Here is a 121,896-nt window from a genome sequence, read left to right on the forward strand (position 1 = left end):
AAGAACTCTCAGTCACACCAAGTTGGGGGAAAGGCTCAAGGTTGTTTCTCCGTTACCCTGGGTCCGTTTTCCCAGGTTGCTGATTCTCCAGGAAGCATCTTCGCTTTTCCTGGGAATCCAACCCTCAATCTCTGTACTACATCCCCATCCTTTCTACCCCACCCCCCTCCTCCTAGCTCCTGCTCTTCTCTTAGTTGCAGGCAGGCAGGGCCAAGAAGAGGTGAGGACAGGTGAGTGCAATGCTGCCCAGCTAGCCCTGCTTTTTTTCCAGAAAGTTTCCTGGTACAATATACCTCCTCAGCAGGGCGCCTGGGTGTGCTGTTTGCACACCATCTTCTGTGTATCTTTTTACCCTTGACCCTAACCATTAATATCTCAAAAGGAAAATTTATCATTTATCCCAAATCTCTCCCTTGTCCCTTATAATCCATCCCAGAGACAGCTTCTCAATCTGTGTTTCAGGAAAGGGAAAATATGGTGGAAATGCCTGCGGCTTGGCCAGAAGGAGTACAGAGAAACTAACCTGGCAAGAGTCCTTTCCGCCTTCCAGGAAGCCCAGACAGATCATGTTGCTGGTGATCTGGCCTGGGTAGGCTTTACGGCAAGCACTGTCAGTTAGTATGGGAGCTTTCAGACACTGCAGGACATCGGGATAATTTTCTGTTGGGCGCAAGGGTAAAAATGGAAGAATATTACCCACAGGATTCTTGGAGATTTCTTTCCCAATATCTCCCTCCTTCCCTACTTTGCCAGTAACTTCTATTTTGGAAGAACAACTTTTATCTGGAAAGTCTTCCGAACAGTTTTAATCAACAAGTTGTTCTCTCTGACGCTGGCATCAGTGACTCCAGATCTCAAATCTGGAGACTACCTCTTAAGCAGGTCTATACTTTAGGTGGTACCAAATCTCTCAGCCTCTGTTCTGTTTACCTCCTCGGTTTCTACTTCTTTGCACATCACAAATCACACTTCAGCTGAACATCTATCTTTATCACAGTTCATTTTTTCTTGTGTTTTCCAGCAAAGGAATCTTCCTAAGACTCCATACATCCACAAACTATCCTCTGGGAACCTTGCCTTGAGTGACAGTTCAGACTAACTGACCCCCAACATGTCTTTCACTTCTAGGATTTTCAGACTTGGTGCTTTTGTTCCAGGTGACACTCACCCCCAAAGCTCTGGACATTTCCCCAGCCAGAGATGAGGCACTGGGAACCAGAAGGTGCACAAGATCTTGGCAGAGAGATAGCAGACACTCGAGAGTTGAGGGTGGCAGGTGAGCTCAATTTAATCAGCATGATGTCGTTATCAATAGTGTTTGCATTGTATCTCGGGTGGCGGATGACCTTGGCCGAATTGATGAATTGTTCACTGCCCTCAGAGACTGCAATGTTGTGTTCTCCCAGACGCACCTGGATTCGGCTGGATTAGAGGATGCAAAGTTCTGTAAGTATCCAACTTGAGATTTTCCCCTTCCCCAGTTCCCCCCAGTCATAAGCATAAGCATGAACACCATCCCCTTCAAGTGTTCCCACACATAGGTAATTGTGCACGTAAGGCAGCCCTACCAGATACGGTCCAGGTTAGAGTAACTCTTAAGTGGGTGTCACTACCAGCCCGCCATCTTGTTAGAATAGCTAGATGCCTTTAGTTCCCATGACTGAACGGCACCAATACAATGATGGCAGGTTAGGTGGGAATTGATGAATATTATTCAGCACGTGCTATTCCTCCTCTGGTTGAGATTATCAGTTATTGTAGGGAGACATGGCAGGAATCAGAGACATGCCAGGATTTTAAGGGGGCAGAATGAGTTGTACTTATTTTTAAAATTGTACTGGAAACTTCTTTTGGGTTTTTACCTCCATATGCCATTTTTTCCTGGTTGAGCTATAATGATTGGGACTATTTATCGATTAATGCTCTTAAGCTAGTCCTAGGTATACTTCATCACTAGCTAGTTCCCCTCCTCTGTCTCTGGTACCATCATTTGGAAGGCTATCAGGGAACTCTAAGTTTAGCTGTCCATGTAAAATTCCCTCAACGCAACATACAGTGCCTGGGGAGAATGACAAGTCTTCTAGAATCTGAATGCTCACCCCTCAAGCATAACTCTCTAGTTTACCCTGATTGTGCTTTGGCAGGGCTGGGGGATGAGCTGATCTGGGAGAACAGATATGTGAGTATCAGTTACTTACGACTTGTAGCAGTGAGCCGCAGACACCACCCACAGGGAATTGATGAGGGAGCCGCCACAGAAGTGGTAGCCCGAGTTCAGGGACACCTGGTAGGGGACAGAGTTCCTCGGACAGGTGTAGCCCCCAACGATCTTGTCATCGTCATCAACGGGGAAAGCAACTGACAAGGAAAAGTTGGAAACTATCTGTTAAAAGATACATCTTGGAATTTCTACTTACCACTAAGTTTTTGTAGGTGAGCTAGAAAAAAGAAGATAATGTTTTCTTGTCACACATAATCAGGACGTGGTGATAACATAATTTTCCCATAATGTTTTTCCCAAAATCTTATTACTCTATCTATACCTTTGACACATACTCTACTTACACCATTATAAGTATCTAATTTGTAAGTTATGCTTTAAATTTGATAAATATACTGTTTTTCAACATATGTACCACACACACACACACACACACACACACACACACACCTTGATCAGAGACTCTTATATATTACATGCCCTGAACATTACTACCTAAGGATGTAAAGAATGCTTTTTAGGAGGGCCTGGGTGGCTCAGTCAGTTAAGCATCTGATTCTTGGTTTTGGCTCAGGTCATGATCTCATGGTTTGCAAGTTTGAGCCCTGCATCGGGCTCTGCTGCTTGGGATTCTCTCTCTTCCTCTGTCTCTTTGCCTGCCCCTCCTCTGCTCACTCACTCACTCTCTCTTTCTCTCAAAATAAATAAATAAACATTAAAAAAAGAATACTTTTTATACAAAACTTTGTTCAGCAGACATGCAAATAAATGTTCAGTGAAGCTTTGCAGTAACCATGCTTATATTGATTTATGGTGGTTGGTATAGGATACTTATTCCCGTGAAGTAAAGGGAAGGAAGCTTTTAGAAGCCCCCTAAGAATGTTCTAGCCTGGAAGGAATTGGGAGTTTGTACTTTTGTTCCCCAAATTTCTCTTTTTGGTTCTTGCATAAAATTTTCATGAAATGATTTCATAGAACATTATATTTGGTTTCCCTCTCCAATCTTTCCCCTTATTCCAATTATCTTTCTAACATTTTTCAATTTATTCAGCATTGTGAAGTTTGGCCCACTGATTTATTAAGATTTCTATGGCTCCCAAAGTCTATGATTATATTATATCCACCCTATTGTTCAAATATTTTGAAGTAATTTTGGGAAAGACATTTAGAGACTGGTGTATTGAATTTATACTCATCCAATTCGGGAAAGTTTAATAGCAAGTTTTTGATGAAATTTGGTAGTATAAAGAATAGAAACAGATATTTCTCTACATCTTTTGATGATTAAATGATATGTTATTTTACACCAGAGAGATTTCATTAAGAAAGACATTGTAAAACCCAGCCCATAGCTTTTATTCATGAGAAATAAAGTATCTTTGCCTGTTAAAATCCTTTCGGTATAGAGGAGACTTTGGTTCTGACCCTCACAGCCTCTTCAATGAGCCCAAGACTAGTCATTGTTCCCGATTATTAATTCAAAATGCAACATTTCCTTATTGTTAACTATCCTTTCCTTTTCCCTCTTCCTTCATAGATTTTATCTTGACGTTCAGGGCAATTTCTGCCTCTTTATACTTTCTACACTAATTCCTCCTGCTCACTATAATCTGTCCCCAACAAGTGAGGTTTAATTATGTATAGGTATTTGTACTATGGTAGTTTCCCCTTATCCATGGTTTTGGTTACCCTCAGTGAACCGCAGTCAGGAAGCAGATGATCTACTTTCTGATGTATCATCAGGAGCTCATTACTAGCCTAACACTATCTCACTATGCCTACATCATTCACTTCACTCTGTTTATCATGTAGGCATTTTATCATCTCACATCATCACAAGAAGAGTGAGTCAAGTAGAATAAGATATTTAGAGACAGAGATAGAGAGAAGAGCATGACACATAACTTCTATTACAGTATGATATGATTATTATATAATTGTTCTATTTTGTTATTAGTTATTGTTAATCCCTTACTGTACCTAATTTATAAGTTAAACTTTATCATAGGTACATACATATTGGAAAAAACCATAGCATATACAGGGTTCAGTACTATCTGCGGCTTCAGGCATCCCCTGGGGTAGATGTATCCACTGCATTCATTTATTCGTAAAGACTCACCAGCAGCTCCCAGGAGAGCAAGGAAGATGAAGGTCTTCATGGTTGCTCACTGGATTTGGACTGAGAAGTGTGATGATCGCTTTTCATCCACAGGTATTTATACCCCCAGGTTTGTCATTGACACCCATGGCCATGGGTGCCAGAAAAGTGATTTGACTGGAAACTTACAAATCCAAATTTAGAATTCAATTCTATGCCAAACTGAAGATAATCAGCATCATATTTAAACATCAGCTTTTGTCTACTTTTCCAGAAAGTTATGGAAATGGAAATAATAAACCCACCTGGTGCAATTTGTTCCCCATAATAGAAAAGTACATTGGAGCAAGGTCACAGAACGGGGCTGCAAGTGTCCCGTTTCCCAGACAAAAATCTTAAGTATTTGGTTGTCTCAAGTGTGAACTTTTATCTGAGGACTCTCTTGAACACTACCCCCCTTGATGTTTAATTAATATTGGCTCTTTCAAAGTTATATAATTTTTCTTGTGGCATCTGTGGCTTTGTATAGCCACGTTAAATTTTCATTATTAACAGGGAAGCTTGTTTCCTTGAGAAAAGAAAAAAGTGTTCTGAATTGAAACCATGATCGAGGTAAACAGGAGAATGAAAGAATAACTTACTAGAAGTTACTATGTATTTTATATCTATAAAAACTTTGCATATATTAATTTAGAAATTCTCATTACAACCCTAGAAGATACCTGTTACTATCCCCACTATACATATGGGGAAACTGAGGCACACAAAATTTACAGAGGACTTGAGCAACATCACCTAGCAAGTACACGGTAGGCTCAGGATTCCAATCCAGGAAATCTGGCTTCAGAGTCTGTGCATTTAACCACTATACAACACCTCTCCACTTAGTTCATCACAATCTTGACACCAAGATAATACAGAAATCTTGACAAATGGTAATACAATTGAAATCGATGGAGTGCTTACTATGCGTCAGGCACGATGGATGGGGTTTCTATACATCAGTTCATTCAATCCTTACCAGCAGCTTTATAGGTGTTGTTATAATTTTTACCATTTTATATATGGGGACAGTGAAGCTTGGGGAAATTACATGTTTTGCTCAAAGTTTTATATTCTTGAGTGGTTAACACAGTGTTCAAACTCGAGCAGACTCATTTCAAGGATCATAAACTCTACTGTGATGCCATAAACATAACTAAGGAGAACAACCTGAACTCCACCAAATTAAAGGATGACCCTAGGGAGCAGAGAGAATTCTTAGATAAACTGAAGAAATGGGTTCCTGGAGCAGGAGTTGTCATAATTAATGAAGCATGGCAGAAGTATCCAGAATAAGTGAATCTCAGGGACCAGATTCTACTCCCACACATCTGAATGGCCTACCAGGATGTACTTCTGCTTTAGCAGATGATCGTCTCTCATGAAGTAGTTTGTTGCTTTTACATTCAAAGTTGTGCTGATATAAAGATGATTCACTAGAAGGCAGAATTTCTCAACCCCGGCACTACTGACATTTGGGGCCAGGTAATTCTGTGTTGTGGGGAACTTCCCTGAACACTGTAGGATATTTATCAGCACCCCTGGCCTTAGTTACAAGTACCACTAGCCCCTCCTCCATGTTGTGACAACCCAAATGTCTCCAGACATTGCTAAATGTTCCCTTGGGTTCAAAATCATCCCCAGCCGGGAATGACTGATCTAAGGAGAAAAGATGGGCAAAGTAGCTTCTAAGGCCATAGCCATGGGTAAGTGATTTGAACGTTAGGACAATGTAGGCAGTAATCAACTACTGAATGAATGGCACATAAAGCAGGGGGCTGTCCCTCACTGATACCTAAAAATCATGGAAATTAAGGAGTAAGAGAAGGGCCAGGCCCAGAGTGAAAAAGGGAGAGCCTTCTCAACCCATCCAATTATCTTCCTTTCTGTCCTTTCTGATACCTCCATGGTGAAGTGTTGGAAGTTGTGTGGTTCTGAATCACACCTGGAACTTCCCCTGAAACTCACCAGAGACCTTAGCCCATATGAAAAGCACATCATCTTCAAAGAGTTCCCACAATAGTTGGCTCATGTGCTGCTATGCTGTAGGGAGCTCTCCCTGGTGCATTCTGGGCTTTATCACTTGGACCCCTTCTCCCTGGAAGGGGAAGTATGAGGGTTGCCAGGTAAGAGGAGTTATCTAGACTCAACTGCAAATGCCCAAATAAACACCTGAGATAAAGGAACATGGACCCATCCAGTGGCAGCATAATGACACTTCAGTCATCTAAAGCAGTAGTGGGGATGTGGGGAAAATGCCGAGTGATGGTTTCTGGACTTCAGGTATTCCCAAATAACTCTCACATGTGGTGCATGGAAACCATGCACACAATGCCTTTAAAAAACTTAAGTTTTGATTAAAAAATTTTTTTAATGTTTATTTATTTTTGAGACAGAGAGAGACAGAGCATGAATGGGGGAGGGTCAGAGAGAGAGGGAGACACAGAATCCAAAGCAGCCTCCAGGCTCCAAGCGGTCAGCCCAGAGCCTGACACGGGGCTCAAACCCACGAACTGCGAGATCATGACCTGAGCTGAAGTCGGACGCCTAACCGACTGAGCCACCCAGGCGCCCCAAGTTTTGATTTTAAAGTAGACTTTTTTCCTGAGCCTCTTCTCAAGCATAGATGTTGATATTTCATGTGTTGGTGAATCTTTATCTAATGCACATTAAAATGAACACATGCTGTTTGATAACATAGCTCTTTAAATAACAGTGGTCATTTGTGCGCTCCCTAAAATCACGTTGAAGACTAGTTGTTTTGTATATGTGCCGCCAAAGCAGACACATGTTGAAGACTGATCCCATAGCATCAGGCAGAGGGCCGGACAAAACGAGAGTGGGAAATCCCAAGTATCACTGGTGGTCATGGCTGTGGTGGCTGCTGGGTGTGGAAAGGGTATGGAGCAGAGTAGATCTGGATATTAACTGAGAGCGCAAAGTACGCCAAGCGGAAGATACTAGAAGAATGCTCCCTATTGAAGAGGCCAGGAGAACACGGGATCAGTGTGAGGTGTCTCTCTACATGAGCGCCATGTCGATCTTTTTCTGTAAAGTGGGTGAACAGACATGAAGAAGATATCCTTGCACGATTGTGTGGGAGCTCACACCTGTAAGATACCTTTTACTCCTGAGATACTATGCTTCAATCATCCTGTGAAGTTGGGCCCCGGAGAACTGGGTTGAAACTTCTCAGATTCAATAGATATTCTTGTCTGCGCTTTGTGTGTGCAAAACATCTGTCCTCAATAACATCGATGAATTCTTGTTTGCAATCAACAGTGGTCATGCCACAGTGTGTGGATGTGGAGGAGGTGGGGAGTCTCCTTCCTCAGTCATGTCCGTGAAAAGAGCCACGTGCAATGTGTGGCAATGTCCACGTTCCTTTTGCCGGGCAGAGTGGGTTGGTACCTATACTTCTTTTCCTCACTTCAAGCACATGAAGGTCCAGAGGCATGTGTCTGTGTTTAGTGCATCTGTATTTGTCACCCCTCTTTCCCATGCACACGGCTTAGTGGCCTTGGAGGACTATCTACACTTGGGCCTGAATTAGGGGCTGGTTGGGCTCCAGCAAACATGTTGACATTTATATTGGCAGAAGCAAGACTCACCGGCCTCTGAAGGCAACTTTATGATCTTCTCTCTCACGGAGTCTGTTTTTCTTTTCGTTTAGATGCTCCAGCCACCTTCTTGGCTAACACAACTCTAGTTACTGAGGCCATTTACTGGCTCTTTAACCGTGCCAACAGGAAGGGAAATTTTTAAATAAGAATTCCTCTCCCTGAAAAAAAGATATATTAAATTACTAAAAAAAAAACAAACCTGAAATAAGCAATCAGGGCAACAAGAATGCAAAAAAGAACAAGGTTACAAAGTACGCTCTTGTGTCATAACCCTGATGCTAACCTGACGGTCCGTGCTAAGCTCAATTTCTTTTTTTTAAAAAAAATTTTTAACGTTTATTTATTTTTGAGACAGAGAGAGACAGAGCATGAACGGGGGAGGGTCAGAGAGAGGGAGACACAGAATCCAGAACAGGCTCCAGGCTCCGTGATATCAGCACAGAGCCCAACATGGGGCTCGAACTCACGGACCGCGAAATCGTGACCTGAGCCGAAGTCGGCCGCTCAACTGACTGAGCCACCCAGGCACCCCCCTCAATTTATAATCGTTGCCATGTACAGAAAACCAGTGTTGGCAAGTAGAATGCTCTTTCTTGGTAAAGTGAACCCTGGAACCAGACAGGCTTCCTTGAGAACCCTGCTCAAGGATGGCATTAGTTTGAGGACATTTCTATTCTAGCTACATGTGATTCTCTCCATGATATTGTTTGCAGGAGTCAGCAAACATTTCCTATAAAGAGCCCAATAGTAAATGTTTTAGGCTTTGCAGCCAGTACAGTCTCTGTCACAACTAGTCTTCATTGCAGCGTGAAGGCAGCCGTATACAGTACATGTGTGGTTGAGTGCAGCTATGTTCCAGTAAACCTTCTTCATTTCCTGAAACAGGCTGCAGGTCAGACTTGAACCTGGGCCATAGTCTGTTGACCCTCTCCAGAAGAGAAGGCAGAAATGAATTAAATGCCCCACATCCAGACTTAAAATTGAATGGTGATTGTTTCAATGATCAGGTGTGGCTTGAAAGAAAACTAGTGATCTTAAGAGAATTAGCTCACTGTTGACCTTCAAGTAATGCTTTCGGGAGAAAGTAAGAAGTAGGGAATTGGGGGTTTAGGGCTAGGATATCGGAATGACAGAGAACAGGGCAAAACAAAGAAGAGAATGATAGAGACAGAAACTTGTACCAAAGGATGAGAAACAATAAAATTCTGGGAGAGAAGATTTCAATCTGGCAACAGAGTTCTGGCCTTCATTCTGCCACTAGCTTCCATTTTGGGGGGTCTTTGCACATTAACATCCTCATGTATAAAATGAACACCCACAGAAAATCAGGGGGAAATAGAAGTTAACACGATCTTCGATCCACATACAAGAGTTTTGTTAAAGTGTTAACACAACTAAATTATGTCTCTGTCAGCATTCGCTTCCCACTGCTCTGTCCTAAAGATCCTTGACTTATCTTTGAAGATCCTTGACTTACCTTTCAAACAAACCACCTGTGCCTTCATTCAGGACCACGGTCTGCTAAAATAAATAGCACTACTAGTATTTTCTTGTTTCTGGATTTACTGTCCTTCAACCTACCTCCATACTGTTTTACCAGAGTGGTCCTTCTAAAATTCAAATGGATCATGTCATTTTCCTGCTTAAATCTCTTCAATAGCTCCATATTGATGTTGGGATGCATTTAAGTTCTTGGGCATGGCATTGAAGCCTATGAACCTGGACACTCTTCACTATTTCACGCCTCTGTGCCTTTCCCACTTGCCTCCCAGTTTAACACCCACTCATTCTCTAGGTCTCTAATCAGAGAGAATCCTGATGAACCTCACCTGCACTCTCTAGCTCAAATCAGGCCTTCTTGAGTTTTCTTGTCAGCTTCTACTTTTATAACATTTACTTCCAATTATATATAAATTGTGTGAGTATCTATCCGTGTAGTGTTGATCGTTTAAAATTCCTGAGGGCACAACTGATGGCTGATTTGCTTACCATTCTGCCTCAAAGCCAACATGTATCTGACACATAGTAATTGTTCAGCAAATTACTGCTGAATGGGGTTACCTCCCTCACTTCTTCGCTCGCAAACTCCAATTCATCCATTAAAATTTACCTTGACATCATGTCTCCTTAGAGTTAACCTCTGACATTTATCTATGCCCACCCCTAACTCCACCCCACGCTGCCTCTGACTTGACAGATAAGTCTGTTACCTTTCTGCACTCTTTTAAAGCCTTGTGTATATTGCTATTATAACTTCTGGATTTTCTTGTAAACGTTTATTTTTTGTCTATTTCCTCAACTAGATTATGATCTCCTGAAACAAATATTTTGTATTTAAGTTCTCAGTCTGTAGCTCTGTCTCTGGCACAGAGTAGATGCTTCAGTTTCTCTTCGCCACATCAGATGCTTGGGCCCCGTCTATAGCATCCCACCAAAGGTCTTCCAGCCTCTATTGCAGAAAGGAGATCCCAGTACCTTCTCAACCATCCAGTTGGAAAGTTTTTCCTTGTGTTGAGCCAGAAGATTGTTTAGAGCTTTTAACCATTTTTTCTTAATCTTGTCCCTTGGTAATAGAAGATCAGGAGACTCATAATAAACGGTAAGTGATCAGGGGTCACAGCCAGCAGAAGATTATGGGTTTTAAATAGTAAACAGGAGAAGCAAGATAAGGCAAGTTTCGAACCCAACAGAGTTTCCCTGTCCCTATTTGTAGCAGGAGCAAATCTCAGAAGGCAACCTCAAAAGTTGCCTCATGTTACTAGAAAAATAGCATGCCAGAACTAAAAGTTGAAGCTATGTGCTAGCCTCTTTATACACAATGAACCAGAACTGGTTCTTAGAAAAAAAATAAACTGGTACAGGACTAGATTGCTTACAGATTTGGCTTACACTCATCTCCTTCAAAAAGCCTTCTCCAACTTCGGCAATCCCCGAACAACTGTTTTTCTGCATGTCCTTCAAATGCTGCTGAACACAGATTATACCCTACCATTTTACGATTAGTGAAACGTCATACAGGAGTATTTTAGCTGCTTCATCTCACTATTGGCTCTGTCTCACCACCTAGAATATTCACACACACAAAACCAAAGACGTATACCCCATAGGTTTTGTTATTTATCATTTTATTTCCCCTTCCACACAGCACCCATTGCAATCAGGACTCTTCAGTAGAGTCACAATCAATGGCTGTTTGGTGACCAGAACATAGTAGGGGGCCAGTCCCCCTTCAGGCAGACTCTTGAATGCTGAGGGAGAGCATCAGGTTGTAGTTCTGAAGACCGGGGTCCTGGGGAGATGAGAGGGTGGCGATGAGAACATGTGCGCACCTGGGGATGATTGAAGGGGCCCCCTCCCTCCTCCTTCAAGAGAGAAAATATCGAGAAGCATGTGGTGGGCCATCAGGAATCACTGCTGCTTCAGGCCAGAGGAGCTCACCTTTAAGGTGCTTTGCAAAGACTGGCAGGTGAGAAAGGGTTTTGTGGGGAAGGAAGAGAAAGAAACTGATTAACATATGTGTATTATCTAGACATGGTGGTATTAAATATGTGCGGGTCTTTGTATATCAATTATACCTCAATGAAGCTGTTAAAAAATAAATAACGTCATAGAGAACAATATGCAGAAATTTTTTTAAAGAAATTTTTTAAAAAGATACAGCCTGTGACCTTAAAAATCTCGAACTCAGCAGGAAGACAGGTACACGCATGCCAATAATGTGTTAGTATAGGAGGGAAGAAAGGAAAAATCTCAGACTTTTAGAACAAGGAAATTGGCATTGCTTCCTGGAGAACAGGGTGGGGGGGGGGGAAGAGAAATACAAATGGTTCAGAAAAGTCCAAGCAAGTCAAGTACATGTTCACTAGCTGCAGCCATCACCCTGCATTGATCCTGACCTATGTCTAGAGCATAAGGGGAGAGACAAGGCCCCGAGGCCTCCCCACACCCACCGCCAACCTGAAGTGCATCGAATTATTCCCCAAGCAATCTGTGAAGTGAAATATCTTTGCTGTCAGAGGACTAGTGCTTTGCATTGTATCTGTGCAGGAAGGAGGCCTGGTGCAGGTGACAGAGATTCTGCCAAGTGAAGAGGGTGTTCCCAAGAAAGGGGGTGTTGGCACCCAAGTGGGGTGAGGAGAGCAGCCTGGTACAGGCCGTTGAAGCCCCAGCAGGTTGAGAAGGGTGTCCATACTGGGCAGGACGTGCGCCATGTCGGGTATCAGACGCTGGACTGAGGTGAGGAGGATTCCAACGTGGAGAGGACTCTTTGGCACAGGCTGTTGGTTCCCAAGCAGGGTGAGGGGGGCGTGTGCCAGCGAGAGAAGGTTGGGGTTGCAGTGGACAATTGGGTCCATACAAGGAGACTGATCAAATACGTAAATCTGTTGAGAACAGGAGCCAGTTTTCTCAGTACTGGATAAAGGAATTGCGAATACAGAAAGAACACTAGAGTGAACCTTAGAGTACTGAAATTAGAACTGGAATTACTGGTGTAAATTTATGGCTTTTCAATACATGTACATGGATAGAGAGTTAAAGATACATGTTAATGTGTGTGCATTCGTGTGTGTTCCCTAGGCTCTGTCCACTGATGATGTAGAAGTACTGTCCCCTCAAAAGCCGAGATCTAGTGCCCATCTCTTGTTTTCTGAACACCGTTATCCACTTAAAGGAACCAGGGCTCTTTGGAGAAATAGCTGATTCCAAGAAGGGAGCAGGGAAAGCACAGGATGAGCCTAGAATATATTCTTGTGCTATACTATAAGGAAATCCTCAAATACCCATCGTCCTCGGGGCCCTGACAACAAGGCTAGTTTAAAAAGGGAAACAATACGTTCACTTCCAAATCTTTGGACAATGCTCGATAAACATTGGAAAATTATCATAACTATCCTTTAAAATAAAAATTAGTACTAATACATAAATAAACTTTAAAAGGGGGGGCGTGCTCGAGTGGCTCAGTTGATTAAGCATCCAACTCTTGGTTTCGGCTCAGGTCGTGATCTCACGGTACATGGGTTCGAGCCCCACATGGGGTTCTGTGCTGACAGTACAGAGCCCACTTGAGACTTTCTCTCTCTCTCTCTCCCCCTCTCTCTGCCTCTCCCTGGCTCGCATGCTCTTTCTCTTTCTCAAAAGAAATAAACTTAAAAAAATTAGTACTGAAGCTCACCTCATGCCAGCCAAATTCATTTTTTTATCATTCCCATTTCAGCCTTGTATTGTATCCTGATGCCCTGCCCTCAATTTCTGTAAGCCGCAAGTACAAATATACCAGTGCCAACCATACCACACTGGGAAACAATTTTTTAATGGTTAGACTCACATGTGATCTCTTACCATTTTTCCATTGCATCCATGTATTCATTCATTCATTCAAGTATGTGTTAATTACCTGCAAGTGTTCAGTATTGTGATAAGGGGGCGGCAGGGGTGGGGGTGGGGGTGGGGGGAGACTCTGGAAGGTCCTAGCAGGGCAAACATCTGGTTGGAAGCTTATCCTGAACGGCTCATACTGTTTTAGAGTTAAACAGAGGGTAGGAGATCAGTATTTGAGACTCTCCCTTTATCCAGGTTTCGGAGATGAGGAAATGAGAAGGTGAGTAGATGAAATGATTTAGCCATATAAAAACCAATTATATTTTAACCTTCCGAAAAACATACACTAAACCTCTCCAAACTCAATGTTGTCTAAAAGCATATCCTGGGGCACCTGGGTAGCTCTGTCAGTTAAGTGGCCGACTTCAGCTCAGGTCATGATCTCGCAATTCAGGAGTTCAAGCCCCGCATGGGGCTCTGTGTGGACCACTCAGAGCCTGGAGCCTGCTTTGGGTTCTGTGTCTCCCTCTCTCTGCTCATCCCCTGCTTACACACACTCTCTCACTCTCTCTCTCTCTCTCTCTCTCTCTCTCTCAAAAATAAATAAACATTAATAAATAAATTAAAAAGTAAATAACAAAAAAGCATGTCATATTGCTCCTATGAGTCTAGAAACATTTTGAGGATGAGAATATTGCCTTTCTCGCCAATGCTTGTTGGACAAACTGAAATTCTGTGTGCTCTGTGCTCCCCTGGGCCCAGGAGTAAGGACTGGAGGCAGCAGGTGGAGAGGAGGTTAATGTGCCCCTGTGACCTCTAGGAGGAGCTGTGACTTCACCAAAATTCCCGAGGCTGGTCTGGAAGAAGGAAGGGGAATGGGAAGGAGGCTTAAGAAGGAAGCAAATGCTCTGGCAGCAGGGTTTCCTCCTGGTTCTGCTTGGGACATGGTACCTGAACAGCCTAGATGCGAAAATCTAGTCCAGGCTGCACTTCTCCAACCTCAATAGCATCGCGTCTGTGGTCCCCGTGGCCCCTGTCCCTCAGGACCTTTTGTTACTCTCCAGTGCTTCCCCTGTATGTGTGGGTGCCATGTTCAGGCTCGGCACCCCAAGTAGGCGAGATGCTTTCCGGGGGCACGGCTTGCAGCATATTTCTGTCATAACCTCGTCAGCACCCACTGACGGTGCTTCCTACCCAGTTAGCATTAAATTCCTGTGTCTTAAAATGAGTGCAGCTGGCTCCAGGGAAAGGTTCTGGAAGCCAAGCAAGGTGGCCTCTGAGTTAAATCAGGATGGGGCTTGCGTGGGTTTCTCCTGGCTCCCTGAGAGGTGGTGGGGGCGGCGGGGGAGGGGGGGGTACACCTGTCCAAGGGGAAGGGATGTGTGTTTGAGCGGAGGAGGTGCTGTTAAGCAGAAAGAGGAAGGAAAGACTCAGTTGTTCATTGGGGAGGGGAGGAAGCTACTGACAATGACAAAAAAAAGCAACTGCAAGAAACCTCCTCAAGGCAGAGGGGGGATGGGCCTTTCCTCCACCTAGGGACCTACATCCAAACCCATGGGGGGGGGGGCGAGGGGGGGGAGAGGAAACGTGAGCTGTAGAACCAACAGGGGCAGTGACCTCCCAAGCAAACCCTCTGTCAGGGCCACGGACACACATGCAGAAGACAGGAACCTGAGCAGAGAGTCACTGGGTCCCTTCCGTCAGACACTGCGATGAGCTGCCAGCCCCTCTGCTGTGTGGTCCTTTGTGTCCTCGGGGCAAGTGAGTCTGGGAACAGTTGGGACATCTCTGTCCTCGGGTTTCTAGCTTCTCTCATGGAGCTGCTTCCCAAGACGCTCTAAATTTGTTTTCTTGCTCCCACAGTCCCCGTGGACACTGTAGTTACCCAGACACCAAAACACCTGGTCGCACCGACAGGGAGTAAGGGGACCCTGAAGTGCGAACAACATCTGGGACATAACGCTATGTACTGGTACAAACAGAGTGCTCAGAGGCCACCGAAGCTCATGTTTGCCTACAACTATAAGGAACTCGCCGAAAATGACAGTGTCCCCAGTCGCTTCACACCCGAGTGCTCAGACAGCTCCCACCTGCACCTTCACGTGGCCGCCCTACAGCCAGAGGACTCCGCCGTGTACCTCTGTGCGAGCAGCAAGGACACAGCCCCGCACAGCCAACGGCTCCCCGTGCACAAACTTCCTGGGTGCAGCCGGGGAGCCGTGGGGGCGACCACGGCTCAGCTCGACATCTCCGGTGGGACCCCAGACAGACAGAAACCCCAGGCCACGACGTGCCGGTCGGTTCGCTGGATGCGGCAAGGCCCAGTTCCCTGCACAGACGCCCACAGCCTGTGGCCTGGCTCTGCCCGGGGCCAGACTGTGCCCGCGGCTGAGTGCGGGACGGAAAGGGTCCGCCTCCAGTTCCTCCGGTAGCTTCCGATCGATCGGCACGTGGCCCCGGGGACTCTTTCAGGAGACGCGCTGCACTCTGGCCGCGGCGGCCCTGCCAAGCCTCCTGCCAACGCGTACCTTTCTCTGCCTGTTCCTTCCACCCAGGTGAGACCCTGGATCTCAGCCCTGGTCCCAGCTCCCGACGCGCTCCGAGCCCCTTTGCAGAACACCTGCTTGCCTCACCACAGGGCCCTGTCAGTCCCTACCACTGAGGATAGTGGCTCCCTCGTGAGGTTCGGATCGCTGTCCTCGAGGCCACTCTCTGCTGCACACCCGGGGACTCAGCTTTGCGCAGGCTCCTCTTCTTCTCGGGCTTTGACACTTTGAGGCTGGATTCTTTTTCCTTCTGTCTCTTTAATCCTAATTCTTCAGGTCTCCACATCCTGCGTTATCAGCCAGAGAGCCTGAGGCCCTGGATCGTTGCCCGCAACAGGCAGGAAGGGGAGAAGGCCCCCCAGCGTTTCCGAGCAGGACCGTATACTCGGGGTTCTGTGCTGAACCCCATATTTTCTGGCATCGCCCCTTGCAATGGCCCCAGTTCTGCACACACCTTGGGACCCCAAGGGCTGAGCGGAGCCCTGTGTCCTGGGGAGTCCGATGCCCACACTGACACAAAGGCTCCCTCCTCTCTCCTGTAGGGGGCAGTGAGGACCCCTGAGCAAAGTTTCAGACCAAAAAAACCACGTGCCGGTTCAACTAATGTGGCAACTCTCCTATCAAAGCACATCCTTAGACTGTGGGGTTTCTTTTACCTGAATGCAACTCTTCCCTGTCAACTGGTTGAAAGAGATAAACACCTCTGGATTCGGTATTTTTTAAGGACTGTTTTATCATGAAATAAAACTAGCCTGCTGTAAAGTGCATTGTTTGGTTTAAGGTTTGACAGGGATCCTCTAAACAAACACTGTGTCCCCACAAATCATGCCCTACAGAGGACCAGAGGAGAAGAACGGGGTCCTCACGGGCGGTGTCTTGCTCCGGACCCGGCAGGCCCACGGTTTCTGAGCTGTGGTCCTCAGGAACCAAGGGGTCCCTGAGTCATCGCTGTCGACACTCAGGGTCAGCACTGAGCTTTGGGGAATCGGAGAAGGGGCTTCCAGGTGAGGTCCCGGCGCCAAAGCCAGCTGCAAAGGGAAGGAGGAGACCAGCCTTTGGGAAATGGGTTCGAGACATAAGTGTGTGTGTGTCTTCGCCCGTTCTTTTATTCTGTAACCCAGCTGTCCTTCTCCGATTTCTCTTTTCTTCTCACTCAAGCCTCGACCTGGAGCTTCAGATCTGCAGAGACACCTGCTCTAAACCACACAGGCAGCAAACGGGCCTCCGCTGCCACCAGCTCAGAGCCAGTGGACAATGGGTTGGGCACTTAGTGTCCTCGTCCGTCCTCCTTCCCTTGCGCTGAAATGTCCTGTCAGGTTTCAGGTCTCTCCTCCTCACGTGGGCTCCTCTCCACACTGACGCTCCCAGGTTGTTTCTTTTTTTTGGCCCCTTTATTCCCAGCGTTAAGTCGTCAGGCTCCGAAGTGCGAGTCACAGAGTCGACGCGCCTCCGGACTGTGGCTGCGATGTGGCCGCGGGGAGGAGAGCGGGTCCTGCCGGACCCTTGGCCTGGTGCCCTGAGGCCCTTACTCTCGGAGGGTCCCTCTGCTGCTGCCATATTCCAGTAGAGCGTAAAGGCCAGGGGCTGAGCCCCGGGGCATCGCGTATGGGCGGCGGGGGGCACTAGGGCTTCCCACTCCCTCCTGCAGGGGTGCTCCTGAACCTGCGGGTGCCGCCCAACACTGTGACATCACAGGGTCTCCTTCCTGGGCTACTAACGTCCAGATGCCCAAAGGGGAGAGGCCTCCCCTCCCCCTGCCCCCTGCCACAGGCAGCAGGATCTTCCGCTGGGTGACTTTTGATCACCTACTCCTGGGAGCAGGTGTGTCCTGAGAGTGTGGGGGACATTCCTTTCCCACCCCCTTTATCAAAGACCGGTTCCAAACTTCTGCCTCATTCTCTTTCTGGCCTCTGTCTCCACCCACAGGGCACAAGAACCCAGAAGTCACCCAAAGCCCTAGCTGCTACATCCCAGAGATGAGACAGAGCATGGCTCTGCAGTGTGAGCCCGTCTCTGGTCACTTGTACCGCCTGTCGTACCGACAGAGCCTGGAAAGCGGAGCGGAGTTACTGATTTCCATCTGTAACAAGCTTCCTTCAGAGAAGACAGGCTTTGTGAAGAACTGATTCTCAGCTGAGACTCCTGACAGATCGTACTTGCTCCAAAGACCCTGGCAGAGCAGCTGAGAGACCCAGCCATGCACCCCTGCCCCAGCAGCTCATCCATGGCTTTGCAGGTGCTTCCTGCCCTTGCCCCGAACTCGAGGCTGCTCTGCCCCCAGGCTTTCCCGCAGCCCTTCCTGCCCACAGGGGCGGGGGGCCAGGCTGCAGCGTCTTCCCAGGAGCAGAGGTCAGAAGCTAACTTTAATTTGCAGAATAGGAAATTTGCACGGGGATATCCGGGGCTGTGGTATTAAGGAAATATTGTCAGGTGCCACGGAATGTGGCTGTGGACCCCAACCAAGGGTGGGACAAGTATGGCCAAGTGAGCGACCAGATGAGGCTACAGAGGAACCTGTAAAGGACTGACTTTTCAGAAGCTAAGACCCGAGGGTTCTTGAACAAGCAGCAGGAGGGATGATGTAGGGGACACTTTATGAGGGAGATACTATATTTCTTGGGAATAAGGCAGATAGACTTAAGTTTTCAATTAGATAAATCAGCATTAGCGTTCAAGGCTAGTTGCATTTATCATATTGGTTATACACCTATTTATTTATTCATTTACTAATTCATTCGTTTATTCTTTTTTAAAGTTTTTTATTTATTTGGAGAGAGAGAGTGTGTGAGATCAGGGAGGGGCAGAGAGAGAGAGAGAGAGAGAGAGAGAATCCCAAGCAGGTCCCGCACTGTCAGTGCTGAGCTGGATGCAGGGCTCGAACCCACGAATTGTGAGATCATGACCTGAGCAGAAATCAACAGCCAGACATTTAACTGAGCCACCCAGGTGCCCCCATTCATTTATTCTTTAAACAGACAATATCCTACCCCAAGATACGGAAAGTATAGTTAATGCGCTGCAGGGACCCCATGGGCATTAGAGGAGGAATGAGTCACAGGGCCGTATATGAATCAGGGCTCAGCCTTCCCTAGGCAGCAAACTCTCCTTCACGCCATGAAGCAGCCAAGTCCTCTAGAAAGGGTGCTGGGGCTGTGAAGACAGAAACGCCATGGAGAGAACATGCAAAATGAAGAGGAGAACTGTAGGAGGGAGAGCCAGAGAAATGGTCCTGGGAACAGTGGCCATGGTCCCCCAGGGAATTTTGCTGGGGGACTTCCCTGGCAGGATGGCCCTGAGGACACTGTCCCTTATTCCCTGAGGAACCACTAAGGGCTGAGCACAAGGGCACCAGGGAGGACACCCTGCACCAATGGTTACAAAAGCAGAGCACAGGGCAGCAGATGGTATCTTGTGGCAAACACCCCATCTCCCCCAGTCCTGACCCCCGGAAGCAGCAGACAAGGCCAGTTTTCCTGGCATCTGGGAAGAAATGCAAGTCCCTGATGCAACTCAGCAGATGGAAATCTTCAGGAGTCAACCCTGGTTGGGTTCAGCCTCAGATGGAAGGTGATTCAGGAACAATAAACAGTAAATCTTGGGGCTCCCTAGTCAGTCTTGATTGACTTGTAGGCAATCAAGCCAGGCACACATCTGCACTTCAACATTGGTAGGTTAATGCCCAGAAGTGGTGCCTTTTGGATATGCACAAATATGTGTTCTTCCTTTTTTAAGGACAGTTTAGGGAGTTCTGTGAACATCTGATAACATGTAGATTTCACAAGTAATTTTAGAAAGAATTCTGTTTGGAAGAATGATACAAAAATATATTAATGGTTGTTGACACTGGATCGCGGGATGCATCTTTTATTACATGAAGTGAAATGCATAATATAAATGTTAGTTATATACATTTTGTCAAATGGAAAAACTAGCAACACCACCCCAAGATGCAGACTCGTCATCACCTCTTGGTCTCAGTCCTCTTGCAGTCGATACCTATCTGACAGGTAATCAATCACTGCTCCATGCCTATCATCATAGATCAGATGTGCTTGTTCTTGAACTCGTATAAATGGAATCATACGCTCTTTTGCGACCAGCATCTTTCACCTAACACGTGCTTTTGTTATTCATCCTTATCGTTAGGTGTATTAGTAATTCATTCTTTTTTTATCCTATGTATTTTTTTATTGTGTGACCCTGCCACAATCTGTATATCTACTTACATGTTGATGGACCCATGGGTTGTTTCTAGATTTGGGTTATTGCATTCTGGTACGAGACTTTGGTGTGGACATATACTTTTATTTTCTGTTGGCTAAATACCCAGGAGTGAGATTGCTGGATTATATGGTAAGTACTCATTTCACTTTATCAAAAGGGGTCACACCGTTTTCCCACATGGCGATACCATTTAGCCTTCTCGTCGGAAATGTGAGTTCCATTTGCTTCCCTTGTTCGCACTGGGCAAAAAAGTAGAACGTGGGGAAGAAGCCAATACAGTCATTCAAAGGAGTTGGAGTCAGTACTACATTCTGCTGGGAAATACCACACAGGAAACAGGGAGGGCTCCGGGGACAATGAGAATATGGGATCCAGGGAATTTACTGGAAACCTTCCTGGCACAGCTGACAATATAAACACTTTCAGTTTATTGAAAGAAGGCACTGTGGTTCCAATGGGACACAGAAGATGCAGGAAGGCAGAAAGAGCAGAGGATGACTGGGAAAGGGGGTTAGAAAGGCTTTGTAATTTGTCAGGCAGATTAATTACTTAAGCCACTACAAGAATACGAGTGCTGAAAAATAAAATTCAACCCAAGTGAATTTGAAGATCTAACTGGCTTTATTAAGCAGTTAATGCATGGGGCAGCATCCCATTGAGCAAGTAGGGCGATGCTCCGAGGAGTTGTACAAAATCCAAGGTTGTTCTAGAAGGAAGGGTGGGGAAAGGAAGTTATTAGCAAAAGAAAGGAGAGTGGTGTGAGTTCAGGGTACTTTCTTTTTTCTTTCTTCTTCTTTTTTTTTTTTTTAATTTTAATTCCAGTGTAGTTAACATACAGTGTTATATTTCTCTCAGGTATACAGTATAGTGATTCAACAGTTCTATCCACTTCTCAGTGCTCATCAAAATAAGCGGACTCTTCCTCCGAGATTCACCTGTTTCACCCGTCCCCCCACCCACCTCCCCTCCGGCAACCATCAGTTTGTTTTCTATAGTTAACAGTCTGTTTCTTGCTTTGTTTTTCTCTCTCTTTTTTTTCCCCTATACTCATTTGTTTTGTTTCTTAGATTCCACATATGAGTGAGGTCATAGGTATTTGTCTTTCTCTGACTGGCTTATCTTGCTTAGCATTATACTCTCTAGATTCATCCATGTTGTTGCAAATGGCAAGATTTCATTCTGTTTTATGGCTCATATTCCAGTGTGTGTGTGTGTGTGTGTGCGCGCACACACCATTTCTTCTTTATCCATTCATCTATCAATGGACACTCGGGCTGCTTCCATAATTTTGCTATTATAAATAATGCTGCGATAAACATAGAGATGCATGTATTCCTTCGAGTTAGTGTTCTGCAAAGTGAAGGAAACAACCAACAAAACTAAAAGACAAACTACTGAAGGCAAGAAGATATTTGCACATGACCTCCCCGGTAAAGGGTCGGTATCACAAATATATAAAGACCTTTTATAACTCAACACCAAAAAATCAAATAATCCAATTAAAAATGGGCAAAAGACAGGACACCTTTGGGTGGCAAGGGAAGACAGAGTTTTTATCACGCAGATGACCTCCTTCTCAGGGATCAGGACATTTCAGAGACTGTTAAAGATCACATTCCTGGGACAGGTTGAAACTGTAGTTAAGTCTTCGTTTGCTGTCCAGGGACAAATGGCTCCATTTGGGGCTTGTTTCCCTTTTTAACAGGAATATAGCTTTCTGTAGGAGGTGGGGAGTCTCTCAAAACTGGAGGACAGTGAGGGAGTTCGAAGGAGCATACTGGATCCCCAGGGGACGTGTACACAGAGGAGTAATAACCTCAAAGAAAAATCAGAGAAACTAGGGTGTGAACCTGTCCCCTGAACCCAGTTCCACTGGGCAATGCCCTATTGTAGAAATAAGAAAGAAATGAAGAATGAGCCAAATGAGATTCTGGACCTAAAAAACCTGTAGGAAGATTGGCATCCCAGGAAGACCTGGCTATCGGCTGGTGAAGAGACTCAGAGTGCTAGCTTTTCCCTGAGAACGCCAGAGCATTGAGCTGGAGAATAGTCCCTCACTCCCTGACCTGCCATGGCTACCAGGTTTCTCAGTTTTGTGGACTTTTATCTCTTGGAAGCAGATGAGTCCAGGAAATAGAAGCACACTCCTGATGTGGGCTTTTCAATTCCAGATCCTGGGCATTTCCTTCATTTGTACAACTGTCGCTTCCCTGTCTCTATCTTAGTTTAGTTATCCTTCTCTGATGGAACCCGCAGATGCTCAGATACCAAGATCCTTATCATAGAGATGGAAGAGAAGCTGACCTTTGAATGTTCTTAACAAATGAAACATTTTTCAAAGTACTGATATCAACAAGACTGTGGACTGAACTCCAAGTCTGATTCATTAGTCAGATAGTGTTGACCTTATGGTCAAAACAGATGTGCGGGAAGGGGTACATGTCTCAAAAAGATACGGAGAATTTCCCCTTGACTCTCGAGTCAACCAGCACCCACCAGACCTCTCTGTACTTCCGTGCTCGTCTGTGATTCCACAAGACTGCACTGTCACAGCCACTCAGCTCAGAAAGAGCACGTGGCCTCTCACTCGTGAGGCCCCTGCCCTACACAGAAGGAAGCCCAGAAGCCCTTTCCGGCCCCCTCTCACCCACCAGCTGCAAATTTTAAACAAGCCCCTGTTGAATTTCAGTTGGTGCTCTTTACTTCTTGTAGAATCACACTCCAGGTGAGCTGTGGGGTGACCAGGGGCTAGCATGTGACCTGTGCTCGCTTCATGAAGACTTGTCCCCAAGGCATAATCTGATTCACCGGATCCTTACTTACAGACTGTAGCAAGACCCAAGCTAGAATCGTGTTTTTCTGATGTCCAGTTCATGTGAGGAAAGACTGTCTAGTTTTCAAAAAGGTACAGAGTGGATTTTATAGATGAAGTCTACCTGCCAAAATTTTGGAGACCAATATTGACTTGACTTGAGGTTTGAAAAATAGTATGCTTAAAATAACAGCAGCAGTAAAAATAAAAGAGAACCTCACTATGCACTCCCATTAATTTCGAAAATTCAAGAACATCATACCTATTCGTGCGGATAATGTTAAAGGATAATATTGAAGGATAATATTAGTGTGGATAATAGTAAGTAAACAAGACAGAAAATAACAAGTGTTGATGAGGTGGTAAAGATACGGGAACCCTTTTGCATTGCTGATGGAAGATAGAAGAGTGCGCTGTTTTGGAATAGCTGTGGAAAATAGTATGACAGGGGCGCCTGGGTGGCGCAGTCGGTTAAGCGCCCGACTTCAGCCAGGTCACGATCTCGCAGTCCGTGAGTTCGAGCCCCGCATCAGGCTCTGGGCTGATGGCTCGGAGCCTGGAGCCTGTTTCCGATTCTGTGTCTCCCTCTCTCTCTGACCCTCCCCCGTTCATGCTCTGTCTCTCTCTGTCCCAAAAATAAATAAAAAACATTGAAAAAAAAATTAAAAAAAAAAAAAATAGTATGACAGTTCCCCAAAAATTTAAACATAAAATTACCACATGATGCAGCAATTCTACTTCTGGATATATTCCCCAAAGAAGCAAAAGCAGGGATTTGAACAGATCTCAACACACCAATGTTCATGGCAACGTTATTTCCAATTGCCAAAAGGTGGAAACAACCCATCCAATCAACAGATAAATTGATAACATAATGTGATATACACATGAAATGGAATATTCTTCAGACTTAAAGTGGAATGAAATTCTGACCCATGCCACAACATGGGTGAACATTGAGCACATTATGGTCAGTGACATAAGCCAGTCACAAAAGGACACATAGTGTATGATTCCACTTATGAGGTATCTGGGGGGGGGGAGGGGTCAGATTCATAGAGACAGAAGGTACAATGGCGGGTCCTGACCCGGAGTGGGGGAGGGGTGGGAGTTAGTGTTTAATGGATACAAAGTTTCAATTGGGATGAAAAATTTCTAGGGAGGGATGGTGGGGACAGCTGTGCATCAATGTCAACATAGTTAATGCCACTGAGCTGTAGACTTGAAAATGGTAAGTTTTATGGTATATATATTTTATCGCCACAATAAAAGTAAAAAACACTGTAAATTAAAAGTTAGAAAACATGTATCATGCACGTAGAAGAACTGGATACCCTGGAAAGCCTTGGAAGGGGCGGTCTCGATTAAGGATGGGACGGAAGTGGTGAAAATCAGTGTTCTGCCTCACGTGATTCCTTTGTAGCCCTCCCCAAATCTTCATCACTTCTACTAAACTCTCCAATGTTTGATGTTCATGATTTTGTTGAAGGAATAAAAAAGACCTCTGCTTTATAGTCAAGGTTAGAGAAGACGAGAAGAAAACAGTCGTCCATGGGAATGGTCAGAAATCTCGGGAAGGATTTTGGATTTCTATAGCTTTTAGAAGCCCTAGGCAATTTATAAGCTCTAGGAAATTCCACCTAGTTTTTCCAGAAGAGAGAATTTCCCAGGTCTTATCTGGATTATAAATGTATTAGCCAAAATCTTATTTTTATAAAAACAGGAAAAAAAAACCCAACCCTGATAATGAGTCATTACTTTAGGAAAATAATATTAGTTCCTATTGGACAAAAACTCTCAGTGTTTATATGAGGCATTCGTTTCTCTTAGAGCATCAGGTAACATGAACATTCTTCCCCATAATAAAACACTTGGACATGCTGATGTAAAATATGCGAGGTATGCTGCTGTTAAGACCTCCAATAAGTTGGCCCTATGTGTTCTTATGTGCTAACATCTTTTACATTCCTGTTTATTTTGCACATCTTCATATTTGTCATGCTTGTTTTAAATTCTTGATTCATATGGTTTAATAATTCACTTTCTGGGGCTATATATTGTCCAGTTGGTTATCTTTCTTTTGGAGTCCAGCCCAAAATGGCTTCAGTCCTTCCAGAATATTCGCTTGGTTTTTGGATAGTCTCTAGTATTTCTATTTGCCTTGTGCCCCACAAGGTTCCTCTGGGGGAGGGAAAGGCAGGAGATGATGCCAGTTTGCAATACTAGAAGGATCCAGAAGCCAATGCTTCATATTTCATATATCTTTAGAATATCAGCTGGGCTTCTCTTGTCTGAAATATAATGGCTATGTATCATAGGGTCTCTGGCATCTCTGAAGCAATCTTATATATTCTGTTTGGTTTTTATTTATAATTAAGAATTGATTGGCGGGGCGCCTGGGTGGCTCAGTTGGTTAAGCGTCCAACTTCAGCTCAGGTCACGATCTCACAGTTTGTGAGTTCGGGCCCCGCATCAGGCTCTGTGTTGACAGCTCAGAGCCTGGAGCCTGCTTAGGATTTTGTGTCTCCCTCTCTCTCTGCTCCTCTCCCACTCTCTCTCTCTCTCCTCTCTCTCGCAAAAATAAATAAACATTAGAATAAAAAAAAAGAATTGATTGACAATCCAGGAATTTTATCTAATTGAATAAAAACATGCCAGGTATTCCTTAAAGCAGAAAATATATTTTCTTAGTGTGGTTTATACCAATAGTTTATATTTCTATGTATTGGTGTGGAAATTTCTCCCTTTGTACCGTCAGAAATTCCAGAAGACGCATCAGCTGCTCTGATAAAAGGTTTTAATGAGTTTCATGTGCACAAAATTCATAAAAAGCGTTCAGTTAAAGAACATTGCCATCTGGGCTTGAGATAATTTTATCTGGTTTATATCCATGGAGATTCACTCTGGCTGGGATTTTCCGCCTCTGGGTGGCATCTGAGAAGGGGTCCCTGGTCATAGCTCATTGGCACTGGAGCTGGTGACCGTCAGTGCCAGATGCAGCTGCACCAAGGATCTCGTCTCAGTGGCACCTGACATGGTGCTTTGCCATGGATTTAGAAAGTCAAGAAATAGATTAGAATAGTCCATAGACTATTGGACTATTGGACTAGTTCAATAGATTAGTCCATATTCACTTTATACATTATACTATTCTTTTAAAAATGTGTTCTTATTTATTTATTTTTTTTGAGAGAGATATCACAAGTGAGCAGTGGAGGGGCAGAGAAAGGGAGAGAGAATCCCAAGCAGGCTCCGTGCTGCCAGCACAGAGCCCAATGTGGGGCTCAAACTCACGAACCGTGAGATCGTGACTTGAGCGGAAATCGAGAGTCAGCCACTTAACCGACTGAGCCACCCAGGCGCCTCTACAAATTGCACTATTTAAAATTTAGCAACACTTGGGGCACCTGGGTGGCTCAGTCGGTGAAGCGTCTGACTTCAGCTCAGGTCATGACCTCACGGTTTGTAAGTGCCAGCCCCAAATCTGGCTCTGTGCTGACAGCTCAGAGCCTGAAATCTTCACATTCTGTGTCTCCCTCTCTCTCTGCCTCTCGCCCATTCCTGCTCTGTCTCTCTCTCTCTCTCTCTCTCTCAAAAATAAACATTTAAAAATAAATAAACAAACAAATACATAAATAAATAAAATTTAGCAACACTTAGGTCAAATGTAAATGTTTAAAGAAATTTATGCTGGCAGTGAACTAAGAAAGTAGCAAGTAGATGGATGTTAACTGGTTTAGGAATTAAACTTTCTCAGATTCTGTTTTCCCAAATTCCTGTTTATTTATTTATATTTTACTGTACATTAATCCAGACTGGCTTGCTTCTCCTTCCTAGCATTCTGTACAGAGGGTTAGAATATTTATTTCCTACTTGGGCATTGAAGAAAGTTTAGAGAAATTTAATCACATGCACATATGCAATCATATGTGGACAAATGGGCATTCTGGTAACAATGAACAGAGGAAAAAATAGCGTTTCTACAAGAGTAAGATTAGAAGAGGAAGAAATAAATTCTCCAGGAGCTCCTGGCTGGCTCAGCAGGTAAAGCAAGAGACCCTTGACCTTGGGGTTGTGGGTTTGATTCCCACATTGGGTGTAGAGATTACTTAAAAATAAAATCTTAAAAAGAAAGAAAGAAATTCTCTAGCAATAGAGTAACAGTGAGTATTGTTTCCTTTATTTTGGGGAAAGCTGATCGCCAGACACCTTGCAAAGAGACCTGTCTGAATGGTCTGCCTCGAGCGAGCTGTCTGGGGTCAGCAGAGCAAAAACAACGTCAGTTAATTATTTGTCATCCTAAACTCCTTGGCATTCCATCCGCAATCAGACACAGGCTGTCTCTGGGTGATCTCGGCCATGCTTCCTCCTTAAGCAGCGCCATCTAACTTAGGCTAGGTTTACTGGGAATTTTCTCAAAACCAAAACATTTCCTCCTGCCACCTTTATTTTTATTACAATGTAGTTAGGGCTGTCTTTTGACCTTTTTTTTTTTTTTTTTTTTTTTGGTCTGCTGGGGGTGGGGGCAGAAAACAAAAATAGTGCAATAGACAAAGGATGGAATAGTTTCTAATTTATTGACCTTTATCTCTTGTTAAGAGGCAGAGACAGAGCATGAGCAGGGGAGGGGCAGAGAGAGAAAGACATAGAAACCGAAGCAGGCTCCAGGCTCTGAGCTGTCAGCCCAGCGCCCAACGCGGGGCTCGAACTCACAAACCGTGAGATCATGACCTGAGCCCAAGTCGGCTGCTTAACCAACTGAGCCACCCAAGTGCCCCAGAATAGCTTCTAATTTAAACATACCCCAGGACTCACATTACGGTAGAGGCAATCTCTTGATTACTGCCCAGTAGACCACATGGGGGCACTGTGGAACCGCTGGGCAGAGCAGGGGCATAGAGCCAGCTAACTGGGACCAGGAGGGTTAAGGAAAGCCTTGCTTGGAGCTCTTTTCCACTACAAGGCTTAATGCTATCAACACTAATTTGAGGTTGTGCAGTCCCATCAGGGGGCCAAACCTTCAGCTCAGTGGTCATTAGGGAGTCTCTCTGAACTTTCAAGGGGAAAAAAGTGCAGTGTGGTGCTGGGAGGGGGCAGACTCCTTGCCCTAGCAGGAACAGGTAGAGGAACACCCGCCTGAAAGGAAAAGCTGAGGAGCTGTGGACACGCCTGTGGCTTAACCCCAGCTAGCGTAGACCGTCCCAGCCCTGCCCTTCATGTGAGGGGCTTTGTGGAACAAAGCAGAGCTCCTGGACCGGCGTAGCCAGGGACCTGGCAAGGGAGGCTCATGGGAACCAGGAGGGATAGTGACATCGGAGCAGTGACATTACTGCCTAACCTCCAGTCAGAGAAGGGACGCCCAGATCTTCAGCTCTCGGAGACCCAGAACTCTGAGCGGGGAGAAAGCTGTCAGGTTCTGCCCTCCCCACTGCATGCTGTGGGCTGCAGCCTCCACGTGGACCTTTGTCTCCTGGGAGCAAGTGTGTCCTTGTCCAGGTAGGACATCTCTCCTCTAAGCATGACAGCACCTAAGTGCGTGGCACCATCGGGCTCCCTCTCGTGTTTGTTCCCCAGCCCCTGTGTCCTTCCCTCACAGGCCCAGTGGAGGCTGGAGCCACCCAAACTTCAAGACATCTGATCAAAGCAAGCAGACAGCAAGTGACACTGAGATGTTCCCCTCTCTCTGGGCGCCCCAGTGGATCTTGTTACCCACCGGCCCTGGGTCAGGTCCCAGCTCTCCTTTGCCTATTAGGATGAGTTACAGTGACCAAAATGACCCTTGCCAGGTTAGCTCTCAGTGTGACATTTGTGTGACCGTCTCTCTGATCTGCACATGAACTTCTCGGAGCCACAGGGCTCGGCACAGCCCTGCAGAGTCACCAGAGTGGCGATGTGGGAGTGGTGACGTCATAGGCAAATACTCCTTTCAGGGAAATGGGAGGTTCAAAGCTTTAGGCTGCTCACCCCCGGGGCCCCCACCCCTGAGCTGGATGATATCTTGGCTTCCCAGTGTTGCCATGGGCTCCAGGCTTCTCTGCTGTGTGGCCCTTTGTCTCCTGGGAGCAGGTGAGTCCTGGGCACCGCGTGGAAGCCTCCGATATGCGTTTGCCACCTGAGTAATACAGGCTTGCTGATGATGGCCGCAGCAGGAGGCATCCTCCCAGCTCTGCCCTCGGCTGCTTTCTCCCTCCTCCCCCGCAGGCCCAGTGGATTCCGGACTCACCCAAACTCCAAGACACCTGGTCAAAGCAAGGGGACAGCAAGTGACGCTGAGTTGTTTCCCTATCTCTGGACACCTGTCTTTGTACTGGTACCAACAGGCCGTGGGCCAGGGCCCCCAGTTACTCATTCAGTATTACAACAGGGAAGAGAGAGGCAGAGGAAACTTCCCGGAACGATTCTCGGCTCAACAGTTCCCTGACTCTCACTCTGAGCTAAACATGAGCTCCTTGGAGCTCACAGATTCGGCCCTCTATCTCTGTGCCAGCAGCCCTAACACAGCCCTGTACGATCCACAGCCTACTGAACAAAAATATCCGCCCCCTCCCAGCTCAGGAAGTGGGCTCTTGTCCTGTTAAAGAGACAGGCCTCTCCCAGACGCTTGTTCTGCTGTTTATGTGTGTGACACGTCTTAATGCTCACAGAAATCATGCAAGGTTAAGTATTATTTTACCCGTTTACCTGAGGAGAAGTGGCTTTCCCGGGTCTCAGAGCAAGAAATCAAACTCAGTTCTGTTCCTCAACACCTGTGGTTCTCCCCCCGCCCAGAACTGTCCCCTGATCTGGCTTCCCTTCCCAGGTCCACATTAGCAGGACGGGAAAGATCATGCATCCATATGTGATTATCACAACCTCCTCCTGGGAAGAGGAACAGACCCAAACAGTTGTGGGTCCCTTGCTTTGTACGAGATACCGTATCACATAAAATGCAAAATGAAAATCAGTATGTTTCTTGTCTTTGACAGTTTTAGCATCTACAGTATTCAATGCATAATATTCGTCTTGAATATTTGACTATTTCTGTTGGATTCACCTGTCACCCGAGTGTAGGAGAATCACAATACGGCAAGTGCTGGGTACGTGAATGCACGACCACGGTTCAATTCTGCAGCAGGAGAGACTCACAGAGGAAAATAACACTATTACTTACTGACAACCTACTGTATGCCAAATAAAAGTCCTTTATTTGCAAAATTTCAATTAATGATGAGAAAAAAAAAAGCCTAAGAGGCAAATGCAATGACTGCTCTCATTTTAGAGATGAAAGGATTTGCCCTGAAGTTAAAGAACTTGACCATATTGAATATCAGCTGGTGAGGGGCAGATGTGGGACTCAACCGCCCCCCCTTTCTGACTGCCTCCTGAGCGCTGTTTACAACTCTCTGCTATCACGCATATTCGTGGGGACATCTGCCCTCAAAACCAGAATGCTGCTGCCTGTTCTTCTCAGCCTGGGTAGCTCTAATGACATTGTTGACAGAGATCAGTTTACCCGGGAGAAAGGTGTGTGGGAAAGAGTTCCGGCTGGCGCCGTGTGTGCCCGGCTCTAATTCCAACTCCAATACAAGCCGCTCGTCAAGACTGGAACCCACCTTCTTGACATGGTGGGCTGAGAATTTTCACGTAGGAAATGAGACTAATAATATCTATCAGCATCACTCAGAGTACTCCAAAGAAACAAAACAGACTGTGTGTGTGTGTGTGTGTGTGTGTGTGTGTGTGTGTGTAACGTATTTATTACAGAGAATCAGCTCACACAACTGGGGAGGCCAGTAAGTTCAACATCAGCGAGCTGAGCTGGTCATGCTGGAGACCCAGGAGGAGCTGATGTCCAAGTTCAAAGGCTGTTGAGCATGAAGAGTTGATGTTCCGATTCGCAGGCCAGCAGCTGGACAATTCTCTCTTACCTGGGGTACAATCAGTCTTTCTGTTCTATTCAGGTCATCAGCTGATTGGATGAGGCCCACCTACGTTATGGAAGGCAATCTGCTTTACTCTACTGTCTAAAATGTTACTCTCACCTAATGTTAAAATCTACCTATGTAAATGTTAACCACATCCCAAAACAGCCTCTCAGGAACCCCCAGAATGATATTCAACCAAGTGTCTGTGTACCCTGTGGCCCAGCCAAGTTGACACATAAAATTAGCCATCATACTAACTTCTAGGTTTGTATAAAAGATTTAGGGGTGCCTGGGTGGCTCAGGCATTTAAGCATCCAACTTTGGCTCAGGTCACCATCTGACGGTTTGTGAGTTCAAGCCCTGCATCGAGCTCTGTGCTGACAGCTCAGAGCCTGGAGCCTGCTTCAGATTCTGTGTCTTCCTCTCTTTCTGCCCTTCCTCCAGTCTCTCTCCCTCTCTCTCTCCCTCTCTCTCTCTCTCTCTCTCTCTCTCTCTCTCTCTCTCTCAAATAAATAAACATTTAAAAATATTTTTTAAACCACTAATAAAATTTAATAAGCCAAAGTACCTAGCACATAATAAGAATCTGGATATATTGATTCCTTGTGCTAATCTCTGACAGCTTTTTCCACCATTTCCTATGTGCAAAGGTAGATATGGACACATTTTACCGAAAACTCCTATAGCTGTCACAGAAATGGTAATATTTATGCCTGATGATTCATTTTGAAATTATCTAGAGCATGTAACATACATCCTTTCTCAGCCATTTTAAAATAAACTTTATTGACATAAGAATTATATACAATAAGCATTCCACACTTTAAATGAACAGAGCAGTGATTTTCTTTTGCAATTTATATGTATGTACCCATGTAATACACACCCTACTAAGATACAGAACATTTCTATCGCCCAGAAAGTCCCCTCATGCTCCTTTCAAACACCTCTCTCCATCTCTGACAAATTAGTGATATGATTTCTATTGCTATAGATTAATTTTGCTTAGGCATCTTTTTAATAGGCATTTCAAGTCTCTACCCATTACAATAATTCACAGGTAAATATTCAAGAGAGTGAGGTGCTTCTAGAAAGTTCTATGGATAAGGAGTGCTTGAAATCATGTGAGATACCTGATCCATGTCAGGGACAATTCTATCTGGAGACAGATGGTTTGATAAAAGGATCACCGAAAGCTCTTTCTAGCTGTTTGCAGCTGTTTCTATAAAATTTACTTATTTGAATTCATTTATTTTTTCATGTGCCCCTTCATTCAAATTATTTTATAATAAAGTGTTGACACAAATTCATCATCTCCAAGGACATTATTTTGAGTTCCTGTCAGATGCATACATAGCTGGGTTTCATGTTCACACACTGTGTGCTGGGGCTGAGCAGACCACGGGCAACTGTGGCTTTGTTGAGAGGTCATTCCATGTTGGAAGAAGGGTCCCCTTTGTCTGGACCCAGTGCCGAACCCTCAAAACACAAGCATTGGACTGGAAGATCCCCCTTTCCATTCTGGCCTGCCACCATTCTGCACTGCGTGTTCTTCTGTCTCCTGGACCAGCGACGTCCCAGGCACAGACGCGAAACCCGCTCACAGGTTTGCATGGCCCCAATTCAAGGCTTGACATTGTGGTTATAACATCAGGCTCCCCTTGGGTTCCAGCTTTAGTGCCTGTGTCCTTCTCAAGGCCCCAGAGATGCTGATTCACTGAGCCTCCAGACATGTGGTCATGCTAAAGGGAAACCAGCAGACAGGAAGGTGACCACAGACAGGAAACACAAAATTATACACCCAGGACCAGCTACATAATTTGCAGAGCTCATGGTTCAGATATTATTAAGAATTTGAAGATCACAACAGCAGAGCACTGAAGCCGGGGTGTGGGGTCTTTCTAAGTGGGGGACTGTGGGCAACACGATCGTTTCTGAGCTCCGCTGTCCTTATTACTTAATTAATGCCAGCCGTTCTCCACAAGAAGCTATTCCCCGTGGAATGCATGTCTCAGATGAAAATAACAGAGCATTTTTCACTTACCCTGGAGGCTGCCACTTCCCCACAGTCCCTCACACACGTGAATACCTCTGTGCTAACACATCATCGGCACCACTGAGTAGCCATCGTCCTGCCACGAGGAAAGGTCACTCACAGGTGCGACGTGTTTCTGCTTGCCGCTGTCTCAGCCCAAACGAGGGAGGCGGGTGCTCTGCTACCTTTGGCAGGTGTCCTGACTCGGTAAGAAACAGAGCAAAACGGTTCCCCAAGAGTTGATGAGCTGGCCCTTGAGGTTTGGAAACCCAGTATCAGGAGAACCGTCACCGGAAGGATGTTAACAGGACGCTGGTCAATTAAGCAAAGCGGAAACGGATACTTGGAGGAGGAGTTGGGACGCACAAGTCATAAAAGGCATCAGGAAGCCCTTAATGATTTTTCCCCAGTTCAGCACTACAGAAAGACGCAGACACACACAACCAGTGCATCGATGAAGAATTCTATCACGGGAGGAAAACATTACATAAGGTTACAAACTGTTTCGTAAAAAAGTGAAGGCTTGTGTCAGTTCAGACAAGTCCTTTCTTCCCATCCTAAGCTGTTCACGTGTACGTGGAGCTTTTTATCTGACCCTCTGGGGAAGGGCTGCGGCCCCCTGCGAGGGTTGGCTCGGCCCAGGCAGGAAGAGTGACGTCTCAGAACGACTCCCTTGAGAGCCTCCTTCCCCGCCCCTCAGCACACATTCCCAGAAGAGCCCTCCGTCCGCCCTGCCCCTGCCATGAGCCTCGGCCTCTTGTGCTGTGTGGCCCTGGGTCTCCTGCAGGCAGGCGAGTCCTGAGCAGCGTCCCTTTCCTGAGTGCAAATCTCAAGGTCCCCGCTCTAAGCCTCTCTGTGGTGTCTGTGGCATCAGCTTTGTCTCCTTCTCCACAGGGCCCGTGAATGCTGGCATCACTCAGACCCCCAGATTCCAGATCCTGGGGACAGGACAGAACATGACGCTGAGATGTGAACAGGACAAGGACCACGACTACATGTCCTGGTATCGACAAGACCCTGGACATGGGCTGCGGCTGATCCATTACTCCGTCAGTGCTGGTATCACCGAGAGAGGAGAAATCTCCAACGGATACAACGTCTCTAGGTCAAATACAAAGAACTTCCCTCTCACGCTGGCGTCTGCAACTCCCTCCCAGACATCTGTGTACTTCTGTGCCAGCAGTGATGGCACAGCGCCGCACAGCTGTCTCCTCTCTGCACAAAAAAAGGCAGGGGGAGGGCCTGCACCCCGGGACTCAGCAGAGCCCTCGGCACACTCCCAGCACCACCCCCAACCCGAGCCCCAGAGCCCCGAGGGGCCCAAGCGCCCAGAGTGAACCTCGGTGTGGGCTGAGGTCCGTCTGCAAGGCACTGACAGCCTGGCCTGGACCTGACCAGACCTCAGGCGGCCGTGTCTCCACCTCTGGTCTGTCTGTGCTCTGAGCCGCCTGGCTGGCTGCGAAGGTGCTTCCCCAGCTCTGACTGTTCTACCCCCTGCCTAAGTCTGACGCTTCCGGGATGGAAATTGTTTGCACTGGGTAAACAACACAATGTGTTATTAACAATGTGTTATGAAATCAGATCTAACTAGACGCCCCCCTCCTTGTCTCCCCCTGGCACCTCAGTGCATTGCTCTCCGATGCCCGGGTATGAACCCTGCTCCCCCCCAGCCTTTCCATAGGGGCAGCCCCAACAAGGCCCTGCTGGGTCTGTCCTCTAGCTGCCTCCGGGCCCAGCTCGCACAGCTCGCTGGCCCTCGGCTCTGGCCACACTGCTAGGCCCTCAATTCTGCCATGTCCCTTCCCATCTCAGGGACATCCAGGGCTAGTTCCTCTGCACTGGGCATGAGTCCTTCCTTCTTGCAATGGCTGACGCCCACTCATGTTCCTGTTCAAGGTCACCCTGGGTGGCCTGCCCTTTCTGGGCACACCTGTTTCCAGGGGAATGGCGGACACAGCTGGTGTATCTCTGTTCTAGATTTTCCAGACTTTTCTCTCAATCGGTTTTAAAGTACTGGTATCATAAGGACAAACTTCTTTGACAACCGTACATCGAAGGCTGAGCTGCTTCAGACTCTGTGTCTCCCTCTCTCTCTGCCCCTCCCCTGCTCACACTCTCTCTCTCTCTCAAAAATAAATATTAAAAAAAAATTAAAAATAAATAAATAAATTTCAAAAACAGAAAGGAGGTTACAAATACTTATTTAGTCATCCAAGTATGTTACAACATAAATCCTTCTCCCTGAGGTTGAGGGGATGGACAGAGAGGGTGATGTCACTAAGCCAACTCCCTTGTGTGGATGAGGGGCCTCCCTCCTCCTCCGCTCGTGCTCAGGAGAACCTGATGTGGTGAACATCCTAGCCCTGTCCTGACCCTGCCATGGGCACCAGACTCCTCTGCTGCGTGGCCCTCTGTCTCCTGGGGGCAGGTGAGTCCTCAGAAAACCGAGTGAGCGCATGTGTGTGAGCGTGAGGGATAAATACATGCAACGATTGCAGTCGATTTCCTCCTCGCCGTTCCCAACTTTGTCTCCACAGGTCACACAGGAGCTGGCGTCCTCCAGTCCCCCCGGCACAAGGTCACAAAGAGGGGCCGGGACGTGGACCTCAGGTGTGACCCAATTTCTGGTCATGCTGGCCTCTACTGGTACCGACAGGCCGTGGGGCGAGGCCCGGAGTTTCTCATTTCCTTCCAAAACAAGGACAAAGTAGACTCCTCGGGGATGCCCAGCAACGATCGGTTCCAGGTGGACAGGCCCGAGGGGTCCTACTCCATTCTGCAGATCCAGCGTGCGGAGCCGGGGGACTCAGCTGTGTACCTCTGTGCCAGCAGCCCTACCACAGTGGGGCACAGCCACCTCCTGCCTCTTCACCAACCTCAGACTTCTCTCTCCCTGCACCTGAAGACCGTAAATAGGCTGTTCCTATTCATCGTTCCCCAATCACAAGAAGTAGATTTGGATATCAGCTCTCAGCTGTCCTAGGGTAGAAAAAGACACTAAACTCCTGAAGGGAATGTAAATGAGGGTGGATCAAATAATTATGGCCCATAGGGTTGGAAGACTCCCAGGGCTGGCTCCGGGCTCCAAGGCCAGGACTGAACAACAGGGACACAGTGGTCCTTCTGCAAGACCCGAGGCTTTCCGTGTAGTGGGCGGTGCCTCCTTCTCTGCATTTGTGGTCCCATCTGGGAAGTTTGTGTCATTCTTGACATATTCTTACTTCTTTTTTTTTTCATTATTAATTATTTATTTTGAGAGAAAGAGAGAGAGAGACCATGGAGGGGCAGAGAACGAGGGAGAGGCAGAATGCAAAGCAAGCCCCAGGCTGCCAGCGCAGGGTCCAATGTGGGGCTCAAACCCACAAGCTGTGAGATCACGATCCGAGCCGAAATTAATAGTCAGACGTCCAACTGACTGAGTCACACAGGCACCCCCATATTCTTACTTCTAAAGCCTCTCTGTCCCTGAACTTTGGAAGCTTGAGCAACACAGGAGCAAGTCTGTCTTCCTGTATGAAGCCAGGTCTTTACTGCTTTCGTGGTGGTGATGGGACAAGAAGGATCATAACGACAAGACGTCCCATCCTCTGCCCAGTTTGGACAAGCCATTTTCTCTCTCTGTCGTCATTTTCCCACGTGTGCGGTCCTAGTAGTGAGAGTGCAGCACATTTGAACAGCTTCCCCAGGCTCGCCTCGACGCCCTGAGTAAATCCAATTTTTAGAGACGCAGTGTTTTCTTTGATTCACTGTCCTTTTCATTTGAAAAAAAAATTCCCTTGAATTCTTTGATTCAAGAAGACAGGATATTTTCTTGATAATAATGCCCCTATTTCCTTTTTACTTATTTTATTTGCTGCATTATATATCATGATATGTTACTTGTTATAAATATAAATAATTATGCAGTTATAACATCTTCCACTCACCTGCCGGTGAAGCTATGGTTTGTATCTATGAAGTCAAAAGCCATGGTCAGAGCTCATAGAATCATGGAACATGAGTTTCTGGGTGTCCTAAGAGATAGTCCAGGACCCTGAGTCTGGGATAGACTGTCATAGACTCAGCAATGATGGAGGTGCCCTGAGCCTTTCACAGCTGGTAAGGGAGTTACAATCATCCCAAATCCACTTATCAGAAACTGTGGTGTCTCAGGACACGAGATTTGTTTCCCCAGAGAATGGGTGTTCTTGGAAGAGAGTTTTCCTGGTCTTTTTTTTTTTTTTTTTCATTTTTATTTATTTATTTTGAAAGAGGGAGAAAGAGAGAGAGAGGGAGAGAAGGGCATACAAATGGGGAGGGGCAGAGAGAGAGGGAGAGAGAATCCCAAGCAGGCTCCACACCGTCAGAGCAGATCCCGATGCGGGGCTCGATCTCACAAAAACGTGAGATCATGACCTGAGCTGAAATGAAGAGTCCAATGCTCAACCATCTGAGCCACCCGGGCACCTCAATCCTGGTTTTATTTTAATGTGGCATCAGCAAAGCACTGCTCAGTCTGCTTCCCTGTGTCTCCGGAGTGAGCCAGGCTAGGGCCCAACTGGGAATCCCTTATCCTTGGAAGGCCATGCCAGAGACTTCCTTCCCAGGCCCTGTTTCCAACTGTGCCACCATTCTCCACGTGGCCCTGGCAGTCCCATCTTCCCTCCTTGCTGCCTAAATCAGGACACACACATTGCACAAGCTCTCCATTGAGTGTCGCCTGTCCCTGGCTCACCTTGATTCCGTTCATCCTTATTTTCCCACTAGACGCTGTATCCTCCATGATTGCCTGTTGTCTTGTAAGATGTTCCATATTTTTCTTATATTTCAATTTTACTTTTTATTTGCACACACGGGACCCCATTGTGAAGGTAGTCTCGTTATATTCCTAGTCCTCAGCTGATCTGTATTTTGGAGGTACGGTTGGTTGATTGCCCCCTTGGTGGTGGAAGAGGGGCGTTTTTGTTTACTTTTAGTAACAGAGATAAACGAGCCTTCTTATATTTCATCTCCCATACTTTTCTTCTTATTTTAGACTAAATACTATTTCCTTCCATTCCTCCCATGTTGTCCCTCTCCGTCTCAGGAGATAGTTTTAAGGGAGAAGATTTTGGTTGGACTCTCGCTGCCAGATGTGTGACAGCAGTTAAGTAGAATGAGGGTGGGAGATTAAGCATGGCATCTCAAAGGAGTAGAGTCAAGGTTCGGATTGGTGTTGGGATTAGGGTTTAAAGAAGTTGAGCATAAAATTTGCAGGATGCTGGGGTTCCTGGCTGGCTCAGTCAGTTGAGGGTCCAACTTCAGCTCAGGTCATGATCTCACAGTTCATGGGTTCAAGGCCCATGTTGGGCTCTGCGCTGACAGCTTGGAGCCTGGAGCCTGCTTCACATTCGTGTCTCCCTCTCTCCGCCCCTCCCTCGCTCGTGCTCTGTCTCTCCCTCTCTCTCTCTCAAGAGTAAATAAACATTAAAAAATGTTTTTATTTAAAAAGTTTGCAAGACACTACTTCTGGAATATTCTCCCCGTTGACTATGCAGACACTTCCCAGCTTCCCTTGGGCCATTGCAGAAGAAACAATGAGGCAACTTCAGTTACTGGCCACAAGATGGCACTGTGATGCCACTGAGATCTGAGGGGTTCGGAAAAGACTGGGAGAGCAGCCTGGGGAGGGAGAGGGTTAAGAAAAACAGGCGTGGATCCAATACCAGGCAGATGTTGAAGTTTTCCGTTATTGCTAGGCTACCTACAGCTATGGAAGAGGTGGGAGGTCCCTCTAAACTTTAATGAGCTCCACAGTTGAAGGATTTGGATGAGGCAGGCTTGATGTCAGGGGCAGGTGCAGACAGAGGAGCAACTGTCTCAGAGGAGTATGGGAAACCAAGGGGGTGGGTGCACCCTAAACTCAGTGCACCGTGGCCACACCCCGTTGCCCCTGCAGGCCTTGCTAAGCAACGTCTACGTGAGGAGTAGGTGACCCCTCCTGAGCCAAGTCAGAAGGGACCCTGGGCCAGGCAGAGTTGGAGAGGTGGGAGGCGGTGACATCCCAGGCAGACCCGTTTGTCCACTGAAGAGCTTCCAAGCTCGCTCTCCCAGTCCTGCGGATGACAGCATTTAGTTGGGACAGCACCCTTCTCACCCTGCCCCTGCCATGAGCCTCAACCTCTTTTGTGTGACTCTTGGTCTCCTGGGAGCAGGTGGGTTCTGGACTCAGCTGGAACCCCGAGCCATGATTTTGCCAAGTCCCAGCTCCAAGCCTTTCCCTTTGCTTTGCAGATTCAGATCACGCCTTCAGCCTTGCCTCGACCTTCTGTCTCCCCCTCCCACAGGCCCCGTGGTTGCTGCAATCACCCAGACGCCAAGACACCATATTATACAAACAGGAACCAGGATGATCCTGGAATGTACTCAGGATGAGAACCATTTTGCAATGCACCGGTATCGACAAGACCCAGGACAGGGGCTGAAGCTGATCCATTATTCAAGTGGTACGGGCAGCTCTGTCAAAGGGGGTGTCCCAGAAGGGGTACAGGGTCTCCCGAGGGAAGAAGGAGCATTTCTCTCTGACCCTGGAGGCTGCCGGCACCAACCAGACCTCTCTGTACCTCTGTGCCAGCAGTGAGTCCACAGCACTGCATGGCCAGCTGCTCTCTGCACAAAAAGTTCAGCCGGAGGCATGAAGGATACTCTTGCCTGAGGCCTTGCCTCAAGAGGGGAAATAACAGCCCTTACCGAGGCTTTCGAGGCTTTCGCTGACTTCCCAGCGATGGGATCTCAGGCCGAGGGGCCTTCTTCCAGGGACACTTGGTGTGAACTGAGGTCCATCACTACAGGAGGGGGGGTGTGTAAGTAGAAGCAAATAGCACCTAATGTTATTCCACTCGATCTGGAATATTCTGGTAATTGAGTCAAGCACAGAAACAGTAGCATCTAACATGAAATGTGTGTTTCACTTTCTTTTCAATGGAGAGGAACAAAGCAGAAAGCAGCTAAGCAGGCTGAAACTCCCTGGATGGTCTGGGATTCTCCAGATCTAAAACTACTGCATAAAATCTCAGGCTTCAAAAACACTGCATACCCTGCAAAAATTCTCTGGAGGAAAAAAAAATTGTTAATAACAATTTATAAAACACATAAGGGGAAATTTCCCGCTCAGGGGAAATGTGAAAGGCTTTAAACAGCAGCGTTACAGCCAAAGAGACTACAAACTAAGTTTCTGTCTGTGGTTGTCGCCTAGTGTTCTGAACCTTCTGGGGCTCGGGAGGGTTCGAATTCTTAAGGAAGGAACCGAGTTCTTACCATCTCTTTGGTTCACACTGAAATCCACAAGCTCCTCAGGGTTTCTCTTGTAAAATATTACAAAATGATATTGGGCAATCATCTTATTCTCCCCACAGTCCATTTCCCTCCTTGGGTCCCTGTAGGTAAAAGTCCGAACCCAGGAACGATGTGGCCTGGCTTGGCATCCATTGACTCCCAAAGTGGACAGTCCATGGTTGGGTTTTACAGGAAGTACAGACCGCATGAGGGTGTGGTCCTGCACTGCCCTTGTCCACTCTGGACAAGGTGACTGTACCTGTGATTTGCTGCAGGCTCACCCACGACGTGCTCACAGAGAGGGGAGAAGGCTGCTTGCCTGGCAAAAAATCAACTCACTGATGGGACAATCTGCTGAAAGCTGAAATGAAATGCTGGGTGGCAAAACTAACAAATGACCAATTTCCCAAACTATGGGGCTTACAGCACTTTAGGGTTCGTGGAATTTCTAAAGCGTTGGAGGATATTTTTTTAAGTTTTTGACCCTTGAAATCTCAGCCATTGATCCTCAGCTGTTTCTTAACAAACTTGTTAGTCAAGCTTATTTTGATGCCAAATTTGGAGGCTTATATATTTCATTCTTGGAGAACTTCTAACATTTTCAGTATTTCATGTATGTGAGTGGTCTTGTCTTCTCTTATTTGCGTGTGATTTATTTCCAAATCGGACTATGTGGAATGCAAGCATAAAATTCTGTAGGTCTCCCACCTTTTATGAAAGTTACTTATGCTTTAGTAACGCTTTATTAAAGTATAATTAAGAGAGAGTAAAATACTGAAATTAACACATGATACAGGTACAGCTTGGTAAATTTGGACGAATGTATACACCAGTGCGACCTTGACCAAAATCAAGATAAAGAACATTTCCATCACCCAAGAAAAGTTTCCTCATGCTCATTCCCAATCAATTTCTCTCCCAGAGCTAACCGCTTTTCTGATGTTTTGCCTATACTTGAACTTCATGTGAAGTAATTTCAATCTAAAATGGGACCAGAGGATATAAATTGAAAAAATCTCATGCATGTGAACCCTCAGAAAAACAAAATGTAAGGACTGAGAGACTGATTTCCCATAAATGCCTCATTTATAGAAAACTGTTAATGTTGGAATTTTCTTAATAATAGAGAGTTGGTCAGGACTTGCCTCATATCGCCCTCGGGAAATTTTTGCTTATGGTTTCCAGAGGCATAAATGAGAAATGACCCAGGTCATGTTGGTCTTGCAAAAGAAGCTGAATTGAGCTTTGTTTGCCTGACTGGACTTGTTTTTGTCTGTATTTTCAAAGCTGGTCTCCCTTTGTTTTCAATTTTAACAGACCTAACTGAGCTCTCTCCTCTCCCCATCCCCTGCCCATGGGAACAGCCCATCCCCAACCCTCGGCGGACTCCCCTGGAGCTTGCTTCAGTCTTCCTGTCCTGAACAGTACTTCCCCTGCTGTTTCCCCAAACTCATCTTTTTGACAATTTTGATCTGGCCTCAGTTTTCCTTTTTATTTAGGTTGACAGCTGCATAAATAGAACCATATAATGAATGCTCTTTTTTAATTGGCTTTAATCTTTCTCAAAAATTAATATTTTTGAAATGTACTCACGTTGTTGTGTTTATCAGCAGTTTATTCTTTCTTATTACTGTGTGGTATTCCATTGTATAAATGTAGTGAGATTTGTTTTTCCATTCTATTCTGCTTGGATACCAGGCCTGTACCAGTCTTGAGCTGTTATGGATAAAGTTGTTCTGAACATTCTTGTGCAAATAGTTGTGGATAAATGCATTTATTTCCCTCAGGTATAGACAAAAGAGTGAATTACTGATTCGCAGGGTGGATACACATTTGACTTCATTGGAAAGAGTTGAACAGTTTTCCAAAGTGGCCAATTTACATTATCGAGGGATGGGGGTCCCCTGGCTCCACATTCTCACCAACATTTGGTGACCTCCATCTTCTTGTTATTATCTATTCCGTGGGGAATGTAGTGGTATCTCATTTACATTTCACCACTGAGTAATGATGTTTGCTTTTGGGCCATTTCTATGTTCCTATTTTCTTTTGTAAGTGCCTGCTTTTATATATGTTCATTTTTAAAAAATTGGGTGGTTTTTATACTATGGATTTGTGGGAGATATTTTATGTTCTAGATAGGAGTCTTTTGACCATTGAATATGCCGAGTCTGTCTTCCTGGAGTGGCTTTGCCTTGTGCTTGCCTGATGTTGCCTCTCAATAAGCTCAAGTTTTACATGTTTGTAAAATCTCATTTACAATTTTTTACTTTTGGGACACCTGGGTGGCTTAGTTAGTTAAGCGTCTGACTTCAGCTCAGGTCATGATCTCAAGGTTTGTGAGTTCAAGCCCTGCATCGGGCTTTCTGCTGTCAGCACGGAGCTTGCTTTGGGTCATCTGTCTCCCTCTCTCTCTCTCTCTTTCTCAAAAATAAAATAAAACATTAAAAAAATTAAAAATAAAACATGTTAAAAAAAGAAATTTATGTATTTTTTTACTTTTCCATCTCGTGCCCTTTGCATCCTGTCTAAAACATGTTTGCCTACCCCAAAGTTGAGTCTTTTCCTCCTTCTTTTTTTTTTTTTTTGAGGTTTATTTGTCTATTTTGAGAGAGAGAGAACATGAGTGTGGGAGGGGCAGAGAGGGAGGGAGAGAGAATCCAAGCAGGCACCACATCATCAGTGCAAAGCCTGATGTGGGGCTTGATCCCATGAACCATAAGATCAAGAGTTGGGCCCTTAACCAACTGAACCACCCAGGTCGCCGAGTCTCTCCTTTCTATTTCCTGCTCTGCTTTGATGTGGCTGCCCCATTCCTTGTTCTCTGTCATCAGCTGAAAATGCTCTACCTCCAATATCACAAGGTAATGACCCCACTCTCTGCCCACAGCTTCTTATCCCTCTTGTTCCTTGACGTTATTGGGATCTCCCATCCATTGGTATCCATGCTTCCTTCCTGTTCCCTGGGGTCCTTCCAAAGTCTCATTACCTCACACTAGGGTAAATTCAATGATGTTACATTCTTTTGATACAACCTTACAAACCATCTTCACTCTCCCACCAGGAACTTCTTAGATTGCCCTTACATCGCAGAAACCAAGCCAGAGTTGCATGCACTGATCTCTCTTTTTCACAGCGACAGCCGAGTGAGCCTAATGAGCCACACACCTGCACAAACCAGTATCGTGATAAATCACTGGTTAATAACCTTACCTGCCTTTGCATCCCTGCTTTGAGATTCCAGTGTTCTTGTTAGCCTTCAAATATCTAACATGTGTCTAATATTTCAAACCTTTCTCACTCACCTTAAAATTTGCATTTCTTTCCTTCTTGCTGTTTAAATCAAAAGCCAAGGGCACTGTCCCGTGAAGGACAAAAACCATGGGGGGGGGGTCAGAGTGAGGGTCCTGAAGAGGGATCTCCCCAGAGCACCATACTGTCTACCACGTACGTGAAGAAACTGGCCTGCCTTGAACTTGCCTAGGTGAGAGTAGGTGAGGAATAGAGTCATTCTTCCCTGAAGCCTCTGGATTCTTTGTCCCTGAGTCACACTGTTCATTTTCATGTTCACATTTCTCTACGCTTCTGCTAAGTATCTCAGCAGAGCTAATTGCAGAATGTTTGGGCTTTTGTTGCTTTATTTTTTTAAGCCAAAATACCGTCTCCAGACCTCCTTCTCCCTTGTTATGTTTATTAGTGCACAGGTGTGGCGGGGCTAAGGGAAACTAGTAAGGGAAGAAGCATCATCCTAGGACTGGGGTAAGTGGGTGGCTCTTAATCCCTGAGCCAACTGGGCCCAAGGAAATGACACGTGTGGGTCCCTGGACACTCAGGCGCCGTGGCTAAGCCTGTTGGTGCTGTGGCCTCTGGCAGGGAAAAAAACTGACTGTGAGACGTAGCCCCGAGAAGGGAGCTGAGGGAACAGATCTTGCAAAGAGTCGGTGACCCCGTCCCCCTTTCTCCCCTGCCGTTATGTCCCACACGCAGAACCCAACTGCAAGGTCGAAAAGAAAGGACCCCAGTAAGTATCATCCATAGAGGTCAGCCTCTTAGGACAGGGTGGATCTGAAGGGATAAACATAAACTATCCAGAACATTACACCCGGGATTGCCTCGAGGGTGAGAAACCCCAGGATGGCTAAGCCTGTGCTATAAGCCGATAAAGTCACGGAATGGTTTCTGGGGAATCTTCACTCCTAGTAATTGATGGGCAACCCAGGCCCCTCTGGATCCAATCAGATGGACTGAATCGTGGTGACTCTGCAGCACCAGCTACTCAGGACGAGGGGCTGGGAATGCTGTCGGGGAAAGGCACACGCAAAGACAAAGCTTGGTTCGAACCTAACATCTGACAGAGGATTTGAGGACACACAGGGAGGGTGGGGACAGAGTTTACTCACAGCCCGTCACCCCAGCCGGTGCGATGGTAGGCGAGCTCCAGCTGGAGAAGAGGTGGGGTAGGGAGGGCGGGTCGGTGGGGGGGAGGGGTGGTCAGCAGGTGCATCAGAGGAGGCCAGCCACAGAGAAACATCAGCGCAGCCCCGTGGGCCCGCCTTCCTGCCTGTAGGCTGAGAGGGGAGTCTGGTGTGCCGGGCCCCGCTGTCCATGGGGTGATGCCAACAGGGCAGTGCCATCACAGAATCATCTTCCAGCCAGGAAAAGGGAACCCGAGAGCTCAGCTCTTACCCATCAGGACCAGAACCCTGAGCACAAGAGCCACGGCACTGCCATGGGCTCCAGGCTCCTCTGCTGGGTGATGCTTTGTGTGCTGGGAGCAGGTGAGTCCCGTGAACAAGGACAAGCATGGGTCTTCTGAGCTGGCTGACTCCTGAATCCTCCACTTTACCTTCTGGGTAAGCCATCAGGCTCTCTCCCATGCTCATTTTGTGTCTGCATTTCCCACAGGGCCAATGGAGGCTGGAGTCACCCAAACTCCAAGATACCTGATCAAAGCAAGAGGACAGCAAGGAACGCTGAGATGTTCCCCTATCTCTGGGCACTCCAGCGTATCTTGGTATCAACAGGCCCTGAATCAGGGTCCCCAGATCATCTTTGAGTTTTTTGAATATACACAAAGAACAAAAGGAAACTTCCCGGATCGATTCTCAGGGCAACAGTTCCAAGACTACATCTCTGAGCTGCACGTGAGTTCCTTGGAGCCGACGGACTCGGCCATGTATCTCTGTGCCAGCAGCTTGGCACAGCCCTGCAGAGTCACCAGCCTTCTGTGCACAAACCTCCCTGCTTGCTCCAACAGCGACAGAGCACACAGGCTTCCACCCAGGGTTCACTCCTTCCGGGGAGCTTTTCAGTCGTTTCGAGGACCTTTCCTGCATCCCCCTGAGCTCAGAGCACGACCCACACAGAACCCAGGCTCACGGGCACGCATGCGCACTGAGCGTTTCCACATCTGTCCCCACAGCACCAGGCGCTTGTCAAGTCCTGGGTGACTCCAGCATAGGAGGGGCAACCGAGCCCTCAGCGTGGGCTAGATCCTTTGTATATATTCTACGTTTTAATGCTTTGTGACGATCATCCAAATCAAATACTCCTCTACCTTCTTTGTAGATGAAGAGAGGTGAGGAGGCTAAGTCGTTTCCCACGTGTCTCCTGGTCTAGAAGAAGCAGAACTGGGAAGTCAGCTTGTCTGTGTTTCTCAAGCCCCAGCTTCCCCCACGTACCCTTCCCCCACCCATAGCCTCTGAGCCTCCCCATCAGTAGTTAGAGGCCCAGGCACCCCCAGGGCCCCCTGCGGCCCCGCTGGGCCGCGGTGGAAAGTCCATGCACCATCGTGGCCTGTTCCGTGGCAGCTCTGGGGGACGTATAATTCCACACGGATTCCTCGTCATCTGTACACATTCCTCATGTCTTTTCCTAATCTGTAGTTTACGTTTTCATTTTTACGGGGTGCTTTGCTGCGCGCGAGTTTGATGTAATGCAGTTGAAATGACAGTTTTCTTGGCGTCTCCACGAAACAAATTCTTCCTTAAGTGAAAGCCTGAAAGTATTTTCCTTAATTTATTCCAGGAAAGTGACAATTTTACGTTTCACAAGAAAGAATAAGTGTACCTGGAATATATTTCTATGTGAGGAATGGAGTGGAGATCCAGGAATAAGACAAAGGGACATATATTCATTCGGGGCAGAAGAAATAGCCTGTAACAAAAGATTCTGAGGGACGAAAGGAGCACGGCATGTGCAAGGAGAAACCTGGACCCGCTTGAGTGTGGCTGAGACAGAGAGAGCCAGGGGGGAGGTGGGGGGCAAACAGTATAGGACCTTATAATGCTATAACCTCACAGAAGAAAGGCAGTCAGGAGCAGAGACCATATGAGTGAAGGTCTATGTCTGGATGTGGAGGGTGGTTGAGGGTAGACGAAGGTAGGAGGTGAATGAGGGAGTCACTGGCTGGCTCCACTGAGAGCCAGCTCTTATTTCCCCAACACCCAGGCTGGAGAAATGTCCCCTTCATCTCCCATTCTGCTGCGACTCTGCATGGCCACCAGGCTCCTGTGCTGTGTGGCCCTTTGTCCCCTGGGGCCGGTGAGCCCTCTAGAGCCCTGTCCTGGGGCACACTAAGCCCTATTCTAAGCCTTTACTTTGAGTCTACCTTATCAGGGTCCCTCTTGGGCACTGTCTCCTGCTTCGGCTTCTCTCAACCTCAGGTGCCACAGATACGGGAACTACCCAGACCCCCAAAGTAACAAGAACGGGACAGAAAGGGACATTGAGATGCGTATGGTTGTCGTCCGCACTATATGTATAGGTATCAATAGGACCCCGAACAGAGCTAAGCTGATATAGTATCGCACCCACAAAGGAGAAATCCCCGACAGGCCTGTGACTTTCTGTCACAGCCACAGGTGTTGTCCTCATGTTTGACAGTCCATCCTTGACCTCTGTGTCCTCTTGTTCCAGCCGTCACCCCACAGCCACCTCCCTGCACAGACAGGCCAGCAGAAGACACAGGTGGGCCTGTCCCCATCAGGGAAGATGTCGTCCCAGGGAAGCCTCTCCTGGACTCCCTAAATGGCAGCATGATCAGAAACAGGATGTCAAACACTGGTATTCAAAGGTGACGGAGAAGAGAGAAAAATGGCTCCTCTATTCTGTTGGGGGGGGGGGGCGGGTGATTCCCAAGGCACACATACCCATGGGAAAGGTTAGGGGCCAAAGTAACCAGCCTAAAACCCTGAACCATGGCATGGATGTCCACGTCCACGTATCCCTAGGCAACACCAGAGTCACCGAGCTGAGGGTCCCTCAACCCTGCGCCCCGGCGTCCCCCAGCTAGCACCCTGACAGTGTTGTGGACGGGGTGCAGGACCCTTGCCCGGCTCCCCTCCCTTTGCCAGATGAGTAAGGCTGTTTGTGAACTCAGAGGCTCCATTTATAGGGAGAGGCCCTGAATTAGTCCTTGAAGAATGGTAAGAGTCTTTCTGGGTGGAAATAATGAACCGCTTGCCTAGGATGGCCCAAGGAGAGACTGAAACCCCAGTTTGCCTGAATGATTCACATCAAAGCTTTAAAGACTAATACAGTTTCATCTCCTAAGGCAGGGGAAGACCAAAAATAGACTATTTATTTCAAAGAGTCAAACCTGACAAAGACCAGAGTCAGAATATCTTCCCTGGGGACAGCCTCTCTTCCCACTCATTTGCAAAGACTTTATTTGAGGAAGCTGTGACCTGTTGACAGACCCTGGGACAACATCACAATCAGCTTGTAACAATGCTGCTTGAATTAGAAGCAAAGAACAAACAAACTGAGGATTGCGGGGGGGAGGGGGGGGGGTGTTGGGGGGGGGATGACTGGGTGATGGGCGTGAAGGAGGGCACTTGTTGGGATGAGCACTGGGTGTCCTGTGTAAGTGATGAATCACTAAATTCTCCTGAAACCATTACTACACTATATGCTAAACTAACTTGAATTTAAATTAAAAAAAAAAAAAAAAAAAAAAAGCATTTCTAGCCTGTAAAAACGCCAACTTATTTTTACTGAGTTTGGAAATGCAGACACTAGAGGGCGCTCATGCCCCTTCTTTTTCAAATCAAGGGATTCTTCAAAGCTTGTTCTGTAATGAGGAGTCAGGACCTCCCCTCCGTGGCGGTGGTCAGTCTTTCAGAGATAGGAGCCGTGCAAATTCACAGTCGGCACCAGCTAAAGGCAACATCAAGTGTGCGAACCTCACTGCCCACCTTCCTCGCCAGGGAGAGGCCATTCATGTGCACCGAGGGCTTGTGATCTTTTACGTAACAGTCTCCCCTTGGCATATTCAAAGAAAATGGGCATTTATGTGTTCCATGGATCGTGCCTTTCTGGACTTTGTCCATTTAGACCCCACACGTCTTGCAACCCGATCAAGGGTCTGAATGTAAAGTTGTCATGAGGTTAAGCTATGTTTTGTAATTTAAACACCAACAATGTGTAAAGAAGATATTTAAGGTTAATAACACTCTCTCCTCTCCAAACACACCTCTATCTGTCGCTACCTCAGGTGGGAAACCAATATGAACACCCCGGTTTGTTTCCTACCAGCTGTCTCCTCTGGGCTCATGCAAACCTGTCCACCCAAACACATCTACAAAAAGTGGGACCGCCTGTGCACCTTCATTGCCACGTGCATACTTTCCCCCTTTAATCTACTTTGGACTCTATTTGTCCACGTTGATAGACACCTAACTGGCTCCTATTTGGTGCCATCTTCAGATTGCACGATGGGGTGACAGATACGTTGACTCTGTCATCATTGTCTCACACCTTTCCTGATTTATCTTTCCCAAAGTGATCGGACAGCCCCTTTAAAAAACAAAAAAGTTTATTTACTTGTTATGTTTAGGTGGGGGCCAGAGAGAGAGAATCCCAGGCCGGCTCCGGGCTGTCAGTGCAGAGCCTCAGGCAGGGCTCGAACTCACTAACCACGAGATCTTGACCTGAACAGAAACCAAGAGCCGGCTGCTTAACCAACTGAGCCACCCAGACGCCCCAGAAGAAAAGCTTCCCTGACCGGGAACGGAATAGCCTCTTGATGCTCCCACGTTCTCGACTCCAACTCCTTCTTGATGAGTACAGTGTTTCCATCACTCATAGTCCTGGAGGTCTGAGAGCCCCAGCCACACCCCCTCACAAGACAAGACCGGAGGGAGAAAGGGGTGGGTACTTGCTAGAAACTACACTATCTCTCAGTTCCTCCTAAGACATTGTGAGGGGGTGTTAACCCACTTTACAGATGAAGAGGCTCAGGTTTGCGGGGGTTGATGGCCTTGTGCACAGGCTGAGCTAACACATGCTGGAACCAGATTATACAGGACAGTCTGTTCGTCTTTGTGTGGGAGGAGGGGCAGGAACCACAAGGTCACTGGGAGGACCATCTTCAGACTGGACGCAGTGCTAGGAAGATCTGTGGAGCCTGACATCACGCAGCTCTGAACTGTGAATTGGAAATGTTTTCCGGACAAAGATGTGGCCGCCCCAGCCCCCACAAGTCCCGTACCCAAACCGTGGATTCGACCAGGCAAACACAGGGCTGAGGTCAAAATAGAAGCATGCAGAGGGAGGTGATAAGGCCATCATTCCAGCCCTCAGGTTGGAGGTGCCATGCACACACACACACATACACACGGAGAAGTCACAAGACAAGGGGAAGGCCACACACCCGGTGGGGGTACCAGCAGCTGAGCGCTGTGGCCAGAGGGCTCACGACCAGTGGACTGAACGGAATCCGCGTATCTGTCCATCTACTTTCAAATGACCAGTTTCCATTCATTCTATGCCTCACAGTTTTTTCCCTTTTAACATTTCTGAATATGAGCGACACTCATCTTTTTTCTTCCTTAATGGTCAGGATAGAATGGTGCATCTCGAGGTGGCTGGGACCTTAGATTTAACTCATTGATAGCAGCTGAACGTGAGGTTCAGTGATGTCACTAAGCCAACTCCCTTGTGTGGATGAGGGGCCTCCCTCCTCCTCTGCTCGTGCTCAGGAGAACCTGATGTGGTGAACATCCTAGCCCTGTCCTGACCCTGCCATGGGCACCAGACTCCTCTGCTGCGTGGCCCTCTGTCTCCTGGGGGCAGGTGAGTCCTCAGAAAACCGAGTGAGCGCATGTGTGTGAGCATGAGGGATAAATACATGCAACGATTGCAGTCGATTTCCTCCTCGCCGTTCCCAACTTTGTCTCCACAGGTCACACAGGAGCTGGTGTCCTCCAGTCCCCCCGGCACAAGGTCACAAAGAGGGGCCGGGACGTGGACCTCAGGTGTGACCCAATTTCTGGTCATGCTGGCCTCTACTGGTACCGACAGGCCGTGGGGCGAGGCCCGGAGTTTCTCATTTCCTTCCGAAACAAGGACAAAGTAGACTCCTCGGGGATGCCCAGCAACGATCGGTTCCAGGTGGACAGGCCCGAGGGGTCCTACTCCATTCTGCAGATCCAGCGTGCGGAGCCGGGGGACTCAGCTGTGTACCTCTGTGCCAGCAGCCCTACCACAGTGGGGCACAGCCACCTCCTTCCTCTTCACCAACCTCATGTGCTTGCTTCTCGTAGTTCACAGAACCCCCGCACAAAGGAGTTGCCTGCTTCTTCTTCATCAGGGGCAACATGTGGATTTGGGACTTGGGCTCTTCTTCTGATAGTAAAATGTCAAGAAATAACCTTCAAAATACCAGAACATCTACTGGGTAATAATAATTTTGGCTCCTGTGCTTCTGGGATTCCTTCATACAGTTCAAGATTCTAGAGGCGCTGGGGTGGCTCGGTCAGTTAGGCATCCGACTCTTGATTTCAGCTCAGGTCATGTTCTCACAGTTTGTGAGTTCAAGCCCCGCACCGGCTCTGCGCTGACGGTGAGGAGCCTGCTTTGGATTCTTTCTCTCGCTCTCTCTCTCTCTCTCTGCCCCCTCCTCCACTAGCACTCTCTCTCTCTCTCAAAATAAATAAATAAACTTTTTAAAAACAGATTCTATAATTGGGATAGAATGTCAGAGCTTAGACTCAGGTATAGTGACATAGTCTTTTGTAAAACGATGAAGTTTCAGCACATTTATAATAAACTATTACTCAGTGTCACTAATTCAGGCCACGCTCTGCCCAGGGGTGGGCCAGCCAATATGGAACACCGCTAAGGCCATATGTAGCTACCAGCCATAAAGATAAACACATTAGAATCCTTAGTAACTATTGCCACTGATATCATTTGTCCAGAACAACCGTCAGCCGCAACAATGCACATTAACATATGTTCCTATGTTCCTTTTTTATTTCTTGACGATTCTGTGTTTAATTTCTTTCTTCTCTAGTTTTTTTTTAATAGAAGCCCAGCTTGGTTTTCATAAAATATAACTCCACTTGAGAAGGTGGTAAAAGGAAGTGATTCAGAGAAGATCTGAATGACAGTTTTATCAGCCATTTGGGACTCTGAGGTTTCCAAAGTAGCTTTGCCACATGATGCCCCCACCAGGGCTATCGGAGGGTTCCAGCTGGTGCACACATGCACATGCACCCACTCATGCATACTCATGCTCACCCATGCATGTGCACATGCACACACGTGCACATATGCACACACCCTGTGGGTTGCTCTGCCACTCTCTTAATGGTATCTTTTGATAAACAAAAAATTTTAATCAAAAATCATTCCATTTTGTATTCTGGTGTCCAGTTTAGGAAATCTTTGCCTACTTCAGAATGATCATGCTTTCTTATATTTTCTTCTAAATTCTTTCTATTTCATACCTTTTACATTTAGATCTGCAGCCCAACTGGGATTAATTCTTTGTGTATGAAATGGGGAAGGAGTCAGTATGTTTTTCCATATGTTTTTTCCAACTGACCCAATACTGTTTGTTGAAGAACACTTTCCTCACTACTCTGTAATACCGCTTTTGTCATAAATCAGTCATTGTATATGTGTGGGTCTGTTTTCTTACATCTCTAATCTGTTACGTTGGTCTGTTTTGTCGGTTCCTGCGCAAATAACACACTGTCTTGATTACTATAGCTTTATAATAGTGCTCGATATCTTGAGGTCTAATTTCTCAAGATTTGTTCCTTTTTAGTAAGAGTTCTTGACCACTCTTACCCTTGTGTAGTTTTCATACATGTTTAGAATAATCTTGCCAAATTCTTCAAGAGTAAATGCCTGCTAGGAATTATTTGCTTTTTGTTTCCAAGTAACTTAACTGAATCACAGAATAAAGCTAAGAATGCCATGGAAGTATAGAAACATCTAGCACCTAAAAATGTTAAATACACAATGTTTGGCATCTAATCAAAGATTATAGGAATGCAAAGAGGCAAGAAAATATGACCCATGATGGGGAGGAAAATCAGCGAACAGAAACAAACCCCCTTATGACAAATTGGTAGACAAAGATATTAAAACAGTTGCTATAACTATATCCTATGTGTTCAAAATTAAGTCAAAATCCAAATCAAATTTCTGGAGATAAAAATATATTTCTGTGATGAAAAACACAATCGATGGAATTAGTAGCAAATTAGACATGATGGAAGAGAAGATGAATGGTCTCGAAGGCGTAATCGTAAATGATTCATAATGAAATGGAGAGAGAAGAGAACTGGTGAGCTACCGGGAAACTTCAAGGAGTCCAATGCGTAATGACCCAAAGGCAAGGTTTTAAAAACGTAAATGTCTTTAAAGAACAATTGGGTGTATATGCCAAAATAATTCCAACGTGGGGGGAGTTATAATATATATGAAAGTAAAATACATGGTAACATACCATAAAGATAGGGAGGGAGAAAATGCATAATTGTCACATTATTGCCAGGTTTTCATAATCTATGTGAAGTGGTATAATAGCACTTGAATACTGTATACCAGAACCCCTAGGGCCACTAAAATGACAAAACACATAGCTAAAAAGGCAACAAAAAAGATAAAATGGAATTATTATAAAAATGCCCAGTTAATAAACCATAAGAGACTCTTATTAAATACAGGGGACAAAGTGAGGGTTACTGGTGGAGTGTTGGGCTAAACAATGGGCATTGAGGAGGGCACTTGTTGGGCTGAGCACTGGGTATTCTTTGTAAGTGGTGAATCACTAGATTCTATTCCTGAAATCATTATTACACTATATGTTAACTAACTTGGATTTAAATAAAAAATAAAAACAAAAATAAAATAATTTTGAAAATGCTCAATTAATCTATAAGATGTTTAAAAAAGGATAAAGGAACAAAGAAGAGACAAGACTAATAAAAATAAATAGCAACATGATTGACATGATCATAACCAGATCAGTAATCACATCAAATCTAAATAGTCTAAAGGCCCTAATTAGAAAGAATAAATTGTGATATTGAATGAAAAAACCCATATGCTACCTTCCAGAAATGCACAATAAAGACTCAGAATGTAAAAAGTAAAAGGATAGAAAAGGTGTACCATGATAACACTAATCAAAAGAAAGCTGGAAAGCAATACTGATATCAGACAAAGTAAATTTAAGAGCACAGAAGATCCTCTGGAATAAAGCAGCTTCATATCATAATGACCAAGGGGCCATCTCTTAAGAGGACGTAACAACCATAAATGTTTATGCTCCTAAAAACAGAGCTTCAAAATCCTGAAGCAAATGGGTAGGGCTGCAGGTCCACAACTAAGACCATCATTGTAATACTTTTCAGTAACTGACTAAACAAGTTAACACACGTGCATGTCAGTAAGGTCAACGCTCTGAACCAACTTGACCGAACTGGCATTAATAGAATACTTCACACAACAGCAGCAGCAGAATATATCTTTTTTGCAAATGCACATGACCATGTACCCAGATGGACTATAAACTCTGGGCTTGAAATAAGTGTCAATATGTTTACAAGAATCTAAGTCATACAAAGTATGTTCTCTGACCATGGGGCAAAGAGTGAAAGAAAAGGGAAACTATAAAGTGTTTATAAATTATAAAATACTAAAGTCGTCCTTGGGGGGACAATGGAAGGATAGGGAACCCTCCTGTACTCATTCTGAGGCCAGTGCTACTCTGATACCAAAATGAGACAAAAACACTGCAAGAAAACTACAGGCCCATATCCCTCATGATCACAGATTAACAATCCTTTTACATTTTAGTATAAGGAATCCAACAATATCTAAGAAGGGTAACACATCATGACCAAGTGGAGTTTGTCTCAGTAATGTGCAGTTGGCTAAACATTTAAAAAATTATCAATGGGGGATCCTGGGTGGCTTAGTTGGTTGAGTGCCTGACTCTTGATTTTGGCTCAGGTCATGATCCCAGGGTCATGGGATCAAGCCCTGCACAGGGCTCTGTGCTAAACATGGAGCCTTCTTACGATTGTCTCTCTCTCTCTCTGCCCCTGTCTAAAGTTTTCACTCTCTTTATCTCTCTAAAAAAAATAAATAAATAAAAATTAAGAAAACTATCATTGTGCTTTACCATATCAAATACTAAAAAAGGACAATCATCTGATCACCTCTATAGATATTCAAAAAATAGTTGAAAAATCCAACATCCATTGCTGATAAAGAGTCTTTGCAAATAAGGAGAATTAGAAACTTCCTTCCCCTAATAAAGGGTATGAATAAAAAGAAAACAATTACTGCTTTTGCAGGTAGACTATGATAAGTTAAAGATGGCCTTCTGTGATCCCCAGACCAAACACTAGAAGTAGCACAGAGAGGAAAACAGTCTTTCCAACAAATGGTGCTAGAGACACTGTAAATCCACATGGAAAAAGGATGAATCTCAACACTCTTGCCACACCATAAATTCGGAGTGGGTAAACTAAGGCCCACAACCCAAACATGGCCTTTGCCTACCATTTTTTTTAAAACTTTTTTTTAATGTTTATTTATATTTGAAAGAGGGGCTTGAACTCAGGGACCGTGAGATCATGACCTGAGCCATAGTCAGACGCTCAACCAGCTGAGCCCCCCAGGTGCCCTGTCTGCCTGCTTTTATGTGACCCCAAAGCCAATAATGGTCTCTGCATTTTTTAATGGTTAAAAATAATAAAAAGAATGATATTTTGTGACAGACAATAATTCATGGAATTCATATTTCAGTATCCATAAGGCAAGTTTTGTTGGAGGACCAGCCATGCCCTTTCCTTTACAGATCGTCTCTGCCTGTTTTTGCAGTAAGACGGTGGAGCTGAGTGGTGAGAACGGGGACCTTAGTGCACCACACTCACGCCATGTGCTCTCTGACCCCTTACAGAAAAAGCTTACTGGCCTTGCCGTAAAGGAAAATTATGATGAGCCGGGTCAATATCCTCAATGATCTCTACAGCTTCCGAACGATACAGCTTCTGAAAGAAAACATAGCACATTCGCTCCCTGACCCTGAAGTGGGCAGAGATTTCTTGAAGAGGACAAAAAAATGTTCTCTTCTTGAAAAAGTAAATTTTTCTTTATCAAAAAGTTAAAACTTCTGTTCATCAAAAGATATTAAGATAGATAGATGGCTATCTGAGAGAGGACAGGTATCCACAATGTATAGAATTCCTAGAAGCCAATAATATGAAAAGACAAGTCATTCAATTTTTAAAAAATAGCAAAAGATGTGAACAGGGTATTTAATATATATATATATACACACACACACTATATATATACTATATATATATATATATACTCTACATATATACTCTCTCTATATATAGTATATATATATACTATATATATATAGTATATATATATATATACTCTCTATATATATATATCGTATATATATATATCATATATATATGTATATACATATATACGTATATATGTGTATATATATATGTATATACGTATATATAGAGAGTATATATATATACTCTATATAGAGAGAGAGTATATATATATACTATAGTATATATAGTGTATATATATACTCGAGAGAGAGAGAGAGAGAGTATATATATAGGCACTTCCCTCTTCATGGGATTGATGGGTTTATTTCCCCAGCTGCTTAGATTTTTTGGCTGCTAGAACTCTACCGTCAGCCACTTGCAGGAATTCTCTTTGGTTAAAGACAGCACTTTGCCCAAAGTCCTATCCCTCTCCAGGGCAGCGGGCATCCAATGACTGGCTGGTATCCCCTTTCCTAGAACACTAACTGATGAGATTTAGAATATTTATTCTTTTCTTGGAAAAAGGTTTGCTTCATGCCTCCCACGTGGACACGTGCAAAGGGTGAGCTTGATACAGGTGAACGTCCAATCCCCCAGAGCTGTGCTGCCCTAGCGGATCCTGGGGCCCAATTCTGACAGTACGTGGCCTGCTTGGGCCACTTGGGGGCGCTGCGGGTCCACTGAGGGAGCCACTGACGGCAGCAGCTGGGAGAGGGAGGATTGAGGAGAAGCGGTGCCCTGGTGGGCATCAGGAGATAGCGGGTGAATTGGAGTTAGTGCTGGAACGGGAAGGGCTGATCAGAATCTTCCCACGTGAACTGATGCCACAACAGGGAGCTACGAACTCCACGTTTCTTGGTGTAAAGGCATCTCTTGGAGCCTCCACTGGTGCAGTGTGACCGGTTTCAGGGAGGCAGCCTGCATAATCCAAGCCAGGTGCAGAGAGAGGAGCACAGAGGAAAACAGAGAAGCTGCGGGGGATGGCCACCTGGCCCGACCCTGCCCGGCCTGGCTTAGCACGGCCAGCACGCCTGCCCAGTAGGCCTCTGGACAAGACGGAGGGGGCCGTGCATCCGCTGAGCCCGTCCAGGCAGTGCAGGGTGCCTGCCGGAGCCTACACAAGGACAGTGACGTCAGAACAGTGACGTCACAGGCAAGCCCTCCAAACAGAGAAAAGGGAGGAGACCGGAGCCCTGAGTAGGAAGATGGCGGGTCCTGTCCTGCCTGAGTCAGCCAGGGGCATCCAGCTGTTCTGCTGTGTGGCCCTCTGTCTCCTGGGGACAGGTGAGTCTTCAGCTCAGGTGGGACACCCCCTGAACTGCTGCTAGAATCTTCAGACTCCTTCCTGGGCCACGTTGTCAGCCGCTATCTCCTTCCTCCACAGGTCCAGCGGGTGCTGGAGTCACCCAGTCCCCCAGACACCTGGTCAAAGGCAGCGGAGGGAAGGCCATCCTGAAATGCCGTCCTATGTCTGGACACAGAAGTGTGAGCTGGTACCAGCAGGCCCCGGGGCAGGGCCCCCAGTTCCTCATTGAGCTCTTCGACCAGGAGACGAGAGAGAAAGGAAACCTCCCCAGTCGCTTCTCCGTTGAACAGTTCAGTGACTACAGCTCCCAGCTGAACATGAGCTCCTTGGAGCTGGGAGACTCAGCCTCGTATCTGTGTGCCAGCAGCTTAGGCACAGCCCTGCAGCATGACTGGCTCTCCGTACTCAAACTTTCCTGTCCCAGCTGAGGATGTAAGAGGGAGAGGGGAAGGGGGCCTCAGCCAACTTCCAGGGATGCTTCCAGTTTTTTCCAGCACTCTGCCTTGCTGAGCTCAGCCGGAGCACTCCTGAACATTTTGGGGCCCAGGTTCCGTGAATATTCTCACGGTCTCTAGCCATTGTGAGGAGCTGCTGCGTTTGTGCTAGAGTGTCTGCGTACGATACGTGTTTTAATGCAAGATAGACGTTAGTGCGTCCGTTTCACAGCTGAGGAAATTCTCCGGATGCCCTATTATAGATAAGAAAGAAACAGTAGCTCGTGGGCTTTCCAAAGATTTTGTATTTCAAGTAGCAGAGGTAGGAGTCAAATCTATGTCTCTGTGCCTCTGAAATCAACATTTCCCTAAAATTCCATGGCGTCTCCTGGGCCTTGGTCACTATGACGTAGCAGAGCACCGTCTCTTCCACTTCAGGACCAGCTGAGCCGTGGTGGGGAGGTCGCACGTCATGATGTGTGGTGACCGTGGCTATTGCCTCCCCCCTTCTAGGACTAGCTTCCAGCCAGAGAATGTGTGTTTGTCCTGTGTTAGTCCTGTCTTAGTTCCACTAGAGTGGGGCCAGGGTATCCCTCAGTACAGGAGCTAAGTGACTAGGGCGCTCCCAGCCTATCAGAGGATTCAGCCAAGGAAACAAGAGCTCTCTGGGAATTTTAAGCAGAACGAGAGCTAACACGGGAGGAGTGCTTTTAAGCCATTGGGAGTTCTGGAAGGCGGGGAGGTCTCCGGAGGCTGCCGCTCGCTCCCACACCTAGCCCTTTCGGTCAGAAAAGCTGAAATTGCGACTTCTGCCCAGGGTTCTGCCCTGCAGAAACCAGAAAGTACGAGTGGGGCAGGGGCAGAGAGTGGGCGGAGAGAGAGAATCCCAAGCAGGCTACGTACGCACTTTCTGTGGAGAAAGTGCATCAGTGCATCCTGCATCAGTGCAGAGCTCGAACTCACGAATCGTGAGCTCATGACCTGAGCAGAGGCTGGCTGCTTAACCGACTGAGCCACCCAGGCGCCCCAAGGTGCCCTATACTTAAGTACATTATTTCAATTATTTTGCTTAAGACCCATGTGAGATAGAGCCATTTACCCACATTGCAGGTGAAAATGCCGGTTGTTAGAGTTCAGGTGATTTGCTGAAGGAGGCACAGCACGCAGATGGCAGATGAGCACACAAGCCTAGGCCACGCCGACCCTACCGCTGCCCCTTCTGCATTTTGGTAGAGGGAGACATCTTCACCACTGGAACATTGGCCCAAAAGTGCCTTTCAGAAACACCGGCGCTGACACAGTCCTTGACTCGCCTTTCAGCTGGGAGGCTACCTGCCGAGGAGGACTTCGGATGCTTATTACTTTCTGTCTGTTCGTATTCTGACCTGCCTTGGACGGGCGACCTGGGAAAATATTTGGCTGGGTTTTCCCACTTGTAAACTGACGCCAATAATATGTGTCTTGCAGAGACTTTATGCAAGGAAAAAAATAAAACAAATTCCCCAAGACAAAGTGTAGGTCCAAGAAGTCTTAGTTCCTCTGCTAACTCTGATAAATCTCTGGTCTGGCACAATTATTTACTGGGTGCAATTGTGGGATCATAAGGCAGGCATGGATTACTCTTGCCTGACTCACCTGTGTTCCAGACACAAAGTCATCTGAAACGTAAATACAGTCGTCGGAACATTATTATGTGAAATTCACTGCAAAAAGGTGCCACTTAAGGGAATGCAAGAATGAGGCCTATGACAGCACTTGGCGTTTGATATTAAGTCTGATATGCAGGAAGCTATGGTGCTTCCAAAAAGCTGTGGCTTCGGTGGCCACACAAAAGGTCTGATAGAAGGGACGGTTTCGACAGTTTCCAGGGGTGCCCTGGTGGCTCAGTCGGCTAAGCGTCCAACTTCGGCTCCGGACGTGAGTTGGACCCCCACGTTGAGCTCTGTGCTGACAGCTCAGAGCCTGGAACCTGCTTCGCATCCTGTGTCTCCCTCTCTCTCTGTCTCTCTGCCCCTCCCCCACTTGTGCTCTGTCTCTCTCTGTCTCTCAAAAATGAATAAACGTTAAAAAAGAAAGGGACAGTTTCATTCAAGAGAATCCGGTATGGTGGAGCCTGTAGTGCCTTCTGCCCCGCCTCTGATTTCAGCCTCCACTGCTGTGCACAGTACGTTCATGCAAGTCTGCCTCTGTTCACCTTGTGCTGACGGCACCCTTCATACGCATCCCGGGATCCCTCTGCTTTCTGCCCCAAGGCCGTCTGACATCAAGGAGCCCGCTTAGCCTGTACAGAAGGGCAGCCAGAGCCGCAGGGGTGCCGATACTCCTGAAGCAACACGAGCCCAGACATGAAAGCTCCAGTGTCCGCATTCAGGGGGAAAATTTAGGGAGGCATTTCATGGGCTTCTCAGAAGGTCCCAGTGCAATCCGTCTCCTCTTGCCCCAACACATCCTCAATATTGTACCTTTCTCCTGTTTCATCCTCCTGCTCTCTGACAGTGATGGAATGAAGTGACCATCACAAGACCTTTCCGTTTGGAAGAGACGGCCATTTTTCTTTCATTCATATTGCCATCCATCCTTTCAAAGTCTTATAGTAACATATAGGAATGAATCTTTTCCCAGTTCATTTCGGTTTATTTTGAACTCCCAACAGACTCATATGGGTCTCTGCTCCCTTGAAGCTCCAAAGCTATCAGAAACTGAATAGACTAGGGTTATGTTTATAGGAGGAGAGTCTGCCTGGACTTTCTTCATGAATTCAACAAATACTTATTGAATGCCAGTGCAAAGCAGATCCAGGTTTTATAGAGCCTAAACCTTATACATTTCAGGGTGCTCTTTGCAAAAGAGGATAGAAAGTTTTATTTTAAGTCTTAGAAAGGTCCTGGGCAAATGAGAAGGGCCTGAAGTTATTCATTAACTTCACAGACAGCCCACCCTTGACTGTTCACCATGTGTATGAAGTGTTCCAGTGTTTGGGAAACACAAGTGCAAAACAAAACAAAAACACAGACAAAGCTTCGGATGAGGTCTATATTTTTAGCAAATTTTGTGATGAATTCGTGACTCAATATTTAACTAATTTAAAAATAAATTTGAGAAGAAATATTCATGGTAAATGCTTAACTCCCTAAAGAAATTAGGTATCATTGAGAATACCGATATTCTGGGTGGACCATACTTTATCGTAAGAACAATCCTTAGATCTATGGGATTCCATGTACCCTACGCCCAAGAATGTGAGTCCTAATGGAAAAACTCCCCCTTTTTGCACTGACCTAGCCATGGGAAGTAGGTTTCTTTGCTGTGTGGTTCTTAGGCTAATGGGACTGAGTCCTGGGCATAGAGGGGAAAGTCCTTCCTGGGTTTGCCAGGCCCCAGCCACAATCCTTTCTGTGTGGTACTACACAGCCTCCACCCGTGTCTGATTTCTTATTCCATGTCCTTTCTCGTTACTGTGTGACTGTAGGAATTACCCACCAAGAGTATGTAAGACATGCAGTCACAGAAATAGGGAAGCTTCACACCGAGAAACAACCGACATACGAAATAACACTACGTACTGGTGTTGACTACCTATAAGTTTTACACTACAGCAAATTTAGGATCAATATTCACCCATGTGGTGGGTGCAAGACCTCCTGAATGGAGACAAAACATCAAGCAAGAGTGTGTACTGCTCGATGAGTATCTCATCCATGCGGCTAATGAGCTCCCTCTTTTTTTCAAAGAAAGCACAGCCATGGAACTGAAGTGGTCCAGTGCCCTGTGGCCTCCTCTGAAACAAAGGAGGAATCCTACTCATGACAGCACAAAGACCTAGATACAGATGGCAGGGCTCCCATCGATCAGTGATCTGTGAGACAACATAAAATAATTCTTCAAATTCCAACGACCCTGACCTTGATACTTTGGAAACTTTCCGGGCAGGGTTATTTTAAACAAAACAAAACCAAAAAACAAAACAAAAACAACAAAACAAAACAAACAAACAAACACCATAGGCTGACACCCAATTATCCAGAGTTAAGGCAAAGAGAAAGACTAGTGAAAGGTGTTTGGAGGCAAATTTTGAGCAGAAAAGTCACAAAAGTACCAAGAGCATTATAATACTATTTCTTAGTCTACAGAAATTGTATGAAAAATTGCTACAATATACAAGTAAGGAATTATATCATTATTCATAGAAGAACGAGTTTCCTTACTAAAAGGCAGAGGAAAAGCATATACACCTGTAAGACTTCTTCAAAAAGCACACTTACAAATCCTTCCCTTTCTGAGACATTCAACTTCGTATATGTTAATGATTTGCTCCTGTGGGGAAGGGGTGGGGCAGGGTAGCTCTGCAACTTGAGCATTTGTCAAGGACAGTGACGTCACGGAGTGACCGAGAACCCCGGTTCTATTTCCCCAAAACAAAACTGGGAGACAGGAGATCTTGCCCTCCACCAGAAATGGCCACCAGGCTCTTCTTTGGGGCTGTTCTTTGTCTCCTGTGGGCAGGTGAGTACGGGACGGCTCCATTCCCTGGAGTCCCCGACACCCAACACAAGCCTTCCTCCAGAGATGACTTCAGTCTGTATCACTCTCCTTTACAGGACCCATGGATGCTGAAATCACCCAGAACCCGAGATACAAGGTCACAGGGACAGGAAAGAGGGTGACTCTAAAATGTGACCAGACTGAGAACTATGATTATATGTACTGGTATCGACAAGACCCGGGGCACGGGCTGAAGCTGATCTACTATTCAAACGGTTTTGACAGCATTAACAGAGGAGATGTCCCCGATGGGTACACTGTCTCTAGAAAAAATATGGAGAATTTCCCCCTCGTACTGGAATCGGCCACTTCCTCCCAAACATCTGTGTACTTCTGTGCCAATAGTTACTCCACAGTGACACACAGCTGCCTCCTCTCTGCACATAAAGAGTGGTTAGAAGCACTGAGTTACCCTGAGCTCGCAAGGCCTGGCCCAGACCCCAGCATCCAGTGTTGCCGTCCATCCCTCGGCCAGTCTCACCCCGACTGGAAGTCACCCTAACATCCTTGGTTTGTTCTTTCTCTCTCCTGCTGGTCTCTCTTTCTGCTGGCAGAAAGAAAAATACACCTTGAGTTGAGGTACATGAAGAGTCTCTCGACAATCTCAGAGCCCCCACATTCCTCTCTCCCGCTACGGGTTTCAGGGACTTCCTCACTCTTTTCCCCACCCTCTACTACCCTTCAGCTTACAGTTATAGACCTTCACTCATATGGTCTCTGCTCCTGGCTGCCTTTCTTCTGTGAGGCGATAGATAGCACTACAAGGTCCTATAATGTCTGTCCTGCCCCTGCCTCTCCACCATCAGCTTGGACGATTTTCCCCCGGCTTTCTCTCTGCCCAGTCCACACTCATGTACATTCAGTTGTTTCCTCATACACGCCACGTTCTTCTCCACCGTAGGGATCTGTTTTTTACAGGCTATTTCTTCACGAAACATATGTCCCTCCCTCTTATTCCTGGATCTCGACTTCATCCCTCATATGAAAATATATTTCAGGTCTACTTTTAACTACGAAAAGTAAGACTTAAATTTTACTAGAAGAGATTAAGAAAGACATTTTTAGGCATTTATTTGAGGAAAGATCTTTTTTTTTTTTAAAGTGGAGACACAAAAGAACACAAGCCACAAAGAAAACTATAATTTCAGTTGCATTAAATTAAACTCTTTTCCATCAAAAAACACCATAAAAATGAAAAGGTAAGGCACAGCCTGGGAAAAGACCGGAGAAGTACAAAGAAATGATGAGGAATCCATATGACAGACACCATTCCCGCTCCCCGGTGATTCCCAGCCTCACCACTGGGATTCCCGGCCTCACTTGCACTTGAGGGGTTGGGGACCTACAACCATGTTCTGAACAAGGAGATGTGTATAAAAATGCCTTAAGTCAATTCCAGGGCTTGCCTTGTAAAATATCCTGCGGCTCTGTGTTGGGAGTCCCCAAGTATACACCCATGTTTGGAGATTCACTAAGAGGATTCACAAGAGCTGTATGTAGTTGTAGTCAAGGCTAAGAGTTATTGGTGACACAGTAAATAGTCAGTGGCAGATCACAAGGGGAAAAGACACAGGCAGAGTTTGAAGGAATCCACAGGCAAATTTTCTTATGCTCTCTTCCTCCTTGGAGACGTCACACAGAGCCCACACTTTCCCCCAACAAAAAGGCAGTAATGTTTCTGCCACAGGAGCCCCTTAGGGACTTGATACCCAAGTTTGTTTGTTTGTTTGCTTGCTTACTGTCTTTTTTAATCTTAAAAAACATTTTTTTGAGAGTGCGTGCACATGCTCATGAGCAGGGGAGGGACAGAGAGAGAGAGAGAGAGAGAGAGAATCTCAGGAAGGCTCCACCTCTATCGCAGAACCTGAGGAGGGGCTCAATCCCAGGACCCTGGGATCATGACCTGAGCTGAAATCAAGGGTTGGACGCCTAACCAACTGAGCTACCTACCCAGGTTCTCCCGCCCAAGTTTTTATTGGGGGCTGTTTATATAGGCACCCACTGCCCACCACATACTAAAAATATGGTTTCCCAGAAGTTTATGGTGTTCAGCATAAACTGTGTGTTTCCATTAACAGTCTAGGCATCCTTCTCAGCTGGGAAAAGTCGGTATCAGTACAGATAACTGTCTACCTGCTAAGTTCCCGGATGCCAGCCAAAGGCCCATCTTATAAGGGTTTCTGAGCATGACCGTCTCAGGCTGTGTTAACTGCTTTCTGCGCAGTTCTTCGTGTCTCTTTCCCATGCCATGGTGAACTTGAAAGGTACAAGTTATAGATTGTCTAATGATAATATTAGAAGCAGTTTGGCTCACTCGATCATAATTTGGTGGACAATCACTGAAGAAAGCTGCCCATGGCACACTGGGCTTTACAGTCATGGGAAATACAACTTCATAGAGTTAAACAACTGAAATGTTAGGATCTCTTTCGTTTTCTGTAGCATAGTTGACTTTGTCTAATAGTATCCAGAAAGAATGAAGAATTCTTATTACTTAATAAAAAAGAAAACCCAATAAAAATGGCAATACTTAATCTAGGTAATTCGCAGGGGCGCCCAGGTGGCTCAGTTGGTTGAGTGTCCAACTCTTGATTTCAGCTCAGGTCGAGATCTCATGGTTTGTGAGACTGAGCCCCATGTCAGGCTCTGTGTTGACAGCATGGAGCCTGCTTGGGATCCTCTCTCTCCCTCGCTCTCTGCCCCTCCCCCACTCCTGTGCATGAGTGTGCATGCTCTCTCTCTCTCTCTCTCAAAATAAACTTTGAAAAAAATCTAGGTAATTCACAGAAGAGTAAACATGAATTACCACTAAACATGTGGATAGATTCTCAACCTTGCTTAGAATCAAAGTATCACAAACTGAAATAAGTTATGACTTCAAACTTATCAGACTGGAAAATTTTTAAAAGACTAACAGTCTTAAATTCAAGTAAAAATATAGATCAGTGGAAACCCTCTTACTCTACACTAGATGCGTTCACAATATTGTGCAACCACTACCACTATATTTTTCCAAAACTTTTTATCACCTCAAACAGAAACTCTGTACTCATTAAGCAATAGCTACCCATTCACTTCTCCCTCCTACCAAGCCCTAGTAACCTCTAATCTAGTTTCTGTCTGTATGAATTTGCTTGTTCTAGATAGTTCATATAATGTCGAAACATACAATATCCTTCCTTTCGTGTTTGGCTTTTTTCATTCAGCATAACGCTTTCAAGGTTTGTCCATGTTGTATCAGAACTTCATTTCTTTTTACGGCCAAATAATATTCCGGTGTATGGATAGACCACATTTGTATATCCACTCATCAGCTGATGGATATTTGGAGCGTTTCCACCTTTTGGCTATTGTGAGTGATTCTGCAATGAACATTGGCCTACGAGTATCTGTTGGAATTCCTGTTTTTGATTCTTTGGGGCATACACCTAGAGGTAGAATTTCTGGGTTATATGGTCATTCTATGTTTAACTTTTTGAGTAACTGACAAGCTGTTTTTCTCAGTAACTGCACCATTTACATTCTCATCAGCAACGTACAAGTGTTCCAATTTCTCTACATACTCACCAACACTTGTTTTTCTCTTCCTCCCCGTCCTCGTCCTCCTCCTCTCCTTCCACAGCCATCCTAGTAGGTGAGAAGCAGAATCTCACTGTGGTTTTGATTTGCATTTCCCTGATGACTAAGGCATCTTTTCATGTACTTATTGGCCATTTGTAAATCTTTGGAAGTGATGTCTTTTTTGTCTGGTTGTCTTTCATTTCAGAGTTTCTCTTTGTCTTTATATGTTAGCACTTTTACTGTGATGAGGCTAAATGAGATTGACGATGAAGTTCACTTGGGAGATTTGTTCCCAATGTTTTTAGTGCACGTGGTACTTCTGAAATATTTGTAGTATACTGTGGAAGACACAGAAGAGTAAATTTACTGATATTGTGGGAAACCAGGATTCCTACTAAGAGAAGGGAGCTATAATGAAAAAAAAAACAAAAAAACAGGGAAAGATGAGGAAGAAATCTGTTCTGATTTGAATTGGAGGTATTGGTATGAACTTACGATTTTTTTTTTTAATTTATTTTGGGGACAGAGAGAGACAGAGCATGAACAGGGGAGGGGCAGAGAGAAAGGGAGACACAGAATCGGAAACAGGCTCCAGGCTCCGAGCCATCAGCCCAGAGCCCGACGCGGGGCTTGAACTCACGGACCGCGAGATCGTGACCTGGCTGAAGTCGGACGCTTAACCGACTGCGCCACCCAGGCGCCCCATGAACTTACGATTTTATTTTTTATGTTTATTTTTGAGAGAGACAGCACCAGCAGGGGAAGGGCAGAGAGAGGTGGGGACAGAGGATTCAAAGCAGACTCTGCACTTAGAATAGAGAGCCCAATGCGGGGTTTGAACTCACAAACTGTGAGATCGTGACCTGAGCCACCCAGGTGCCCCCGGTATGAACTTATGATTTTAAAGATGATATAGTTCCTGAAGCGCCTGGGCGGCTCAGTCAGTTAAGCACCAACTTCAGTTCAAGTCATGATCTCTCGGTTTGTGAGTTCGACCCCCTGTGGGCCTTGCTGCTGTCAGTGCAGAACCTGTTTTGGATCCTCTCTCTCTCTCTCTCTCTCTCTCTCTCTCTCTCTCTCTGCCTCTTCCCCTGCTCACACTCTCTCTCTCAAAAATAAAATAAACATTAAAAAAAAAAGATGATATAGTTCCTAATTCTATCCATGGAAGGGTCTAGGAAACAACTCAAAAGCCAACTGGCTAATTGTTTTATTTTCCTTGTGGTTGTGCTTCCAGCACCAATGAGCAACACTGTTGCCAAATATTTGATCTCTAAATGTTATTCCCCAATAGAAAGAACAGAGCTGAAATTGATTCTTCCAGATCCAGGGCAGGAAAAGTACCGGGAGCATCATCTACAGATCATCTATAGTGTGTACTTGCCAAGATATTTAACAATAGATAGATATTTAACAATATCTAACAATGGAGGAATTCTGATTGTGGATCATTTTACCAGTCAGCTGGCCTGGACTCTTCAAAATCTCAAGGTCATAAAAAACAAAAAAGTTGAGGACAGACATGCCTATTTTAAAAGTGACTAAAGAGACCTGGCAATCAAGTGAAATAACTGATCTTTGATTTTTGTCCCAGGAAAAAAGTCAAAATCTATAAAATAGGACACTTTGGGGACAGCTAGAGAAAGCTGAATGTGAAGTGTATATTAGATAATGATATTATGTGAATGTTAACTGTTTTAATTGTAATGATGGCATTTGTGATTATGTAGGACGATGCCATCTTTTTATAGGAGAGGCCAATTGAATTATTAAGGATAAAATGTTCCGGAAGTTAAAGGTAAAATATATACAAAGAGATAAAACGAATGTTACAACATGTCAACAACTGGTATTGTTGTTCCATTTATTATTCTGTTTGTTTTACTATTCTTTCAACTTTCCCACAGGTGAAAAGTGGGAGGAAAAATCTTAAGATCCCATAATATTGGCATTATTTTAGTGTGATGGTAGGTATTTATTATATTCATTGATTTATGTATTTATTTGGGGGGGAGATAGGGGGAGAGAGGGAGAGAGAGAATCTCCAAGCAGGCGCCTCACCATCAGCACAGAGCCTGATGTAGGGCTTGATCTCATGAACCGTGAGATCATGACCTGAGCTGAAACCAGGAGTCAGACGCTTAGCTGACTGAGCCACCTGGGCGCCCCATATTCATTTTTAATCTCTGTTATATCCTATATTGACCATAAAATAAAAGTGTAAGAGAAGACCTCTTACAGCCCTATAGCGCACTTTCCCCACAGGAGACAGGCTATGATTGAAAAGACGTCCTGAAAGACAAGACAGTTCATAGTTTGAGGACAAACAGCTCTATGTCTCTGAGATGAGCACAAAATTTAGCCAGTGGTGAATGCCAAGAGGCCTTTCAGCAAATGTATAGGCTTCTCTGTGCCAAGGGAGTCCAAGCATCCTGAAGGTTAGTGAAAAACTCACAAAGTGGGAAGTTCATTGACTGTAGACCGAAGAAAAGAAGCGTGTCCCCAACTTGTGGTTGAACAGCATGCATCTGCCTAATATGGGAGGGACAAGAGAATCAGACGGAACTGGAAGGATTTACCCTCATGAGAAGTGTCCCTCACAAATGCTGTCCCTCATGAACACTGTCACCTCATGAGCACCGTCCAATACTAGCCTGATTCTAGTGCAGGTGGTGTAGTTACACTAGGCTCCCTGAGCCGTGGATGAAGGACCTCAGCCCAGCGGCCCTGAACCAGCGGTGGTCAGGACGCACATCGAGGGTTGGATGGAGAAGTTTCCCAGACGTAAGATCACAGAAAAAAAGACAGGCTGTCGCTTTGTGGTATGATCCTATTTCTGGCCACAGAACCCTTTACTGGTATTGACAGACCTTGGGACAGGGCCTGGAGCTCCTGATTCAGTTTGGGGATGAGGCCATGTTAGATGATTCACAGTTGCCTGAGAATCGATTTTCTACAGAGAGGCCCAAAGGAATAGACTTTATTCTCGAGATCTGGCCTCTGAGCTGGGCTTCTCGGCTGTGTATTTCTGTGCCAGCACCTTGGCCATGGCATCACAGAGGCCCTTCCCTTCTGTGCACAAAACATTATGATTCTTCTCTCTATTCAGCTCCTGGAGGCTCTGAACAGAGGCCTTACCTTATTCCTCATTATGCAAGGGATAGAAGCAGCTTTGCAGAGATAAGTTATGATTCATATAAAGGGAAGACATGGCTTATTTGAGACATAAGGACTGAAAATGTTGTGCGAAAATAATTATGACTCAGGGTTCAGAAGCACCTCTTGGTGACAACTCAAGGATCCCAAACTAAAAGTGACTAGTCACACACTCAGCCACCAGGGGCCAGTGATGACTGTTCCCCTATAAAATATGTAATCACCAAACACGTACAATAAACTTTAATAATACAGATGGCGGGTCTTCGAGAGGAGTGAGTAGCAGGCTCTCCCTCTGTGGTTCTTAAAACCGTCTAAATGATTCGAATTGCTCTCCAGCTTCTCCTCTGCTGTGGGAAGTTTTCTGCATCGAAGTCTCAACGCAGCGTGTGCTTGGAAAGCATCTTTTTCCTGTTTTCCTGATGTTGTTAATGATGATGGTAATGATGATGATTTCAGCTGTTCTTTTCAGCCCTTTCCCAACTTGAAACGAACACACACAAACGGATATCCTGGCATCTGGTCCCAAATCTTAGCTCTAAAACGGATTCTTTCTCCAGAGTGCTGTAACTTTTCAAAGTGACCAACACAGTTCAGCACTGTGCCCAGGCTTGAGCCAGTCAGCTCAGGGGCTTTGAGGGCATTGCCAGCTGTCTGCCTTAGTACATTAAAATAGCTCCGCCGTGCATTCAATATTCCTTAGTGAGAATTTCTGAAACAGTTGCCCACTTACACCCTCTGATGAACTCTCTCATTAATGCCCTTTGTGTTGAGATTCATATCCTCTACTACAAATTCTGCTGGATTCTCTAAGATAGTACTGGATAGCTTTCTGAACCATTGGTTGGAACTGTCGGGAAAGCAGTTAATTGAGATTTCCCTGAAATTCCCTACCCCTCAGCCCCTGCTGGCTTCCCTTCCTTCTTTATCCAACCAAGAGGCAACTCATCAGTTATGTCCGTTTAACTGCTGCATATCCCTTCACCTCCTCTGCCTATATCACCTCCTCTGCCCGTATCACCTCCTCTGCCCGTATCTTCATCCAATTTACGTGGCTGAGAAAACCTCAGTCATTGATGAATGCCGCTATCCACCATATCCTTGCCAGAATTTTTATTTGGTTCTTTTTCTAGTCTGCTGTTTTATATATTTGTATTTATAAATTTATTGTCTATATATTTATGTATATTTATATTATAAATATTTAATATATCAACTTATTTATATATAAAAGTGTGTAAATCATATATATATATAGTTACCATATAGTGTTATATTTGTTTCAGGCATACAACAGTGATTCAACAATTCTACACACTACTCAGTGGTTATCTTAATAAGTGTACTCTCACTACCCTCCACCTCTTTCACCCACCGCCCCACCCACCTCCTCTCTGGTGACCGCCAGGTTGTTCTCTATATTTGAGAGTCTGGTTTTTTGTTGGTCTCTTCTTTTCTTTGTTCGTTTGCTATATTTTATGGTTACGATTACCCTAATAACATGTCTTTTGTCTCCTCACACCTGGGAAATCTAGTTGCTCCAGAGTCTGCCTGATAATTTTCACATCTAACGTCTTTGTCGGGCTGTTTTTGTTGATTTTTTCTGCTGCTTCCCAAGCCATGATGTTTGTATTTTTCCTTATGAACCTGATTCTCTTTGGCTCTGTGCCAGACACTAGATTTGTAGAAATAAATTCTTGTCTAGGATGGATGGATCTTCCTCCAGAGAGAATTTCATTTTGCTTCTGCCCATTGCATGTGGGTATAAACAACCTGGGGCTGCTGATTCAGAAGTCAAGGCCCGAGGTGGCCTGGATCACCTAGAGAACAGATTCCTCTCTCGCTCATCTTTACATTGACTCTGTTAATGTTCCACATTTGATACATTCTGGACTTTGACTTCTCCTGGCCTGTGAGTCAGCTTCGTGAGTCCTGAGTGAGGGTAGGCAAGTGACCCCAGAGGCAAAGAAGTTATTATGTTCTCCTCTTCAGCTGTTCACTTTCTGCAAGGCTCCAGCCTTGTGTCTCTCACTATATTGGGGGGACATTAATTAACTGAGGTTTTTGATATTGTTATTTGTCTCATCTGTTTAGATAACAACAGAAGGATTGATTTGAGCGCTCTTACTTGTAATTACAGGATTGAGGTCAAGGAATTTCAAATAAAAATTCATTCATGTTAGATTCTCAGTCTGTAATTTCTTTGTATTTGACTTACGTGGCATAGAGATGTAACACTTAAACTTTAATTTCAATCAGAGAATTTTTTAAGAACTTAAAGAGTATTGGGACACCTGGGTGGCTCAGTCAGTTAAGCATCCGACTTCTGCTCGGGTCATGATCTCATAGTTCGTGGGTTCGTGCCCTGCGTCAGGCTCTGTGCTGACAGCTCAGAGCCTGGAGCCTGTTTCAGATTCTGTGTCTCCCTCTCTATCTCTCTGCCCCTCCCCTGCTCACGCTCTGTCTCTGTCTCAAAAATAAATACACATTAAAAAAATTTTTTTAAGAAAAAAGAACTTAAAGAGTATTTACAATCAAGTTGAGACATTTGGTTTTTGTCATTTTATTATTGGAGTATTTTTATGTTCTTTTTTACTTTTATCGCATAATCTCTGACATGCCTTTGAACCATGTGGCAGGATGGAAAACAAAATAGGGAGTGAATATTTAGATTTGGTCAGACAGCACAAAGTGGACTTGGAATTCATTTAACTGAGGTGCTGTCGTGACACTTTTGAGCTGTTTTTTCATGAGTACTCCCAGGAGCAGTGGTTGGAATTGAGAGAATAACTGATAAGTGACTCTGTCTTCCCCACTTAAACCAGTCTCCTGGGACAACACTTTATTCCACATTCCCCATTTTGGGACGCTTCCCTAAAGTAATTCTCCCATTCTAATCTTCCTATTCCTTACCAAGCTTTCTCTATGGGAAGGGAAATGAATGATCTTGTTTAATTTCCTCATCTTTCTTTAGTCTCTCTTCATCTTTGTGGCTTCCTCCTAGTACCTAGGGAAGAGATCAATTCCTTGGTGGTTTCTCAACATGCACTAAGATTAGTGGAGAACTTTCTTTTCCATACACGGTAGCCTGCAGTGTGGAGGGGAGAGAAAATGGGTTAAATTCTGATTCGGTATACTGCTAGCCAGCCCCTTGGGTTTCACATGTGAGTCCCATTATTTACCAAATCAGAAAAGGCATTATCATCTCCACCTGTGTGACTCCAGTGTCTAACTCTCAGGTGGTTATAAGACTATATTATTTGTTGACCCTCTAAGGCAAGCAAATGAGAACACCCATACTCCCTGTACTCAGTGACACAAAGCACAACTCCCCTTACGTCCTGGCAAGAGAGCACATCGGTGCTGTTTCCGTCCATTGGCCACTAGGAGGCACTGTGGCTTCGCTGTCATCTAGAGTCTGGAGGGGCTGAACAAGCTCCCTGGAAGGAGGGGGCTTAAGAGTTAAACCAGGGGGCTGGGTTTAGATTCAGGGAGCTGCAGATGCCCTGAATGCTGGCTAAGAATGAAGGAACTAGAGACCAAGACTTCTTCCTCTATTTTGTGGAGATGACTTTTGCTCTGAATTGGGCTCTGAACAGAAAGCATGCCTGCAGTGGTTTGCTGACGATGTGGCGGCTCACAGAGCTGGGGGTGGTGAGGCTTGCATGTTCTGGGCTCTGGGAAAAGCTGAGTGTCAGAGGAGTCTTAGCGAGCCTGACCCAAACCAGCCCCGGCCAGCCCACCTGCTCTGTGGTTCTGCAGAGGATAAAGCAGGGAGACCTGCAGGTGCTACTTTGTACCACATCAGAGGGACCCGCGCCCCATGGAGCTGGCAGTCACAGGGACGCCACCAGCAGATCCACTTTTCAAGCAGGGACTGGGGTGGGCCAGAACAACAGAATTTCTCCCCAGGGTCTTTCGTTCTCACCAGGAAGAGGCCACAATGTAGTGCTGACTTTGCCATTTGCCCCAGACTCCCATGTGTCCCTTGAAAGCAAATGATGTCTGGGGATGAGAGATAAGAAGGCTTTGCCTGGACTTCCCTCGGCCTGATTTCAAGTTCTTTCTGTGTGATTGTGTGTCAGTCTCTCCCCTGCCCGTATCTTGTATCCAGCCACTGCCTCTTCTGCCCAAGGCTCATGGACACTGTAATGTATTCCATTCCTAGGCTGCTCTAACAAACGACCACACATTTTGTGGCTTGAAAGAATAAAGATTCATTATCGTACAGTTTTGAAAGTCAGAAGTCCAAAATGGATTTAACTGGGTTAAAATCAAGGAGTCAGCAGGGTTCTAGAGGCTCTAGAGACACTCTGTTCCCTTGCCTGTTTCAGCCTCTAAGCCACTGCCATTCCTTGGCTCATAGCCACTTTCCATCTTTTAAGCCAGCGATGACCGGTCGAGTCTGTTCTCACACTACATCACCCTGATCTGACTCCTTCTTCCTCTTGTTGGGACCCTTGTGATTCTGTTGGGCACACCTGAAAATTTCCATATACACTCCCAAGAATAATATTTAAATAAACTCTAGAGAATTTTATTTGCAAGTCTTGAAGAACAAGAAAATCCTTCACTTATTTCATGGTGGGCAGACAGCAATACGGGAGATTCTATCCTATGGGCTTTGAGAATTTAATAGAGCTCAAGGATGAATAAACTCGGTTTTTCACTGCAAATAAGAGCTTTCAAATTCAATCAGTTCTGGGAGCATCAATTCAGCCCCTGGAGCCCTAACCATGCAGTTAGTATTCTTGTTCTTCCTGGGGAGCTCAGAGCCCAGCTCCTAACTGATGGATGGTTTTGAGCGTGTGTGTATATATATCCTGGTCATATGACCAGGAGCCTTTAGCCACCAGTGAGGGGAATATGAGAGTTTGCAGAGAAGCTAGCTTGCAGGGAGACCATGCAGTTATCTTTAAATACGTGGAGTGTAGGTTCAAATGGGAATAGTTGGCAGACTCTAATGAAGACATTGTATAGAGAGGGCATTATGAATTGATAGTTTCAAAACAAACCTGTGAGTAGCTTCTGGATGTGTGAATCTGTCTCTCGCATCGATCGTAATTGGGTCCAGGTATATCCGATTCACTTCAAGCGAGCTTCTGACTTGGAGGGGGGGTGGCTTATTTAGTGATGTCACTGACAGACACATCTTGTGGAGATAGATTGTCCCCAAACTCACTGCTCCGCTCATGCTCACAAGGGCCCTGGTCTGGGCTGTTCCACATGTGTTTGTCACCCTGCCATGAGCATTCCGGCCATCTGTCTCCTTGGGGTCTTTTGTCTCCTAGGGGTCGGTGAGTCCCCAGAAAATTTAGCATCCTCATTCTGGGTTTCTCTGTTGTGACTCCAATATTTTTCTTATTCTGTGCCCTTCCACAGAGCCCACAGATGCTGGAGTCACCCAGACACCCAGGCACCAGGTGACAATGAAGGGACAAACAGTAACTCTGAGATGTGAGCCTATTTCAGGCCATGCTTCCCTTTACTGGTACAGACAGACCTCAGGGCAAGGACTGAAGCAGCTGGTTTACTTCAACAATCAAGTTTCTATAGATGACTCGGGAATGCCCAGCGACCGCTTCTCAGCCAAGATGCCTGAGAAATCATCCTCCACCCTGGAGATCCAACGCACAGAACCCGGAGACTCGGCCACATACCTGTGTGCCAGCAGTTTAGACACAGTGCTGTAGAGTCGTCCCCAAACTGTGCAGAAACCCTTGCTTCCCCTTCTCCCTCCTGAGTAAAGGTCTTTCCTGCTCCTCCTTCATGAAAGAAATGAGTGGGTTTGAGGCACGACAAGGACAGAAAGTGATAAGGTATCAACGTAGAAAATCTTACGTAGGAAATGACATAGGAAATGGGTTTCAGGGATTCCTCTCAAATTGTGAGCTCAAAACTCACCACACATGTAAGATACACTTTAATTACCCGCCCGGTAGACTTCCCTGCCTTCCTGCCTTGGCCATCCCCATCTGAATGGTGGGCACTCCTGCCAATGGGTGTCTTCAGAGCTACTCAGTCTTCTTCATTCTTTTCTAGAATTTTGCCACCCACAAGTTCTCCTGATGGTGACAGAAACCTCTTTACTGTGATTGTAGACATTCCTTAGTGTTAATACAACTTAACATTTATGTGGGGCCTTTTCATTGCATTCAAAGAACATCACAAATATAGGTAAAGCAGCCAGGTTCATACATGAGATTCAAGCTACCACTCCTGGAATCTTGGGATTTATTTGTCTCTGTCCTGCCAAAAGAGAGCCCAGGCCTGACGGAGGATAGACAGCAGAGGCCAGTGCCAGCTGGAGGCTGGGTGGGGCCTGTTCAGCTGCCCTGCTCTGGAACAATAAATATGGAGTCCACACCGAATATCTAAAAGTGTGCTGACCCGTACACACTTTTTTGCCTGCTTTCCTCCCTGATCATACATCCTGAACACCCAAACCTATATTTTTCTTCTGATTTATGCCAGAAACTTCCATTCTATTCTGCATGGTCATGATTACTTTCTTCTATGGTCTTATTTTATGTACTGATCCTTTCTCACCCCTTATTAAAGCATCTTTGGCAACTGGTGCAAAGATGACTATATTTTGACTGCCCAAGGAAATTCAGGGTTACATGAATGAGTTCTGCATATACAGCCAAATTCCACTTGTCGCTATCCCACTTTTTGCTCCTCCAGGGTCCTGACTTCTATGATGGAAACCATGAAAAAGTAAATTCCGTTTCTATTGTGTTTACACTGACACAGAATCTGTTTCCGTGTCTGATTTCATGTGTTCTTTATTCTTCTGGCCCTTCCCTGCTGCTCCCAGACTATTTTCTTCATCTGCCCTAAAACTCGGCTCCTTTACACAATATAGCATTAGAATATCACTCTTGAGTGTTGCACTGACTTCTTTGCCATCAGCCCTTTCCTTCCCCTTCTGTTCACTCTACCACAAAGCCTGTCGTCAGTCTTGGTGACTTAGTCATCACATACATGATTTATATATTTAATAAGTATGTCACCATGTGCACAATTACTCCATGTCTCATCGTTTCAATGTTTTCATCTTTAAAGCAGGAATAATTGTGATAAGTGCCTTGTGGTGTTTTTTAAGAGATAAATTAATCCATGAAAAGTACATAAAAGCTTTCAACACCTATAGCCATTTATTCTGACTGTTGGCTTTGGATAAAAACCCATATGCAAAAAAAAAAAAATGTAAAAGAAAAAGATGGAGATAGACTTACTGACCCCCAAATAATGGCTACACAATGGAGAAAAAGAAAGAACCCAGGGGGGTGGTAAAGAGAGGCTTAATTTTTTTTTGCCATTATTTATCTCTTTAAAAAAATTTTTTTTTACATTTATTTATTTTTGAGACACAGAGAGCATGAGCAGGAGAGGGGCAGAGAGAGAGGGAGATACAGAATCAGAAGCAGGCTCCAGGCTCCGAGCTGTCAGCACAGAGCCCGATGCGGGGCTTGAACCCACAAACCGTGAGATCATGACCTGAGCTGAAGTCAGACGCTCAACCGACTGAGCCACCCAGGCACCCCTATTTATCTCTATTTAAAACTAAGTGGCCAAATGTTGCGATGTGTCCAATGTTAGTGATCAGAGATATATCTCATTAGGAGTTGAATAGACCGTGGTCTCTGTAGTTCCTGCTTGTGTATCAAATCTTATGAACTATTTCTAGTGTCTCTGAGTCATGCCTAAGTGTGGCCATTATCTTTTACTGAGACAGTTCATCATCCCTGGTAATTCTTTGACACGTAGTTACAAATTCAACAATAATCTTTTTCCAAAAAACGCAATACAAAGGACTATTTGCCTTCACATGTAAAAAGTCATGCTCTTTTAGTTTTCCATGTAGATTATTTGAATTTATGTATTAATAACATCCAACAGATTTATTTGGGTTTAGTAATAGAACTCTTCTCTTCCCTACTCCTCAAATCAAGTGCAGAATCTGTATTTTGGATGACACAGTTCCAGGCTCCGGGCTCTCCATTACACAAAAAGCTATAAAATGGCAAGAACTCTTGTCTGGATATTTTCTGAGATCCTGGTTGATGACAAACTCCCCATTTACTGTTGAGAGATTAAAAATACAAGGTCAAATCTAATACTAAGTCTTTTAGACAGTGAGAAGGTACCTATTGAAATAGCCTCATTAGGTGGCTTGTCATGGGAGAATTTATATTTCCAAGGACCTTCTTGAAAGTCAGAGAGAGTGAACTACCAGTAACCGGTGAACTCTCAGACAGAAATACTTTGTCATATGCAATAGGAAGCATAACTGGCCAGACCCTCTCTCTCAAAGAAAAAGTAATTAGGAGGACACTCTGGGAGAAATAAGTTAGATCACGTATACACAAAGACCCCAAATCAATCAACATAATTATAGCAAAAGTTTAGAGGACAATTAAAAGGACTCTTGTGGGGCACCTGGGTGGCTCAGTCGGTCGAGGTCGTGATCGCGCGGTTCTTGAGTTCGAGCCCCACCTCGGGCTCTGTGCTGACAGCTCAGAGCCTAGAGCCTGCTTCGGATTCTGTGTCTCCCTCTCTCTCTGCCCCTAACCCACTCGCATTCTGTCTCTGTGTCTCTCAAAAATAAACATTTAAAAAAAATTTTTTTAAAAAGGACTCTCGTGGCTGGAACAATGTCACAGGGAGTTTAATTTGCTAAGAGCCTCGATGAAACATTACATGTCTTTCCTCTTTGCCACCAGGAGAGGAACAAAGGAAGACTATTTGCAGTAGAAAGTTCTTATATGGTTCTTAATATATGTTGGGCATCCCTCTAGAAGCTGAAAACAGTCAATTAGTACATTCCATTTTACAGACAAGAAAATTGAGGAAGAAATGTGATTTTCCAAAAGTCATACAGCTAAGAAATGATGGAAGGGAGATTCAAACACAAGAAATTTGGCATCAAATTCTTTTTAACCACTTAAAAACTACTGCAAACAAAATTAAAAATCCAGATTTACTCAACTAGAGAAAGAAAGCGATTTTCTTGGGAGAAGTGCTAAAATCTTAGGAGACTTCGTATTCTCGTGTGAAATGAAAAGGGAGTCTGGAGGGCTAGGAAAGACAGATTTAAGGGGAAAAGGGAAGGCATTGGGGTTCAGTTGCTCTCAAAGGAGTTCTTGTTTCTGAGGCAGATCAGATAATTGGGCCCGAAGAATCCTAATAGAGGAAATAGTACAGGACCTCAGGGGACACATTGGAATGTCTCCCCAAAAGACAGGATGACCTTCAGAACCATACCTGTAAGAATGGCTACATATGGGGGCGCCTGGGTGGCTCAGTCAGTTAAGCGTCTGACTTCAGCTCAGGTCATGATCTCGTGGTTTGTGAGTTCGAGCCCCGGATCAGTCTCTGTGCTGATAACTCAGAGCCTGGAGCCTACTTCAGATTCTGTGTCTCAGTCTCTCTCTCTGCCCCTCCCCCACTTGTGCCCTGTCTCTCTATCAAAAATAAATAAAACGTAAAAAAAAAAAAAAAAAAAAAGAATGGCTACATATGATCTGGATAGTTCCGACAGGGAGGCCTAAAAGATCAGTTGAAAACACTAAAATTATTCTGTGAGTCCCAGCTATAGTCTGGCCTAAAAGACATGTCTATTATGTATAAAATATATAAATAATTTAAAAAACATATTATAAATATAAAATTATGAATCTTAGCAAAGTCTTAGGAAAAATGGGGCATATTACAAAGGAAACAGGCAAAACATGAGAATACCTTGTAGATAGGATTACTCAGCAGAGGAAATTGAAGATATGCAATATTTGTTTTAATGGTGCTTGTCTTAGAAGACCCAGACGTTGTTAATGTCACAGATCTCATTAGGAAGGATCACAGAGATAACATCAAGATTATATTAGAAAGATTTATGACTTGGACCAGGATCAAACATAGAATTTTGAAAACATATTCAATTCCAGTGATTATTACTAACATCACTGTGTTTGAGAAGGAACAGGATGAATTTTCAAAGCATTTTAAACTCCTGGAAATTCAACCCAATCTTTCTTACAGGATTAGGTAAGAGCCGAGGGAAATAAAATGATTACATTTGTATCGTTCTTGTAGCAATAAAAAGGTGTAATGGAAATAAATACGAATCAGATCCTGGAACATTCCATATTTGAACAAGAGAGTCAGCTGATGAAAAAAAAAAAAACAACTGGATTGGACTTTCCTGGTCCCTTATAAGGAATTGTATAATGAAAGTAATACATATCAGATTCAGGGCATCTCTGGGATTTTATTACTGGTAGTTCATTACGATGTCATTTCATTGTGGCATCATGGGAAATACGGCAAGACGGATTGGGGAGGGAAGAGAGAATAGAGAGCTAGTTCTCAGTTTTTCAGCCAGTGTGGACTTGGAATTAATTACTATACTGTTGTGAACCTTTTCCTGTCTTCCAAGGCCCAGCTTAATTGCACAGCCTTGGTTCCAGGAGGGTATCCTAAGGAGCAGGGATGATATTGGGGGAGATGCCTCCAGGTGCGAGCAGAACTGTCCTAAAAGATGCTCATTTCTTGCTGCTCACCGGCAAAGAGTTTGCATATCAGGCACCTTTATTCACCACTCTCTTTTACGGGGGCGGTCCTCCAGAGCAGTGCTCCCAGTTGCCACCCCTCCCCTCCCTCTTCTCGGTGGCAGGAGAGCAGAGCTCGCCGAGGGTGACTTGGGAAAGGAAGGACCTGAGCAGGCTCAGCTCACGGCCTCCAGCTTGGCCCTTTGTATTTGTCAGCCTGTGGGGAAGACACGTTCTGTTTTCCTGCCTTGAAATTATAGTAAAATTAGTAGGCAGACCCAATTCAGGAAGTAGGAAGTCAGGGTGATGGGCCGTTCAGTTTAGGGGAATGCTCGCTTGCCCGCGTAGCTGCGCTCTTCAGTCCTACCTGCACCAGCGCCAAAGCTGCAGTTTGGTTTTCAGTTTCTCTGACGTCAATATCTCTCTCTCAAATGTTTTCGATCTTAGAAACAGGGGTTAGTATTTCCGAAACCCCTAAAAAACCAACAGCTCTAACTCCGCCCTACCCCTATAGGCATGGGACACAGTATAGGGCACTTTGGATCCTGACCAAAAAAAAAAAAAAAAAGCTCATTTCTAGTGACTCTGCCCCACTGGCCGCCAGGAGGCACTGTGGTTCCACTACCACTCAGCGGCTCTGGGGGGAGCTGGGAGCGCTGCCTAACAGCAGCGGCCCTTAGTGCGAAGCACTGGCTTGGTAGCTGAATCGTGAACCTGATTTGCAGACACCGGGTGAGTGTCGGAAAGAAGACGAGGGCGCAAAGACTTCTATTCTTGCGCAGATGGGTTAAGACCAATAGGGAGCATGGGACTGCAGGCAAGTTGTGAATGGCCACCATACACAGGGGCCACAAGTTCACACCCCAGAGGTACCAGAGAGTCCAAACTAAAGTAGTTTTCGTGTGTGTTGAGCAAACAGACACTGTGGAGGAGTAAACAAGCACATAGGATTCCCATCCCCTCCCTCCCCGGACCCAAGTCTCGTGGACCCACAGAGGTGTGTGTTTAGATGGGTCAGAAGTAGACTGCAAAGATCACGGCCGAGTTTCTGTTGAGAGGGCCCATTCCCTGCATAGGGACAGGAGGGCAGGGCAGGGTTCATTTCTGTGACTACGTAATAACGGAAGCCCCTTCCCGGTGGCAGAAACGCCTTGATAGAAAAGAGGATCTTGTTGTTCTCTAAGTTGGTACAAATCATCAAGTCAGCTCTCTGCTATGTTACTGAAGAGATTTAGGAAATGAGCCCCCAAGGCCATCTGTCTCTGCTCTGTGGGCACCTCCGAGCCAGCACAGGATGCGGGGGCGAGGGGCTGCGCGGATAAGACTGCGTGTCCTGCTAGAAGGAAAACAAAGCCGAGTCAGGAACATCAGAGAAGCTGTTGACATGCACAGTCCTCTAATCCCAACCTGGTCCCAGCCTACTGCTGGGGATGGCATTGGGCAGGGGGTTAAGGCAGGGCCCGGAGGAGGATGGCCACAATGTGCTAAGTCGAGGGGCTCTGAACCTTCAGAAGTCCACGAATACATTGACAACACCAGGACCTAGAGTGACTTTAGGTCTGACTTTTCTCTCGACCAAGGATCAGAGTATTGAGGAAGGAGCTAACCTGCTCACCCTCTGAACTTGTTACATGCTCACAGCTTCTCTGTTTTATGACCTTGTGTCTCCCAGAGGAGATAGATCCTGCACAGGAGTAAGAAAATCCCCGCTGCAATGCTATGCCCTGATCCAGGATGCTTCCCATGCATCTCTGTCAATATTGCACCTCCTAAGGTCTGTATGCAGCTCTGACTTCTTCACCCCCAGGCTGCAGGATGCTACCCAGAAACAAGTAAACACAGGACTGGGGAGTGAACGCTGCTGATTCTCTTCTGTTAAGAAAGTTTTACTGTTATAACTTCCAAGTGGCTAATCATACCTTTCTCTCTCATCTTGACATATTCCCAGTTTGGGCAATGGGAGGAGTGCAGCTCTGTGCCAACAGCAGAGACCTGGGAGCAAACGTGCTCCACCTTCTCCATGGACAGAAATCTTATCACTATTCAAACCCCCAAAACCAGGTCATTTTCTAGATTTGCATCCCCCCCGCAGAAAGAGTTAGTTTGTGGGTTGGCTTAGTATAGGGAGAGAGACAGGCACTCATTTTTGAGGAACCTTTAGGAGCTGAGGATTAACCGGGGACACTTTATTGTGGATCTTCAAGGAGAACTAAAGCCCTCATTTATCACACACAATCCACACCAGTGCCTGAAGGATTAGCACAAATCTGGGCTTCACCACAGAGAAGTCAAATGGGACCCCTATGTGTGGAAATGCAGAAATACTAGCAGCACTGTGATGTGGGCGGGGGGCCAGGGATCACACAGCACAAGAGCATTGGTCTCTAGGCTTCACCAAGAATAACGTCTTCACAATCCTGTCTCTTCCCAGGGATTCCATTTAGGCTCCCCCCCCCCCCAAGAGCACTGTGGCCAAGTCAAAGTGCTTCTTCGCAAGGATCTGAGGCAAAGCCCTAACTGAGCAAGGAACGATTTTGACTTTGTGTTTGGTATCACGATAGGGATTGCCCACGAGAGGAAGAAGAAAAGTACTGAGATCTGAAAAGTAATTTATTTTTTTTAGTGTTTATTTTTGAGAGAGAGAGAGAGAGAGAGAGAGAGAGAACACACATGGAGGAGGAGCAAATAGAGAGAGAGGGAGACACAGAATCACAAGCAGGCTCTGCACTGTCAGTGCAGAACCTGACGCAGGGCTCGAATTCACAAACCGTGAGATCGTGACCTGAGCTGAAATCAAGAGTTGGACGCTCAGCTGACTGAGCCACCCAGGAGCCCCAAAAAGTGATTTATCGATGTCGGAATCCCGAGTACTGGTGGCACACCCAAGTGGAAATATCCAGCAGATGGTGGATACGTGATGTGTCTGGGAGGGGAGAGTGGTGGAGGCCTGGGCTGTGGGAGGTATAATTGAGGAAGGTGTTTTGAATGAGCCAATCACATCCTGGGGTAGTTATGATCGAGTCCAGTCAATCCTCTGTAGAGAAGTCATGCTCACTTTTGGAAGGAGGTCCCATGAGCAGTGACAGAGAGCAATATCGCTGTCAGGCCATTCTCTACTGTATGGAAATGGGAGGGGTTAGAATGCCCCGCCCCTCTGTTCATGCCCACAGGGGCTTCATCTGGGTGAAGCCCCCTCCTGGCCACCCTGCCATGGCCACCAGGCTCCTCTGCTGTCTGGCCCTTTGTCTCCTGGGAGGAGGTAAGTCCCCAGAAATAAACAATCTTCATTTTTAGATATCTCCGATTACAATTCCGTTTATGTCCCTTATTCTGCCCCCAAATTCTGTCCGCTTCACACAGAGCCCACAGATGCTACAGTCACCCAGACACCTAGGCACAAGGTGGCAATGATGGGACAAACAATAACTCTGAGATGCGAGCCTATTTCTGGTCATGAAGTCCTTTTTTGGTACAGACAGACCTCAGTGCAGGGACTCAAGCTGCTGATTCACTTCAATAATCAAGCCACTATAGATGACTTGGGAATGCCCAATGGCGGCTTCTCGGCCAAGATGCCTGACAGATCATTCTCCACCCTGGAGATCCAGGGCACAGAACCCGGGGACTCGGCCACGTACCTGTGTGCCAGCAGTAAAGACACAGCGCTGCAGAATCACCCCCTCCCTGCACAGAAACCCCCAGGTTTCCCCTTCTCCCTCCAGCCCCCAGCTGTCCTTGGCCGTCTTTCGAGGCTTCCCTTCTCTCAGCACAAGGACGTGAATCTGGTGTTCTACATGTCCCCGGGGAAGGCAAGAACACATAAGTAGAAAACTTTGGGTAGGAAGACAATAGGGGGTTGATTTCTGACATTCCTCACAAATTCTCGCAGAGGATGACTGAGTTCAAGACTGAGGGTGAATGTCACCCACTGGGCTTTCAAGTGATTAAGTAAACTCACAACTGTGCCACAGCATAGCCTGAGTTCTCTTCAGTTAGTGATCTGTACTCCTCCCGCCCCCCTACCCCCCGCCTTTGCCTTCATCAGAATGGTTGACCTAGAGTGGTTATCTCCAGAGAACAACCCGGCCCTTCCCATTTCTTCCAACCCTTCTCATTCTCAGTTTCCCATAACAGTCTTCCTTAATTGTAGTAAAATTCCTTTCCATAGTCTCATTTATTTTAACTTTTCATTTAAAAATAACTGTGGGGGGGCGCATCTGGGTGGCTCAGTCAGTTAAGCATCTGACTTCAGCTCAGGTTGTGATCTCACGGTTGGTGAGTTCAAGCCCTGCATCAGGCTCTTTGCTATCACCACAGACCCTGCTTCAGATCCTCTGCCCTCCTCTTTCTGCCCCTTCCCGGCTCTCTCTCTTGCTCTCAAAAATAAATAAACATTTTAAAAAAATAAATAATAAAAATAACTATTCACAGGAAGATGCAAAGTAGATCAAAAGGGTCCAGAGACCCGTCATCCAGTTTCCGCCAATGGTTAGATCTTACATCATCATTCTAAAGTTAGCAAGACCATGACGTTGACATTGGCTCCATGTGTGGAAGCAGTTCTAAGCCATTTCTGTCACATGTGTAGGTTCACACAGTCACCACTGTAGTCAAGATACAGAACTTTTGCAACACTACAAAATCTCCCTTTATAATGTCACACACACACACACACACACACACACACCATCCGTAACCCCTGGGAAACACTAGTCTCTACATCTATAATGTTGTCATATTGAGACTGTTGAGACTGTCTTACAGGTGGAATCATATGGTTGGTGACCCCTGAGATGGGCTTTTCCCCTGAGCGTATTCCCTTGAGATTCACCCAAGTTGCTGCATTTAGCAATAATTCATTTCTTTTATTGCTGAGTTTTGTTCTGGGGGCATACGTGTACCAGAGTTTTTTTCACCATTCACTTATCGTAGGACATTTTGGTTGTTTCTAGTTTTGACTATGACAAATACAGTGTCTATACATAAACATCTGTGTGCAGGATTCTGTGAGGACACAAGGTCTCATTTCTCTGGGATACTTTTATGCCCAGGAGTGAGGTAGCTGGATTACACGGTGAGTGTGTTCTGACTTTTTTTTAAATTTATTTATTTAGAGAGAGAGAGAGAGAGAGCATGCAAGAGTGGGGGAGGGGCAGAGAAAGAGAGAGAAAGAAAGAGAGAGAATCCCAAACAGGCTCCATGCTGTCAGCACAGAGCCTGACACAGGGCTCGATCTCACGAACCCTGAGGTCACAACGTGAGCTGAAATCAAGAGTCAGACACTTAAGTGACTTCGCCACCCAGGCGCCCCAAGTGTGTTCTGACTTTTTAAAGACACAGCCAAATTATTTTCCAGAATGGCTGTACCATTTGACACTCCTAGAGATTCATTTTTCATCCAGTGATTTCAATTTACATGCGACATACCATTTTATTATTTCCACAACAGGTGTGCAAAGGACCAAAAGAACAGAAAATCAAACGTGGTAGATTCAAATACTCTTTTCTTTGGATGTTTTGGTACGCTTCTCTTTAGAATATTTGAATTCTTTCTATCCTCATCCAACTGGGGATCTGCCTCTTCAGTGCAGTCATCACTCGTTGCGGCTGTCTGATGCAGGGTCAGCCGTTCAGAAAGCTGTGAATCCACTGCTGGCCACGTGATTCATAAAAACATCAAGTTCCCAATGATGTCTCCTCCGACATGCTTAGTTCTACCGGTTCCAAGAGTACACACTGACTTCTCTGGGCATGTTCTTGCCAGAGACAAGACCACATACCTTTCTCTGGATTTTGCTTGGAATTCATAGACATTGCTTGCAACTCATTCTGCTTGTGCTAATTGTCAAGCTATTTTATACAGCCATTCCAATGGCAGCCCACGTACACGTAAGATTGTAATGTAGTCAGCAATGCTTCGGTGGCATTTGGCTTTAAGAAGTCTACGTTTGAAGTTTCGCTGGAAATTTAGGATCACGTGAATACTGCCCTATGACCACAAATCTATTGTCATAGTCGGAGATTTGCTGTTCCCAGATCCTGACCTCCCAATGGAAATGGAGTGGTGGAAAAATTCGTTCCTCTTGCTGGTATTAATCAGTGGCATTATCGGTTTCTGTGAGTGACCCTCATCAGCACTGAGGTCCCTTTTGCTTTCCATTGTTGCTTCTCAACTATTTCTTGTTTCTCCTACCTTAAAATTCCCAGCATCTTGAGTGGATTGCAGCACCTAGATGATACTCAGTTTCTTCCTTTGCTCACCCCAATAATCATTTCTTCCAATGCATCTCAGATACTCACTTCCATTCTTCATATCCTAGTCTTGTAATTACAAATAGTTTGAGTTGCCTCCAAAATCAATCTCTCAAACATCCTAGTCTCTCCCACAACCTCCTCTCATCCCATCCTTGGTTCTACCCTGAAGCCACTCTTCAGCCCCATTAGGAACTGTAATACGTCATATTTCACTTCTCTTCTTTCCTTCTACCATATTACTACTTTTCATACCTGGAGTTGGGGGTGGTGTCTACTCTCTGGATCTTTGAGTGGCACAGAGAATCTGAAAGGTTCCTTACTCTCCCCAAGCAGCATTACAGTTGCAGACTGTGTCTTGAAGCCTGTAAGGCCATCTGAACATAGGAGGCCGTAGACTTTTATTAAAAGAATTGTTGTTTTTTATTGCTTGTTAGTTTCATCCATCAATCATAGTTAAACTTTTTTTTAACTTTATTTATCTTGCGAGAAAGAGCATGAGCAGGGGAGGAGCAGAGAGAGGGAGAATCCCAAGCAGTCTTTGAGCTGTCAGCGCAGAGCCCATCACAGGGCTCCATCTCACAAACTGTGAGATCATGACGTGAACCAAAACCAAGAATCAGATGCTTAACCGATGGAGCCACCCAGGCACCCCAATCATAGTTAAACTTTTGATGACTACAAAAACACTAAGAAAACATATGTTTACCTAGAATGTATGATCTGATCGCATTTATGTGTATGTGCTTCACCTTACAGGCACAAAGAAATTAAAAGAAAACCAAATAGCATGTTTATTTATTTTGTAGGGATGATCAAGGCAAACTGTCAAGGGGAGATAATTTGCACAATAATGCATAGTATGTAAGGTTATTTAAGAATAATTAAATCAATAAAACCCCTTATTGAAGTTTATATACGTTTGCATGTTTGTACAAGGAAGGCAGAAGTGGTAAAATGTACCACTGATTATTTAGGACAAAGCTACAGAGGAAGAGCAGAAAGATCATTACCCTTGTCTTAGTCCATTTTTCTTTCTAAATTTGAAATACCCTTTACCTCTACATGATACATAGGTAATCTAAAAAGAAAAAGAAATTCACCAGTTAGAAGAAAAAAGAGAGAACTTATAGGCAGAGCAAGGAAGAGCTAAAGGTATAGGAACTTAGCAGGTTTCAGACCAGATCTAGGTTTTCAATGCCCATATAATAGAGATGACACAGGACCTATAATAACAAGTCTTACATTAATCCTGGAGTCTCAAAATGGTCACAGCCTTCACAGACTAAAAGTGTTACAACCCAAAGACCCAGAAATGCAGTTAGAGAATTGTGTGTTTGGTCAGGACATTGAGTGCTAGACAAAAGGGAGAAGTTAGCAGAGAAATTGAAATTCTGGACTGTGTCTCACATGTTTTGGAATAAAATGTTGCCAATGTTGTGTGAAATGGAAACCACACACTCAGAAACTGAGAAAAAGGTCTACAACCATTGAAACCCTTGGGGACCCAAGAGTAAAAAATTCAGTATGGCCCTGGAGTGGACTTTTCTTCCAACCCAGATGGATTAACAGGAATCTGATTTAACCTGCTCAAAGCAGCTAAAACAAACAAACATAATACATGAAACAACAGTTTTCAAAGCATTATAAATCAGGCAACAAAAGACGGTGATCCCCAAGAGATGAGAAATAACCAATATGAGCTCTATGGCCATCCACCTCACCACCTGGAGGGAGGCCATGATGGGGCCCAGGAGAGGTGACCCAGGCAGAGCATGGTGAGCTCCCTGATGTCAGAGTTCAAGTTGGAAATACAAGAAGTGAAAGAAGGATGCTTGTAGATACTTTTCTACTGGCCACAAGGAGGCATTATGGTGTCACTGATAGCCAAAAATTGTAGAGAATGTCTTTGGCATTCTATGAAGTGTGGATATAAACAGAGGATTGCAGGGCTTGACTTCTGTATTAAGATGAGGATAGTTTGTTATCAACAATAGCCAAAGTATGGAAAGAGCCCAAATGTCCATCGATGCATGAATGGATAAAGAAGATGTGATATACACACACACACACACACACACACACACACACACAATGGAGTATTACTGGACAATCAAAAAGAATGAAATCTTGCCACTTGCAACTACGTGGATGGAACTAGAGGGTATTATGCTAAGCAAAATAAGTGAGAGAAAGACAAATATCATATGACTTTACTCATATGAGGACTTTAAGACACAGAACAAATGAACACAAGGGAAAGGAAGCAAAAATAATATAAAAACAGGGACGGGGACAAAATATAAGAGACTCTTAAATATAGAGAAGAAACAGAGGGTTACTGGAGGGGTTGTGGGAAGGGGGATAGGCTAAATGGGTAAGGGGCACTAAGCAATCTACTCCTGAAATCATTGTTGCACTATATGCTAACTAACTTGGATGTAAATTTTTTAAAGAAAAATAATTTTTATCATGACAAAAAGAAGAAATGAAATAAAATCTCTCATCATTAAAAAATTTTGGGGGACATGAATAGACACTTCTCCAAAGAAGACACCCAGATGGCCAACCGACACATGAAAAAATGCTCAACATCACTCATCATCAGGGAAATACAAATCAAAACAACAATGAGATACGACCTCACACCAGTCAGAACAGCTAAAATTAACAACTCAGCCAACAACAGATGTTGGTGAGGATACGGAGAAAGAGGATCTCTTTTGCATTGCTGGTGGGAATGCAAACTGATGCAGCCACTCTGGAAAACAGTATGGAGGTTCCTCAAAAAACTAAAAACAGAACTACCCTACGACCCAGCAATTGCACTACTAAGCATTTATCCACAGGATACAGGTGTGCTGTTTTGAAGGGACACATGCACCCCCATGTTTATAGCAGCACTATCCACAATAGCCAAAGGATGGAAAGAGCCCAAATGTCCATCGATGAATGCATGGATAAAGAAGATGTGGTATATATATATATATATATATATATATATATACACAATGGAGTATTACTCGGCAATCAACAAGAATGAAATCTTGCCATTTGCAACTACGTGGATGGAACTGGAGGCTATTATGCTAAGTGAAACTAGTCAGAGAAAGACAAAAATCATCATGACTTCACTCATATGAGGACTTAAAAAGACAAGACATGTGAATATAAGGGAAGGGAAACAAAAATAATGTAAAAACAGGGAGGGGGACAAAACAGAAGAGACTCATAAATATAGAGAACAAACTGAGCGTTACTGGAGGGAGTGTGGGGGAGGTGGGCTAAATGGGTGAGGGGCACTAAGGAATCTACTCCTGAAACCATTGTTGCACTATATGCTAACTAATTTGGATGTAAATTAAAAAAAAATTGGCATAAGACTAGGGAAAAAATGAGCAGATGATTTGATCTTGCTATTGTTACACCTCCATTTTCACCCTGCCATCCTGACTCAGACATTCCATCTTGGAGAATTTAGTTCCCACACACAAACAATTTTGTTTCGGTGCTGTGCTTAATAAACATTGAAATCAGAAATATACGGGGAAAAAAAAAGATGAGGATAGTTTGCAGCCATCAATCCCATCTGTGATGTAGACAGCAAGACACAAAGACGTTATCTCAACGGGTTTATAAATGATACTTTAGCAAAAACTATTCTTATGTTGAGGAACCCCTGAACTGCTTACGGGGTGTAGGAAATGAGGAGTGAGACAGAGAAGCCTGGATGAACGTGGGGCAGATGTAGGAAAAGGGGCAAATGAGGTAGCACGGCATCTGCTCCATACGTGATCCAGCCAAGCCCAGGTCCCACTGCCAAGCAGGAAGCTGTGTGTAACATCACAAAAAGGAGTGACCCTTGTCTTGGTGAAGCCAACGGCAGACTGTCATCACAGACAGATGTACCTATCAGGGACCAGGTTCTCTGAACTCCCATCTCTCCACCCAGAGTCAGAGTCTAGAAGACACAGACGCCCCATTCCTGTTGTGGCCCTGCCATGGGTCCCCAGCTGCTCTACTGTATGGCCTTTTGTCTCCTTGGGGCAGGTGAGTCCTGGTCAGAAAGGAAATCTTTGAGAAAGTGATCTTGTCCTCAGTTTTGTATCTTTATTTTACGGCAGCAATAACAGTCTCCTTGGCTCTGTCTCTGTATTTTCTTTCTCTCTCTGCAGGTCACACGGGTGCCAGGGTCATCCAGAGCCCAAGATACCAGGTTACCGGGATCGGAAAACAAGCGTCTCTGAGCTGTTCTCAGAATCTGAATCATGATGCCATGTACTGGTACCAACAGAAGCCGAACCAAGCCCCAAAGCTGCTGCTCTACTACTATGATTCAAACCTTTACACCGAAAAAGACACCTCTGATAACTTCAAAGCCAGCCGGACTAACTCTTCTTTCTGTTCCCTTGACATCCTCTTGGCTGGCTTCGAGGACACAGCAGTGTATCTCTGTGCCAGCAGCAAAGACACAGAGCTAGGGTGTTACCTCTCCCCTGATCATAAACCTCTCTGTTTCCCAGATCCAAGATCCTTCGACAGACCACCCTCCCACCCTACAGCAACGGTAGGATGTGGGTTTATGGCTGTCGTCATCTCATCTCTACATAGAAGTTGGGCAGAAACCTACAAAAACCACTGACAGTTATGCCAAGAGTGGAAAAGTGGTTACATTAACCCAACATACAGTTTGTGTTATTTTCCCAGGATCACCTTAGTTGCCCATTCTGTTCTCTTCAGTAGGTAAATAGGGACTTTTTTTTAGGTAGTTTTTTTTTTTTTTAATATAAGTTGGAGGGGCACCTGGGTGACTCAGTCAGTTGAGCATCCAACTCTTAATTTCGGCTCAAGTCATGATCTCACGCTTCATGAGATTGAGCCCAGTGTCAGGCTCTGTGCTGACAGCTCAGAGCCTGCTTGGGATTTTCTCTCTTCCTCTCTCTCTGCCCCTCCCCTGCTTTCTCAGGCTCTTTCTCTCTCTCTCTCTCTCTCTCTCTCAAAATAAATAAGCTTAGAAAATAAATAATAAAATAAATAAATATAATTTGGAGACATAGAAATACGACAAGGGGCCGGACCAGGCAAGAGATGGCCTCACTGTCATGAATCCTTGCCCTAAGGGAAGAATGTGCCCTCATAGGCATTGCTGCAATCTCACGGTTTTCTTATTGAGTAGGGAAAATTAGAACTGCTAAAAATTTGTGCCAGATTCAAAGATGAATGAATTGCCTAGGACATGAATTATTCACAATGCATTTAGCTATTTTGCATGATATAGATTTGCCTATAAACCACTTAAGTGGCACGTAGATAGGACACATATCAAAACCCAGCTGCTGTGCTTTAGAAGATATATTAAAATTACTAGATTTGCCCTATGTTTTTAATATTAATAAAAAATATCAAGTACTGCAGTTTGTTTGAAGCAAAAGGGATTTCTGGAACGTATTTGAACAGCTTTCTGAAAGCCAGTATGTATCTTATGGCCTTTAAGAGACTGAAGTATTCACGATAACCGATCGAAAAAATACATGTATCATCAGTGCAAGAAAGAACCAGCATCCGCCAGCTGCGAGATGCCCGCTTCAGAGGATAGGACGAAGTCCTCGTTTTAATTCTGAAGAACACAAAGATATTCCTACCAAGCAGTGATTTATTACATCTCCTCATAGAGTCATCAACAATGCCATATGCTTCCAACTCTGTAATCAAGAGGCCAAGAGGTACCACCCAGTACCTGATTTGATAACTAAATGAAATTCAGAGAATCTAACCACTGTCATCCAGGCCACCCACCGTCATTACAGTGTTCTGCTTTTCCTCTCTCTTTTGCTCACCACCGTCCGTACTCTGTTCCTCACAAGTGTATCTCTATGCTTCTACCTACATTTCAAAACTTTCTTCTGTAAAATGAGATGTTGGGGTCAGATCTCTTTCTTCATTTGTGGCTCCATGATGAGGCTTAAGAAATTGATGCGTCTTGAGCTAAACAACAAAATAATCCAACCCAGGGGCAGGTTAGAGCTTCTTTAGGCAATGTAAATACCCAACATCCACTTGAATAAAGGGAGGCGAGGAATAAAGAGCAAAGACTCACCCCATTCCAGGCTCAGATAACAGCTGAGGCCTCGAGACTGAAGATGAAGTCCTGCTCCTGGTGACCATCTGATCCTCATACCCAGCCGGGGGAGGAGGAGGTGGAAGGGGGTGGGATTTGCTGTAGCGAAGCAGAGCAGCAGAGAATCCCCTTGTTCTCTAGCAGGTATGGTCACCCAAAGTGCGAGGGCACACTTAGGGAAGGAGAAAATGAAAATATTTGGAGAATCTGATAGCAAAAACCAGAAAACATACACAAGGGAATGTTGGATGCTCTGGGAGTTTAAAGAGAGTTGGGGAGCAAGCGTGAATGTTGTATTTTATTTTATTTTATTTTATTTTATTTTATTTTATCATTTCATTTCACTTCACTTCATTTCATTTCACTTCACTGTGGCCGGAACACCTAACATGAGATCTACCCTCTTAAAATCTTGTGTAATGTGGTGTGTGCATACAATGGTATGTTATTTAGCCTTAAAAGAGAACAAAATCCTGCCATACATGACCTTGAGGACATTATGCTGAGTGAACTAAGCCGGTCACAGAAGGACAGGCACTGGATGATCCCACTTATACAGGAAGGAGGGCTTTCTTTCTGGGCTCATGGCTCATCCCAGCCTCAGCCTTCTTTGATCTCTCCCACTTATGCTCAGGGCTTTCATTTCCCAACAGCCAAATGAGGACATCTTGTAAGAGCAGAACCTTGTGAAGATCCAGTGCCATCAGATGGATTTACAGGCACCAACTGTTTCCTGGAACTGACAGTTCCTTCAGCACAGATGACTACTGACTGTGACCCCTATCGAGGCCCCACACCCACCTAAGAAAGAAGCATTATTTCAGGTCCTCCAAGAAGTAGATGCCAAGGCGGGTCAGTCATGCAGGAGACGTAGCGGAGAAAATGGGACAAAAGATGGAGGAGGCTGGGAGGCCGTCAGGTCGCGGTGTGGATCCGACCCCTGTAAGGAGAGAGGGAAGGAAGAAGGAAAAGAGGAAGAAAAAGGGAGGGAGGAGGCAGGAAGTAAAGTAGGTCTTGGGCTACAGCACAATTCCAAGCAAATCTCAGCCAGGCTGGAGGGTCCTTAGGTCAAAGCAGAGCTATGCAGCTCTGTGACTTCCCTCCCCCCATGGACGGAAACTCTGCACCAAGCCTCCAGAGCTGGGGCTAGGGACACTGGCCCACTTCTTCTGGAAGGACACCGTTGCGCTCTGAGGGGTCGCTGGGTGGGGTGGTAAGCCCTGGTCTTTTTGACTCGCGTCTCCCACTGTGGAACCTCCACGCTATGAGCAGGCCAGAATGAGGAAGATTGGGGCCTAGCAGTCTTGGCCTGCTGTTTCTGGAATAGAGGGTCTACCCCACGAGTGGGCGCTGGGTGGAGAAAGGGAGCCCAGACCCCTGAGCTGCAGTTGCTATGGAAAAGAGTTTCTGCATCACGGAGCTGGTGGGGATGAGAATTGCTGGCAGCCCGTGCCTCCTCAGGAAAAACTGCGGGAGCCCTGTGTCCTCCTCGACCACATCTGCAGAGCATAGAGCGTCCATCACCCTGAGCTTAGGTTGATGCAGGAGGCAGAGAGGCTCAAATGCCATCGAGTCTCACTGGCCCCACTGAGATTTCAATTTTCTCCAAGAAGTGTTTCTTCATTCGCCGTATGCTCTTGGGACAATGTTCAGAGGCTTTAAACGGTTGTGGTTTTTTAAACTTTATTTATTTTTGAGAGAGAGACCACAACTGGGGGAGGAACAGAGAGGAAAGGAGAGAGAGAGAGAATCCCAAGCAGGCTCCGCGCTGTCAGCACAGAGCCTGAGGCAGAGCTCCAACTCACGAACTGTGAGATCATGGCCTGAGCCGCAATCGAGAGTCAGACACTTAACCAACCGAGCCACCCAGGTGCCCTTTAAATCATTGTTTCTAACTTTTCAGAAGTTATGTTTGTTTGGTTTTTTTTTTTCCTCTGGGAAGAGGGTATTCAAATCTCGTGCTGCCATTCCAGAAGCGCATCTCACCCCCAGTAAAACTGTACGTGAACAGGTGGCCAGCCCTGGGCTGTCAGTTACCACCTCCTGCTCTAAACAAATTTTGTCCTACTGCAAAAGCATGGCCACTCTGGGGATGCTGGTGACTCATTTCTGGGGTTCGTCTCTGGTGCTTCTTAAAGTTTCATCTCACACAGACACGGGTTCCTGTTAGGACGAAACTTCATTACGATCCCTCTGAACATTTCCGGGGTTCTTTGGGTATCTTCCACCTCCCTGGTCGTCCTCCTCGTGAGTTCCACTTGCTGTGTTGCCTCTAACATTCAACCTCTGTCTCGTCAACTCAGAAAATTTGCCATGCTCAGTGTCTCCCCCTCGCCATCTGCAGACATCGTCCTATTCCTTCTTGCTTTAGAAAAATCCCAGTCCTGAGCTGCCTGTTTTCCAGCGACCGAGTACTGTTCTTTCATCCACTTTGTGTCTTTGTGAAGACCCACTTTGTGTCTTCACTTGTACAGAGCAGCGCACACGAGACGCTTGGGTTCTGTGAAGTGATCACGTCACAGAGTAGCTGGTAACGTGGGGGAGGCAAAGCCTCAGAGAAAGCCACCTGCCTCTCTTTGGTCCTGATGCTGCCATGTGCCTCATATTCACCTGCCCGTGGTCCTTTGTCCCCTGAGCGCAGGTAAGCCCCTTCTCTGAACTCCTCAGCCCCCCACCCCCCAGCTCTCAGCCTTTGGTTCCTGTCACCAGACTCCCTCCGGGGCTAAGCCTCCAACTTCAGTCTGCTTGCTTCACAGGCCCCCTCGATGCAGAAGTCACCCAGACTCCAGGACACCTGGTCAAAGGAAAAGGACAGAGAGCAACAATGTACTGTGTCCCGATAAAAGGACACAGTTATGTTTTCTGGTATCAGCAGATCCCGGCAAAAGAGTTCAAGTTCTTGATTTCTTTCCAGAATGAAATCGATAAAACAGGGATGCACAAGGAGGGATTTTCAGCTAGGTGTCCCCGAAACTCACCCTCTCGTCTAGAGATCCAGACTACGGAGCTGCAGGATTCAGCCATGTATCTGTGCAAGCAGTGAATCCGCAGTGTTAAATATTAGCTAATCTTAATACACAAACATCCTGGGCCCAGCTAAGGAAGCAGCTGGCATATTAGGGTGGAAGGAAATAACAGAAACTAACTACAGCTAGCTTAAGTCAAATGGGAATTTGTCACAAGGCTACGTGTATGTCCTATAGAACCCAAAACAAGAACACAGCAATTTCTCAGGAACAAACTGGAATGAAATCTTTGGGACCGTGACATGGCTGATTCGACAACTCTTATTTCTTTTTCCACATTTTTGGCCCCATTGTTCTCCCCGTTAGTAGAAATTGTCGTTTCCAGTTTTTTGATCTCATAGAGCAAAAGACTATAGATCGAGATGTCGGTCTTCCAGGCACGTTGGGAAGGACCAACTTGACTTTCTCTCTTGTAAGACCACAAAGCCTAAAAACAGAAAACAAACTGATCCTGTTTTAGTTAAGAACATGCTCTTGGAAAATTCAACGTTAGCCAAGGGGGTCAGTTGGAACAACATGGCATCTGGAGGCCTATCACTCTGGCCTTATGGATCAAAGATTTCAAAGACAGGAATTCTCCAGTTAGGGGCAGGACACCCAGTGGGTGTCCATCACAAAAAAAGTAGTGCCGGAAACAGAGAACCTAGGAAAAAAGAAGGAATGTGAAAGGGGATCAAGATCCTTAGTTTGTCAGACCAAATGAAGACTCTGGTTAATTTGTTTTTAAGGAGTTAAATCCAGGTAATACAAAAAGCACATTAATTTTCAGTATGACAATTCAAACCTAAGTCACTAATTAGTAGGAGCTAATTCTATGGAGCTGAGGGAGGGGACAGATTAACCTCAGCGGGAAAACACCTGATGTGCAGACAATTGAAAATTGATGTGCAGACAATTGAAAATCCCGTTATGTGATCCAAATTGTACAGAGGGACAATGCATTCAACACCAATGGGAGTAAAGGAGATATTATGGCGTCAACTGTACCTTGGAAGGTTATTGCAGGTACATAGAACAGACATAGAATTCAAAATACGTCTGTTAAAATTTGATGATCCATCCCGTTTATAAAACTGTTCATTTCCCCACCACCTACCACTCAGCTTTAGAGAAGTTTATATATTCTCTCTAGTCATGTCTGTTCTTATTTCAGTATAAGCTGAACCTGGTTTTCTTACCCCCAGAAGTCCAAATTTACTTCATCTCTCAAACAAACATCATTCTGACCCTTTGAAACAGAAGCTCTCAACTTCCTGGTGTATCCAATGTTATGGCTTCTAATTTCAGGTTCTCTTTCCAGCACTCAAATGTGAGTCCTCCTTAGTGTCCATTTCTGTTCCTCTCTAAGTAACAACACGCAATCCATCACCCACACCTTTGCTTTCATCACAGAGGAATCATTGCTTCGGGGGCCTCTTCAGCTTTTTCATGGAATAGTCCCATTCTTATGAAACTATTCTCCTAAATATTAAAACTATAAACTTGCTGGATCGAAGGCTTGTTTTCATTCCTCTGCCTACTTGATCTTTTTGAAGCATTTGACAATATTGACTGTCCCCTAAATCCTGGAAACTTCTTTTCCCTCGACGTCACTCACCTCACTTTCAATTAGGTTTCAATTTCCCACCTCTTCTTTTTTGTACATGGAGTTTCCAGAACTTAAGTCTATCCATTAGTTATTCCTAGTCCTAGGAAAATTCTTGTTCTATTTAAGTTTTAACATTCTAATCTAACTCATTAAGAGGTTTTCTCTTTTGTTAGTTTGGGATATTCAAAATGTCTACTCAAAGGGATTGAAACTGTTGTCTGAAACAACTTCTTTCTTCGGTATCACCCGAGGAACAGGTTACACAGGTATAATCTAGGACAGGATCAGAATTTCGAGTCAAAATTTCCAGAAGTGGGTTATAGGAATACATTTCATCTTATCAAGCCCCTGGTGGGGTTTTGAGAACTTCTGCCAATCTTTATAAGATTGGTAAAATAGCAACTCTAGCACGGTGCTCCATCATTTTCTTCTTGTTCTTACTATTCTTACTCTCTTCTCCCCTTTTCCTCTTCCTCTTGTGCCTTCCTCGAACATCTCTTTTCCTAAGAATGCTCAAGTGGGTTTGGAGCCTGTTTACATCATCCATGTACCAAAATAAACATGAGGTCATACGTTTGGACCAATGATCCCCTCTGTGGAAGGTGCCCTGAGACTGTGGGTGTTCCCAGGGACTGTGATTTCATGGCTAGATTCTACCTTGTGGGGCTAAGGGAACCCAAAACTTCCATTACTCTCTGCTGCTGTCCATCAGAAACCATTGCTGGGGAAGCTTGTCCTGCCAGTGATCTTGCCTTGGACACCTGGGGGCAAGTGAGCTTGGGAGTGTGTGGGAATTTGTGTAGAAGATGTTTTCCCAGGCCCACTCTCTATGGTTTCCGGCTTCTCCCACAGGACACACAGACCCGGCAGTCAGCCAGATCCCCAGCCACGGGATCACAAAGATGGACAGAAGGGAATCTGAGATGTGATCCAATTTCTGGTCATATACTTGTTTACTGGTGCCCACAGACTCTGAAGCAAGAGATGGAATTTCTGATTTCCTTCCGATACCAAAACACTGCAGCTGAGTTGGGATGCCCAAGGAACGACTTTCGGTTGAAAGACCCAATGGGACATATTCTATCCTAAGACCCATCCTGCCGCAGAGCGGGGGGACTCAGCTGTAATCGCCATGCTGGTGGCATTGGAATAGTGCAGGTGAACCAGTTCTGTCCAGCGTGCAAACTCACTGGCTCTTCTCCTCTCCCCTGAGCTCTAGGGAGGCATTTGAAAAGGCCACTTCTCAGTCTTGTGCTTCAGAAGAAAGAAAGAGGCAGGTGGATAGTTGTGGCTCCATGTGCAAGCGGGAGAGGGCAAGGCTACAAATTAGCTCTTAAATTATCATAGTGGGCATGCCATGCTTCAGGACATGGGCTTCGGAAATGCCTAAAAAGAACACAGAATTGGGTAGTCTGTGGATCTCAAGTTCAGAATAAAGCCCCCATTCCCTCCCCCAAACTTTTTTGAACTACAGAAACTGGATATTTGAAGTTGATATTAACTTACCAAAACTCTAAGAAATTACTACTGATTTTATCTCAAACGTGACCCCTCTGAAGACTCTTTCCCTCTACAGACACGAATGACTTCCTTGTTTGTGGAACAACAGAATGTTGACTGCTAGAGATTTATTCTCCTCCCTTTGTCACAGATCTGCCTCCCCCACAAGACTGACTGTCTCTCCAGGGCAGTGATTCAACGGGGAATAACGTGAGGGAACAGCAACCACAAACCTCTAGAAAGGAAGGAAACAGGAGAAACACTGATTAGTAATCCCCATTCAGAGACTCTTCAGGAAATTCAAGTCTCAAATCCAGGGGATCATGGATTTTGACTCTGTGATTTCGTACACTCAGTGGGTCCCTTCTCTCTCTTGGAGATCTTGGATCCACAGACAGTGGAAAGAGAGTCAGGATACCTGCTTCCTAATCCAAACTCTGGCTTTTTTTTTAAACTGTAAGGTGTTGGCAAGTGCCCTCTTAGCTCTATGATTCAGTTTTCTCCTCTTTAAAATTAGCAACTCACACCGTTTGCTCTCCAAGATTTGACATGAGTATGACTCAGGATATATCTCCACGTTTCTCACACGTGTGACCACCGGGGATGTCGCTACCATCTGGCAATAACTGAGGAAACTGTAAGTGTAGCTAACACAGATCCAGGGAAGATCTGGTTGGAAGGGGCATTCTAGATCATCCCTGTATGCCCCAGCATTGATGTAGTCTTGAAATGAGATCATGACAAAAAAATGGTCAATTATTTCCTCCCATCCCCCCTACTGCTGCCCGATGACAATAAAGGCGAGCGTCAGAGAGTCGACCATGTAGAGCAGTCAAGCGCTCTGGGCTCCCAAGACAGCCCTGGTTCAGGCTTGCTGTTCTGGCAAAATTATTAATAGCATGCTCTTTCACATATTAACGGGTCCCCGGTTCAGAGTGTAAACTAAGAAAGCTACTGTTGATGATGACACAAACCATAAGATCTCTGTGCTGAAAGAGATGTGTAATAAAATTGTTTATTACTATTGTAGTGAATTTTGTTATAGAAAATGTTATTCAGACTTATAGCTCAAACTATGAGGCAGACTTCACTCAGGGGGACTGCCGCAACGGGGAACTGTGGTAGGGGAGACGTATTGGTCTCAACTCCAACTCCAAGCAGGAAAAGTGAGTTTATAGCCAAGAAGCCGGGAGGGGGAGTGGAACTGGATGGAGAATTATGAAAAGGAGACGTCAGGGTAAGGGAGGATTCTGGCTAGACTATCCTAGCAGAACTCTTGCTGAACGCCCTCCAGGATGATCAGAAATCATCTGGGGGATAGTTGTCAGGGATAGGAATTTGGTATTACATCAAGAGCACTCAGATATTGAAGGTATGCTGGCTAACCACCTTAGCAGGATTCTGACTAAAATTAGACTCTTGAGGACTGCCCAAGAATGGGACCAAACAGAAAAAGGGGAGAATGGACTCTTGAGATACAGAATGGACAGAATTTTAACTCTTATCCATTATAGGAGATGAAGGAGACTAAAAATAACAGAGTAAGAATAAAAAGACGGTCAACAAATCTAGAAATCAAAGATGAAAGAGAATGTTCAACAAAAGGTCATTTTGAAATAAGAAACATTTGAAGCATCCACATGAATATCCTTAAAACTAAAAGAAACTCCTTTTCTCTCTTTCCCTGGCGAGTGGTCTTGCCCAATACCACCTCACACTTCAAGGCTTACACATACACATTCTAATGCACATACATACCCATGCCTAGGAAGACATCCACGTAGAGGTACACGTCGGCTTTTCCTCCCCAGCAGAGGGCACCACCAGATTTAAAAAGCAGTCTAATTGGCTTTATTTTCATTAACAATTTTGTCTTATTACCACCCCCATTTAACTAACTTGTTATATCCAACAAGAATACTGTTCTGGAGAAGTAGAAGCTAATCCATATTTCCACTTTTACTATTAAGGGACATATAATTGCCAATTAGAGTTTCTCAGGGAGCAAATGCATCAAAATAATAAAATATCTAAGTCTAAATTTAACAAAAGAAATCAAAAAGTTGTACACTGAAAAGTGCAAAACATTGCTTGAAAGAAATTAAAGACCCAAATAAATGGAAAGATATACCATGATCATTGATTGAAAGACTTAATACTTTTCGGATGGCAAAATTCGCCAGCTGATCTACAGATTCAACTAAATCCCTATCAAATTCCAGAATTCCAGCTATCTTTCTTCCCCCAGAAATTGACAAGTAAATGCTAAAATTCAGATGAAAGTCTAAGGTACCAAAATTAGCCAAAGCATTTTTAAAAAGAAGAAAGGTGTTAGATAATTCATACTTGCCTATTTTTTTTAACTTTTTAATGTTTTTTTTTTTAATTTATTTTTGAGAGAGGCAGTGACAGAGTGAGAGTGGTTAAGGGAAGAGAGAGAGGGAGACACAGAATCTGAAGCAGGCTCCATGCTCTGAGCTGTCAGCACAGAGCCTGATGCGGGGCTCAAACTCACGAGCTGTGAGACCATGACCCGAGCTGCCGTCGGACACTCAACCGACTGAGCCACCCAGGCATCCCAGTACTTGCCTGTTTCAAAACTTACTGTGAAACTACAGAAATCAATACAGTGTTGTATTGGAAGAGAATACACATTGATCAGTGAAACAGAATCAAGAGTCTTCAAATAAAGCCACACCTTTATGGGGAATTGATTTTAGATAGGAGTGGCAAAACAATTGAATTGAGAAAGAATAGTCTTTTTAACAAATGGTGCTGAGGAAACTGGATATCCAGCGCAAAAGAATGAATTTGCATGACTTCCTCATACCACATATAAAAATTAACTCAACATTGATCAAAGACCTAAATGTAAGAGCTAAAAGTATAAAATTCTTGGAAGAAAACACAAGTGTAAATCCTCCTGACCATGGGATAGGTGATGATTTCTTAAATATGACACCAAAACACAGGCAACCAAGATTAATTGGACTTCAAACTTAAAAAATATTTAAGCTTCAGGGCACCTGGGTAGCTCAGTCGGTTAAGCGTCTGACTTCAGCTCAGGTCATGATCTCGTGGTTCATGGGTTCGAGCCCCATGTTGGGCTCTGTACTGACAGCTCAGAGCCTGGAACCTGCTTCAGATTCTGGGTCTCCCTCTATCTCTGCCCCTCCCCCACTTGTGCTGTCCCTCTCTCTCTCTCTCTCTCTCAAAAATAAATATACATAAAAAAATTTGGGCTTCAAAGAACACTCTCAAGAAAGCTTAAGTCACCCCCCAAAATAAGATAAATATTTGCAAATCATGTACCTTGCAAGGGACTTGCATCCAGAAAATCTTGAAAATTATATATTCTGGATACAAGTCCCTTATTTGGGTATTATTCATAATCGCCAAAAAATGGAAACAATTTGAATGTTCATCAACTGGTCAATTAACAAAATGTGGTGTATGCATACAATGGAACATTATTCGATCATAAAAAGGAATGGAGTTCTGATACATGCTGTAACATAGATGAACCTTGAAAAAAATGCTATGTGAAAGAAGCTAAGCACAAAAAGGCGCATAACATTCCATTTATATAAAAGTCCAGAAGAGGTAAACCTCAGAGACAAAAAGTAGACTAACGGTTGCCATGGGCTGAAGAAAGGAGTGAATGCACAGTGACTTCTAATTGGTACAGGGTTTCTTTGGGGATGATGACAGTGTTCCAGAATGATATGGCATTATTGTTTGCACCGGTTAATAAACACTAAAAGCCATTGAATTTTACATTTTGAAATGGTGAAATTTACGGTACATGAATTACTATCTCAATTTAAAAAAAGATCTGGAAGCTGAACTTAAAAAGATTCAAATATTGTAGGTTGAATGTCAGGGGAAAAGCATATTTTCAAGAGATACCCTCGTGAATAGAGGAACGTGTTGTATAATTTGCATTGTGTACCAACTTGTTTGATGAATTTGTGAATCTTCTAAAATTATAAAACATTTTATAAACTTCTCAGTAAATGCACTCTTTAAGTGGCCAAAGAAATTAACTGACTATGAGGTGCATAATAATATAGATGAGTCTCAAATAATTACAGTGTTGGAAATAAGCCAGACACAAACAAAAACATACTATTTTATTCCATTTATATGAACAACTAGAAAATGCAAGCAAATCTATATTGACAGAAAGCAGATCGGTGGTTGCCTAGGGATGGGACAGGTGTGGGAAGGATCGGGAGGGAAGGATTAAAACGTGATAGAAAGAAACTTTTTGGGGTGATGGATATGTTCACTATCCTGATTGTGGTGATGGTCCCCTGTTATCATACATACATCAAAACTTTTTAAATGTGTGCAGTTGATTTGTATGTCAATTATACCTCAATAAAGCTGTTTTTAATTGGGTTGTAATTGACATAAAACATTATGTAAGCTTAAGATGTACAGTATATTGATTGGATACATTTATATATCATAGCATGATTATCACCATTGTGCTCCTTAACACCTCTATCACGTCACCTAATTACTATTTCTTTTTGTGGTGAACACAATTAAGATCCAGCGTCTTAGCCACTTTGAAGTTTATAATAGTAATAACAGGAAAGGGAATCCAAAAGTGTTCGACGAAGTGTCTAAGCCAATAATTTACCTGCTTGAACAGATGAGTGAACTTAAATGGCATTTTCTATTCTGCATTAATTTTTGCTACTGACCTGTCTGTAGTTTAGCCAATTTTTACCCTCTTAAGAAGTGCTCTCTCAGTTGAAGGCAGGGACACATTATGAAGGCTTTAAATTGGAGGAAATGAGGCTTTAGCCCCTGGGATGAATTTTTAGCCTTTGCATGCTCCACGGGGAGGGAAGAGACCTACAGTTTTGCCAGAAGAGCCAAGTTTGAAGGTCTGGAAGTTTGACCAGGTAAGTTCCACGTGCCAAAGGCGATTACATACGCTGCAGCGGTCGTCCCGCAGCCTCCAGAGCTGCTGAGCTGGGTGTTGGCCCTGCCACCGTCGACCATAGTCTCACCATGACTCTTCGGGACACCAGGACCACTGCATTGTAACTCCTCACATCCCAACACACAATTTATTGCTTGCATTCGTTGACTCTCATTATGATGACTGATTGGTAGGGAAGACCAAAGGGGAAAGGTTTGGTCTGGAACATGCAGTAATGAACAGGAGACTCAACACGTCTCCAAAGGCAAGGGGGAAAAAAGCAAAACATGAACTATGGGGACCTCATCAAGATAAAATCTTCTGCCCTGCAAAGGAAACAATCAACAAAAGTAAAAGGCAACCGATGGAATGGGAGAAGATATTTGCAAATGACGTATCAGATAAAGGGTTAGTATCCAAAATCTATAAAAAACTCACCAAACTCAACACCCAAAAAACAAATAATCCAGTGGAGGAATGGGCAGAAGAGATGAATAGACACTTTTCCAAAGGAGACATCCAGAGGGCCAACAGACACGTGAAAAGATGCTCAACATCACTCATCATCAGCGAAATGCAAATCAAAACCACATTGAGATACCACCTCACATCAGTCAGAGTGGCTAAAAATAACAACTCAGGAAATAACAGATGTTGGCGAGGATGCGGAGGATTGGGAACCCTCTTGCACTGTTGGTGGGAATGCAAACTGGGGCAGCTGCTCTGGAAAACAGTGTGGAGGTTTCTCAAAAAATTAAAAATAGAATTACCCTACAACCCAGCAATAAGGAGTGCTGATGCATAGGGGCACTTGTACCCCAATGTTTATAGCAGTGCTTTCAACAACAGCCAAATTATGGAAAGAGCCTAAATGTCCAACAACTGGTGAATGGATAAAGAATATGTGGTTTATCAATTTGACAATAAATTTCATATCCAAAAAAGGCATAAATACAAAAAAAAAGAATATGTGGTTATATATACAATGGAATACTATTTGGCAATGAGAAAGAATGAAATCCTGCCATTTGCAGCAAAGTGGATGGAACTGTAGGGTATTATTCTAAGTGAAATAAGTCAGTCAGAGAAAGACAGATATCATAGGTTTTCACTCATATGTAGAACTTGAGAAACTTAACAGAAGACCATGGGGGAGGGGAAAGAGAAAAAGTAGTTTCAAACAGAGAGGGAGGCAAACCATACGAGACTCTTAAATACAGAGAACAAACTGAGGGTTGATGGGGGAGTAGGGAAGAGGGGAAAATGGGTGATGGGCACTGAGGAAGGCACTTGTTGGGATGAGCACCGGGTGTTGCATGTAAGCAATGAATCATGGGAATCTAGCCCCGAAGCCAAGAGCGCACTGTATACACTGTATGTTAGCTAACTTGACAATAAATTATATTAAAAAAAAAAAAAAGGGAATGGTGAGTCACCTGCTCCTTATCTAACCCTTTCTATTGGGTTTGAGCCAAGAGAGAGGGAAAACTGGTAACTAGCAGCTGACGGAACCGTTCACAAGTTCCTTGGTGAGATTCTGCACACAGGCAGAGCTTCCTTTGAGCCCTAAGTAACAAGGACACCTCATCGATGAGGAGGAGACAACTCATTCCCCCACATCTGTGTCAACTCCACCACTGCCCTAGCTGACTGAGGATAAGTGTCTAACAGCACCCAGGAAGAGACCCTTCAGACTGGGCGTGGGTGTTTAGTGTGGGGCATTTTCATCAATAGCATTAGTGAACAATAGGAGTATCTCCAAGAAAAATCACTGAGGTGCTTCTAAGTGGTGATGGCAGCTGTATTTTGATTCAAGTGTACATTTTGGGAAGCCTACTAACTACTTACCAAAATAATGGAGACCCTTTGAGGGAGGACTTGGGACCCTGCTGTCAATAAGAGAAGGTCATAAACCACTGTGATTTGGACACTAAACATTAAGATGATCTTATTCATTACTCAAAGCCTGGAGTATCCTAGGTGTACAGATTTTATCTCCTCATCGATACAGGGAGCCTGTACATTCTGATAGGGTGGGCTGTGCCTTACTCTTCCTTTCACTATGCCTAGAACAAAGAAGGTTTTCACATAATTTTTATTTAACCGTGCAGGTTAGGAAAGAAGGACAGAAGAATGGAAGGAAGGAAGGAAGATCCCTCAAAATCAGGCATCCCATCCATGATTAAGGAGAATAATGCAGATAGATAAATAGAATCGGGGGACACAAGGTCAGAGGGAGAACTAATGGCTCTTCTTTGAATTGCTTACATCAAAAATTCAGGCAGAACAACAAAAGATGAGAAAAGTGAGTGGAGCACCTGGGTGGCTCTGTCCGTTAAGCGTCTGGCTCTTGATTATGGCTCAGGTCATGATCTCATGGTTTGTGAGATCGAGCCCCGCATCGGGCTCTGCGCTGACAGCATGGAGCCTGCTTGGGATTCTTTCTCTCCTTCTCTCTCTGCCTGTCCCCCTACTCACACACTCTCTCTCAAAATAAATAAATAAACATTTTTTTTTAAAAAAGAAAAAGAAAACTGAGTTATAAACCATAAAACAAGGTTCCCTGAAGATGTTTGCAACCATTGCTTAGCTGAGGGGGAGGAGGAAAGAAGGAACCAGAATCAAATCGTTTCCTGCCTCTAATTTTTTCCCAGCAACCCTGGCTTCCACTTCCGTGTTTCTCAACGTGTGTAACTAGACATCATACCTGGTCACTGCCTCTACTCAACAACAGAAAATGAAGGGATGATATGAGCCAATGAAAGAAAATAAAGGAACTCAAGATAAGAAGTAGAGAGGGGAGTGGTAAAAATGTTTCGGAAGGCCAGGGGACCAATCACGAAGGTGTTTATCACTCCACATACCTGCGCAACGCTGTCCCCGTAGTAACACATACTAGGCCAGGATGTGTTTACAGTAAAGAAAAAAAGATGTCTCATTCAAGTGACGTACAAGATTAGGTCCAGAGACAACAGGCTCCCCGGAAATGGTGACTTCACAGGAAGACCCGCCTCAGACGAGGGGGCTTTGAAGTCTAACTCCCTGGGCTAATACAGTGAGCATCCCTCCTGGGCCATGCCTGTGGGTCCTCTTCATGCCTTCTCTGCCATGCACACCAGACTCCTCTGCTGGGTAGTTTTCTGGCTCCTGCGGGCAGGTGAGCTCTGGGCTAACAGATCAGCATCACTGGGCTTTGTGGCTCTCTGTGTCTCAAATAGGCCCTGGACCTTCATGTTGCCCAAAGATTTTCTGAAAGATTTTCCGATTTTTTTGACATCTAAATGAAAACAAATAATTGCCTCATGGCACGAAAAGCAAAATTCATGTGAGTTATCACTCGAACACGGGAGACTTAAAAGATATTCGCACTCGCCTCGGGTTGCTGCATTGCCAAGCACTCACTTCCTCCGCCATTATGACCCTGTCTCATGTAACCTCTTCTCCTCCGAGGTCCCATGAATGCTGGCGTCACCCAGAACCCAGAACACCTGGTCAGAGGGACAGGACAAGAAGCAACGCTGAGATGCAGCCCAGAGAAAGAACACGATTATGTTTACTGGTATCAGCAGCTCCCGGGAGAAGGTCTGAAATTCATGGTTTACCTCCAGAAGGAAAATATCATAGATGACTCCGGAATGCCGACAAAACGCTTTTCTGCTGAATTTCCCAAAGAGGGACCCAGCGTCTTAAAGATCCGGCTGGCAGAGTTGGGAGACTCTGCAGTGTACTTCTGTGCCAGCTCCTTACCCACATCAATGCAGAGTCCCATCCTGTCAATGCAGGAACACCCTCCAGGCCCCGCCCCAGAAACAGCCACGGGCTGGGGAAGGGAAGGGCGCGTGTAGTTGGATTAATGAACATATTCGCTAGAAAGCATTTTGCAGGGCGAGCATGGAAATAGGGGATGGTGGTGGAAGTATCACGAGACATCCCAGCCCATGCTCAGGAACTAAGACTGTCACCAGAAAAAGGTAAAGATTTTTAAAACCGGACATGATTTTTCAGGTTAGATATTTAGGGAGCAAAAGTTCTCTTTTCTTCACTTTATACTCTATTTCAAGTTCTCTACTGCAAGCTTTAAATAGAGAATTTCATTTAATCATCTAAGACAATCAGACAAAGGAAATATTTTTGTCTTTTGCAACATGAGCAAAAAGCAAATGCGGTTTCACAAGTTCATTTTTCTTCCGCAAGCTCAAAAGAGAGAAGAAAGATACAAACCCAGGTTGTCTGGCTCAGGGTGCAGTGAGCCAATCGGAGAGAGACTCTGGCCGCACCCTTGGCCCTGCCCGCCCACTCAGGCAGGCTGAACACAGTTTGGGGAGGGAGGTCCCAGGGGGTGCAAATGCTTCAGGTCCCCTGTCTGTCTCCTCATCTGCAAAGTTAGAGACCCCGTCCAGAATACCTCTGGGATCCTTTCCAATTATCCATTCCAGCCTTCTGACAACTTCTGCATTTTAAGCCAGGGGGATCCCCAGAGCTAAGTTTCTATCCTCATTTGTCTTCCAACAGGTGCTTAGCACTCCAGGGAGCCCCCTCTCCCATCATGGGTCACCAGGTGATCTGTTGTGTGGCTCTTTGTCTCCTCGGAGCAGGTGAGTCCTGGGGTCAGGGAGCAAATTCCTGTCCCAAAGGTGCTAAGCTCCAGATCTAAGTCCTTCTACCCATGACAGCAGCATTAGGCACCCTCCTGGGCTGTGTTTCTAGAGCCTCTCTTTCTTCTATAGGCACAGCAGATGGTAGAATCACTCAGACCCCAAAATACCTGATCAGAGAGGAAGGACAAGGCGTGACTCTGGAATGTGAACAGGACTTTGATCACGACTCCATGTACTGGTACCGACAGGACCCAGGGCAAGGGCTGAGACTGCTTTACCGCTCACAAGTAGTAACTGATGTTCAGAAAGAAGACATACCTGAAGGCTACAGTGTCTCTCGAGACAAGAAGCCATTCTTTCCTCTCACTGTGACATCGACGAAAAAGAACCAGACAGCTCTGTGTCTCTGTGCCAGCAGTAGAGACACAGTGAAGTACAGCCACCTCCTCTCTACGCAGAAGTGCGTCTCAAGCCCTGCTTCCCCACCAGGTGGCAGGGTCTTTCTGTGTTCAGTGCCCTCACCTCCCTGCTTTCTTCCACTTTCACCAGACGCTCAAAGCAGCTGCTGCCATTAACGTGCTTCGCGGAATGACAAGACACCTCAGTGATCCACTAAGTTGGTTTTTGAAATTACGTCTATATCTTTTTGTATCTGTATCAGAGAGGGACAGAACAGAGAGAGGGAGAGAAAGTAGGAGGAGGAGGACGGGGGTGGGGAGGCGGAAAGAGAATAGACAAAAGAAAAAAGATGTTAATTTTACATCCTGGCTCTTCTTACCAAATACTAGAAAACACGAATGAACAGAAAATTGTCTCTTCCTTCAGAATAATAAAAGCCAAGGAGGGAGAAAGAGGAATAGAAGACAAAGTGGTCAAGTTTCATATAATGTGTGTTTTAATCAGAGATGTCAGTGGGCTATGGGAAGTAACATGGCCGATTTTGGTGACACCAGGAAGGGCTTCAAAAAGAATGCAAAACCATGAGATGAAACTTCAACGATGAGTAGAATTTCATGAGGTAGAAAAGCACCAACAGTGACAGGCTTAGGGAACTGGCAGGAGGGAGTGATGAGCTAAAGTCAGGAGTGAAGATGGTCACCTCCACCCCCAGAACATGGCAACAGGAGATGATTTGGAGGAATGAGTGGAGCGAGGGTGTTAAGAGAGTTGAGTTTCTATTTCCAGTGGGCCTTCTTTGGATACCTGCATAGAAATACCTAGTAAGCCCCTGTAAATGTACACCTGGCACTTGAGAGAGACAGTTGGACTTGAGAGAAATATTTGCATGATTAATCATCAGACAGGAGGTCAGTATTAGTTTACAAATGCTCTTTATGTTGTCTGTATGGTTTCTCCCTCTGTGGTCTGACACAAATCTATCAAATTAAAAGGCTAATGGTGTTAGTTCTTAGGACTTCATTTGTTTACAAATATTTATTTGATCACATAATTCCGCTTGCAGAAATGAATGACAGTTTATATTGTTCAGACTGTCCCTTCCATTGCATGTAACTAAAAATGCTGGATGAAATATATTCTTAATTATTCTTGGAAGCAGTTAAGAACCTTAGTCTGTTCTCCTGAAAGGCCCTGTATTTCCCAGGACAAGCAATTTCTGGGAAGATGTGGGGAGTCCCTGACCATTACATATAAGCCTGGGCTTCATGCATTTTATTTGGTTTCATTTCTGAATTGTTAACCTTGGATTTCTTCTCTCATGTATTCTGTGGAAGCTTGCCTCACACAGAAGCCAAAATACTGAGGAAACAGAAATGGGAAAGAGACACTAACCTACGAATAGGATTTACAACCCTGAAATATGGTGTGATGAACACTAGCCCTCATTGCAACTAATGTCCTTGGACCATAGTAAAGAAACCATCCGAAACGGGATGGATCTAAGATGCTTTACTTTGTCCAGACCATGTTCATTGATACCTTCCGACAATAATTTCCTGAGCAGGCTGATACAGTCATGGACCAGTAGGAGACACAGCCCCTGGAGTTTGCTCCTCCATGGGTACAAACCATATTCCAGAGGTGATAGAATGGGGTGAGGTTATCTGTCCAATGAAAGAAAGGAAATTAAAGGGAGGACAGTAGGAGACAGACAATCTTGCTTTTCTTTATTATCTTGGATACAACTTGAAAGGATACAGATTTCCTCCTGTCAGTTGACAAATTTAGAAAACAAAGACTTAACAGGATTTTAAAATATCCACTCTAAAACTATTGAACCATTTACCTTTTCAGAGTGATCTTGATACTAAAAAGAACTGCTTCGCTGTGACGTTTCATAATAATTCCTATTATTATTATTATTTCCTCCATTGCCATGACCAAATTGTAAGAGTTATTACATGAAATGGAAGTCAAAAAGTAAAAATATCACTAGGTCTTTCCTTAGCAAGTTTTGAGGAGCCATTATGCCTATTAATGAGGAAGGGCAATTTATATAAAAGTATAATCAAAGAGCTGTAGCATTTCTTGGGAACAGTAAACATAATTTCTGAATTTAAAAATATACTGGAAGCAATCAAAAGTAAATTAGGCTAGCCAGAAAACCAATTTTCTAATTGTATGCACACTCAGGGAATATTCCAGGATTCTGAGGAAATAGAAAAGGATATGGGAGAAAAATAACATCACAACAGCTTTATTCATGATGACTTCAAATGGAAAAACACCCCAACATCTATCAATAATGCAATAGATAAATAGTGCGACATTTATACACTAGAATAAAATATAGCAAAAGAATCAAATATTATTTGCCAAATCATGGCTGAATCTCATCGACCTAACGTCGAACAAAGAGTGCATAGCGTATGAAGTTAAGGTAGTGGCTGCATGTGGAGGCATTTTTAATTTTCTTAGAGGGAAGCATGAGAGAGGTTTCTGGGGTTCCAAAAATGTCCTATATCTTGATCTGGCTGGTAGTTATCTGAGTGCATTCATTCTGAAATTCAAGAAGCTGTACACTTAAGATTTGTGCAGTCTACTATATGGATTATATATCTCCCTTTAAAAGCTTAGAAAAACAACCACTGCCACCACCCCAAAATGTACTGACTTAAAACACATATATAGTCTCTCTCATGGTTCTGTGGGTTGAATGGGCTCTTCTAGGCAGTGCCCACTTGGGGGCTCTCATGTAATGACAGACAGATAGTCACTGGGGCTGGAGATACTTGAAGGCTCAGCCAGGCTGGACATCCCAGGTGGCTTCCTGATGCCCATGTCTGATACCTCACCTGGGACGGCTGGAGCAGCTGTAGACCACCCAGCATGTCTCTTTTCTCCACAGAGCCCTTCAATGCGGTTAGGTAGGTTTCGTCACCGCACGGTGGCCTCGGGGTAGTTAAAACTATTACATACTGGCTGGTTTCCCCAAGAGTGAGCATTCAAGAGACCCAGGTGGAATCTATAAAGCCACATATGAAAATCATACAGTGTCCCTTCCCCCACATTCAAGTCAGCCCAGATCTTTACAGGAATGGGAATGCTGGGAAGGATGGTTCTTCTGGGTGCCATCTTTGAGAAGTAGCTACCAGAATGTAATAAATTGGTACTGCTAATCCTGTTCCTCACTGCTTTTAGACCAATGATGACTTCAGAGTATAATGACAGCTACTTCATTTGCAAATATTTTTCTTGAGGTCAACTCTAATCAAGAGCTATAACACAAAGTTCTGGGAAATGCATTTCTTCCACAGTTCAGTTGATGATGAGTATGAAACACCATAGATATATACCTGATGGCTGCTGGTCCTCAAGAAGAGTAGAAAGAGTTTCTTCTGATCCAGGGGCCTCCAGACACTTCATCCCTTATACATCATAATGTTGTGCAGACGTAATACATTACAAGGCACATTCACCTACTCTTTGCAGAAAAAGTACAGTTATGGTGAAAAGCGGCCTCATCATAATGCGGTCTGCCCCCACCATGAAAAAAATACAGCCACAAGAGCATGTCAGATGCCCTTTAATACATACATCAGTATTTTGCACATAGTAATCTTTAGTACACAATATTATATTCACTATGATAAAAATCTATGTCACTATGCTACAAACATAATTTGTTGGATCAAGCCTAATCCCACCTTCCTTAGTTACTCACTCTAGATATACAGAACTACATATTCATGAAGCAAAACTGGGAGGTTGTTATAAGAATAAAAGTATAATGTTTTGGAGAAAAATCTTCAGTTGCTTTGAAATTGCTATACATTTCTAAGCAAGAGCCATTTAAATAAATATTCCAGCATGTTCAAAGCAGAAATAATTCCCTAAATCTCCTACAACCTATTTCCATTGGCCAATACTTAGCCTATGACCTGTATCATGGGGAAATAGCTGTAAACAAATTATCCTCGTAGGCTTCACAGTGATTTACACAGAGATGTGCAAACTACGATAAATAGCTATGTTTAGTATTAAGACCATCCATATGACGGCGACCAGCATGAGATAGTCGTGAAATAAATACTTCATTTAGAAGATGAGAAATTGTCTTTATCATCAGTATGAAGAAACATTGAACTTATAGCCTAGAATTTCTGATGCTCACTCATGATTGTTTATCACCACGATTGTTAGTGACTAACAATCATCAGTTGTCTGACTTACTTTGAGGATATGTTACAGAAGTAAAGAATAGGCGATAATTCCTTTTAATGCACAAACACACAGCTTTTTTCATGAGTAAAGCTAAGAAACTTCTTTAAGTCAATTCAATGATCTGGGTCTTAGCGCATGTTCTATAAAGTTAGGAGTAGAATTAGAACATCTGAGGCCCCTTTCAGCTCTTTGATGGATCCTGCATCACTGGAAAAAAACATCACCACGAGAGGGCAGATTGGAGCATCTTCAGGAATATGTAAGCAGTGGTCCATCCTTCTAGGGGTGGAGAAAGGGAGAATGAGATACAGTGAGAGAGGTGTGATATGAGGCCAGTATCTGAAGATGCTCATGCTTCTGCTGCTCCTGGGGCCCAGTATGAGCCTTACAATCTGAGTAGTTGGGGCAAGTGTGCGTGTGTGTGTGTGTGTGTGTGTAATGGCATGAGTGGAGCAGTAGGCAGAGGTTGTGGATTATTTTATGCAGATCAAAATGAGGGGGGACATTCTTGCTCTCTGGAGGTATGAAGGGAAAGGTGAGAAGTCACCAGGCAGGGGAGGTGGGGGATTATGGTCCTAGGGGGTCTAACAGGAAGATTTCACAGAACAGCAGGAATCTCTGGGTGCCGTGAGTTTTCCGCCTGTGGTACAGGCCTCCTTCACCTCTTTGACCTCTGTGTCAGCAGGTTCTGGGCTTGGTGCTCTCGTCTCTCAGGATCCAAGGACAGCTGTCTGTAAGAGTGGAACCTCTGTGATGATCAAGTGCCATTCGGTGGGCATTCAAGCCACAACTGTGTTTTGGTATCGTCAGTTCCCGGAACAGGGTCTCACGCTGATGGCAACTTCTAATGTGGACTCCAAAGCTGCATATGAACAAGGTTTCTCTGAGACCGAGTTTTCCATTAGCCATCCAAATACAACATTTTCATCTCTGACGGTGATGAGTGTGAAACCTGCAGACAGCAGCCTCTACTTCTGCAGTGCTAGTAACACAGCGCTGGGCAGAGACCAGAGACCCAGACAAGAACCCTGTCAACAGCCACCCTCTTCCCCACCTCACCGAACTCCTGGAGCCTTGTGGAAGGAATTGCGGAGAGAAAAAAACCACAGCTTTTCTGACTGAGACATCTGTGAGCTTGTGTGTGTGTGTGTGTGTGTGAGAAAGAGAGAGAGAGAGAGAATATCTGAGTATGGAGTTGTTTCATAACTAGCAAGATGGAAACAGAGCTGGGCCTATAAAGTGGCCAAGCTACATAGAAATGCCCCTGGGCTAAAAGCTATAAAACCTAGGTATTTTTCCTGACTGTCCAACACACACACACACACACACACACACACACACACTCCACAGAGGCACAACACTGCCCAGCAATGGAGACATCACTGGGAGAACTTCACAGGCTTCTAGGAAGTCAGGGTTCCTTAAGTCTCCCATATCCTTGGATGCGCCCATTCTGAGCGTCCATTTCCTATCTTATACATGAAAGACTTTCCAGGTTATGAGTCTACTGGCTCTGTAATTCAACATCCCACAAACATAATTTCCAGAAGTAGTTTACAGGAGTCTCAAGCCAGTGGCTACAGCACATGCCCTACCTCAGGCGTGGCAGTGAGCAGTTGATAGGCTCCTACCTATCACAACCTCCTACCACTGTGGTCGCTCCTCCATTCTGGAATATGGAAAGCAGTCTGACTACTTCTGACTGACCAATGTCCATTTAAAACTTTCTCTAAATATCCGAGTGTCATCTGTAATCTACTCTCTGGTGCCATTTAAAAAAATCAACTAAGGGGGTACCTGGGTAGCTCAGTCGGTTAAGCATCCAACTTCAGCTTGGGTCATGATCTCACAGTTTGTGAGTTCGATCCCTGCATCAGACTCTGTGCTGACTCTCAGAGCCTGGAGCCTGCTTCAGATTCTGTGTCTCCCTCTCTCTCTGTCCCTCCCCTGCTCATGCTCTGTCTCTCTCAAAAATAAATAAACATTAAAAAATTTTTTTAATCAGTTAAGATTCTTTTATTTTTTCTAAGAAAAATGGACTATGGCTAATTTACTCCAGGTGACTCTTGATCAGTTACTCCCTTGAGAATTTGAAGCCCCTGATTTTATAGATTTGATGATTATCCTCCTTTTAAGAAAAGGTATAAGAAAAAAACATTAAATATTGTTCCTAATATCAAGATCCATGAGTCCTTTTAGCCGGACACATTGTTTTCTCCTTATAAGAATATAGGGCAAAAAGAAAATGCTTTACAAGATCCTTTGAAAGACCCCAGTCTAAATTATTTTTGAGGAACATATTTGTAGTCATTCTGAAAGCATAGAGTCATAAAATAAACCACTTCAAATAACTAATGAAATTAAGATTAGATGCTATGGTTGTCATTTTTCCTTGCTCCAAAAATGTTCATAAAAACAATCAAAATAACATCCACCTTCGAAGCTGTTACTTGATTGTAAGTAAAACCTCTGGATTCACTATCCCCAAAGGGGTGTGGGTAGAGAGGGCTCAGACTTTTGAAATTGATCCTCTTACAAGCAGAGGGCTGAAACCAGGATGGACAACAAGTGAGTGTCTTGGGTAGAAATCGAAAAGCCAGTAGAAAATCTCTTAGACAGTTTTAAGATTCTTGTAAAAAACTTCCAATTCACTGTTTGCCTCTTATAAGCAGAGGGCTGAAAACAGGATAGACAACAAGTGAGTGTCTTGGGTAGAAATTGAAAAGCCAGTAGAAAATCTCTTAGACAGTTTTAAGATTCTTGTAAAAAACTTCCAGTTCACTGTTTGAAAGGAAAGCAAGCGTTTTATTCTGATATAGTCCCACTTGTCTATTTTTTGCTTTTGTTGTCAGTGCCTTTAGGGTGATAAAAAAATCATCGCCGAGACCATAGTCAACAAGTTTTCCTGTGTTTTCTTCTAGAAGTTTTACAGTTCCAGATCTTATGTTTAAGTCTTTGATCAATTTTAAATTGATTTTTTTGTGCTTTGTACAAGATAGGGGTCCATTTTCATTCATTTGCATGTGGATATCCACTTTTGCCAACACCATTTGTTGAAGAGACTGTCCTTTCCCACTATGGCACCCTTGTCGAAGGTCAAGGTAGGTTTATTTCTGGGCTTTCTATTCCGTTTCACTGGTCTATATGTCTGTCTTTATGTCAGTATCATACCCTTTTAATTATTATAGCTTTGGTGCTCACTTCGGCAGCACATATACTAATTACTATAGCTTTGTATGGAATTGGAGAAAATATTTGCAAACCACATACCTGATAAAATGTTAGTATCTAAAAATGTATAAGAAACTCCTACAACTCAATAGCAAATTGAAAAATAATAAATAATAATAATTTTAAAATTGCCGAAGGACTTGAATAAGCATTCCTCAAGACATGTAAATGGACAGCAGTTAGATCAAAAGGTGCTCACGAAAGACCATTCATCATCAGGGGAATGCAAGTCAAAACCAAAATGAGATATCACTTCCCATGGCTATTATCAAAGGAACGAAGATAAGTATTGGTGAGGATGTGGAGAAACTGGAACCCTCCTACACTATATGATGGGGCTGCTATGGAAAACAATATGGAGGTTCCACCAAAAATTTAAAGAAAATTTTTTAATTAGAAAAGAAACTTAAACACTACCACCCAACAAATTCCTCTTCTGAGTATTTAGCTAAAAGAACTGAAATCAGGATCTTGAAGAGGTATCTGCACCCCCATTATTCACAACAGCCAAAATATGGAAGCAACGCAAATGACCATCAATAGGCAAATGGATAAAGAAATGTGGTGTATACATATCATAGAATATTATTGAACCTTAAAAAAGAAGGCAATCTTGCCATTTGCAACAACATGGATGTTGTTGGAGAGCAAAGCCAGGTGAAATGAGCCAGACACAGAGAGATGAGTAAAGCATGACTCCACTTATATGAAGTATCCAAAGTAGTTAAACTCCCAGGAGCAGAAAGTAGAATGGTGATTGCCAAGGTCTATGGGAAGAAGGAAATGGGGATTTGTTGGACTGATATAAAATTCAGTTATGCAAGATGGAGACTTGCTCGAGATCTGCTATTCACACAGTTGTACAACGTAGTGCCTATCCTTACCAATGTTGTGTTGTGCACTTCAAACTTTGTTAAGAAGGTAAGTCCCATGTTAACTGTTCTTGCCACCAAAACACAAACACACACACACACACACACACACACACACAAAACAAAGGGATAAAGGGAAACTTTTGGAGCTAACACATACATCTGTTACTTTCATTGTGGTGCTGGATTCGTGGGTGTATGCCTATCTCCAAACTCATTAAACTCTATACATTTTATATGTGCAGCTCTCTGTGCATCAATGATGTCTCAATAAAGCTGTTCAAAAATAAAAGGAAAGTAAATCCGAGACAGGAGGAAAGGGCCCCTTTTCTAACCCACTAACTTAACTTATTAAAGGGAATTGGTTGCTTGCCTGGATGCCCTGATGGGCTCAGAAGATGAGAAAAGAGACAACTGACTGCAGTTTAATGAGAACAGAAACCCTAGCCCCGTGTTCCTAAGCAACAGGAGCTCATACATCTTCTTTCTGAAAGAAGCATAAAAAGCCTCAGCAACCACTACCTCCTGTCTAGGTTAAAGTTTCAAAGTCATGGGAAAAAAATATGTGTTGCGATCCGGTGTCTCTGCCCTTGTATCAGTCAGGCACGGGCAGGGTATTGTGTGGACCCAGGTGTCTCTGCCTATGACACAGGGAGACCTAACAGAGCCACAGAGCAGATTCTAGAGGACGTCGTGTTTAAGACGACATCCTAAAGATGAGCCGGAGTTAATTAAGTGGAACTGGGGATAATGAACCGACAGGCATGCCTGGAAGAGTCGGTGCAACATTTTTCAGCTAGGAAAGCAATTGGTGTAATTAATGAAAGGTGCAGTTAGTAGGGAGGCATGAGCAAAGAGGGAGGAAGAGGGTGAGTACAAGATGAGACGGGAGAGAGCTAAAACTTTGGGACATTTAGCAAAACTGGAAGAATGAAAGCATACGATCCTTGATGATGGAATGTACAAAGAGAAGAGAATCTAGGACAGAAACTGAAGGAGCACTCGCACTTAAATGGCGGCTAGAAAAGGTTGAGAAGGCAAATTATACCAATAAAGCATCAAACAATATTAGATTAATAACTGAGTAAATGTGTAGCAATTACTAGTAACAATTCTGTGCGGTATGGAGGCAGGCTACCACACCAAGGGCTGCTTGGGTCCTAGTCCCCCTCTAATACTGGAGGTGCTTGGCTGCTGCTTCACAACGTGGAACCGGCAACCCCCCACTCACCTCCTGGCAGGTGAAGGCAGGGAGGGATCAGAGGTCGGCTGACGAATTTGCCCCTTTGACCACTAGGGGGTGATGTGGGTCTTCTTGTAAAATAACCTCCAATGCCTAAGGAGCAAGCATAGATCTTCCTCCATCTAAGAAGCTGTCGGATACTTTTGGTACCTCAGGTGAGGTACTTTCGGTGCTGGTTGGAAGAATATCCTGGTGATTTGCAGGATATTAGAAGCAGAAAATTTAAAAATCTGAAGTAAGTGGAGGTACGTACCATGAAAATAAATAAGTAAACCCAAAAGGAATAGTGTTCCAGTTTCCGCAGTATCATCATCAATGCAGCACTAATTAAAATCACAAGATTGCCCTGCCAATACTCTGGTTTCTCTTCAGATCATATAACTCTCTTGCTTTTTACAAAAGATTGCCCCACCAATCACCCAACTATTTTATAACTTAATATAATGGGAAAGGCATAAATAAATAGACAAATTGAAATAGGAAGACTTGGGGTGCCTGGGTGGCTCAGTTAAGCGTTGGACTTCAGCTGAGGTTATGATCTCATGGCTTGTGGGTTCAAGCCCCATGTCAGGCTCTGTGCCAACAGTTCAGAGCCTGGAGCCTGCTTTGGATTCTGTGTCTCTGTCTCTCTCTGCCCCTCCCCCACTCGTGCCCTCTCTCTCAAAAATAAACATTTAAAAAAAGAAAATAATATGAAGATTAAATGCCTATAAGGCACTTAATATATGACAGCCATCATTGTGGGAATATAAGGGAATGATGGAATAGACAGTAAGTTATTCTAGAATAAGTGGTTATCCATGGAAGGGAAGATGAATTGAAACCCTTGTTTACAACGTAAGCAAAAATAAGTTCTAGATGAATTAAACACTTAAATTAAAAATTCTAAATGCTCATTGTTTTGGTACATAAAATGGGAGTGTATCTTTATGAACTTAGGTTATGGGAGCAATTTTAATAAAAAATTTAAAAATGTATGCCCCCCCCCAAAAAAAGAATGATAGACTCTACCAAATTAAGAAATTCAACCAAAAAAAATCATAAAGAGAATGAAAACACAAGCCACAGATTGAGATATTAATGACATATATAACTGACAAAGGTTTGGTTCCCAGAATATACAAAGAACTGTTACAAATAAATAATAGCTAGTCAACCACAAAGAAATATGAGCAAAGAGCCATTTACAGAAAACACTCATGGTCTAGAAATATAAAAAATATACTCAACTTCCTTAGCAATCAGAAAGATGCCAAATGGAAGTGTAGCGGGATCCATTTTAACCTGACAACATTAAAAGGATATTAACTACTCTTTAAGTCTTGGATGTGGAGAATTTGAAAACACTCACGAACTGTTGATGGGACCATTTATGTGGCTTGACTAATGTGGAAAGCATCTTGCCACATTATGTAAGTGACATGGACACTTTAAGGCTCAGTCTTCAATTCCCAGGTGTAGAGCAAATCCTGCACCGAGATATGCAGGAAAATGTACAAAAATGGAGCACTGTTTGTAGTAGCATTAAAACATAGAACAAACGCTTATTCAAGAATGGATAATGAATTTTAGCAAATGAGTGGAATAGAGTAGAATGCTACATATTAGTGAAAACGAATTATCTAAAATCATATGCATCAACATAGATTAATATCACAGACTTAACGTTGAAGGAAAAAAGAACATGTCACAGAGAAAATATGAACAAAATGATCCCCCTGAGATAAATTTCAAAGACATACAACATTAAATAATCTGTAACGTATAGATGTTTACTTAAGTACTACAAATATGACGAAAGGCCAGAGAATAAAAATATAAACTAAAGGGCAATGGAGACCTGGACATGGTGAGAAAAACAATGACAACTGGAAGAATATAAATTCTTAATCGTAACCCATTTCCTAAGCTGATTGCCTCAGGCGAGAGTAGTCATTCTATTGTTTCCCTAGATGCATCACGCGTTTGTCATAAATATCGTTTTGTATAGTTCAACATTTTTTCATATAAAGTAACTGCTCAGCGATTGTGTAAGTGTGGCAAAACTATGATTGATATACACGACGCTATGTGATTCATTGCCTGAGATGAAAGGGAGAAGGCAAATTGACAAGTTAAAAAGCAAAGAAGTGAATAATGTGTAAGTGACTTTATAAAAAGTAGCAAAAGAACAGAGTCTGGGAAAAAGAAAATGAAAGCAGGTTGAAACTCACCCTAGTGGTTTTCAGCAGCTCTCCCTGCCCTCCCACGTCCTATGAAATATTTTGGACTCGTACACACAGTGGCTGTGAAGGCAACGGCAAGCGATCGCGTCACAAGGAGGTTCTGATGGGGACGGGGAAGCCTTAAAGCAAAGGCCGTGTGCCATTGCTTTTCCCCTGAGCCCACCATGTGCTTCAGACTTCTCTGCTGTGTGGCCCTTTTTTTCTGGGGAGCAGGTAAGCTTCTTGGATTCCGTTTCTGGACTTTCTCCCGTGGCTGTAATATCAGTCTGCCTCCTGGGCTTTTTCTCCAGTTTCTGTCTCTTTCCTCCACAGGCTCCATGGACACCCAGGTCACCCAGAGTCCTAGATACCTGGTCAGAGGGAAGAAACAGACAGCAAAGATGAATTGTATCCCTGTAAAAGGACACAGTTATGTTTATTGGTATCGACGAAAGCTGGAAGAGTTCAAGTTTTTGGCTTACTTACAGAATGAAAATATTCTTGATAAGATAGAGAAGTTTGAAGATCAGTTTTTGGCTCAATGCCCCAAAAACTCACCCTGCAGCCTGGAAATCAAGTCCACTGAGCCAGGGGATTCAGCCCTGTATTTCTGTGCGAGCAGCGAATCCACAGTGCTGAATGTCAGCTTTTCTTAGAACACAAACACATCATGGACCCAGCCCAGGAAATATGTGGTATATTAGGTAGGTAGGAACTAACAGAAACCCAGTGTGGAGGAGCATAAGCCAGAAGGAAAAAACGGTAGACAGCAACTCTAGGTGAGCAGAAAGGGATGTTTAAAACAGCTGATGGGGACAGAAACCCAAGGAGAGAGAAGGAAAGTGTAAAAAAAGGGCTCAGGTTCCCCACTTTGCAGGATATCTGGCAAAGAAAAGAAGGAAAGACCCAAGATACCTTTTTTCCCCATGAATCTGGTGGAGTTTTAACAATCTCTATGAAAATATGTAATTCTGTGCTTTTACCTGGCAAAGGATAATGGGTAGGTCACCCGTCTTTCATGTGAACCCTGACCATTTGGGCCAACACATTTCTTTGAACCAGACCCAGAGACTTATTAGGGTTCATAACTCCTCACAGCTGTCCCTTCCCTAGAAACTTGGTAGGAAACTCAGTAACCCCCTCCTTCCAGAATACTACAATTATGCAACTTTTAAAAGCAACTTTCTTGGGGCATAACATACACACCATAAAATGTATCCATTTTAAGTATGGATTTCAAAACTTTCTGACCAATTTTGACACCCATGTGACCAGCACGACATTCAAGATATAGAACATTTCCTACTCCCCAAAACATTCCCCCAAACTCTTTCACTGAGGCCTTTGCTAATTTCTGTCAGCACCACTATGAATTTTTTTTATCAGACGCACCTTGCACGTATTTTGTTGAATTTTTCCTATTCATTTTAAAGAAATGTACTGTGAATGTGCTTTTTAATATTCATAAGAACTTTATTCAAATATTTTCCGCCAAGATTTCACATTAGCCCAATTCAGTTTAGTCTTTGCATTTTCAACTGATGCCTCGTCGTAAGTACATTACGTAAAATACAGACCTTCTCGAGAAGACGGTCGATCACCAGCAGGTGTATGTGAGCTCACAATGTCAACCTCACCTCCTCTGTGAACCACTTAAGTATCAGTCTGCTCTGCTGTCAGGTAAAACATACTAGTTCAAACATATTGGTAAAAGTTGCGAAACTTCTGCAGAGTGCCCTCTAAGATGAGGTTTGGTGGTGGAAATACGCCGGGAGTTAAGAATAATAGAAGGGTGTGTTGTACCTGCAGCACGTGACTTGGAGTGGAGCTGGGGCACCGCAGCCCTGCTGGTCCCGCCAGGAACCCTCTTCTTGTTCCCCTCAGGGGCCATTTTGTCAGGTCCTTGGTCCTGCAGCACAGGATCACCTTTCTCCTCACCTTCCTACCCAATCAGTTCAGTGTTCCTGGCTTTCAGTATCCAGATCAGCAATCTCTTCCTTTTGATTGGATTGTTTAGGCCACTTACTTTTAATAGAATTAATATATTTGAGTGAAAATGCCACATCTTGCTCTTGTTTCCTATGTGTTCCATTTACCCTATTTCTTCTTTCCCCTTCTAGGTAACCATTTTTATTTTTCTCCTGGCTTATTCTTTCACTGTTTTGAAAATATATAAACATCCCAATGCAAATGGGTGCAGCCACTCTGGAAAACAGTAGGGAGGTTCCTCAAAAAACTGAAAATAGAACTACCCTAGGACCCAGCAATTGCACTACTTGGTATTTATCCACGGGATACAGGTGTGCTGTTTCAAAGGGACACATTCACTCCCATGTTTATAGCAGCACTATCAACAATAGCCAAAGTATGGAAAGAGCCCAAATGTCCATCGATGGATGAATGGATAAAGAAGATGTGG

The 121,896-nt window shown here is 44.6% G+C and overlaps 1 protein-coding gene, 1 long non-coding RNA gene and 10 gene segments (V, D, J or C); 10 read left to right on the plus strand and 2 right to left on the minus strand.

Annotated features, from left to right (window-relative positions):
- LOC102970352 (cationic trypsin) overlaps window positions 1-5,420 on the minus strand; it is a 5,647-nt gene extending 227 nt beyond the window's left edge. The window contains exons 1-5 of the mRNA XM_007090833.2: window positions 5,289-5,420; window positions 4,344-4,506; window positions 2,199-2,358; window positions 1,169-1,422; window positions 524-660 (exon numbers count right to left, since the gene is read on the minus strand). Of these exons, the coding sequence (XP_007090895.1) occupies window positions 524-660; window positions 1,169-1,422; window positions 2,199-2,358; window positions 4,344-4,383 (591 nt within the window). The 5' untranslated portion in view covers window positions 4,384-4,506; window positions 5,289-5,420. The remainder of the gene's footprint in view (window positions 1-523; window positions 661-1,168; window positions 1,423-2,198; window positions 2,359-4,343; window positions 4,507-5,288) is intronic.
- Window positions 5,421-14,727: 9,307 nt separating this feature from the next.
- LOC102964653 lies at window positions 14,728-15,698 on the plus strand. The segment is given in 3 exon segments: window positions 14,728-15,067; window positions 15,170-15,559; window positions 15,682-15,698. Coding segments are annotated over 3 exon segments (456 nt in total).
- Window positions 15,699-17,425: 1,727 nt separating this feature from the next.
- Window positions 17,426-17,991, plus strand: LOC122235304. The segment is given in 2 exon segments: window positions 17,426-17,673; window positions 17,779-17,991. Coding segments are annotated over 2 exon segments (297 nt in total).
- A 10,853-nt stretch (window positions 17,992-28,844) lies between these two features.
- Window positions 28,845-29,466, plus strand: LOC122236348. The segment is given in 2 exon segments: window positions 28,845-28,954; window positions 29,090-29,466. Coding segments are annotated over 2 exon segments (453 nt in total).
- Window positions 29,467-33,329: 3,863 nt separating this feature from the next.
- LOC102964941 lies at window positions 33,330-34,906 on the plus strand. The segment is given in 2 exon segments: window positions 33,330-33,618; window positions 33,722-34,906. Coding segments are annotated over 2 exon segments (492 nt in total).
- A 213-nt stretch (window positions 34,907-35,119) lies between these two features.
- LOC102965232 lies at window positions 35,120-35,810 on the plus strand. The segment is given in 2 exon segments: window positions 35,120-35,255; window positions 35,365-35,810. Coding segments are annotated over 2 exon segments (495 nt in total).
- Window positions 35,811-50,069: 14,259 nt separating this feature from the next.
- On the plus strand, window positions 50,070-50,753 carry LOC102965532. The segment is given in 3 exon segments: window positions 50,070-50,197; window positions 50,307-50,611; window positions 50,715-50,753. Coding segments are annotated over 3 exon segments (393 nt in total).
- Window positions 50,754-56,920: 6,167 nt separating this feature from the next.
- LOC122235318 lies at window positions 56,921-59,327 on the plus strand. The segment is given in 3 exon segments: window positions 56,921-57,015; window positions 57,116-57,469; window positions 58,582-59,327. Coding segments are annotated over 2 exon segments (429 nt in total).
- A 2,598-nt stretch (window positions 59,328-61,925) lies between these two features.
- LOC102966099 lies at window positions 61,926-74,423 on the plus strand. The segment is given in 3 exon segments: window positions 61,926-61,974; window positions 62,070-62,265; window positions 74,228-74,423. Coding segments are annotated over 3 exon segments (441 nt in total).
- Window positions 74,424-89,475: 15,052 nt separating this feature from the next.
- Window positions 89,476-90,146, plus strand: LOC102966391. The segment is given in 3 exon segments: window positions 89,476-89,585; window positions 89,711-90,017; window positions 90,059-90,146. Coding segments are annotated over 3 exon segments (444 nt in total).
- Window positions 90,147-105,726: 15,580 nt separating this feature from the next.
- On the plus strand, window positions 105,727-106,692 carry LOC122235317. The segment is given in 2 exon segments: window positions 105,727-105,863; window positions 106,157-106,692. Coding segments are annotated over 2 exon segments (477 nt in total).
- Window positions 106,693-112,712: 6,020 nt separating this feature from the next.
- LOC122235320 lies at window positions 112,713-120,104 on the minus strand. The gene is made up of 4 exons (XR_006213379.1): window positions 120,036-120,104; window positions 119,487-119,848; window positions 117,262-117,462; window positions 112,713-112,789 (listed from the first exon to the last, which is right to left on the minus strand). It is a non-coding gene; the product is annotated as an uncharacterized LOC122235320 (long non-coding RNA).
- Window positions 120,105-121,896: the final 1,792 nt, after the last annotated feature.

This window comes from Panthera tigris, chromosome A2 (genome assembly GCF_018350195.1).
Source record: "Panthera tigris isolate Pti1 chromosome A2, P.tigris_Pti1_mat1.1, whole genome shotgun sequence".
Lineage (NCBI taxonomy): Eukaryota > Metazoa > Chordata > Mammalia > Carnivora > Felidae > Panthera > Panthera tigris.